Below are 144179 nucleotides of genomic sequence, written 5' to 3' on the forward strand. Positions count from 1 at the left end.
CACAACCTAGTGTACTCTTAAAGTGCTTAGCTGTAATGATAGCCGTGAACGTTTCACCTGAAATAGATCCAGACGACTGAACAAGTCAAAATGTCTAATTGGCACTAGCAAGTATGCAGTTGATGATACAGCCTGGGCGGTTTTATTTATGACCTGCCATTCTGTAGCAGCAAAAGAAGTTGATAAAAGCAATATATATATATATATATATATATATATATATATATATATATATATATATATATATATATATATATATATATATATATAATTACAGTTGATCAACTTCTTCCCCTTGATGTTGATTGTTCTTAGTTTGATTAAACTGCAAAAGTCATAAACACCGTGCCAATCGCCAAAAAGTACGAGATAGTTAATGGTAGTTTCTTGCAATCGAGCCAAACATCAAGGGAAAGAGGCAAATGGTGCAAACTCCGTGCGTCACGTTGCAAGAATAAAGGAAATAGACTAGAAAGCATGAACTTAGTGCTTTCAATAACTAAAATAAAGGAAAGAGGCAAAGAATATAAACTTCTTGCTTTCCATTCATAGAATAAAGGAATGATGCCAGAAAACCAATGTGGCTTTCGTAACAAGTGTTCTACCACCGACCAATTATTACGATTAGAAACGGACATTAAACTAGCATACAACTCCATAAGAAAAACCGACAGAAACCTTATAGCGGTTTTTATTGACCTAGAAAAAGCTTTGACCTGGTCTGGACAAACGTATTGATTGCGAAACTCAACAACTTCGGAATTACTGGACGCATGTTTAACTGGATGGAAAACTTTCTAACAGGTCGTAAAATTATTACCAGAGTAGGCAACACCCACTCAAAGAATTATCCTTTGAAAATGGAACACCACAAAGAAGCGTACTCAGTCCAATACTCTTCAGCCTTATGATTAATGACCTTGACTTTAACCTAGCCTCCACTGAAGTTAATATCTCACAATTCGCCGACGACAGCGGCATCTGGAGAGCAGGAAACCCCACTAGCACACCAGTTATTATTGAAATACAAAAACGTTTAGATAACATAGGGAGATGGGCGGATAAATGGGATTTTAAAATCTCACACGAGAAAACAGTAGCAATAATATTTACCCCAAAACGAAATAACAAATTAGCCTATCCTAACCTTTATCTACAAAATCAATTGATCAAATATGTTAAGGTAGTAAGATTCCATGGAATGTATTTTGACAGCCAACTAACCTGGGAACACCATAAATATATCATCATACAAAGCTGTAATAAAGACTTAAACCTCTTAAGAAACCTCAAATGTACCACATGTGGACCCAACCAAGAAACCTTGGTAGCCATGTAAGATCCAAATTAGACTACGGTTGTCAAGTGTATAACTCAGCAAAGCAACCACTCCTAAACAAACTAGATGCCATCCAAAAAAAAGCTTTAATCGTTTGCACTAGTACACTTCTCTCCACCTCATCGGACGAGCTTCAAGTCCTAACGGGGGAACTACCGCTAAAACTGAGACGGCAGGAAATGCTATTCAGATACTCCATTCGATTAGCTAACCATCCCAACAAGCATCCCACTAAAATTACCATTTGCAGATGTAACATTTCTTTTAGCCACAAACTAGTTCCAAACATACTAGGTGGCAAACTAATCCTAGAACTTAGGGAACAACTCCCAATACTTGAACAACAGGAAGAATATACCAAACCACCTGACTAAACCCCTTGGACACCAACCAAACCAAGGATATTCAATATGACCATAGAATACGAAAACAAATTGGAACAAGAAAATAAACTAAAATCCATAATCGCAAATGACATACAGGACACCTACCCTGGTTTTATTAAAATATACACAGACAGGCCCAAACAGCTGAGCCACCCAGAACGGCAGCTGCAATAGTAATCCCTGATTCTAACGTCCAAATGGGAACCAGGCTACCGAACCATTGCTCTATATACACTACAGAATTCTGGGCAATTATTGAATTACTTCACTGGATCAAAAATAATAACATCCAAAAAGCAGTCATTATTAGCGTATCCCTTAGTGTAATAAACTCAGTTAAAACCCGAAACACTAAATCAAGACAGCCTGTTCCTTGCGAGGTCCTTCCATATGCTTTAAGAATTATACACAAGAGATCAAATAGTCGAGTTCATGTGGGTGCCATGACATATAGGAATCACTGGCAATGAACAGGCTGATAAAGTCGCAAAAAATAAGCTAGGAGACCCCAACCCAGCCACACTTAGATATAGCATCACAAAAGCTCAATGCTTCATAAAAACCAATATAAATAAAAAAAATGGCACGAACACTGGAATTCCACCCCTAAAGGTAGGAAACTACACTCCATCCTCACAACATTTAACAGGTCCATTAAACCACCTAAATTTAACAGTGTTGACAAAAAATAATTAACCGAATAATGACAGGTAAAACCAAATTAGTAGGCAGTTTTGGCAAATACATAGGCTCCAAACCTGTAAACATAAACTGCTACCATTGACACACCATAGAAGACCTGCAACATGTATTCAATGATTGCATTAAATTCCAACTAGCAGGAACCAATTTCCAAAAAGCACAAAAAGCAATTGGATCCCCCAATACCTTTTCAGAAATTCTAGACTTAAAAATCCCTAACATACAATTAACATCCTATAATTCTTAGAAAAAAAAATGAACTTAAAAATATAATATAACCAGCCCCAAACAACCTTGTCAGGCAGTTAACAAAAGACGGGCGACTTTGATCTGTCTAACGAGACGTGAGTATTCAGCAAAGAAACCCGTCTTCCATTAACAAATACTAAATAACCCCTCCTCCACTAAACTTACCTTCCATACCAAAACCGATTACTTTAATCAAAAACGTAAAAACTACCATAACTTATAGTCAGGCTAACAAACTTAAAATTGGGGGTGGTTTGGGTGGGAATAGGTTCAGATGTCTTTGACATGTCTTAGCGACCCGAATATTCGGCAAAGATATCTGTTTTATTACAATAAAGTTAGCCTGAAAAAAAATAACAACACATAAATAAAACAAAATAAAAACAACCATCATAACTAATAAACAGGCTAATAAACTTGAAAAAGTAGGGAATAAATAAGATCAGATGTCTTTGACATGTCATAGCGACCCGAATATTCGGCAAAGATATCTGGCTTAATAAAATAGACTTAGCCTGAAAATAAAATAACAACATACTAATAGCTTCATAAATAAAACTATGAAAAATAAATCAAACACCCATAAACCCACACAAACGGGAACAATAAACTGCAATAACCCTTAATCTATTTTTTTTAAATAAAATTTTAATTTAACTTTTAATTTATTAAAATAATAAGTTTTTTTTTACAACTTCACTTCCTCTACTTGCATGCTCTACTAACCATTAAACAGCACATAATGCTTTTCAAAATCCTAAATTCAGAACAAAATTTCTAAATTCCTGCATAGCGGAACCTTAAACCAAAAACAACCTGGAAACAACGGACACCCGCCTGCCTTCCCGCATTTTTCCTCCTTTGCCAAGGACGGACACCAATTATCAGCGCGCAATGCGCGCATAAATGTTTCCTAATAATCACAAAACTGAGTGAGCACAATTCCAAGTCATCCCATCAAATGAAACAATATATAATTTTCGAAACATGAGAGTGTGTTGGGTCCATTCCCACTCATGTCAGCCCTCCATTCAGGCCGTTAGGGACCTATATGGACCCACGACCTGAGGCTAAATTAACAATGCCCATTGGACACATAAATGCCTGGGGGATGAGGCACCGATTCCTTCCCCCAGCAACAATTAACAGGCCGAAGTGCGGTTATAAATCCGAGGTACATGCACTTAATGTGCGCATACCTCGTTAATCCAATAATTCATTCATTCATAGAGGCCAATGACATAAACTCAGTGATTTACATTGCTAACATAAAGGAAAGAGGGCAATGTAATAAACTCAATGCTTTACATTGCTAGAATAAAGAATATGAAGACTTGTAATGATATTCAATTAATATAGACAATCCCGGCCACCCTTTTGAAAAGATACCTCCTCATTATCCTCAACACCATCATAACCGTTATCCATTTTTTGTTTTGTACACGAATAATTATATTGGTTCGAATGATGATGTACAATAAGAAAAGAAAAGTTAAGATAGAAACAAATCTTTATTTCGGTAATGAGAGTTACATTACTGTTTTACTGCCAGAAAACAACACATATAATAAAGAGAAGAATTCAAGCCAACAAGGCATATTTGGCAAATCTTTCTAACTTTTATGCTGCTAGGAAGCTCTGAAATGTATCCTAAAGGAAATAAAGGAATGCAATTGATTTTTATACCAACAGGCATGATTTGAAGATGTGCACTCATGAAAAGCTGTATGATTTGTCGTACTTTTGTGATACAAGCAAACAATGTTTTAGCCTATAAATACTTTAACATATACAATTTTAATTTTAATTGAGATGAATCACAGACGCGTCAAAGTCTACAAATTGCTTATTAATTTTAATTTAAAAAATAAATAAAGCTAAATTGAAAATATATCGATTTTACATGGGAAGACAATTGGAGATCAAGTGTGGACTTACCCCAACAGTTCTGTCAGGAACAGCTGCACACATTAAACCTTGTTTGTAAAGTTGCAAGACATCGTACAAGGAGGAGATAGTTGGTCACGTGATCAAGTTTTATACTGAATATTTGTGCTCGTTAGACATGGATGGTCATTGCAGCGCGAAGCTTTTTATGCCATTAGAAAAACATATAGACTGTGTCTATGCCTTTGTAAATAAAAGTTCCGTTACATAATTCATATGCATGTGTTTGTTTAATATTCAGACACGGCAATGTAAGCCCAAGATTAAAGAGATGGCGATGTCAAGCATATCAATATTAACTACAAGGCCGATATGCCACCGGTTTTATTATAGGACGTATAAACTCTATCGTAATGAGAAGTCATGTCACATACAGACAAAGTCGTTAACACTCGCCCACTCATACAGTGCCAAATGCATACTCTCACAACTCTGTTCTGGTGACCTGTGACCAAGCACATTATTAAATTGGCGCTTAGCATTAAGAGGTTAGTGTTAGGACTGGTCAGCTTGGTGTCAGGATAATGTGACTGGGTGGGACATAATGATACATGTCTGCGGCATGGTGCCCCAGTGCTAGACATCACTATAAACTGTCACACTGCAGACATCGTAGCGATATGACTGAAAAATTGTTACAGCTACGTTGAAAATCCAAATCAGACACACACACACACACACACACACATTTTAATCACACACACAATCACACACAATATATATATTGAATTATATATATATATATATAAAATCACACACACAATCACACACACAATATATATATATGCACATGGGAACGGCTGAAACTGATACCATTGCAAAATAATTTAATATAGTGTGAGATCAGATAAATATTTAAGTTTTAGTCCGACCGCTACATTGAATTAAAAAGGCCGTGAGACATATTTTTAAAAATTGAAGATTTATTTACGCATCAACAAAGCAAGGTAAAAATTTAGTCACAACCTGGTGTAATCCTAAAGTGCTTGACTGTAATAATATATTTGTAGCAGATTCAGACCAGATAACATATCGAAACGTCTAGATTTGCACTAGCAAGTATGAAACTGATGTTACAACCTGGCAGTTTTTTTAATTTAATTCCAGCCTGTTATTTCGAAGCAAATATATATTCGCTCTATCTTTCTCTCTCTATATATGGCGTATATCTGCACACCATGGTCCGACGGGAGGCTGTTCAACCTGGCTCGACTGCGCTCGAAGACCAAAAGACCTGCAAGGAGTTCGGACTTACCAACAGCCTGGAATAGACTAACGACAGCGTGAAAGCTACCACCATTACCCTTCCATAAAACTCGACGGTGTCACCCTAGAAGCAGTCAATAACTTTACTTACCTGGGGTCAACCATCAGCAAACCTCTCTTGCTCTATGTGGAGCTGGACAGAAGACTCGGAAAGGCAAACACCATCATGGCACGACTAATGAAGAGGGTGTGGGAAAACAAACGCGTTGACGGAGTACACCAAGATTCAATTCTACCAGGCCTGCGTTCTCAGCACCCTCCTATATGGAAGTGAGACCTGGAGTACCTACATGAGGCTGGAGCGCCGGTTTAACTCCTTCCATGTACCGTGCCTAAAACGCATCTGAAAATCAGCTGGCTAGACCGCGTCCCACACAGTGAGATCCTGCAGAGTGCAAGAATCTCAGCATGTACTCTCTGCTGATCAAACAAGCCGCCTTCGATGGATAGGAAACGTCCAACGAATGGAGGATGAGAGGCTGCAAAAGGACGTCTTATATGGACAGTTGGCACTGCACCATAAAAGTCGGCCACCCCTCACTCCGTTTCAAGGATGTGTGCAAGATGGACATAAAGGCATGCGACATTCATTTCACCCGACGGCTGGGGAAGTGCAGGCCGAGGACCGAGGAACCTGAAGACTGACGGTCCGCAAGGGCATAACAGTCGCTGATATGAGAAGCCAGATTGCGGCAGAGACCCCAGCAACTCAGAATTCCCAGTACGCCTGCACCAACTGCAATAGGGACTGTCACTCGCGCATAGGCCTACACATCCACAGCAGACGATGCCAACACCCCAGAGACAGACGATACTCCAATGGCGCTATTCGCTAATCACACGGTCTCTTGAGACTGAGGCGCCAATTATGGGATATATATATATATATATATATATATATATATATATATATATATATATATATATATATATATATATATATATATATATATATTAATAGTATTGGTATATCAAATTGTGATTTGCTTATGGCGTATGAATACGCATAATGATCATGTTTTTATAGCTATTATACTCTCTAAACATGGATATGAATTTCTTGGAAGATTCCATTTAAAATGAGAAAATAACAAGGAAATGATTTTCATGTAAAATATATTTTATAGACACTAACATTGTTATACAACAACAAATAAAAACAACCATACTCAATCTAGGAAAAAAAAATAGTATTGAGCTTCACGCTGTGTTGTCTGCTGTCATTCTGTCAATACTGCTGTTTCCAGTTTCTCCCTCTGGCAAAACTCAAACATTGCAACTCTGGAAAAAAGAAAACAAAGACATTAGATAAGCAGCAATATGATGAAGCGACATTTAATCTACTATTTTGATAGAGATATGGCTGAGACATTTGTAAATGAAAATGATGATTCTGTGTCCGAATGTGAGTTTGTTAGGGAAGACAGATTTGTACACCATGAGCCTGATGATATAATGAAATTTATAGAAAGTATGTAGAATACAAACACTTTAAAAAAGACACTTTATAATATAAGACTAGTAACAGAATTCTTGCAGTCAAAAAATGAATTCAGAAATTTACAAAACATACACCCAACTGAATTGGATCAGCACCTGGCCGGTTTTATACTCAGTGTTAGGAATAAAGATGGATCTGAGTTTGAACCGGACAGCTTGAGAAGTATCATCAGTTCCATTGATCGTCACCTTAAAATCAAGAAATATGCAAGAACAATCATGAAGGGAGCAGACACAAAGTTTGCATTAACAAGGGAAGCTCTTCAGGCAAGGCAAAAATTTTAAAATCTAAAGAAAAAGGAAATAAACCCAATCGGAGTCAACCGATCACTGACGAAGAAATAAACGCCTTGTATAGCAAAAACTAATGGGGATGGAAATACCTGTAGCCATTGTTTATACACCGTGGTTTAACAACTCTGTGCATTTTGGTTTGAGGGGAGTGACTGAACATTACAATTTGAAATGGGGGTATGTTACACTAAAGAAAGATATGAATGGCCTCTGGTATCTTGAACTCAATGAAAGGCAGACAAAAACAACAACAGGAGACAATGTCAGGGACATCAGGGATATTAATCCTAAGATGTATGAAAACAAAAACAACAAAGAGAGAGAGATCCACTTGCTGCTATTTACAAACGGTATTCTAAGCTAAGACCAGCAGCCTTTTGTCAACGTGAAGATCCTTTCTATATTGCGTCCAACACCATGCCAGTCTTAGCGACAAACCTAAAATGGTTTAGGAAAAAAGTCGTTGGAATTAACAAACTTGGATGCATCGTGAAAACAAATTGAACGAAAATGCATATATTACAGAAAGAAAGAAATTAACAAACACTAGTAGCCAAAATTACCTAATTCAGAAGTTAAGAGACAAAAATATTCTCCCAACTGACATCATGCAAATTTCAGGCCACAAAAATGTACAGTCTATAAACAGCCACTCAAACATTAGAGACAAACAACAACAGGCCTACTCCAATATATATATATATATATATATATATATATATATATATATATATATATATATATATATATATATATATATATATATATATATATATAGAGAGAGAGAGAGAGAGAGAGAGAGAGAGAGAATTTGTTTACGTCATGGTATAAGCCTTCTCTACACAAATGCACTTAAAGCATGTTATTTCAAAGAGCTCAGAACTGCTATTAATTGATGTTGGTCAGTTTCATCCTCTTTAAGTTCAATGTGCTTAATTTCAGTAACCTGCAAAAGTCAGAAACAAATTGCCAATCGCCCAAAGAGAATACGAGGTAGTTATAATGAGCTTATTACACTGGAGCCAAACATAGAAACAAAATGTCCAAGTGGCACAAACTCCGTGCTTTTACATTGCCAGAATAAATTAAATAGGCAAATGGCATAACTATTATGCTTTATATTGCTAGAATTAACGAAGGACAACTAAATAAACTCCGTGTTCTACATCATTACTTGAACAAGGGCACGGGTCAGTGGGATAAACTCCGTGCTTTACATTGCTAGAATACAGTAACGAAGCACATGACATACACTAACTGCTTTCAGTTGCGATAATACTCAGTGCAATACATTGCTAGAATAAAGGAAAGATGTACATGGGATAAACTCAGTGCTATACATTGCTAGAATAAAGGAAAGAGGTACATGGGATATACTCAGTGTTATACATTGCTAGAATAAAGGAAAGAGGTTAATGGGATAAACTCAAGTGCTATACATTGCTAGAATAAAGGAAAGAGGTACATGGGATATACTCAGTGTTATACATTGCTAGAATAAAGGAAAGAGGTACATGGGATATACTCAGTGTTATACATTGCTAGAATAAAGGAAAGAGGTTAATGGGATAAACTCAGTGCTATACATTGCTAGAATAAAGGAAAGAGGTACATGGGATAAACTCAGTGTTATACATTGCTAGAATAAAGGAAAGAGGTACATGGGATATACTCAGTGCTATACATTGCTAGAATAAAGGAAAGAGGTACATGGGATATACTCACTGTTATACATTGCTAGAATAAAGGAAAGAAGTTAATGGGATAAACTCAGTGCTATACATTGCTAGAATAAAGGAAAGAGGTACATGGGATAAACTCAGTGCTATACATTGCTAGAATAAAGGAAAGAGGTACATGGGATATACTCAGTGTTATACATTGCTAGAATAAAGGAAAGAGGTACATGGGATAAACTCAGTGCTATACATTGCTAGAATAAAGGAAAGAGGTACATGGGATATGCTCAGTGCTATACATTGCTAGAATAAAGGAAAGAGGCACATGACAGACACTCGCTGCTTTCAATTGCGAGAACAAAGGAAAGAGGCACACGGGATAAACTCAGTGTTATACATTGCTAAAATAAAGGAAAGAGGCACATGGGATAAACTCAGTGCTATACATTGCTAGAATAAAGGAAAGAGGCACATGACCGACACTCCCTGCTTTCAACTGCGAGAATAAAGGAAAGAGGCAAACGGGATAAACTCAGTGCTATACATTGCTAGAATAAAGGAAAGAGACACATGGGATATACTCAGTGCTATAATTGCTAGAATAAGGAATATAAAAATTTGCGGGAACATTCAGCTAAACGAGAAATATCTGCCACTTTTTGTTTTAAAAAGATCATACATTAGTATCCGAATTATAGTGAATACCATTACAACCATCATCCATTTTCCTTCTGCAGAAAGACTGATTATATTGATATAACTGGTGACTTGAAAAGAACAAACGAGAGATGTGCAAATAATATGAGACAAAAAAATCGTTATTTTTAGTTTTAAAAAAGACTTAAAACATTATTCTACTGCCAGAAAACAACACACACAATGAAGAGAACAATTCAAACCAACTAGGCATGTTTGGCAAATCTTTATAGTTTTTATTTTGAAAGCAGTCCCTGTATTTTGTTCCCAAGGAAATAACGAGATATAAATAATGTATATAGAAATCGGCATACGTTTAGGATACACGGTACGAATTTTAGGGAAAAATGGGAACCGATCTGGAAATGGATGAATATAAATTAGAGTATATATGAGTTTTGTTGGCCAGGATTGGTTAATAACGTACGTTATTTTTTTAAGAAAAAATAATCGTTTTAGAGCTTATCCTTGTTATAAATAAAAAACAGAGACATTATTTTATTGATGGAATTTCATTCCTTTAACAGTCTTAAGTTTGGAACACTCATTACTGAAATTAGTATCTGACTCTTGGATGCAGAATTGAAAGCACATGTTTCAAACACAGGCAGGTCCAGGAAATGCAATACATTAAAAAAATCTGAATATCCTTTTTTAATAAAGCTTATTTGAGAATGTTTCGATTTTCCATGGGAAGGCGATTGGGAATAATTTTGGACTAAGCCCAACAGTTCCCTGAAGAACATACATTTACTAAATACCTATTTACTGTTGCATTGCTGACCTGGCGTTAGGTACGGATATTCAGTCTGTGATTTCGAATCTAACACAAAAACATTTCTGCATCGCACACCCAGCAGGGAACTAGTTTTACAACTTGAAAGATTAAATAATAGTTCACTTATAAAATATATTGAATGATTTACTGCTTTACAGTTTAAACTATTAAACAATGTCAATACACGCTAGTAATTTTACGAAATACAGCCATTTTGGGTAAAATGGCAGCTTTTGTCGCTAGGGATAATGGCGGAGTACCGTAGGTGGCAAGGATGAGTTTATGATTATATCACAGTATCTGCCTCTGAGAAATTTGAGTTAGCTGAGGTTAGCAAAAATAGTTTTGCACAAAATGTTTGACAATGTGTTTTTAGCTGAAGCTGGTGTGCAAAGTGACACTAAACATGACAGAAAGACCCGGTACTTTGCCGGTGAAATCTTATATTGAAAGTTTAAAAATAACCCGACACAGTAAGAAAGAACTAGGGAGTCATGTAAAGATTAGAAATACTCTCCACGCTCGGAGAAAAGAATTACCTCTGTTTAATTGATCATTTAAATTGGAGCTTACTTTAATGTAACCGGATTCTTTGTACCATGAACCAGATACTCTCAATAGCTACAACACAGCTATTGCTAAATAATTAAGGGACAGTAACTAAAATTGCAGTATTTGATCTTCAAACGAGTTTGCTAACTGTGACAAAGTGGTGAAAAGAACTTAAACAAAACGGTCTCAAAAATGGAAGATCAAAAGCCTCTGGAACCGTTCACACCCGTTGATCTCGTTCACAGCTGCAGCAATGATGACTCGGAGAAAAGACATTCCACAATGCACATCATCAAAACAAACAATATTACCCCAAATTGTTTCCGAGTTTCATAAATATGGTCTGCAGCATATGCCTATTTAATAGTTTTTAAGGAATTAGTTTCAGTGGAGGAATTTGGCAATTTGTATATTAATATTTCTGAGGAATCAAATTCGTAGAGAAAATCTGAGGATACAACTGACAAACATTTACAACATAAATGCAGACTATCACAAGGAACAACATCCTTTTTACTATGACGCAAACTGAGACGAATTACATCTTGTTATGATGTTGTTAATGCTCCAATTTGCAATGAACCTTTTCAAACCATAGCAGTTACTTACACAGCCTTCCAAGAAGATGTAGCAATATCGTCCGAAGCTACCTATCCTATTAGGCTCCCTAATACATTCATCACGCACATATACGTTTGTTTATGTGTCGGATGTTAATTGTACATCAAAGATAAGACAAGATTGACGTCCTAATTGAATCAAATGTAATTTAATGTAATAAAATGTTACCTGGACACATATCTTTCAAAGCAATCGTCACTTACATGCATATCAATTTAAAAAAGTTTATTAAAATGTACAAAATATTAGCTACCTTGAATGGTTGAGAAAATTTCTATAAACGAACTTAGACCAAATTATGCAATCATAAATTTCTTATGTAGATGTCAGATCCAGACATTCCAGTCAATTTATGTATTGTCCTACGTAAAATGTACAGAATAGTTCCAATAATATACGTCACAAGTTGTTTAATAGTTTTCTGGTTCTTTGTCTTGTTCATCCTTTCTCTTTTTTTATTCACGTATGCTTCTGTCGGAAACCGTTTAACGCTAACTCAATGTACAAACATATAAAGTGACAGGTATATAAACAGACCTCGACATTTTTGCATCTCCGCTGACTTTAACTTTGAAGTTGTAGGTTTTAGGTCGTCACAAACCTCTCCAGTAATAATTCTTTAAATGTAATTTGGCATGCTGAACAAAGCATAATGCTAGTGCATGTCATTTGCTTTGCTGATAACGTGTATACGATAACATTTAAACCAAAAGATATTAATGGAAACCAACCTTGGTTTCTTGTCTTGATGACATGAAAGAATCTTAAATTTCTCAATATTGTTCTCAAAGTCTTGTAAAAATCATGGCCGATGCTAATGTATTTAGGACTCCAGACCAAAAGCAGTTAAATAATATATTTAATCTGAACCAATTGAAAGTCAGTGCTAAAATAATTAGTCCAGTGGCGACATTAAAAATTTTACGATTATAATGTTCAAAACATGGCCGTGTAGTTGTTGAAGATTATATTTTAACACACACACACACACACACACACAGGTGGTGATTGTATTTGCATGCTTGCAGGTGTCCCATTTGAACTCTAATGGTGCTATTGCTCCTTCTTTTGTAGGTGAAAAGATAACACATAGACTGTGATTTTATCATCGTGAGTTCACTACAAAATCTAACATTTAAAACAATACTTCCTTCATATATATTCTACCTAATTAAATGTGCACATGGGAAGGGCTAACATTGGTTACTTGTTACGGTTACAATATAACGTTGTATCTGAAAATCATTATGGTAAGCAATATAAAGTACAGAACATACGGTTAGTAAAATATATACTACATACGGTAAGCAATATAAAGTACAGAACATACGGTTAGTAAAATACATACTACGTACGGTAAGCAATATAAAGTACAGAAAATACGGTTAGTGAAATACATACTACATACGGTAAGCAATATAAAGTACAGAACATACGGATAGTAAAATATATACTACATACGGTAAGCAATATAAAGTACAGAACATTCGGTTAGTAAAATACATACTACATACGGTAATCAATATAAAGTACAGAACATACGGCTAGTAAAATATATACTACATACGGTAAGCAATATAAAGTACAGAACATACGGCTAGTAAAATATATACTACATACGGTAAGCAATATAAAGTACAGAACATACGGTTAGTAACAAATATATTTCACACGGGACAATGAATGTGCTACTTCTAATTTACACACAGTAGATTCAGATGTGGTTTCTGATGTAATTTTTAAATGAAACTTTAGGCTTATTGTATAATCACGGTATAGTAATAGAAAATAACTAAAGAACACTTGTTATACATTTTAATGAAATTACAGTGTCCATTTGTACTTGAGAGGAATCTAACACATTAAAGTCAGACTTCTCATGAACGTGTTACGTTTTTAAGTAAAAATATTCTTAAAAATACAATAATGTTTTGTATTATGTGTATATCGTAATATTTTTGTTCTTAATTGCAAATAGGCAGCAAAAGACATTAAACCCATATAATTTGGTCTCAGTACGACAAAACAGCGCAAATCTAATTTGTCTCGATATCTTTACTGGTAAAGGTGGTGAAAAGTATGATGATATACAAGGTTGGTTTACTTGAGGAGAATTCACTTTGCCGGGTCTGCGTCTATAAAGAAAGCCTATGAGCATTGTGTTTTATGTGTGTTTATAGTTTTTACTGGGGTCAGCACATAAAAGTCCAACATGAAAGGAGCATGTCAAGCGTGTCAACCTGAGACATCGGTACAATGTTGATATGCCATCAGTTTGTTACAACCATCGTATATTGGATATGATGCATTAGGATTAATGGCCCACGCAGGTAAAACCGCCCTCACTCACCCACGTATACACTGCAAAAAATATTCGAAACAATTTAGAAGACCTCTATATCTGTATTGATGACCAGTGACCATGAACGTGATTCATTTTTCGTAATTTTTTTGTAGTGTGGGCGACTTAGCCATGTTCATCAGATGTTGCTGGACAGATGAACGTGAAACCGATTTGGAATTACTAGGCTCTTTCTACAAACCCCAAATATGATGCATTCAGTCATCTAGGTTATTGATAAAGCATCAACAATAAATACACAAAATGTAACCAAAGTCAGTGGTGCGTGACTTACTTTTGTAATAAAGATGGATTAATCACCAAGATGCATCTGTTGTATATATTTAATTTTTTTTGTTTGTTGTTAGTTAGTTTTAGTTTTTATTTTTTAGTTCATTTTATGCTATTATAATGTAACACTGTATGCTGGACATACCCTTGTTCAAAATCAAGTTTATTTTCTACTTGACCTAAATTATTGATTTTTGTTACAATTCTGTATACAACTAACACATAGCTAAAATATTCTCTGTGAATGTGTTTAATATCAGGATCATTATTAATAGAAGTAAACATGTTTATTTAAATCTTGGTCTAAGTTATTGGAATCCCCCAACAATTTACCTGGCGCACCTGACATAGTCCAGGTTATATATTATAATTTTTAGTAACAGACTTTCTAATTATAACTAACCTTTTATTTTGTAAACATTAAGAACTTTCCAGAAGGTTCAAATCCCTTAGGCAATAGTTTTTTAACAAATATACAGAAAATGATATTTGTGACATAAGGTGAAGTAGATCTCTATAATCTTGACACTGGAAAGATTAATGATTCGTGTTTTAAAATCTAGCTGAATCAATTACGTATTATTGATGTGTTCAGAAATTCCATTGGAATTGGTTGGTATTTATTTCTTCTAATTATTTAAGTCAGTGACTTTTTTCTGCGGAAATACAGAGCGTTCATAAAATAATATTCTTGGACAGAGACATTCAATGGAATTTATAGTGAATTCAAACCTGGAATTACATTACTGGGTTTCGACAAAAGACAGTTGGTAAAACAACACGATACAGGCCGCAACACCTTCATCATTGGACTTAATTTGGATTTGCACTAAAGTTTATTCAGAACTTTTATTATTATGACTTGCGTCTGTAATTTTAGGATTACTTTGGAATAAATTCGTAATACCGTAAATTCTTTGTTTCCTTTTCAATTTGCATTTTCACAAATCTTGTTGCTTTTCACTCTTTTCTGTTACTTATTTTTAAGAACATAATCTCGTAACACATCCACTCACAAACTGTTATGATTCCAAGTAGGACATGTATAGAAGATGTTGTTGTTGTTATTTCGGGTTTAACGCAATTTTTCAGCTTTTGACAGGCTGTACATGGCGACCAGTGTATCTCGTGGACGAATAACCTGGAACGAAGAACCACCGACCCAAAGGAAGAGACTGGCAAGCATTCTCACGTATCCTCGCTGGCTTAGCCCGAGACTCTAACCCACGTGGACAGAGGTGAGATGTCTGCGATCTTTTATAGCGTGCGCCGTAACACATGACCAATCAGCTTTCCTAATAAAAGGCCTAAAATGTAACAAGCTATGCGGTCATGAGCTCATCCCAAAACTTAAAATAAACCAGCAAATTTTTCAATGTAGGTCACAGTGAGCCTCTTTTGCTCTATGTGTTCGGTACAATTGATACACATACCTTCATTATATTTGACAATTGTAGCGTGAACTGTACTCAGTAGAATTAAACCTAAAACAGAGTCTTTAACCAAGTCAGTGAAGCGTGAAAAAGTATGGGTGACAATGGCCTACGTTGGTGATGTAGCAATCGTCAAGGTGCATCCCCACCAACTTTCATGATTCCACGCAGCTCCCCTTAGCTCCTTCCCAGGGTAAGTGCTATGAAAACCACTTTGAACTTTAGCCTAGGATCTAAGAATAGTGAATAGTTGAGCTTCTGTGCGACTGTACACATTTATATGTTTTCATATACGCCGACGCCGACGCCGACGCCGATGTAGTGCATAACTTCTTATCTGCTTCTTCGCGGCAAGCTTTAAAAATTGCCATCACATAAGATCTTCACATAAAGTAAATCGAGGTGAGAGATAAACATTGTTCACCATTCTTTCGCAAAGGATGAAGTCTACAAGATTGGATACCTGTCAGAAGCATAACTGAGTCTCCAGTGGGTTCGAAGTCCATATCTGAATGCATTTCATGTATATATTGAAACAGATGTAGCATAGTTCTCAAAACGTGAGTGCGAGTACCATCTATTCGTATGTCCTTTGTTCTTTTCCCATTTCCGTGGTAACATTCAGCTCAAGGTTGACTATTGATGGTTAATTTCACTTACGTTCCTAACGTGTTCATACAGGTAATGGCCATGATAAAATAAAACAAAGATAATAGAAGTCACTTCACTAACACATACCGCGAGTTTTTGCTGCTGTCGCTTGCCGGTGCAGGAGCGCCTTAGCTGAAATACACATACAAGTGGAAACTATGGATTTCCAGTACCTGGGGAATAATTCGCCTCTTGGATAACGGAAATTAAGTGGGAGCTACATGCACAGCCGGCTTTATTGTAAGACAAAATAAACAATAATTCAGACGCTTGATAATTAGCAGACGAGGTATTTTATTGTTTCAGTTTCTGCCCTAGGTAGGTAAAAGGAGATCAATGCCCACTTTATCAAGGTATGTCAATCAATCAGATCCATTCAGATAACATTTGTCATAGAGCACTCCCGACACCTGGCGCTGCAGTGTGCGAGAAAACTTGGCCTTGAAAACATCATTATCAGTGCCGGAACGGTTCGATAATAATACACGACTTCTTTCAAAGTCCGAGTTAAAACCAGTGTCGTTGCGATAAATGAACGAATTTATCGTGTCGAGTTTGTGTTAGGATATAAATCCTCGATACCAAATTCGGCCAAGATGATTGTCCGTATCCTTAATAGCAAAACTGAATCAACTATAATGAAACCTCTTCAAGCTGGACACTGTCATAACGAAACACCTGGCTGTTTTATAGAGGTGGTTAGTACATGAAGGTTCATTCAGCATTATAACAGCTGTATTTAAAGATTTGACTAGTCTGCACAGGGACCGGTTGCAGAAGGTCCGCTTTAAGGAAGTTTTATCGAAGATAATTACGTGACAGTTCTATAATGCCCACTCAGGCGCTTGAATATTGAAGACTCTTTTTGCTGTGGTTGGTTTACAATTTTTATATCAATTATGACCGGAAATATGATACGCTGGCCATACATCAGCTTTTGTTATACTTAAGGAATCGACATGAAATTTCATTATCGATTATTTTCTCGTCCCTACCTTTTCTTTCTCAAAATTTTAACATGATTTGGTTAATTCCCAGAGGCTATCGAATTTTAAATATGCTGGTAGAATGTTATTGAACATTTTTTGTTATCATTGGTTCAAACACGGACGCCTGTTAGTCGAAATCAGTTTTGTAAAACGCAATTACAACTTAAACATCTAGTAATTAAATAGTGTCTCGTAATAAATCTCTAACATAGCAACTCATAATTGTTAAATAGTTACGTCGTAATTACGAGGTAACTTCAACGTGGCACAAGCCCCTTTCCGTATCGTTAATCACTGAGGATCGATTTTCAAAACTTCAAAGAGGCTGGGTAATGCAATACGTGATAATGTAAAATTGCTAACTTAAATTTTTTTTGTGTGCATGACGTTATAGATGTAGAAACGGAAGATTTAAACGATCGAATGATTTTTTCCGACATTACAATCCGGTGTCTACAATGTTATGCATTGAAGAATCGAGGGCTTCAAAGATCAAAACAATTTAGTGAAATCCTTTCTTGTTTAAATTCAGGGCATTATATCTAGAACGGCAACTTTTAAATGCTAAATAGTTTAATTAAATTTGAGTTTATTTGGACTTTTTCCGGTAATATTTTATACATGTAAATGAATGTGTATAGCATAGGCCAATGCATTATATGATATATACAGCAAAGTGAAGTATTACTCAGACCCCCCCATATATATATATATATATATATATATATATATATATATATATATATATATATATATATATATATATATATATATATGCTGAATTAAAGATCACGTTATAATTTATATTTGCTTTTAACACGGTTCATCAAGAATCTCTTTCGCGTATCAATTGTAAATTTCAAATATTTTGTCTATTATGTCGCATTCTGAAAGTGAAAAATAATTTAATGGATAACTCTGTTAAATTATAAAACAAGGGTATTTGCAAGGGTATTGTAAGGGCTTTGTTGTATTACTACAACAAAACTAAAAGTAGTGGAAACACATAAGTAATACATATTATACAACTGTACGAAGTTAAATTTTGCTGACCATGGATAAATACATACTTCATTCGATAAATGAATAGATAATGCATGTGTCTATTGTGTGCATGACGGCCGACTTTTGGACGAGGCCAATGCATGATATAGATTGCAGACGGTTATCACATTCAAGGTCGCTAAACTATTTCTTTGATATTTTAGCTGACTCCATCGTCTGACATGATAAAATGTATGTCGCACATAATTATTGCCCTACTTTCTGCATCATCGACAGCATTGTCGTCGTCGTTAACCTTACACTCTTGCCTTGAAGTTTATGCGAAGTTAGATACTAGTGAGGTGGGGTGGGGGTGGTTACGTACTTGCACAGATCCAGTTGAAAACAGAGCAGAACAAAAATTGTATTAATACTTAAACTATACATATAAAAGAAAAACAAAGGAAAAAATATGAATCACTTGAAGGGTGAGATATCTCTCGGTATTCTTACGGTCTTCAAGTCAATAGCTCAAATAAAAACATGAAAGAAGACGTTGCATTCCATTACGCAAGACCTAACAGTTGTATAGATGTCTCATACGATCGAAGCCATTTTCCATTATTACTAGAGTTATTCAGTTTATATCGAAGACCATGAAAGTAAACGCTATGAAAAGCCATTTAAAAATCAATAAAAGCACCAACTCAACACAACTTAATGGGGATTGGGGGGGGGGGTTGGTTGGGGTTGGGCAAGACAGAATATGGTTCACCGGATCTTGCAATACTGTCTTTATTTGCATATACAGTTTACAATACAGATTGTATCACAAACTTATTATGCAATTATAAAGTAGTACATATGATAATAAGAATGCAGTCAGTATTATTTATTTTAATTATTGCTACCAGGAAAAGACAAAATAAGTGCATATGACTATGGTCTATTTGGCACTTGTGGATGTTAATGTACAACACTGAAGCTGTTGTGGATGTTAATGTACAACACTGAAGCTGTTGAGGCTCCAATAAAGTTGTATTAGAAAATTGCGTACGGAATGAAAACATACAATTTAATAAGTAGACAAAGTATAAAAAGCATGCAAAACTTCACTCCTCAGATTATTTATATGCCTCGAGTTTGGACAAGCGAAGCTCTTTAAAGCACGCGGATTGTAGTAGTGAAGGATACCAACAGAATGTTTGAACTTGCCAAGCGTTTTTAATCCGGTAATTTTACTTTAATTACGGAGAAATGTGATGAAGTATGGCTCATTTTTTTTTTCTCCTCAAGCAAATACAAGACTTCAAGTAAAATATGTACTGGAAGGGGAGCCCTTTATGTGTGTGACTTATTTTAAATCTGTTAATTTAAATATTTATTGAAGTAAGGTCACCTTGAAGAAATTAGTGAGTGGTATTCGCAAGATATTGTAATAAGAATGTGGCCTCAGTGTGGTTCTTATTTGTTGTATGCATTGTCTGTCGATCAACTCTTCTTTATCTTGCAAGATATGCAAGCCTGTGTTAGAACTGGACGGAAACTTGAGTATCTTTCACCTTGGTGACGGTAATACTAATTTTAAAAAAAAAAAATATTCTTCCATGTTTTGTAATTTACTTCTATGCAGGGACCCTTTAACAACAAAATAAGGTTCTCAGATAGATGATATACAGTTCCAATATAATATTGTGTTTTAATATATATGTAGTTAAATTAAACTACTAGGTAACTGCAATATGGTCATTTCCAACAAGTTTTCAAATGTAATACATTTCTGAGTGGTTAAATGTCAAAATCTGGGTCACCAAGATGTTTGTCTCGCTAACATCTACATTATATGAACACCATCTTCAAGCAACTGATTAGAAAGACAAAAGGATAAACACTTTTCAATTGATATTACTTCATGTCATGTGTTATAAACAGTACAGCAACTGTCTTGCATATTTTATGGACTGTCTACAAAGAGGCTGTCAACACTCTGTCTACGAACAGATTGTCAACACACTATCCACAAACAGGCTGTCAGCAAACACACTGTCTACAAACAGACTGTCAACAAACACACTGTCTACAGAATTGAAAACACAAACCCAAGTACGTGCATATTACAGACAAAACAACAAAATTTGGAGTCGTGCGCGGATGTTTAATTTACTTTTCGAATATTTATGTTACTTTCGAAGACATTGGTGAAGCTCCTTTGTCTCAACGTTTTTATAATGCTATAAATTATTGGTATGCTAACATTGCTAGTCTACAATAAGATCATTCTTTGCATCATCAACATTTGACCAATGCTCGTCTATCCACAGCTGATGATTGTTTCACTTGATCTTTTTAATTTTGATTTAAAAAAATGAAATTGCTATAAAAACAACTTTTCCCATAAATTGACTTGCCGTATTAGATGGCATACATGATACTATTGTATAAGTGACATAAAAAACGGCGTTCGTTTTTATTTTAAGTTTAAAATTAGATTATATGCTGGCTGTATCACGAAATATTTTGTACCGCGGTATACATTAGTAGTTCTGAACATATCGCAATAGGCATCACTACGTACCACAGTTATGTTAGGTTCCAAATTAATTTTCTGGGACAAGGGCCTAAGATTTAAAAAAAATAATATTTCCAGTTCTTAAATAGCTGGAAAAATACCTTGCTCCGAGTGATAGCAAAAGAACACCATATTATATACATTATATTTTATTTGAAACAAACAATAATTACCTTGCGATGAAAGGAAAACAACATATCTCGATCCCAAAAAAAATAAAAAATTCGCAGCCCACAACCCCACCTCGACAATGAAATGGAAAATACTTTATTGAAGGTGAATTTGTTATGTGTATGTTAACTGTTGTAAAAGTTGTCTGCAAATAATGTAGGATGATCAGGTTTACAGTATAGCTGACACTCTAGAAAAGGCACTGTGTTGACATCTTAGAGCCTGTTGATAACAATTGGTAGTGTTGACATATGCTACTGTTTACTAGCTTTTTTTTTATGTGGGCACCAGACAGATGCCCCCCCCCCCCAGCCAAAACTTTAAATGGTTTTTATGTGTTTTGTAATCCCCCAGGATATGTTGCTTGTTGTTTTAAGTTAATTTGAAAGAAGTTAATGTTATTTAGAAATTTGGAATGGGGTATTTTTAGAGGTCCCTAGTGTGTCTATTGGGTTGTTCATCCGAGAGCGATTTCAATTATCCTCTCCGAATTCCTTCCCTAGTAATTTAGTTGACCTTGCTAGGGTCGCCTAAGTCCCGTGTGTGCTATGTGTGTGTGCTATATGTTATGATGCTATTTTGTTTTCATGTTGGGACAGCATACTGTGCCAAATTTATAGTAAATCCAGTTGTCTTATCTCCTCCCGTGTTTATATATACATCGGGAGTATTCATACAATTTTGAATTTCGGCGGCGAGCGTTATTTAATGTGTTAATTTTAAACCATATGGGTTTATATGGGTGCATTAAGGATGATCACTCCCGCATATAAAGATTTGATGAGACTGTGTCCGAGGTGGGGTTCACACTTTCTATAATTATTGTATGTCTCCCATCTCGGGCAGGTCTATCTTTTATTAATTTGAGTCCAAAATTCCGAAATATTTATAAATAGTACACCCTTTCGGGGTTTGCACAGACAAGAGCTGTGCGATTGTTAGTAATATAAGGGGAAGGAAGTAGGGGCCTATATGTATTGAAAGTGGTCCAGGCGGGTTACATAGATAGAGATATACTGTTGTTATAGGTATGTCCATTTCATGAGGGTTCCTTTTCCAGACTCTTTTATGGGCCTGTTCACTTCGCATAGCGCCATGTGACATAGCCCCATAACCTCCTTATCCGTACTTTCCTCATGAAGGATTCCTAGTGTTTGTCTATGACTATAATTTGGCCACACGCTTTCATGGTGTTAACTATGTATTCTGTTATTTTAAAAAAGTGTTTTTATTGAAATTCCCATCTAAAAATAGAATATTTTGTGGTTTATATGCCTCATATTTCCTAATCTCCGGTATGACTTTTTCTCTGTTAATTTTAGTTTGGGTACATTGTAGTATTGTATGTGCTTTGCTAAGAGGCCCTCTTTCACACAGCGGACATTTAGGCGGTACTCGGACCACATGCCGTCTCGCTGCAGCCTCACCTGTCAACCATGCATCATGCATGTATTTGAAGGCGATGCTTTGAATTTTTAGGGAGCCTAGCTTAGACCAGTGCCCCCATGCCCTTTTCCAATTAACATATAGATGTTCTTTCTCTATTCTGCATAGAGTTTTCCCTGTTATATCATTCCTGATCCAGTTGTATGTTAATTTTTCATCCGTATCCCACAAATCTTTTTTATCCCTGTACTTAAAAAGTAGCTCTTTTATACCTCTAAATTTAACTGGACATTCTAATAATTTAGTGAGTCTATTGTTTTTGTAGATATCAGCCCTGTTCCTTAATATAAAGCCAAACCAATATGTATAAATACCCTCCCATGGATGTTTGGGTCTGCACTTAATTTTTTAAATCTATTTATAATATTGGTTATTTTTAAAAGTATAGGGCTAGGTAACCAATCCTCCCATTTCCTTAGCCCTATATAATGTTTCCTTTTTAATATAATGCATTTTAAAATCCCATATGTATTTAATAATCTGTTTATCTATGTTATTTAGGTTAAGGTTACTTATATCAATAGATTTAATAATGTAATTAATGTGAACATACATATATGTTTTTGCCACTTGGGTCCGTTCCATTATGCATAGTGGCGTCAGTGCCCAGATATCGATATTTTTTTTAATTTCATTTTCCATTTTTTTTTCAGTTTTCTTTTTCCTCATTTACTCTAAAATGTACTCCTAAGGCTTTGACTGTCTTTTTGAATAATTGCGTTGGTATACCTGAGTGTTTACCACGCCAGTTGCCTATGTCTAAGATTTCTGTTTTGTCCTGGTTAATTTTCGATCCAGATGCTTGACCGAATTTTTCAAATTCCTTTATTAAGTGATTAAAGGATTTTGTATCGTCTATAAAGTTCATACAATCGTCTGCATGCTGCAGCATTTTCACTAGCGACACAACTTATATAATCGGCAGGTCAACATTTAATGGGATGGACATCTGGACAAGGTAATTGTTGGAGCGGGCTGGTGAAACGGGAAAATATATAGTGGACTAGAGAAATTACACATAATTCAAACAGAACATAACAAGTGTCGTGAAAATCTTTCGATGATTCGTGATCTTACAAACAGGGCCGGCCTTAGGCCGATTGAACCGAGTTGGCCCAATCGGGCCTCGCGCTCACAGGGACCCCGCGCGTTAGTAATTAAAAAAAATATATATCGGTAAAGAGAAGGAAATTTTAAAGCGACGGAAGAAAATTTTAAGTTCAACATCAAATAAGACGTTTGAAAGTTTATTTCCAAATGCTATGCTCACAGGGGGCCCAGCGCTTAAATCCATGGAGCCCCGTCAAAATGATCCAAACAGGGCCCTGCGTTTGCTAAGGCCGTTCCTGCTTACCAAGGAACACACGTATTTGACATCTTAACAAAGTTAGCAAGTAACTAACAATAATCACATTATCTTCTTTTTAATCAATTCAAACGTTTTTTTCCCCTAAACATTTGATATGGTTCGAATATCTTTCACAACATTCCATTCGACTGCCATGTTGGCTTACGTTATAAGTATAAAAATTAGGGACAAAAATAGTATGCATTCATTCTGTCAGTACAAAACAATGATCACTACAGTATGTCATGTTCATAAATACTGACAAATTTGGAAATGAAAATTTAGAATTTATAGGGTTGTAAAAATTGAGCAAAATAAGCTACAAATTGTTCCATGAGAAATAAAGGCTACTTTCATTTGAATGATGTCGGGGTCATTCGGGGTAACAATGCATGACGTTTATTTCAATTTGTAGGAGAAATAATATATAGCTTGCAGAAATAATGCAAAAATGTTAGGTGTTTACTTAGTTTTGCAATATCATACGATAATGTCCGGATAAGACATATAACTTCAGAAGGGTATACTTGTTTTGTCAAGACTCACATTCTTTAACTGAAGGAACTGTTCAAAAGGATGTCGCTATCTTATACCGGTTAAACTGTCAGAGGATAGTTCGTGTCCTTTTATACAATTTGGAAATAGGACACAATCTAGCAATCTATGTAGCGACTGGAATGCGATATGTTTTTTTTTTAAATTCAAGATAGTATGAAACGTTCTACTATTAAAATAACCCTCAACATTTGAATTATGCATGAAATGTTTGGTAGAAGCTGTGGTTATACGTTGAAGATATACATGCATTTATTCTAATTAGACTTGTCATTATAGTGAGTAGACTTTGATGAGTCATAATTTTATTTTTGCAGAATCACATGAGCTATAAGTAAATAACAATATTAAAGATAGTTTAAATTTATAATTGTGACAACGTTTCATAGAAAGACCTTCAGAATTGAATATAAAAATTGGTCCTTGAGACAGATATATCCATACAAGAGTTTAGTTATATCTTTAAATGCGGTGCGAACACAGAAAGTGCCATGTTAGTATTATTGCTTGAAAGAAATGCTACGTTGGCACATGGAAATAAGCATGTGTGTTGCACATTTTTAGTCAGACAAAAAGCCATATGCATCAGCATGCACAATGAATTCTACCTGTTTTAATATACTCTACTTTTAGATGGTTGTGTCTATTGTAACTTTTATTATCATGTGTACAGTTCGTGACTTTATTTGCACACGCAGTGATAAGCACTTATTCGATGCCCACACCCATACTGTAGATTTCGCAGTGGTTCAGTAGATAGTCTGAGAAAACATTATGTCCCTGTATTAACAAAATTTTAATCTACTCGAATATCAGAAAACCCACTGTTTCTAATGTTTTTATAGAGGTGCATAAGACAATTTGTAGCCACATAACGTCATTTAGAATAATGGGAGATTTCACATAACTGCTATTTGAAGACGTTTGAGTGGTGCAGTACATATTTGTTACCTTCATTGGACCGTCATAATTAGGGGGACGCAACCCAATCTAATTACGAATTACTCCTATTCGAGACTGTCTTCAGGTCCAACAATCAGAGACTGATGAAATATAAACTGCGCACGAAAATTGTGCTTGTCCAAAAAGTAACGTTGGCTTTCTAAATGTTTATGGTTTTCTTTGTCGATCATGCTTTGAAAATGAGATAATATTTAACAAAATGATTAAATTCGCTGCATTATGATTTGTGACATACTATGCTTTAATATTTAACGATGGTACAGTTACACAGTTTTGTAATGTCATACGATAATGCCCGGATAAGACATATAACTTCAGAAGGGTATACTTGTTTTGTCAAGACTCACATTCTTTAACTGAAGGAACTGTTCAAAAGGATGTCGCTATCTTATACCGGTTAAACTGTCAGAGGATAGTTCGTGTCCTTTTCTACAATTTGGAAATAGGACACAATACTCTGATTGCAGTTGTCGAATAATAGGTCAAAATCACCTATGTACCAGTTCATATTCTCACGTTATTGTATCGGTCCAACACCAAACTTTTCTAGAGTTCTTGAAGATGTGTGTGTGTGTATATATATATATATATATATATATATATATATATATATATATATATATATATATATGTGTGTGTGTGTGTGTGTGTGTGTGTGTGTGTGTAGAGAGAGAGAGAGAGAGAGAGAGAGAGAGATATTGGAACGTTGGCGCCATTTAACGTCTTAATAGTCTTTTGCGGCATAAAGCTAAATAGCATAATTATTTGTTCTTATTTTGGAACGACAAGTTTTAAATGTTTACGAAAGCGGCAGATTAGAGAATGACTGCTTGAAATAAGGTAAGAAGAAAAAATATAAGAAGACATTAAAATTTTCATATCCTCATGATTATTCATTTCTAATTACTTTGCGTGTTTGACGAAGAGAGGCATGTTTAATCTTGTGCCCCTATGTGCAAGGTTTCTGTGTAGGAATTCTTTTCAACAGTCACAGTATTTTAAAATACATTGGTTGAAAGAAAACAACTCTAACGCCACCCCAAACAAATAAACTAAGAACAAAGAAACAACAACGCGTTTTGCTGTTAATACCTTAAAGCAATATATTTTATTATTTCTACCTGCACAACTATTTCCGTGTACCTCAAAAACGGCCAGCAATTAGAGTATTTCTGATGACTCGATACAGTTAACACACTACAGTCACTTTGAATGCTGATGAGACAATACAGTTAACACTACAGTCACTTTGAATGCTGATGACACGATACAGTTAACACTACAGTCACTCTGAATGAGGATTACACGACACAATTAACACTACAATCACTCTGAATGCGGATTACACGACACAGTTAACACTACAATCACTCTGAATGCGGATTACACGATACAGTTAACACTACAATCACTCTGAATGCGGATTACACGACACAGTTAACACTACAATCACTCTGAATGCGGATTACACGATACAGTTAACACTACAATCACTCTGAATGCGGATTACACGATACAGTCACTTTGAATACTGAGAGCTCAAGATGCACGTGGTGATAAATCTTAAACGTTGAACAATTGAAACAAAGATGTTTGAAATACTTTTATTAAGTCGATCGCTTAGATACTACAAAAAGCACTCAGTTAATATGTTATCTCACAAACATACAAACAGAAAGCATGTTAGATTATTTTTGTTCCAGTGTCTTTTATTAAAATAGGAATAATGTTTTGTAACCGTAGATGATGCTATATACTAGCAAGTTTACAGACAGCATAATTGTTGACACCAAAGACTTACACAAATTTAAGAAACGCAAAGAAACAAGAACCACCCCACGCGACCCAAATAAAACCACCCTTACATTAAAATATACATAAACACACACTTTACAATAATGGGGTAAGGGATATAATTTTTACTCCTTGTCCAATTGCACTATCGCAGTTCATTCCCCTTTTCAGTTCAAGTTGGTTGCGTGAGCTTAGCGCCATTTTTTTCCAGCACCTGATAGGCTATTTCCACGAGGTGGCTAGAGTATTTGGTGGAGGAGGAACCCGGTAACGCTCCGGTTAGAAGCGCCCACCCACGGGAAGCTACTGGCAAGCTTCTCGCATACTCATGTTGGCCGAGATGAGACTCGAACCCACGCTCGCAGAGGTGTTAGAGTCAATGTTATGAAAATTCGAGCGCCTTAGACATGTGTCCCCCGCGCTTGATTGAAACTTCAATTTAAATGATATATTCCTCTGCATTTACACATTACATCCCAAACTGGAACCATTTAAAGAGTTATACTGTGTGCGTATCGCAAAGACCCAGTATAAGTTAATGGAACTTGCGTCCGGTGTGGAGCAAAGAAGTTTACTTTCTTGGCGGGCAAATCTCAATGCGGATGGCCCAGGCATATCACCGGAGCTAAACAAAAACTTGGCTGCGCCATCACACGGGGCATATACGCCAATATTGCATTTGGAGGTAAAGCAACAATATAAAAAGCATAACTTCCGAGTGAACCATGTCTGCTACGTAAGTAGTGAATAGGGATACCCTAGGGACAATGGGAATTACCATTAAAAACACCCTTGGGTCACTCTGGGGACTATGTAAATTTAACATTAACCACCCTGGGTCACTCTAGGGACAATGGAAATTTAACATGGGCAAAAAACCCTAGGTCACTCTGGGGACAAGGGAATTTAACATTGGAGAAAGGAAATATTCATGCTAGGGACATTCTAGGGACAAAGGCATTCGAACAATGGAAATTTAACATGGAAGATATTGCTGGGTCACTCTAGGGACAATGGGAATTGAACATGGGAATAGAGTTTGGGTTTGTCTAGGGACAATGGGAATTGAACATGGGATTTTTTTTTAAAAAAATTTTTTAAAAAGGGGTAGGCAATGGAAAGTCAATCTCTTTTCGAGAAATGTGGGTGGTCCTGAAAAGGGCCTTTGGGTTTCTTCTTCTTCTAATTTCTTCTATTTCTCCACCAGCTCCTTATTTTCTGTCCTACACTTTTCTCTTCTTTTCTTTCTTTTCTTCCTCCTTTTTCTCTTCTTTCTGCTTCTCCTCCTCTTCTTTCTTCCTCTTCTCATTTTCTTCTTCTTTTTCAATTTTTTCATTCCATTTTCTCATCCTTATCCTTTCCTCTTCATCCTCCTTCTCCTCCTTTATTTCTTTCATTACATCACTTATCGTGTCCTTTACTTTTCTTAAATTGGTGATCTCCATCTTCACTCGATGGGGACTATAAGAATAGTGATCCTCGTTTAGTCTCACTAGCATTTGTTCCATCATGCCCAAATTGTCCAGGGCGTCTTGCAATGTTTGCAATTTATCGAGGTGGTTTGAAGCCATCTTCTCTGTAGAATAGTTTGAACGACGAATACTGTGGGTTCTTATACGAAAAGCGCGGACGTGATGGAAAACATCCCCCAGACATAAAATTGATATTACCTAGATCATGACCAAACAACGCGCGGACGTGAAGGAAAACACCCCCCTACTTTTCTCATTTCATATAATATACTATCCACATAAGTGAAGCAACATTTAACAAACCCCAAATCTACTATTTACACACGCAAATCATTAAAACAAAATCCATAATTTACTATCCACACAATCCTACGTGAGCGTTTACAAAACCCAAACTATACTCTCCACATACGCTAAGAAACAATAAACAAACCCATAATCTACTATTCACACAAACGTACGTAAGCGCTTACAAACACAAACACACAAACACATACCCTCTTACTATAAAAAAGAGTTAGTGTTTATATTCACACTACTCTACCTACACACTTTGGCAAATGGATTGTTATTTCTTTTCTAGAGTATTGGGTAGCCCTGAAAAGGGCTGTTGGTTTTTGAACTCCAGATGCACTATCTAATGCTGGCACCTTCCTGGCATGGCGCCACACACACATCTTCTTCCCCAGTCTCTTTTCACTCTTTTTTGGGGGAGAGCAGAGGCGGGATAAGTGGCTTCAGAATCCCAATTTTCTGTCTCTGGGATTCTGAAATTTCTTCTCTCCTTTTCCTCCTCTTCTTTTTTTCTTCTTTCCTCCTCCTCTTTCATCCTTCCCTCTTCGACAATGGCCTCCGCGGCCAGTTCATTCAACAGGCGCCTGGCATATTCCAGGTGCATCTGGAGTTCGAGAAGCTTTACAATTCTGGTATTAATTCTCTTCATCAATCAACAAGGGTAGCTAGACTGCCCAGCGAGTTTCAATTTATACTGAAAGCGCGGACGTGAAGGAAAACATCCCCCAAAACATAAAATTGATCTTACCTAGATCATGACCAAAACAACGCGCGGACCTAAAAGAAACACTCACTCACTTTTTTATACTACCCATCACTATTCTAAAAAAATTTATTAAACAAATAATATACTATTCACATACGCAAAGCAATCCAATCAAACCCCCAAATCTACTCTCCCCACACCTCAAACAGCCAAAAACATGATCTTAATCTACTATCCACACCAACGTACGTGAGCACTTACAAACACACAATCTTATACACAAACACATAAACTCATACTATAAAAAAGAGTTAGTGTTTATATTCACACTACTTTACCTACACACTTTGGCAAATGGATTGTTATTTCTTTTCTAGAGTATTGGGTAAAGGGCTGGTTTTTTTTTTTGTTTGCTATGGCAATCTTTTAGTTTCTAAGAATGCGACGTCCTCTGAGGATAGACTTTCTGACGATAGGTCTGCTTCTTCGAAAAGAGAAGAACTCTTTGGTCTCGATACGACAATCGACAAATCCTCTGTCAAGTTCAGGTTGCTGCTGCTGCTGCTGCTGTTGTTGTTGTTGCTGTTGCTGCTGTCTCTGAAGTCTGTACTTCTCTGTCCATTCTTCTTTCTCCCTGTTCACTTCTTCTCTGAAGAGCTCTTCTATCAGGTCTTCAGTGACTTTTAGCATTCTCACATTCTCTATCTCTTCAGCTTTCGGTATCAGACTGTGTCTGACCCTATGCAAATTCACGTAGGCTTCGTTTAGCTTAGCTAGTTTGGAGCACATCTTCGTAGAAGGATGAGTAGACAATGGATGGTTTGACTGGAAACTATCCCGGTTCTTAAAGTCAAAGCGCGGACGTGAAGGAAAACATCCCTCCACGGTTTTCGAGCCCCAACGTTCAATGAGTGTCATGAGAGGGATAGTAAGAAGTTAAAAAGCATGAATCAACATTCTTATAGCCAAACAAAAGACAAAGGCATTTTTTTTCAAAACACAACATTTTTTATTCAAAAATCACTTAACACTAACCAACAACTCTAACATTTTTAACAATAATCCAACCATATAACATCAAACATTTTTTTTCAAATGACAAACATTTTTTTTCAATTCACACTCTACTTTAAACAGGGCTGACAACGTTGTGAATGAAATTGTGATTTCCACTGTTGGAAGTCATTAGGCCATTGATGGACACTACGTTTCCTAGCTTGAGACAAAAGATAAGCATAATGGTCACAAAACCATCGATCTACTTTCACATCGTTTCTAGAAGAAGAACGAGGATCAAAATGAGTCACTAAATGTTCTAAGGAATAGCCCAGGCTGCGATGATGCAGAAAATACACACAATATTGTCCACACACCAAGGAATCTGTGCCTTGTAATTTCACATTATTGAATCGGGTGGTCTGATCATTTCTTCTCATAAAGTCGATGATATCGTCTTCCAAAGGGGGCAATCCGTACGAATCGAAATATTCCACATATCCTTCTTGAGGAAAGTAGACGGCTACCCAGTGGGTTTCTGGGAGATGACTGTCGTCCGTGTTGATGACATAAGCTAGATGGTCTTGAGGTTTGCGATAAGGGAGTTCATCTTTAGCACAGACGACATGATTCCAAGAAGCCGTATACGAACTGTGGTTCAAAAGGTAATAAAGTTCCCAGGTATCCATGTTTTTTTCTTCTTCACAGGTAATAATAAGTCATCAATTCGATCCTGACTTTTTGCTTGAAAATGTCTGACAAATAACCGTTTCTTCGCTTCGTCTCCTCACTCTGATTCAGGAGAGCTTCGATACGATCGATCTCTTGAGTGGTTAATGGTGGACAAGAATGTTCACGTAAGTCTTTATACCACTGATGCCACACGACTTCGTCCGAGATGAGACTCCAAGCTTCGTCCAGATACTCGTCCAATTTTTCTTCTTGACTCAGCATCAGGCATTTATCGTGTTGAATTTGACTGGGATGATCATTTTGACATCCATAGCAATCTTTTTTGATCAATTCCGTCATTTTTTCGACCAAGTGTTTGGCAAAACAGGAGACTAAATGGGCTTCTTGTTCTGGCCATCTTGACTTCATCATGATCACTTCTTCTTTTTCCACGGTCTCCTCACATTTCATCTCCAAAGTTTCTCCACTAGGTAAAGAGGGATAACAGTCTTCCATGACTTCTAATAGTCTAGAATGACTTCTCTCAAACTGTTGATTTCTATCGCATTATCAAATTCGGCATACAGGATGACGTTCACCGTTTCATCAGGGAGTCGGTTTCCAAACTGAATTTCCACACGAATCTGGCCAGATTTTATAGGGTGGAAATGTCCCTCGTCGCTGCCTTGGTCTGGAGTGAAATCGAAAGCCCACAAAGCGTAGCCTTCTGCATAATCCTCGTACGTAATGCCGTGACTGGTATTGGTTCCTAACTGTCCGGTGGCTTCGTAGAGGGACAAGTACGATCTCAAGTAATTCTTCTTGTCAAAGTTAGGTTCGAAAGGTCTGGTACACAAGGTCTTGCCATCGCGACTGACTTCGATCTTGGACACGCCAAAGTGTCGAAAGTAGAAAGGATTTTCAGCGAAGACTCCGTTGAAGGCTGAATTCAAGACCATACCAAGGATTAAAAGTTTGGGTAGCTGTCCTTGGAACAGATGATCTTCGATCATGATCGCTGTCCCCTAGGAATGGTGAAGGTTTTCACTTCTACGCATCGGATCGGATACTTGGCGGTTGTTCTGCTCAACATCTGACTGATGTCGTTTCCCACTTTAGGTAACACTTCCACGCGTCGTATGTAGAGCCTGGCTTCCTCGATGACAGTTTTGCAAGCAGTAGTACCTATCAAATGGAAAGCGGCACTGCTACGATTCAGTCTCAGGCGAACATCCACCCCGTTCAGCAAATATTTCTCTTGCAGCCACATGTCCAAATGCAAGCGATCCATCAGTTCTAAACTATCTCCACTTTTGATTCTGTCTCTTCGTTCTACAAATCCCGCATTGTGTTCTTTCTTTGTATCAATTTCGAATTCTTCAAACTGGCCTGCATCGTCAGCTTCCCATACCACACAGGCATTGAGATGAGTGTTCTTGGCGTCTATTCCGTACGTCAAGAGATTTTCCAGGTACGCTCGATAAGGGTAAGTATCCACGCTGCTACTGACTAGTTTGTTATTCAAGTACAAGTCCACTCCATTGAACAAGGAATGCATGAAATTGTTGACGGGAGCTACTGCTTCATCGTCTATAGCACCTCCAGTCTTATCTAGAATTTTGACTTTCAGGTACAAGTAACTGCTATTCAGATCGATGTAATCTTCGGGCTGTCCTTTGATTTCAAACTCGATGGGAGCGGAATCGGCCAATGAGGAGACGGGATGAAATTCCACCCACTGGGATTCTTGCATGGTCATCATGGTGGGGGGCATGGCAAACAGATCCAGTTCCGTCTTGGAACAAGCGCAAGACTCTCGGTGCATCATTTTTTTTTTGTTCTTTCTCAATAATCGAAAACGTCTAAGTCTCGAACGGTTCTTCTTTTCTTGGCCTTTCTAGCTTGAAGTCTGGTGAAAGGGTGTTTTCTTCGTCGTCTCTTTCTGCCTTGTCCTTGCTGAATGCCTGACTCGGTAGCGTGCAGGTCATTTATAGGTGTTTCTCGGCGGGCCAAAAGGTCTTTGCCCGTTTGCAGCAAGACATTTTTGCCTGCCCTCATGAAGGCTTCTTTAGGGTTTTGTTTGTCGATGATGACATTTTGGAGAAATTCTTTGCCTTGCGTCAGTGCCGCATCTTTCAAGGCGTGCAATCCGCGTGTCACCATCGGTTTCAAGACTGGGGCCACCGAACGAAAGGCCGATTTCAACATATCTCCTAAACCGTGTCCTCGCTGTCGAGCAACCCCTCGGTACACTGGATACATGACTTACGAGTCGTGAGAGAACCGTTTTCGAAAATGGAGTTTCGCCGTGACTTTTCCTTTGGTGAATGGAATATTTTGTCCCAGATCTCCTTTTATAGCAATGTTGACCGTGTCCAAATACGACTTGCTGACAGGCAAATAGTGAGGATGTACAAATTCGCTGTGGACGTGATAAGTGTTTCCACCTTCCTCGTCAGCGTTCGTGACAGAATCCACTTTGAAAGGAATGACACGCAGTAACGGCACAGAGGTGTGTCCCACCACGTTGTACTCCACCACATCAGAATACACAAAGATCAAATTCAGTCCTTGGTTCAGTTCTAGCGGGTTTCCAAAAGCTTTGTAAAAATCCATATTACTGTTGATCTTGGGGCTCAAATTGTTTGCGACCATTCCTGCATGTCCACCCAAAATTTCAAACAAACTACCATTGAACCTGAGGGACAATGTGCCCGTATCTTGAAATTTGATCATGAGACGACGAGCCACTTTATGGTACTCCAGGGTGACACTTTTTTTGATTCTATTCAGGGCTTTGCCAAAGGCTAATTCGAACCTGGAAGCAATGGTGTCCACCAAATGTTCACCACTAAAATAAAACCCCGCCGGAATTTTCAAGGTGTAGATACTGAAGGGTGGATTGCTGGATGGTCTTGTGATCCCTGAAAACCCGATGTCATTCATGGCTTGTTGCAATTGTTCGCTCAGGATTTCCACCTCAAAAGTGTTTTGCTTTTCAGTGATGTTTTGGATTTGTGTAGGGTGAATCATTTCCACTAAAACCACTTCCCAATGGGCTTCGTGATCTAACTGGATGGCCTGAGGTAATTTGGCCGTGTAACAGCACAACACGTTGTGGGGAAACACCTCCATGGAACTGTCACTGGGTAAGGTTAAGTAAAATTGGTTTTGGTGACTCATAATTCCAGAGTTCTGTGGCTGTCCGAGGGGTTACTGGACGTTAGAGGCGTGTCTCCGACCAAAATGGGGTTCTGGTTGTTGTTGGAGTGGTGACTGGCACTGGCACTGGACACAAGGTTCCTGTGGTTCCCGTTTGAGGAGAATTTCAGGGAGGGATTGGGAAGCAGGTAACCGATGCAACTGCTCAATAAAATGGTCCACAATTGTTTGTCTCCTTGTTGCAAACTCAAATTGGCAATGGCTGCCCCGATGACACAATACACCACGAAGATTTGGCAGAAAAAGACGATTTGCGTTTAAGGCACACGTTTTCCACACCACACCCACAAGGGTTGTTTTTGTAAATCTTGCAGAGAAGAATTGGGTGAAGGAGTGATGGACGTAGCTGCGTCTGTGTGAAAAGGCATGATGGTCACTTCTTTCTATAGTCGATGACTTGCGAAGCGTCGATCCAAGAATCAAAACTGGGTGGATATCCTTTCCAACGTACTTTGACTTCTTTGACACGTCGTTTGCCCACTTTACGGGTTCTGCGTTCGAGAATGCTTTCGATGTCGTACACGTCGTCTTCTTTTTTGGTGACACGTTGTAACTCGGGCAAATAAAACGTTCCTTTGAGCACTTCTCCGTTCATGTCTTCCAATTTATAGACGGCAGGATGACGGCCATGCACTCGTTCAGTGACACAAAACAATTCGGTCGTCCAGTTAGGTAAGTAACCTTTGTCGAAAGTGCGTTTGGTTTTGCCAATGCGAACCCAATCTCCTACGGCCAACATTCCACTTTTCTTGGGGACAGCCCTCGTCGGGGACGTACCAAACAGGCCCTCAAACACCAACACTTCGTTGTGGTGAGTCACTTCTTGCGGGGCACGTCCGATGCTTCGATGGTAAGATTGACTGTACGCTTGCACCAGGTGCGGGAAGATGTCGATGTACTTCAGAGTGTGGTGATGCGTAAAATATTTCCACATGCGTTCTTTCAAAGTGCGTTGAAAACGTTCCACGATGCTGGCTTTGGTTTCGGGATTCTCGGTGGTAAAAAAATGACTGTCACGTTTCTTTAATTCTTTTTGGAAAGCTTGGTTCAGAAATTCGGTGCCTTTGTCCGTTTGCCATCGAAGAGGATGACGACCGCTTTGTTTCAACACTCGTTGCAGGGCTCGCACTAACTCGCTGCTCGATTTGGAAGTCAAGGGCACGACCCAGGCAAATTTGGAAAAGACGTCGAAGACACAAAACAAATATTTGTAGCCACGATTGTAGCTGGCCAAATGAGAGACATCGGCTAAATCGGCTTGCCATTGATGATCGATGCCTTCCACTCGGGTGCGACTTCTAGCAAACTTGCGTCGAATGGGTTTGCGTAAAGTGTAGGTAGCTTGTTCTTGTAACCATCGTTGCACTTGAGGTAAACGGAGACTTTTCAGTCGAGTTTTGGCAGCACGATACAATTTTTGAATTCCTGCGTAACCTGCAGGATGGGAGGGATCGTAGTAAATGCTGGCTAAGACCTTCTCCATTTATTTTGGTGTGTTAATAAGTCACCCACTCTTTCGTGATGCTACTTTGGGTGGGACGAAAGGGTGGTTTAGAAACGGATTTACGTGTCCGATGGGCTACCGGAGTAGAATCAAAGGTAGTGGTGGTGGAGGTGGCAATGGAATGGCTTTGGTCTTCTTTTCTTTTTCCACTTCTGGCTTCCCTTCTTTCTTTTTCACTTCTGTCGAAGGAGGAGTGGACATCATCTTTTTAACCCAAGCTTTCATTTCTTCTCGTTGGGGTGTGGGGGACGGGGTCAACAAGGATGCTGCAATCTTACTTGAAATGGGTGCTGCTGACGGTGTTTGAAACACTTCTCGCATCTCTTCTTCCTCAGGTCTTCGTGGGGTAGCATCTCTGGTGACCCCTGGGGATGGTAGTAGTGGTGGTGGTGGTGGTAGTGATGATGGTGCTGGACTTTTAATCAAGGTCTTAAAATCTTTCAGAGTGGGTAGAGCTGTTTCGTCTAAAGCTTTCTGGTGAAAGAGTTGCAGTCGTTGCAAGAGTTGACCGTACTTTTGCGATTTTTCTGTTTCGGACAAATCTTGGCGATCCATCAAGGACTGCAATTCGTGTTGTAACTGGGACACCTCGCTCAAATGGGGATTGGGAGGTAAATGCGGGGTGCGTTGTTCTTGCCAACGATGGTATTCCATCCATCGTTTGCAAGGCGATAAAGCTAGTTTTCGTCCTTCCATGGGGTTGTCAGGGGTCGATTCTGAGATCTTGGGACTTCCGAGGGCCTTTTTATCTTGCTCCCACCAGTCCTCCCAACATGGTCCCCAAGACTCCTTTCAGCAAGGGACCTAACAAGAAGGGTAAAATGCCTCCACGTTGGACCAACATCTTCTTCTTTTGACGAATGGGAATTTTCTTTTGAACCATTTGGTGATGAACGTGACGATGTTTGCCTAAGCATTGTTTCTGGTGTTTGGACAAAGGGATCGTGCTTTTCAAGACGTTCAAACAGCATTCGCACACGGTATCGATGACCTCTTTGGAGGCTGACTGAATGAGTTTTTTTCGTAGAGGTGGAGAAGCTTTGGACAGGACAGATAACATGTCCCCATGTTTGACTAAACGAGGAGGCAGTCCTTTTCTTTTCTTTCCTTGGAGCTGTTTAGAAGAGGGATGTTTTCTGGAGGGTGACATCTTTGAGTCTTCAGGAGCACCAAAAACACTGATACCCGACTTGGTCACACACCTTTTTTTATACTGGAACGCGTCGCCACTGATTGTCTTTACGTCGTATCAATTTGAGGACAGGCATGACACGTCGTGCAGGGGTACGCAACGGACTAAATCGAGCCAGTTCTTGCTTGGACAAATCCAGTAAACTTTGTAACATGCCCGATCTTTCTTGGACTTTGATTTTGGGAGAAGGTACTTTGTGAGCAGCAGCCGCTGCCACTAAATTGGAGGGTCCTGCCACTGGGGAAGTTCTTTTTGGGGTCATCAACGGAATAGTTCTTGGTGTGATCAACGTCTTCAAGTACTCTTCAGTTCTTGGTGTCATCAACGGAGAAGTGGATGAACTTGAGGCTGCCGGAGACACGGTCACCGCTGTGGCAGGTCGTGGTTTGCGAGTGCAAAGTTGCGTCCTGGCCGAAGTGCCTCTCTTGCGACTAGTTTTCTTCTGTGGACTCTTCTTTTTCTGGGGGCTTCTTTTCTTTTTCCGGGGTGGTGTCTGGTAAGAGGAGGGTCCCGCCACTGGAGAAGTTCTCCTTGAGGACCTGGTCTTTTTCTTCTTCTTGTTGGAGCTTCGTTTGACTTTTTTCTTGGGGAGAAGTTTGGGAGCATTAGGATCCCATCTTAAGAGAGAGCGAATGATGACCCCTCCTAGAGTAGCGCTCCCTCCAGGTTTCAAAATGATTTGTTTTTTGGTTTGAGTGTCGATGCGGGGATCGGCCAGTTGGGTCAAAGCGACTTTGTTTCGATCAAAAAAGCTTTTGGTTTGATGAGGAATCTGAATGATTCCTTGGAGTACTTGACGTTCCGTCACCGTGAACCATCGTAAGACTTCTTTGAGACTAGCTTCTAAGACACGAGCTCGTATTTGTGGATTTTTTTTCTCGGCTGATGCCATACAAGGCACGAATCAATTTGACGGGAAGATGCGACTGAAGGGACGTCATGTTGACGTTGTGTGAGACAGACGAAAAGGGTCTGAGGTTTTTGTAGATTTTTTTGTGGAGTGAAATTAAGTCGAAGACGGAGACGTGCACAGGACAGGCCCTCCGTCTTGGCCCCAGTGGTGAAACAAGTGGGTACGAAATCGCAAATCCTCGGGGGTCGTAGGTTTCAAATCGACGAGTAAATAGGCGTGTGGAGTTTGAGTGGCATCGTCGTACGCCTGAGTCAGCCAAGGCGTTCCTAACTGCTTGGCTAAGACTTGCACTTGCGATTTATCTCGAGGGCTTTTAAACAAGACCACGTAATGCGCATTGAGACTGATGGTGCGATGGGCTTTTCTTTGTTGAAACAAATTTTGAGTGATGTAAACGACACTGGCATTACGATGATGCCCTTTGCGCGTGAACCACAGTTTAATTTCTTCTTCGTCTTCTCCTAACATGTCGTCGAAAATGACCAAATGGGTTTGACGGGAGTCAGAGACGATGCCATCGTCTTCTTTAGGAATGCCTTCCACAAACACGATGGAATCGCCTTGACTTTCTCGCAAGAGGCTGTACGCCGATTGCCACTCTTTGTAACACCACACGATCCGCTGAGGTGGTCGATCGATCAAATGATGTTTATGTTCGATCAAACGTTTGACGAATTCGGTTTTGCCTGAACCGCTAGGTCCAGCAATGAGCATGTTAAAGGGATGACGAAGATACAAAGTTTCCCAACTGGCACGATCTAAGTGTTCGTCGATGACTTTGACAGTAGAGGAAGAGGAAGCAGAGACAGCAGAGGTAGCCATAGTGTTAGGAATGTCACTTGTGACACGAAAACAAACATGACGAGAGTTTATATACTTTTTTTTCAGAACACGTTTATTGAATGTTTTAAACATGAATACGAAAGACAAAAATACATAAAAGCCAAAGGCTTAAGTACAAGGATAAAAGGCACATGATAACCATTAACGTGGAATAAACACAAGTGTCTGTACAACATGTTTTGGGTAATGTTCTGACCAGTTCTATAGGGGGTAAGGTCACACAAGTGTCCTCCCGAAAGGGTCTTTCAGGCCTGTCCACGACAATCTTGTCCTGGGTGACGGGTTCTTCTGGCACCGTCACTAACACAGGTTGAAAAGTAACTTTTTTCCTGGAACAACTCTCGTGGATACTGGGCCACTTCTTGGGCCCAAGCCTCAAAATCCCATTCTTTCCAGGCACGGACATCTGTCCAATGGGGGTGTAAGTCACAAGCTACACACACATCGTCATACACGTCTTGGGTAGCTAAAAGTTGACGAATCTTTTTTTCCCGTAGAGGTCGAGAAGTAACCAGATGAAAACGCAAGGCTTTGAGCAAAAGGAGTCTTTCGTGACCATTTAAGGCCATGGGGGTATGGTATGTACTGATCGTAAAGAGTCCACAAGGAATCGGCTGGCAAACGAAATCCTATAAAACAAGTCACTAAGACACACACCACTTGTCGACCCAAATTGAATGGATACAGTTCTTGTAATAATCGATGGTAATGATCCACGGTTTGAATAAGGTCATTGAGTTCCTTCCACGGAATCTGTTCAATCACTCGTGACATAAGCCGTGGCATGGATTCCTATTTTTATGCTCTCTTTTTTTCGGAAGCAATACACGTACATTCTACCCAGATATCTTCTTTCTCCAGTAGGAAATCTAGAATACTGTAACCTACAGTTCAAACTTCGATTAGAAGTTTTCTCTTCTACTAAGCAGATTCCACGTAACATATGTTGGTAATCCTTTAACTCGTCTTCCTCAATGCGTTGCTCTAGGTGAATCTCGAAGTAACCAAAATGATGAACATTTCGTTCATTCACTAACTCACTAACAAGGTCTGACCACTGAAACAATTTCTGACGAATCAGTTCTTTAATGCCATTCAGGTACCAGTGGGTAAAGATCTGGTGACGTAATGGATGCAACTGTTCTTTACGTTTCACTTGTATTTTCACCAGCTCTCGGTAAATCCTTTCTCTCAACTCCACAGGCAAGCCAAAAATGTTCTCTTGGAAAGTATCCATAAGTATATACGCTGTTTTTGGAATCACTGGGTGGTGGCTAATAGCCTCGTTTACCTATGTGACTGATGTAATATCCACTCATAATCAGTCTTCTTATACTTTGGAACAGAGCATAATTTAAAAACGGATGAATAACTTCGAGTTTGCGTTTCACTTGTATTTTGATCAGTTCTCGGTAAATGCGTTCTCTCAACTCCACAGGCAAAGCACGAATGTTCTCTTGTAAAGTATCCATGAATAGGTCATGCTAAATCCTCTTTTGTCTGACACAAGACATGTACTGTTTGCACAGACATGGTTTTAATTCATTGTCGAATCTAAATCGTTTAAACACTAATTTACACGTTACAATTCGTTCAGAAGTTTCCTCTTTCACGAAGTCGACATTGCGTAAAAGATGTTGGTAATTCGTTAACTCTTCCTCTGGAATTGGATCCAGTACGTTTACAATGTAGTAGATAGAATTATCCATACCAAACCATTCCTTTTTAAAACCAGGGGGTCGTTGATCAATGTCTGTCCAATGGAACACTTTCATCTCAATCAGTCCTTGTATAGCATTCAGGTACCAGTGGTTCAAACACCGGTGACGTAACGGATGCAATTGTTCTTTACGTTTCACTTGTATTTTCACCAGCTCTCGGTAAATGCGTTCTCTCAACTCCGCAGGCAAAGCACGAATGTTCTCTTGTAAAGTATCCATGAATAGGTCAGTCCGTACAATTCACAATCTTCTCCTAGAGCAAAAGTAATCCGCATAGTGAGTAATTTCTGACCACTGCCATTCAGGGTAACGTCCAAGAATGTCACTGAACTCTTTTGATGTAAACGGTCTAAAGCGATATAATAGGACGAATGCACACTTGACCCAAAGAAATCTAACACACTGGTTGACTTTTTTCGCTTTCCTCTTGTGAATTTCTCGGCACAAAAGTTCTACAGTGACCCATTGAGATTTCACTCTGGCAAGTCCCTGCCAAACTTCTTTGTAAATCTTCTCTTGCAGTTCTTTAGGTAATGATTCAATATCGTTTTTGAAATGAAGTTTAAATACTGGTCTCAGTGATGTCCAACATTTGACTCCTAGCCAAACTGGTTTCTTCTTCGTCAACGACATGGTAAGTTACTTTAATGTCTCGGTCCCACTAAGGGTAAGTAATGACAATTCGGTGACCATCGAGCATGTTCTATGTAGGCCGAATCTTGCAGTTCCCAGTGGTGAAGTGACACACCGCAACTGAAGCACTTGACTTTAGCCCCTTCGCCCAAGTAGAAAAATCCGGCTCTGGCTAATTCTTCGGGGGTCGGTCCTCCCAGATACTTAGGCCATTTTCCTTTGAACGATTGAAGACGATTTTCAAAGTCGCAGTATTCCGACAAACGCACAGGAAACGAATATTCGTCTTTCACAGGTTCGTTTCGATGAGGGTTGGGTGACATGGACAGGAGTTTGCTCAGAGCTGGATGACATTCGTAAGGGGGTAGACGTGAAGGTGAACATTCCCCTTTAAAATGAAACCCAGTAAAGTGTCCAAGAGGACGAGCGGCATCGCTTTCGCATCCCTCAGGTTTGACATGCACAGCATCCCTTTCCATGATAGGGGTAGTGAGAACAAAGTTCCCATGATGCTTTACGGCATCGCTAAGGTCACAGCGTACAGCATCGTACCCATCGCAAGGCTCACAATCGCATTCCACTTCCGAAGCCCCACACTTGAATTGTGCCTTTCTAAACTTGTTTTGTGTTTCTCTGAAAGTATTCATCTTGTTCGCTTGGTCTTGGTAATCACAATGAACTATCGATCTTGCCTAGGGTTCCTTTTTATATCCAGACCAATACCAACGTGTCCATACGGTAAGGTGAAATGATTGGGAAGTCGCACTCGCTTCTGGTACACGATTTGATAGACTTTTTCCAAGGGTTGACTGACGATGTGGTGAGTGGGTAAACGTACAATCTTGTTCGGTTGATAGGTGGTCACTTTAAAGTTTCCATCCTCTCCCGATTGCAAGGCTTCTTTCACTACCCCAAAGTTGACCACTCGACTGGTACGATAATTCAGAGTCAATCCTTTCACTTTGCACTGCGTGTGCACTTCTCCTTGTTTGTCCCGGTATTCGTAACCGTAATTTTTAGGACCGCCACTCGCGAAACTTAGAATCTTGTCGTCGGGATGCTCGTCTGTCCAGGCTCCTAAACAGTCTCCTTCGATGTCAGGGTGCTGTTGACTCGGGTGATGGATGTAAATGCAACTGTCCGTGTCAAAGTAAAGGACGCGTTCCCCTAACAGTTCTAAAGCTTCGTACAATTTTAAGCGGGCATGAGCTGTCACGTAAGCCGCAATGATGACATTTCCAAAAGGGTCGTCTTGTACAAAGTCCAGATCTTCTTCGTAATTGACCAAGATCAAATTCTCTCGAACGACGTCCACGTGTTTCATGTATTTGGTTTTGTCGTGAATCATCTGGAAGTAGCGGGAAGGTTCTGTCAAATATTCCGTCTTGGGTAAACACGGTCGTTGTGCCATTTTACCCCACAAGCAATTTAACATCACTTTGGCAAACGATTGCCTGCCTTCGTTTTTCTCGATGTGGTCTAAAGAGATGCCTTCTTGTTCGTAGTATTTCTCTTTGAATTTTATTTGGTCTTCGGGAGTGTGACACCAGGACGGATAGCCGCTGGCTTCTTGCTTCAGTTTCAAAAAGGCATCTACGTAGTCGGCGAAAATGCCTTTCTGCGTGGGGTCACCCTTGTGGTATTGTTGTGTCTTGGGAAAGTGGCAAATTTCGTACACTTCTAACAGTTGGTATCCCATGTCCAGAGCTTTGAACAATTCTACGCTAACCCACGTCCCCGTCAAGGCCCGTTCTTCCTGGGTGTGCTGACAAGGTTGGTCTTGGTTGCACGTTTCGGCACAAGTACGACACAAAGGAAACATCAGTTTGCCTTGGCAATGGTGAGGTAGCACAGGATGGTATAGGTTCGTGGGAGGCAAAACGTTACACTTGATCAAGCCTTCGTATTGTCGAATGTTTTTCAGGTCGATGTGTTCCGTCAGCAATTGCGGGTGCCCTGCAGGAAAGTGACAATATTTATACACGTAGGGATACAGCGAACACACGTCCAAGTATTTGATTTCTTCTCCTTTCTCTTCGTCGGCTTGGTACAGCAAACAGGTGGCATTGGTCCTTCCTCCGTACAAACTATCCCTCGGGTTCAGCGGGTCCATGAACTGGTAACTTTCCACGAGGCGTTTAAATTCGGGATCGGTTTTCATACGGTGATCGTACTCGTGTTCCCACATTTCCACCACTTGGTATCCTTCCTGTTCCAACTTTAGGCGTCGCTGACAAGTGGCCTGGTACAGGTCTTCCATGGTTCGTTGTAAAAACTGATTTTTAGTGCCACGGTCAGGATAACAGACGGGACATCCGTGAAATAAGCAACCGTTAAACTCGTACACGATCTTGGGGTTTTCTAAGTCCCAACCATCGACTGAATACGTTCCGATGGTCTTTTCACCCCCTCCGTTGCAGGCATGCTGAATCCACTTGTCTTCCTTGTCGCACGAGTAATGTAACCAACGTAGGGCTTTGACCGAGTATTGACGTTTGACATAGTGGGTCGTTTGAGGACTGATGACAGCCACGGTGTTTTCAGGCATGAATCGTTGTCGATACACTAAGGAACACGCTTTGGCAATGGTGCAAGCTTCTTTCAAAGGATCAACCCCTCCGTGTTCCATGAACAGTTCTCGAAATTTTCCACAGCAACGCCGTAAAATGTCCACGTCAGAACGACAATACTTTAGCATTTCGTCCTGAAAGTCGAAAGGGTCGGAGGCGTGAGCCTGGTACCAAGAGTAGAAAGCTTCTCGTTGTTCGGTACGCATGTTGTCGGGGTCGTAATAGTGAGCCTCAGGTAAATGGGGTAGAACGGCGTGTTGATTGGCTTCCGTACTGAAAAAGTGTGGAAAGTACCCTTTAGCCATTTCTGTCATTCCATACGTTTTAGGCATTCGACTCAAAGGCATAGCCAAATAGCTCATCGAATCTTTAAACTGTACTTGTCCCACTTGCATGAGATTGATTTTGGCTCCGTTCAAAGTCACTCTAGGACGTTCGGTGGCTTGTTCCGTATAGTACCTCAAAAGAAACTGTCCATCGTATCCGGAGAAATTGTGAGCTATCACTGTGGCATGACGATGAAAATCTCCGTAACGTTCGATGTCCTCTTGGCTCCACGTCTTGTCGATGGGGTCTAATACCCATTGGGCAAAATCGGCTAACGTGTTCGGTCCTCGAAAGATTTTTTCACGCCCTCCGGGAATCTTACTGCAGTGAGGGCAATGACTGAAGATAGGTTCTTGAATGCACTTCTCGCACGCTCGATGAGCCACGCAGAAATTAGGAATGTGAATGCCGGTCTCTTGCATGCATTCGAAATCGAAAAAGATGAAATTGCCTTTCTTCTTGTGACCGTCCTCTTTCTCTGGTGGGGGTTGGTATTTTTGCACGTAGCATTCGTGTTCCAAGTCCACGATGTGGTGACAAATGTGATATTTTTTCTTTCCTGAACATACGTGTGTCTTGGTACTGTTGGTACATAGGCCTTGTCCACACGTAGGGCACAATCTCAGCAGTTGACAAGCACATTTCTGCTGTGAACCTTGCGTCTTCAGATGTTGCTGGTAACAGGCAGGGCTGACAAACGTGAGCAGACAAGCAGGACAATGTACTCTTTCTTGTCCTTCGCTCAGACAGGGCGGAGAGGTCAAACATCCTGAGCATTTCCATCCACAATGTTTGTGTTGCTCTCGATTATTATAACCATAGTCACATTTCTCACGGTAATAACCGTATCCCAGGAATCCGGTGATACTGGTAATGGTATCGAAATGGTCATCGTGATAATAGACATGAATGTATTTTCCGTCTTTAAAGTCTTTCCCTCGAAACAACAGAGGTCCGCGCATTTCTTGAGGGTGCACTTTCAAGGTGTAGAATGGAGCTAGGACATCTTGCAATTTTTGCATCTCAGGAATGCCACAGGGTGTGTCTTTGGACAGTCCGGCTTGTTGTAACAGGAGTTCTGCTTCGTTTCGTTGTTTGGCTCGGTTCGATTTTCGAATGTTCTCCCAGGCTCTTTTCCATTCTACCGAGTCGTTCTTGTTCGCATAGGTTCGTCCCACCACGATGGCTCGGGCTAAACACATCTGGTCTTGAGGGTTGTGAATTCGGACGAGACTTGTTTTGGTGTTGCGAAGGTCGTCCACCAAGAAGACCTTTTTGCGTCTAGTTCCTTGAGGAGGAGAGACGTGGGTCATTTTCAGTGTGGCTTTACCATCGGTGATGTCAAACTGATCATTAGATTGTTGTGCGTGTTGAATCTTGTCCATGACTTTGGACGGGGTTAGTTCTGCGGGTCTGCTAAACTCGATCCAAACAGGGGATTTCAAACCGTCGTGATCTATGGATAGTGTCAAGCGATCGTCTTCTTTGGGTTGACATTGTCGCTTGAGTGCGGTGAGCAAAGAATCCCACATCTCGGTGATAAACCCTTCTGCTTTCTCCAATGGTACGTCGGACTTGAAATCTTTAAACTTCACTGTGTAGGTGTAAGCCGTGGTTCTAAATTTTCTAGAGGAGCGCTTTTCCGTCTCTCGAATGGAATAGTACTTTTCAGGGTTGACTAAGGGTGGTGAACTTGGTTTAGAGGGTTCAGATTCTGGTTCACTCATGTTCTCTTCAAAATCACTGGTATGAATTTGTGCCAAGACTTCAGCTCTGGTACGAGGCGATAGATCACGTTTCTGCCTCTTACTTTCTTCTCGAATGAATAGGATCGTTTCATCTTGAGTGCAAACGTCAAATGACTCAAGTTTAAACACCATAGACTAATTTATAGTCATGGCAAACCAGCGTATATAAAAGGGTGTGTGTCTTGTCCTTTCACTATTCATTTCACTCTCAAACCGAGCACAACGATGGAAGAGACTAGCCAAATCTAACATTTCATCAGAGCTTTGCGAGGGGTCATTAGAAAATTCTCTTCAGACCAGCCGACGGACTACTCTCCTTCCTTTCGAGATAAAAGTCAAGATACTTGCTATATCTGTCAGAAGAAAGGGCATTGGTCTTCAGAGTGTCCAGACCGTCAAAAAAGAAAAAAAAAACAGGGACTAGAAAAGACAAAAGTCAAGATACCTGTTATTATTATCAAGAAAAAGGACATTGGTCTCCAGATTGCCCAAAAAAGAAATAAGAGGAGTCAGAAGAAAAGAGGGATTCTTCAGAAGAAGAGAGGGATTCTTCAGAGGAAGAAAGCAGCCAGGTGAAGAAAAAGAAACAGGAGAAGAAAAGAAGAAGGGAAGAAAGTGAGGAGGAAGAAGAGGAAAAGACTGTGACGGTGAAGAAATTGAAAAAACAGAGAGAGTAAACAATGAGACAGAAGAAGTGTATGAACTTTTTAAAGTGCTCTGTTGTGAATTGGATTGTAACTATGGACAAAAGAATAAATTAATTATATAAGGTAAGTGTCTTTGAGTTTTGATTTTAAAATAAGAAGCTACACTCACGCACTCATATACACATACTATACGAGTAAAATGGTTTTTTTATTGAGTTATTGGCAAATTGAAAGGCTATCTCTTTTCGAGAGACGTGGGTGGTCCTGAAAAGGGCCTTTTTTGGTGTAGGGGTGAGTTTAAGCAATCAACTTTAACTGTCTTAAACCTTTGCCACGGCCAAGGCCTACTTCTTCTGATGATGATTTGGTTGAAATCACTAAGGGTGGTACGGTAGGCTTAGTCACAGGGTTAGTGTGTTTAGCTCGGGAAGGTCGTATTCTCTTCGGTCGTGATAAAGAAGTCTGATACATTTGTTTCAGACTTCTTAACTCCGCTAAAATGTCCAACAGTACCGTGACCGTTTGATTTTCACCCTCTTGTTTCTTTGCTGCTGCTACTTCTTCTTGTTGTTTTTTCTTACCTCTTTTTCTTGCTGCTGTTGCTGTAGGAGAAAAGCTTGTTCCGCTTCCTTTTGTCGTTGTATAAATTTCTCCAATTCTTCTTTCTGTCTCTGTCTAAAATTCTCCAATTGCGGTAATGAAGGTGACGAAGGTTCCGGAACAAATTCTTGCGAGGTAAGAAATTCCACAAAATCCCAATTTACCTCTTCTGAAAGTAAGTCCGGGTTCCCTTGGGTGGTCTCCACTGCTGGTGCAGCCCAGTTAATCGTTTTCTGAGTTTCCGTCATGTTGAATCACTGTCGCATAGATTGACTGCACACAGGCGCTAGCGAAACTATATAGACCAAGTGACGTCACAGACTGCTCTCTTCGGATTGGATGCGAGCTGACTGAATTTTGTCACGCGTGTTTGGATTGGTCAATGAACTCAATCCGTTTCAATCCTTCCTACCCCTATAAATAAGCGCAGTTCACTGCATTGATTCACCTGTTCTCGGCGCGTCAAGATGTGGACCACAGTTGAATCATCCACCCTTGTGTCTTCAATGATGTTTAGGACGGACATGCTCATGTATGTCCGGTCCAAGTGGACTGTTGTCGATAGGACAGATACTAGTCTATGGATGAGAAGAGTTTACATAGAAAGACAAGGATGCCTCAAAAGGGTACTTGTGTATGGACCTGCAGTTAGAAGGAGTTTAAGAAGAAGAAGAAGATGTGACAGATGCCATCTATGTTAATATTAACATAAAACCAAAGGCCCTTTTCAGGGCCATCCACATTTCTCGAAAAGAGATTGACTTTCCATTGCCTACCCCTTTTTTAATTTTTAAAAAAAAAAAAATCTCATGTTCAATTCCCCTTGTCCCTAGACAAACCCAAACTCTATTGCCATGTTCAATTCCCATTGTCCCTATAGTGACCCAGCAATATCTCCCATGTTAAATTTCCATTGTTCGAATGCCTTTGTCCCTAGAATGTCCCTAGCATGAATATTTCCTTTCTCCAATGTTAAATTCCCTTGTCCCCAGAGTGACCCAGGGTTTTTTGCCCATGTTAAATTTCCATTGTCCCTAGAGTGACCCAGGGTGGTTAATGTTAAATTTACATAGTCCCCAGAGTGACCCAAGGGTGTTTTTAATGGTAATTCCCATTGTCCCTAGGGTATCCCTATTCACTACTTACATACTACAGTCCCTGCTGTTACTGGAAGGGTGAAGCAGGCGTGGGAATACAACCGAAAGCAACAAAATTTAATAATAGTGTTTCTCAAGCGTGCTTGCCGAAAAAAGCGTTTCGGCAGATTATTTACTTTTCCCGAAAAAGATATCTAGTGGATAAGTTGATGTGAGGACGCCAAAAGAAACTTCACGAATGTTGCCAGCAATTACAAAGAAGCCTAGCCGTTGGCGTCCAAGATTCAATATGATCGCAGACGCGTTCAACCGTATCTTTGCACGAGGGCCGCCTACATGACCGCAGATTTTAAGCTGGAAACAGGTTAAGAATTTCTCGAAGCTCAGCTGTTGGTTTTAAAACATGTGCGGGTTCGTTATGGGTATGCCGGGGTACATCGTGATCAAGCTATGATGGAACGATTGAACTACACACTTGCGGAGCTTTTATTTTAGCACCACTACGCTCAGGAATTATTATATTCATGATCAATCTCGCGAATGGGTAGTACGTATTCACCTGGTCATAAAAGTGTTGAACAATGAAACAATACGGGAGGTTAGTTTAAACGAGATGATGCAATTTTGCAGAAAAAAAGTCGCGGTTACCGTATATTCTTAGGCTCTACAACCACTCTCACTGGACCCTTTCGGAGGAATTCTCATCTGGTACCAGTATGTACCGTGAGAGGTGGAAGTTGGACATCGTCGTGCTACTAGCTCGGTGTGGTTTGTTGATACGTTCACGATCTCGGAACAGGTTGATATACTGGGAATATCAATATGCTATCGTTTGACATCATTGCTGAGTGGACCAAGTCCACCGAATAGATTATTTGTACGAGAGGAATTACAAGTAATTCCAATCTGATTAAAAACAGATCTCCACGTGAATATTTGATAGCGACCGCATAGGGGTCACGATCTGGTGACCTACGTTATTACCATAATCGCTAATTTTATCAGCCAATCTGGTAAAGCCTTACAGCTACGCGTTTGGGAGACTGGGCAGTATAGCTGAAGAGCATCAGTGTGTGCCTATCGATTTGATTCACTTTCAAAGTTTTTAAAGCTGCATTTCCATTGGCTAACTAAAAAGTCACTAGAACATGACCCGTAAGCGGCCTCTATCAGATCTTCACTCAGGACAGTGGAGATCTGATTTTAATCAGATAGAAGCCATTCCCGATAACACACAAAGTCCACCGAGTAGAGCATTTGTGCAGAAAGAATTACAAGTCATTCAAGAGGACACACGATTTCCACCGAGGTCTGTTGTCTCCCAATCGTGTTGTGCCCATACCCGTCAGTAGTGATTCCATTATAGAAAATCCATCGCTTGGCATCCAACGGGGACAAACTCATCTTGGTGCAACAATACTGGTCTATGTTGCCATCGTACTGCGTTTTGAGTGTGTCTTCATAGAACTCGTCCACTGACAATTTAGACCGGTCAAGTAATGACACACCAACATAAATAGGCTTCTTTGGTTTCATATTTGAATTTTGTTACTATGGATTGCAACGAGACCACTGTCAAGTATCTTTCATGAATCAAACATGGGCCCCAAAACGAGTTTACAAAGTTTATCTTGATCACTGTGCCAAACGAGATCAATGCGGGATACCACAACATAACTTTCATCTATACTCTCCTTCGCACTCACCCACCATTGCTCATGAATCAAACGCATCAGGGGATTGTACACATGTACAACCACCAAGGTGAACAGTGTTAAGACTCTACGGTCTTAAACTACATAACATGAAGAAGCATAACCACGAAGTTGAGTAAAATCAGCAAACAAATTTATTTTTCTAAGTTACAAAGCGAAGATCGACGAGGAACTTACAGTGTTGTGAATTAAATCAAAATAATCTTAATGTTCTATCACAAGTCCAGAAGTTAAGAATGTTCCTAAGGAATTACAACACTATTGAATGTGATGTGTTGATGTACTATAATACTCTTGAATCAGCTGACGTACCAATAGTCTTGATGTATCACAATTATATAATTCAGAATGTCTTTTAAAGAATTAAAAATAATACAAACATAGCGTTAAAGTCCAAAAAGTAAATGAATACTTTGTATTTCAATGAACAGTTTAAATAAATGATTCCTCTCAAACTCTCAAATGTAATATTAAAAATATTCATAAGTTTAACACATGGGGACTTTCTGAGGACAATTTAAAATGTGAATGACATTATGGTTTCTAACGGAAATTTAACATGGTGGGACTCTTTGGCTAAAAAGGAAAACCTAACATATACACTTGACCAATAACTATTGAAGTTTATGTATTTTCTGTCCCAAATAGTAACACTAAAACTCGATATCTGACTAACCAAGCCAGTCTAAATGGCGTTTTTAGTTTGGGTAACAAATTTCATTTTCATCAATGTAATCCAGGATTTCTATTATAAATATGATCCAAAGCAGAAGAACAACCCATGCCAGTGAAGAAATTCAAAAATGAAAGTAAAAGGGTTTAAAAATGGACTTCTGTGATGTGTTTTAAAATTTCATTGTGATTCCTACTCAGGAGAAGTTACAAAGGAAAGAAAAGAAAAGAAGAAGAAGAAAAAAATCATAAGTGTCCCTGTGTTTTCATTTGTTTTATATTGTAAAGAATGAATACAATATTCACACACACACACACACACACACACACACACACACACACACATTATCTCTGTCTGTCTGTCTGCTCTCTCTCTTTTTCAGAAACAGATACTACTCAGTTATTGTTAATTTTTCTCTTTTATGTTTTTTTTGTGTCATAATGGCTTGCTGTAGTCAAAATGTCTACGTGAAAACAAAAACCAGAACAGTATACGAATAAGATAGTAAAACTTGTACTTTGATATTTCTACATATGTTTTTTTTTCTTTTTTTTTTGTTTTTTTTTAACTAGCCATACACATTTTATGGCAAGTCATTGTAAAAAAAAATGTCTTAGTCAACTTTACCATGTTAAATTCCAATAGAGCCCCAAGTGTCATTACTCCATGTTAAATTCCTGTTCGTTTCGAGATTGTCATTTTTTTTATATACTAGGGTGACATATCAAACGACTGTGAAGGAATGCTATAAATTTTAAAACTATTGAGTTGAGGGAATGCATTTAACGTATGCAGAAAGTGAATGTTATACTCGGAAAAGTCTTACCGGTTTATAGTACTTTCAGTTTTTGATGATGAAAAGGAAGTGTTTGGAAAAAGAATCGTTGAGAAAATATCCTATTTATAACTGAAAAAATAGAGGCAATGTTTTATTGATGAAGTATTATTCCTTGACTTCGGAACACTCAGTACTGAAATTCGAAATATTTAGAAATTTAAATTTATAGAATTTTTAATATGAAGGCGTATCCATATCCTTACTATGGAGTTGAATTAGTATCCGAATCCACATGATTGTTTGCCATACAGAGCTGGCCAAGAAAGGAAAGCGACCGTGAACAGAATAAAGCAGAGCTAGGATTTCAAAGACTCGGATTAGTGTCACTTAATTTCGTAGAGACAGACAGGATTTGCATTCTTGTTTAGTGTACATCTGTCACCAGGAAAATGCAGTATCGGCATTTAACTCTGTTTGTTAAAAGACTATTTGCGCACGAATTTAAAGCTTCAGCACGCTACGATGTGCCAGCGTATAGGTATTCATCTTTACCCCTCACCCCTCTGTTCACCCACCCACCCCAAGGAAATCATAGAGGTTTTTCAAATCTTTTGATTAATGTGATGCATAATTCAACTTGAATAATAACTGGTTTTTTAATTAAAGATTTAATTGGGATTCTATAGTTGCTTACAATTTACCTTTATGCATGTACTATATAAAACTGCAATAGGTTAATTATAGTCCATGTTTGCAGGTAAATTGACTTGGACAGTATCCAAGACTTGGATATATTTTATTTAGTGTCGCAATTTTCATTACAATGTAAGAAACATTAGTGTTTATAACTACATTACCGACTGTAAACAGTATGCTAACAATTTACTTTAACAATCAGACATAACAATTATAAATTATTTCTGGTTATAAAATTATACTTCCTTACTAAAACTGCATACTGCTCCACAATTATAACTTACACTTTAATATTCAATGCAGGAAATCGTTTTACATGAAAAGGTTCTACTATCGTCAAATTCCATGCATTGTGAAAATGCACGTAAATAATGGCTGGCCAATGCACATAAGATACTCCCCTAAACCTAATTTATAATTTATATTAAAAAAATTAAATGCAGACAAATCATTTTACATGAATAACATATAGTCTATAGTACATACAGTGTTAAAATACACTGGGTAAATAATGGCTACCCTGAGATGCCATTTAAATGAATACTGATTTAAAATACACATGGAAAAGGACAAGACAATGTAAAACAAACAAATCACACATATAACATTGGAAACATATTAAATGCATCATCCAATGGGAGGAAAATCGACAAAAGCCAACATTTAAGGCAACAAAATGCTTCAAACATCTATGCAAGACTAGAATCAAACATGCTAAACATGCAACCAAATAAGGTAACAACAGCAGCTTATTTACTAGTGTTTGCATATGAAGCATTTACACAATAAGCTCTTAGACATCTATAATAGCGATTTAAAACTGCTAAAATCGGAGAGTTTCAAGTATCACAGGAGATATAATTCCTTAGCTTTTCCATTGCATGCAACTATACAAGTCCAAGTGTCCATACTGAAGCAGATCTGCATGCACTTTTTTTTTAGGTGCCTCATCTCCTTCTAAAAGCATCCGTTTTCCACTCCATAAAAAAGATAAATATGCTTGTTGTTTAAAAACATTTGCAAACAATTCCCTTGCATGTAATTACCAGCAAACCATCTCTGTATAATGGCCAGGATGAACTGGTCCAATTAGTACATCATTCAGTGCAGATTTACTGTATATAAAAATCAACTTGTAATATAAACCTTATATAGATAGACTGTTAAGTGTATGTTACACAGTTTCGACTGTATGTGGCTATAGCAAGATTGTATATTAGATACATACTGAACATTACAGATTTTGTTATGACTTCTGCATTGATGTTCAGAATGCCGGGTCTTATCTTGATTGATATTAAGGTTTATTTAATATATGGTTAATCCGTCAGAGAGATTAATACTTAAGATTATTGAACAGGATATTAATCACTATGTACTGATAAACCTTGGAGTCTCAGTGGACATGAGGGTGGTGGGTGGGGCTGGCTGCAGGGTATTTTGTCATATATTGCAATATATGAGTTGTTTTGATTCACATCACAAACCAGTGAAACGTCAAAGTTGTTACAGAGAAACTTGCCTTCATGAAATCTCCATATAAGGAATTCTTTCTCTCTTTTATTCAAGTTATATTAACATATTTCACTTCCATAGGAAAGGCGGCAAATATTCACGAAGGACATTTTGTAGTTCCATCAGTATCCTTTGAGGACAGTTTTAAACCTTATTATTGTTATCATTGTTAGATACAGCAGCACATCGCCATCAGCAGGGACACAGGAGAAGATAAAGTGGAGTTATGTTCAGGGACCAGGTGATGTTCCCCTTAGAGGAATCACAATTGGCAGGGCTTTACAAGAACAGGTTGAGAAAAATCCAGACAAAGAAGCCTTAGTCTTCAGCCAGCAGAACAAACGAAGAACATTTTCACAACTGCTAGAAGAAGTGTGTACCATATTTCTCTCGTGATAAGCCCATGGGAGCTGATAAACTTCTCTCCTACTGAAACTTGCATAAAATATTGGACAGTTTTTGTATACATAAGAATTAAAGTTGTTATCATTTATAAACCATGACCCCACTTTTCATGGTAAAAACAAAGTGAACTGTTTGCATGTATAAACTCTGGTTTTTCATATCTTTCTCTATTTAAATAGAAGTTAGAAAAAACTTATATTTTGTAATTGGAAAAAGCATAACTGTAACTTCTGTGAGGTAAGTTTTACTTTCTAGGTTCTTTTTAAACCAGCACATCAACTCTCAGTTATTCTTTCAACCAGCCAATTCACCTTTAGTTATTCATTCAACCAGCCCATTAACCTTTAGTTTTTTTTTTCAATCAGCCCATGCACCCATAGTCATTCTTTTAGCATGCCCATCAACCATCAAATATTCTTTCGACCAGTCCATCAACCCTTATTCTTTCAACCAGTCCATCAACCCTTAGTTGTTCTTTTAGCATGCCCATCAACCATTAGTTATTCTTTCAACCAGCCCATCAACCCATAAATATTCTTTTGACCAGTCCATCAACCCTTAGTTATTCTTTCAACCAGCCCATCAACCCTTAGCTATTCTTTCAACCAGCCCATAAAACCTTAGTTATTCTTTTAATCAACCGATAACATCATTCTTAGTGGAGAATAAAACCTCTCATACTGGTAGAGAATTAAACCTCTCATACCGTTATTCATCGCCTACAGTCATATTTAGAAGGTCTGAATCAAAATGTTCACCCAAGAGGCACTGTCACTTCTTGAGAAATGCCACTACCACCAAAAGTTGATTTATGCAAAGTTCTTGCAGAAACGCTTGACCCAGCAACCCTAGCACTGTTACTATGAACTAAGATGAGAACTCAAACAAAGCTGACCATGAGGTCAGTCACTGCAGACAATAGAGAACAGTTTGTTGTCATTTGAAAAAGTATTGCTCATACAGTAAACATTGCTCATGGTTGTTTTCTACTTTCAGTCGGACCGTTTGGCAGCAGGGCTGTTATCACTGGGGCTGAAAAAAGGGGATCGAATTGGGATCTGGGGACCAAACAGTCTGGAATGGGTCCACACACAGTATGCTACAGCCAGAATTGGCTTGATTTTAGTAAGGTCAATGCTTACCAGTAACTCAATTGTTGTTAATTCCAAAGTAGGTGCAGAAATTTCACCAAAATAAAAACATTGTCATTTTCTGTTATTTTGTTTTCGCTTAAAGGGCTACATGATTAAATTCTCCATTTTAGATCTTACTGTACCTTAGTTTTCATCCACTATTTACCACTGATTTATGTCCCACTGTATTGTGATTATTTTTCTTGTCTGAATATTAATTCATTGATTTAGCTCTAAATTAGGTATTTCTGTAAGGGTTTTTCCTCAGAAACCAGTCTTTTTGTCATAAATTCAACATAAAAAAAGACCTCAGATTAGTGTCTGTCAGTGACCTTTGAATGGAAATTCAAGATGATAGTTAACTGTACAAACTTTCAACATTTCCCATCACCAAATTTGACAGTTTGATTGAAATTAATTGCCATCTGAAATTTGACCAATGTGATAAATGTCATAAAAGCATATATTTGACACATTTCAGGTTAATATCAACCCGTCATACAGGATAAATGAACTCAGCTTCGCAATGAATAAGGTAGTGTGAGTGTATGTAAGTATTGTAATTTAAAATTATTATTTTTATGTTTGGCTTACATTAGATGGAAGCATGGCATAGTTCCTTTCCACCAGTGTGCTAGCATCAACAGTGAAGGTTTTGGTTAATGATTTTTCATTTGCTTATATTTCCTAAACACCTGGATGGATTATTGCCATACCAAGGATGAATTATAAGACAATTCATTCTTTGACATTCATGGCATCAAGGTCACAGAAAAGTTGTGTTAAGGCCTGGTTAAAGCTTTTTCATTTGCTTATATTTCCTAAACCACTTTACACATTTTCATCATTTTGGCATGAATCATTATGAAGCTGAAAGATTCCATTCTGTGACGTGCTTGATCATTGCTATGATTTTGAAGTCAAAGTCATAGTCTTTGAAAATTTGCATGAAGGTTTTGTTTAGTGTTTCATTTGCTTGTTTCACCATCAAATACATTACCTGGTCACAAAACCATTAGGATTACTCTAAAATCTAGCCCTCTGAAATGACGACACCTTTCTGACTGTATAATGTATAAAGGGAAGCAACTCTTGCAGTTAACTCCCCTTTGTTCATACAAGGTGGCAGCTGGTATGGAAGATATAACCAGTTTTATATTTTGCTTATAACTGTAAATAATATATTCTGGAATACATTAAAATATTTACTTAATTTTGACCATCCACTATTTCTTTTCAGTGGTATAGTAAGTCAAAGTAGTTTTATACATTGTGCCTAGAATATTTTCATGATACCTGGTTTTGTTTGGTGCTTATGGCATAACAACATATTAAGTAGGTTAGTGCCAAGGCAGTTGGAGTAAAAAGCCTTGCCCAAGAACACATCATATATGATTTCTGGTGAATTTATTTGTTTTGTACATTTTTCTTACCATTATCATCTCTTTGAGTTTGATAGGTAACATGCAAATTTCACTGGTGAAAGTACTGTGTGCTGTTATAATTCAATTCATTGCACTTCTCAAGTCATCTCAGTATAATGAGGTCAGCTTTATTTCATCGATTTGTAGATTTTGTTGTATGCACTTGTTTGCCTTTTATGCATTACATAAATGGCAGTAAAGTGCAGATGATTTAAGATTGTAGAGGATAATAATGAGACCTGTCTGTTTTTACATCAAAGTGCTCATCTTCACACACATGTAATGTGTGTCATTGTGGACAGAAGATGTCTAGTCCAGTGTTCTACAAAGGCAGCTCAAGGGTTGAGAAAAATGAGCATGCTCAATGAAATGTTAAGTTTACACCCCACTTTAGAGTTTTCAGTGAGTTCTATAGCGTATGCCCTCCACCCCTATATTAAATGCAGATACAAAAATCAGCTCTGGCAGTGACTGCAAGCCCATGTGATGCAACAAGAGTTGATATTTGTCATTTTTCTAAGTATAAACATGATGCTTACTTGGATTCAAGATCAAGACTTGGCTTTTTCTATAGGAAATTCTATAGCGTCTTTGGTCAAGTGAAATTTAGTATATATAGGATTTGGTAAGCAATTATTCACAATACTGTAAGTGCATTTTGAATTTTCACTTTGTATTCTAAGGAAATATATTATTTGTTGATTTTACGAGTTGGTTTTATCTCATTCTGTTACATAGTTTAAGACCATAAAGTCATCTATTTCTGTTACAGAGGCCAAAACCATAGAGTCATAATAGAAGTTTCTTCAGCTCCTCATCCTGGTCAATACAACAGGAGACCTGCTATACATTGATCACATTTACATGCACCCTTTGCACAGTGGCACCCAATATCAGGTCATTTAGATCACCAAATTACAATTTCGACCAAAATGAAACTCATCCTGCTTCACTGGCAATACTGGCAATGGCTAACATCAGGAATACACCACAGCAACAAATCACAGTATATACAGATGTCAGTTTGTAAAGCTGGGGGCATGCTTGATACTGGACTTTGTGGCAGCAAGTTTGCTAGTGGACGCCACAAGAAACTCTTCACATCAATGTCCTGGAAATGAATGCAATTCTCATTGCTGCTCTTTGAAGATAAAAAACTTGCCCTGACCTCAGAAACATTCAGACTTTATGAAATAGGCAATATTGGCTGCAACAAGAACCTTTCTGATTTGTCCCATTTTGACATAATCAGGCCAGTGTTCACTCACCTTGTTCCCAAAGTGCAACCTCCTTTGGGTTTATACGTGGCTGAAGTTTGAGCCCCTGACTTCCACCTCTCTGAAGCAGTTGCCATCCAAGACATGCTTCCTGACAGTGCTAGATTCCATGTACAGGGTGAGTGAGCTGAATGTACTGTTCATGGACCTGAACTACATCTAGCTTTGTTCTGACACTTCGGTTGTACTAATGGTGCAACGTGGTTTAGCTTCTAAAGAATAGGTAACCAATGATAGGTAATCATAAAATAACTATCTGCTCTCTCATGATCCATCAAGAGAGGTGAAACTGCAGGAACTGGTACATGCCTTCAAGTGCCACCTGAGGAGCATGGAGAATGTCCGCAGCAGCCATCAAATGATCTTCCTACCTGTTAAGGGAGGAAAGCAAGACATGATTCCATAAGCACTGGGTGATTGGCTAAAGTGGGGTATTAAATCAGTGTACTCTGAACTCTCACGGGATCAGGTATGGCTTGTGTAAGATTTCAGCTCATGGAATATGAGTGATTTCCACTACTCTTCAAATATCTCAATTTAATTCTACTGGGTGAAATAGGCAGAGTTCGGATGCTCAAGCATTTCCTCCTTTTACTTATTCTTATAATGCTAATGTTATCAGGTAATGACAGAAAAGAAATAGTTTTAGTAAATCATGTTTTCTCCAAAATACCTTCCAATTCACATTACTATTAAATGAGAGGATCCTATTCACTCAAGTATCATACTAGTGGCCAATAGCGGGAGCAAGGGGAGTTAATCTGCAAGAGTTACTTCTCTTGGTCTATAGTATATAAATGGAAAAGAGTGGGGTTTTTTTTCTTTTATCTTTCATGGTGTGCTGGATTCAGAGGTATCGGACAGTAATTTCCTAATGTTAATATAATCAGATAAGTATTTTCTGAGAATTATAAATTTAAAAAAAATCCATAGTATCAAAATTTCCTTTTGGGTTTGAGATTACACAGCTTGGCCTTCTGATGTGCATCTGACAAAGAATTTCAAGCTCTGAGTGACTTCCTATACTTCAGAGGTAAAATAAAGAAATAAAGATAATTTTTTTAAAATATTGTTTTTGATTGTTTTCAAATTTCATAACTTAAAGTGCTCTTTCAGAAAATAGAAATGCCTAAACTGTGATAATTTTGTTTCCAAATTGTGCCAAGGGAGGCACATTTAGTGTACTTTATGCTGTTTCAAGTACATTTCTCCAGTACACAAAAGTGGTTATTTTCATCAGCTGCCTGCTTCGGTAGCACAGGGTTTTCTAATAATGATCATAAGTAATATGAGTCCAAATAAGCGAATTTCATGTAAATGGAAACATTTGAATTGTTGAGTGCACATCTTTGCCTTTTGCTTTCCCCGCTTTCATTGGTGCTGCAGCAACCACAGAGCAGAATCTATGTAACCAGAATTGTGTTGATGTTGATGCGCTGCCATTATACATATGTACATAATACTTTGTTCAGCCTGTAGTTATCACAGGTGATACAATTGCAAAGGGGACCTAGATGTGTTTTGCAAACATATACCAAGTTAAATCGCTCTTCTATCATTTGTATTACTTTATTCATTTCTTTTCTTGTTTTCTTGCCTTCAGTATAAAGCACTCATAGAAATATGAAGCTGAATGAAACAGGCTGTGTTTGTACTGTAGAGCCATCTTTATCCGGAATTTTGTTAAGTGTTTCCTCAATATAAATACCCTTCATATTATGCTGTTCCTCTTAAAATGATGGGATGATCTTGCCTCCCATCAAATTGGCTAAATTTCGTTCTGTGTTCAATAATCATTCATTATATGACATGTATTGATGCATGATAACATAAGCCACTTTAATGGCTCCCACGATAAATAAGTAAATGAAGAGGCATTGTGTATAAATAAATATATAAACAAACTCCCAAATGTCTGAATCATTGTCAGCTCTTCCGTTTTGAGTTTTAGTAATCATGGTTTTATTTGTGTTTAATTTAGGCTGGCTTGAGGGCTATCATTGTCAGCTTCGATTCTGAAGTTTAGTAATCATGGTTTTATTTGTGTTTAATTTAGGCTGGCTTGAAGGCTATCATTGCGGCAGAGCAGTTTAAGGACCAGAACTACTATGAAATGCTGTATCATCTGATACCGGAACTGTCCAGAGACAAGATAGGGTCTCTGAAGAGCCACAGGTAGAAGCAAGTTTTTCATTTAGTTCATGGCCATCTTTGCAAGTAAAGGGTCACTGATCCATTTCATTCCGCATTGATCCCTGGCATGTGTGGCTTATGTCTTGTGGAGTGAAAAAGTTAATGCAAATAGCAGGATAGTTCATTTTAACCAGTGAGAGAGTTTGTTACAATTTGGGTATTCATTATGGTGGTTTCCATTATATCTGCATGTCTTTATGGTTTGAATTGGAGACCTGTCATGTGATATGTATTGTCTGTGTAGGCCATGTTGAATATTCCCAACTATCATCACTGCAAACAGAAATTTTAGTCTGATTGTATCAGTTTCATTCAGCTGCATCCAGTCATAGTGGTGGATACTGTTTTCAGTCTTTCCAGCAACGTCTTTGTAGTTTTCCTAGTTTTTTGTCAGGATTTTTTTTCAATGGCCCTACTATCCCTACATTTGTAACATTTTTTTTTCAACATATAAAATAACTGGTTTGCTAACCAAATAAAGAGAAACTTCATGTTTGCCTTTCATTATGTTTCCTTTTTATTTGTTAGCAAAAGTCAAGATTTGTTTTTCAGTTCCAATGAAATTCCTGTCTTCCAATCCCATCATGTTCCATGTGATGTGATTTGATTTATTGTTTTTTGGGTGGGGTGTGGGTGAGCTAAAGCTATTGAGAATCATTGTGTTTCCCAGTGCAAAGAATCTGAGGGAATATAGACTGTAATGTGCATGTTGAAAGTGCAATGTTAGTACAGTGCAACCCCACTATAATGCACCCTGCTATAACGCGGTCATGGTGTGGCTCCTGAAATTTTGTATATTCATTCGCCCATGAATTGTTTTTCTTCTTCCAAGTACAATGTTTATAGTGTATAAAAATTTTATAATCATTATGGGAAGAGATTGCATATGAATTCAAATTTAATATGATTGTGGCATGGTTCCTGAAATATTAAATACACGTATATGTATTTTTCTAGTACCGGGAAAGAATATTTTTTTTTTAGTACGAGAAATAGTATGTAAAATGTTTATTATCATTTTTGGGAAAGAGTTCGCATATGAATTTTACTATATACAATCATGGCTTGGCTTCTGAAATTTAACAATTTTACCAGGTCCTTGAAGTTTTATGCCAATTTAAACATTATCGGAAATGTTACTTATTAATGATCCAAGAATAAAGCCAGTAATTCGTCTTTGTGATTGTCTTCAATTAATTCTATATACAATCATTGCTCAAACAATAGCTGACATGTGTTTCTTCTTTAACTGCATACACAACCAAGCAGCAGACAATGAGGTGATTGATAAAAAATTCTCACAATTTAATAAACATCAAAATACAAAAGCTGCCAACATGTTTGCTGGGCTTGGTGGTGTTATTTGATGCAATCAGTTGACAAGTAAATAATGTCCACTTTATTAGCTGGAAATTGAAAGGGTATGAAATTGTACATGCCTTCAGCTTAAATTTGTTTATAAAAGTGACTCCTGACAATTGCAGGCTTACTGCACTTAGTTCTCTGGTTTTACATGGGTATGGTGTTTGTTTATGTACTTGTTATTAATTTCCTATTTTTAAAAAAAATATTTTACTGTTATGGAAAAGCAAGTTCACAAACGCAAGTCATTCTCTGCACTTCACTTTGTGCAAAGATTAGTATAGTAGTTTTCACACTTTTCTTTTGATATTCACAAAATCTGAAGTAAAGGTTATATGCATGCTGAAAGCATGTGTTGATTGTTAATTATTCATGCTGTAGTCATTCAAACGAATAGGTGTACAAGCATTAATTGTTGGAAATTTGCAATGGATAAATGTACATCGAAACGAATATGAGAAAATGTTAACAGTATGAAATTTATAGAGACAACATACATAGACCTTGGAACACACACACTTTCCAGTGTAAAGGAAAAGCCCTAACTGAGAGATCTCTAAGTATCACTATTACAGTGTGCACTTTTTGGCAAAGCCCGAGATATATATGCATCCCTGTCAGTACAGCAGAGTGCTGACTATGATTTGGTGAAGGAATGCATCTTAAGGGCTTATGAGTTAGTCCCTGAGGCTTTTTGGCAAAAATTCAACAACTATAAAAAAGAAGCTGGACAAACTCATGTCGAACTTGCAAGAGAAAAAGAGCAGTTATTTGATAGATGGTGCTTATCCAAGAACGTTGATCAAGATTATGAAATTCTCAGACAACTTGTATTACTTGAAGAGTTCATGAACTGTATCCCTAGTGACATAAAAACTTATCTTGATGAGCATAAGGTCGAAACCTTGGAAAATGCTGGTCATGCTGCTGACGAGTATTCTTTAGCTCATAAAGATTCTTTTGTAAATAAGACTTCTGCTCAGCAGTCTTCTGGTAGAAAAGTATTTCAGCCTAATACAAGCCCTTCTAAATTTCAAACTGAAACAACTTCTAGAAATCAAGCTTCTGATAAGCTTGATCAAAAATCCTTGTTTCTTCCTACATGTACTATTGCAAGAAGAAAGAACACGTTATTTCTGATTGCTACAAATTGAAAAATAAGCATCAGAATCAAGACAGACCTATTCCAAATGATCTTGTTTCTAAGAGGTCAAGGTCATGGTCATGTATTGAAAGCAATACATTTGTTGGGTCTAATAAACCCCAGTCTGATTTTATTATGGAGAATTATGAACCATTCATGTCGAAGGGTTCTAGATCAATCTTTGGTGATTACCTAATCCCATCCCTACTAAAATTTTAAAGGGACACATTAGCTTCTCATTCTTTTATTATCAGGTACTTTGTCTGTTTCTCAGAAGTCTTCTAATGAGAGTGTTCTTATTCAGGGAGTAGAGTGTGGCTTTGTTAATGTTCCTTTCGATTGTGTAAATTTGTCATCAGACTTAGTCTCGGGACCCGTGACAGTCTGAACAGTGCATACTTTACCCGTTGAGGGCATTCATTTATTACTAGGCACTGACCTAGCTGGAGACAAGGTTTTGGTTAATCTACTTGTAACCGGCAAGCCTTGCATGGATCAAAAAGTTAATTGAGAATTTTTTTTCCTGATTTATACTCAGCTTGTGCAGTTACTGGAGCTATGGCAAAGAAAGCTCTTGAGAATGATGTTGATCAGGAAAGTATTCCTGTAGCTGACACATGTATTGGTTAGGCTATTGATGAGGTCACTTTCACTCCTTGTTTGGATTAATCAGAAGGTATTGATCACAGTGATCCTCTTTTAACTACTCATTCTCTTTATTCAAATCAGGGTGACAAACAACAATCCTGAGATCTCCTGTTTGTTTCAAAAGGCCATTAGTAAAACTGAAGCAGCTGAAGTACTGTCTCTTATTTAATTAAAAATGAAATTCTTATGAGAAAATGGAGACCTCCTGAGGTACCTGCTGGTGACAAGTGGTCAGTGAACTATCAAATTGTAGTTCCAAAATCTTACAGACAGGAACTTCTTAGTCTGGCCCATGAAACTCCTTTGGCTGGTCATTTAGGGATTAATAAGACTTATCACAAGATCTTGAATCACTTCTATTGGCCAAAAATTAAAATTGATGTTTGTAAATACTGTAGCTCTTGTCATACTTGTCAAATGTTAGGAAAACCCAATCAGAAGATACCTAAGGCTCATCTGCAACCTATTCCTGCCTTTTACAAACCATTTTGCAGAATAATGGTAGACTGTGTTGGTCCCTTACCTAAGACAAAGTCAGGTAACCAATATTTGTTGACTATAATATGTGCATCAACAAGGTTTCCACAGTCAATTCCTTTGAGGAATATTGAAACTAAAACAATAGTAAAAGCTTTGCTAAAGTTTTTTTTACTCAATTTGGCCTTCCAAAATCAGTCCAATCAGGTCAAAGGTCAAATTTTAAGTCTGGAACTTTCCTGCCAATTATACTTGAATTTGGTATTCAGCAGTTCAAGTCAAAACTGAAATTATGGTTTGACAGAACTACAATGGAGAGAACTTTTGAGTCTTGGTAATAGAGTTCTGTCTCTTTTGCTCATTCTTCAGAATTTTCTTCAGTTTAGGCATTATGGCCTTTACAAGGTTAAGAAGAAAATGAATGAGTTAAATTATAATAATATTGGTGCTCCTGGGATCTCAATAAATTAAAGGAGTAACAGTATGTTGAAAGAGATAGCCAGGTTAAACATGCAATTAATTTAGTTGTACCTGTCCCACTCAGTGAAGATTTAAGTGAAGGATTACCATCAGACTCTACTGATTTTGGAGTGACAAATCTTTGGAATTCAGAAATTATGAGTAATCTGGACCAACAACAAGAAAGGAATGAACTTAAACAGTTATTATTTGAATATGAGCACTTATTTCAAGATGTTCCTACAAGAATAAGCAAATTTTTCCATGACGTTGAAATTGTAAATTCTACACCTGTGAAACAACACCCATACAGGATGAACCCTCTCAAAAAGGAGAACTTGAAAAAAGAAATTCAGTATTTGCTGGAAAATGATTTTGTAGAGCCCAGTAAAAATGACTGGAATTCACCATTTATACTTGTTTTAGAAGCAGATAAAAGTTTCCTTTTGTGTACTAATTATAGGAAGGTGAACAGTGTGACTAAAACAGATTAATTTCCATTACTAAGAATCGATGACTGCATTGATAAGATCGGAAATCCAAGTATATCAAGAAATTTGACCTTCTGAAAGGATTTTGGCAAATTCCACTGATTGAAAGAAAATTTTAGTATTCATGACTCCAGATGGACTTTATCAATATAAAGTGACGTCATTTGGGATGAAAGGTTTGACAAGTACATTTCAACGTCTCATGAATGTGATTACCTCTGGTCTAGATACTTGCGATGCTTACATCGATGATGTCATCATCTACAGTGACACTTGGAAAGAACATTTATTGACGATTCGGAAATTCTTTGACAGACTCACTGATGCAAGTTTGACAATAAATCTATCCAAAAGTGAGTTCTGCCCTGCTTGTGCAACATTTCTAGGACATATCATGGAACATATACAGATTAAACCTATAGATGCTAAGGTCAAGGCTCTTTCTGAATTCCCTGTGCCTATTAGTAAAAAGCAACTGATGCAGTTTTTAGGTATGGCTGGATACTATCAGAAATTTTGTTCCTATTTTTCCATAATTGCTGAACACCTGACAAATTTATTGAGCAAGAAAACAAGTTTCTTTGGACTGAAAAATGTCAGGAGGCATTTGATAAGTTAAAAGCCATACTTAAAAGCGTGCCAGTTCTTAACAGCTCCAAATTTTTGCCAATTATTTAAACTCTCTGTTGACGCAAGTGATATTGGGGTTGGAGGAGTATTGATTCAAGAAAATACAAATGGTGTTGATCATCCAGTGTACTGTTTTTCTAAGAAATTAAATAAGCACCAAAGAATTATTCATCAATCGAGAAGGAATGTTTGGCTTTGATATTGGCATTACAACATTTTGAAGTTTACATTAGTTCAACTCCCTCTTAGATTATTGTGTTTACTGATCACAACCTCTTTACTTTCATCGGCAAGATGAAAAATAAAAATCAAAGACTACATAGGTAGAGTTTGTTGTTACAGGAACATAATATTGACATCAGGCACATTAAGAGAAAAGATAATTTAATAGCAATGTATGATTTCATGTATACTTTGTATAATTCATAAGAGTTCTTATGTTATTTAAAAAAATAAATATATAATTATTCTATAATAAAAAATAAGATTTATTTTATAAATCTTTCTTTTTCTTTATGGGGGAAGTGTTATGTATATTTAATTTAATTTATATTTGATTTGATTGTTTCTTTGTTATTTTAAATTGTTTTTATTCCATTACATGTTACTGTAATGTAATTTTATTTACTGGATTTGACATTGTCCAGAAATTTAATTCAGTTATAAATGTCAACTAATAATAGAAACATTGTATCTAATGCGAACCTAGTTCCTGACCTTGATTCAGAACCAGTAAGAGTTAAAGCAAACAATTTGTTAATTTTTTTATATATATTCTTTCTCAAAGTAAGATTTAAAAGTGGAATTGAGAGGCCATACTTGGCATATGTGACAAATAACATGTAACAATTGTTTCAAACTCTGGTTTTTCCAGAGGATTGACCCACATTGAGGCATCTGTTTTGTGTTGTAGCTAGATTTATTATTGATGTTTTGGGAAAGAATAGTCATTAGTGTCTTAACACTCGAGTTAAAGTGTGTTATGTTGTGACCAGTTTTTGGGCAAATTTTTTTGTTTTCTTCAATTTATTCGATTTCAAGTTTGTTTTCCCTGGAAATGCTAGTGCTCTAAATTCTTGGACAAGGACAGTTATCGAAATTTACACAGAATTCAAACATGGGAATATTTTTCTCTGTGATTCAACAAATGACTGCTGACACATCAGTATGATGCTGATCACATCATATGTCATCATCTTCCAGTTTGGATTTCATCATGATTCAAACTCAGTTTTATTAGGACTTTTTATTACTAGGACTTCTATTTTTTAATTCTTGGATTATTCTTGGATTATTTTTGGATTTGATTAATAGAATTGTAACTTCTTTATCTTATTTTTACCTTCTTGTTTTTCTAGGGAAATAAATTATTTGTTAAATTTTACAAAGCCTGTTGTCTTCATTCTTTCTTGTTAGATTTTGTAACAGCCTAAACACGTAATATTTGGCTAATAGTCTGTCTCCCCCCCACCTTTATCTCTACATAAAGCCAATTTCTCTTTTACCATTTTATAAGTCGGTGTGTATTTTGCAAGTCAGATACATTTGAAGGGGTGACTTGTTGTCTATAAGTTAGAGTTGTATTTTGGAAAAGTTAATAAGCCCAACTGAATAGATAGAAATATAGGAAAAGTAACAACCAAAAAGTAAAATACACTTGTATTATTAAGTAGAATATGTCACAGATAAATTGGCAACTTTCAATTTGTTCTGATTAAACCCATTAAAATCCACAATTTTTGACATTTTAAGTCCATTTATATAATAAATCCATAAATTCGGTCACATAGCAGTGTGAAAATAGTTTACAATGATCTGATTCACAGTATCCCATAATATGTTAACCCCATGTATCTTTCAAATAAACAATGAAAGCTAAGTTCACATTTTTTGTGAATTACAGTATTCTATACATGTAACTAGCTAGTATCCTATACATGTAACTAGCTAGTATCCTATACATTTAACTAGCTAGTATCCTATACATGTAACTAGCTAGTATCCTATACATGTAACTAGCTAGTATCCTATACATGTAACTAGCTAGTATCCCATACATTTAACTTGCTAATGTTATCTGGTACAAAGTCCAAGAAATTATACTCATTGTCTGATTTTTTATGAAATTGGCCTTGGCATTTAGACATTTTAAGTTGCCATCTGGTCATCATAATATTGTCTAACTCCATTTCCTTGTCTTCACTGTCATGTGTAGGTGCTTACATAGTGACTGAGCTTGGGGTCTGTCTACAGTAGGTGAATCTGTTAAAGAATGCAACAGAACATGTGTCAGTGGATGGCAATAACACCGAGTTCAAATAACCAGCCTCTCTTACTTGACTTTGAACAAACTTGTGGCTCAATCAGAGTTGTCATGTGAGAAAACAAGCTAAGAGATTAAGGTCAAACATTTACTGGAACAGGCAGAACTCTACTTGACACTGATCAAGTACATGTACTAAATTCATGGCTCCATCAAATTGTTGACATGTCAACTTGAAAAATAGTGAGTTCTTCCTTTATAAGCCAAGAGACAAGTATTATGTAATGAAAATCATGATAAAATGGTTACACTTTGCATATCATATACACATTTCTAAACGGGAATACAGGCATGAAAATTTAAAAATATATGAATTCACATTATTTTTGGTACTGCAGATATCTAGAGTTTCCATCATTACCCTTAGATTTATCATATTTGTTTGTATGTTGCACTTATAAGATGACCCCTAATTTGCATAAATCAAATTTTCAGTTAAAAAGGTCAACGTGGGTTCGAGTCTTGAATTCGGCTAATGTGGGTATGTGAGAAAGCTTGCCAGTAGCTTCTCATGGGTCGGTGGTTCTTTCTGGGGTTTTCTTGGGTTCTTCCTCCATTATTTATACTGGCTGCCATGTATAGCCTATCTTGTGCTGAAAAATGGCATTAAACCCTACAACAACAACAACAACAACAATAATTTCCTGATCAGTGTGGGACTGCTGTTTGAGAAAATGTATACTTTGTTTCAAAAACAAGAACCTTTGATTCATGGTGTTGTATGTGGAGGCATGTAAGATGCCACAAAAAAGTTCATGCTTAAGTTCATCAGGGTTGATGTAATTGGTAATTAGAGTTGGAGAAAGCTTCTTAGTGTGGATGTCATGAAGTGAGAAAATAGTTTGGATCAGAAAGATATAGAGGTTGGTTTAACATATCATGGCATTGTGAAACTGGAATCTTCATGCCAGAAAGTATTGGCATCAGAAATTAAGTTCAAGTTCTTATGGGAGATTTCAGTATACTTGGATGTAGCCCTACCTCTTGATAAGCCCATTGTTTTAATTGTTGTTGTTGTTGTTGTGGGGTTTAATGCCATTTTTCAGCACAAGATAGGCTGTACATGGTGGCCAGTATTAATGGTGGAGGAAGAACCCGGAAAACCCCCAGAAAGAACCACCGACCCACGAGAAGCTTTAGGCAAGTTTTCTCACTTGTTTGAATTGCTGACAGTGCTTACATGAAGAAGTGGCAGCTAAATCCATGCAGTAAACTTACCCAGTATCAGTAAATATGATGTCCTTCTTGCAATGGATGAGTGAAGATCTGTGTGAGTGAAACATATATAGGATGATAGTGGACAGCTTAAGAGGGTTGACCATCATTGGAATAAAGTGATATAGATCAGACGTTTGACAGAAATGCTCACAGTCAGGTATGTTTATCTTCAGAAAGTTATAAAGTCAGATTTCTGTTTAATTCATGGAAATGTGGATGTTGAGAGAAGTTTTTCAACAAATAGGTGGATATTGACAAAAGACAAAAACATTTCTTCTATAAATATACTAAAACATGCCATAGATGTTGTTATGATGAACAAGGAAAAATGATAATAATTATTAGTGTTTGGTGAATATCTTGTTGCTTTTTTATACCACAATAGTTATGTCTATATTTTCATACATATATGCCTTTAGAAGTAATAGACACCACAGTAGTTATATCTTTACAGTGTGACCCCACTATAGCATGCTCCGTTATAACACAAATTCAAATATATAACACGGTGGTAGTGTGGTTCTGAAGTTTCATAGACATGTGTTTTCTCGTAAATGGAAAAAAAAATATTTCTTAAAAGTACAGAAAAAAGAAAAAGTTGATTATTTTGGGAAAGAGATTGTGTATGAATAATACAAGACGTTCATGGCATGGCTCCTGAAATTTTAAATGTATTTTTATCGTACACGAAAAACAGTTTTTCTTCTTGAAAGTACAAACAAATAACGTAAAATGTTTATTCAGGGATCTCACAGGGCTTCATCAATGTCGCAGATTGAGATTTTTGTTGTTGTTATTGGTGGCAAAATATACCATCAGGCGATTTTTTGTTGTTGGAGACATTGTTGGCTGTTTAAACTTGTATATACAACCATGGGTTTGGAGTGGAGAAATTTAGAGGCCCAATGAAAGGAAGCCGCAAACTTGATAGTAAATACACTGAAATGTATCTATTGTTACATGAATAAATTCTTTATCCATATTGACAAACCATCTTAAAAGTGTATTGTTATATCATAATCCGCTTATGTTGACATCTAGCATGAGTACTGTTTGTTGTGAGATATCTGCAAGTCATAATACATTAGGAGTACAACCACATCATCACAAATATAACCCTTCCAAATTAATTTTTAGCACATCAGCACAACCCACTCACAGGTATTAGCTTAGTATTTTTCTGGAATCATCCAGAAAATTCGTAAGTATGCAGAGGTCATTAAATTTCTTCTTAGCCAGATGTCGTTATTATAGATTATGTTACCATCACTTGTTCTATCAATATAGGAAAGTAGGATATCCTTCGTATAGGAAAATCAGCCATTCTTCCCTTACAGGGTACCGGTATCTGTGGTAGATGTCGAATGCTCAGCATTCCCTTCTTCTTTTACCTATTCTGCTAAAGTTAATGGAATCAGAGAATGTATTCAAAGAAGAAAGCAGATGTTTTAGTAAATAATTTCTTTGAGACTACTTGCCTAATCACATTACAACAAAACCTCCTAGCCTCCCCGCAAATGTGAGCATCGTCTTTGATGTATTGCTCAGTTGAAAACTGGCACTACCCTGCTATAGTCAAGGGGAGGTGATCAGTAAGAGTTTGTTCCCTTTGCTTATTTGGTAGAGAGACAGACAGACAGACATTAATGTTGATTAAGTAATCTTGGAGAAACATAATTTACCAAAAATTGCTTTCATGCCTTATCCAACATGATGTAGAATGTTGTTCCTGCTTCCTCCTAGCATCATTAGCTATCTTTTGCCCAGCTCAGATGGCTTGGGAATCCATGTGCCAGATAGCCAGGATAGTTAGTAGGATGGTCCACTAAATCATGGTTCATACCCAAACAGCTTCCTGCAATCCATATTTTGAAGAGACGCAATCTTAAACTCTCAAATCCCAACATTGGCAACATTGCATAACCTCAATTTTGGTTCCCCTATTTTATTAAATGTTTCAGAATCGGCTGCAACTGTATTACTTTGTATGTAATTATTTACTCAAATATGTGTGATCCCCCTCTAAAAGAGCCACCTGCTTATAAAGCCAGTTTCCTGCTGCAAAAGGAGTAACCTTATAAGAGTGTGACAACTAGATATGCATATAAGATACCACACATTCTGGGCAGGCTCGGTATCCTGGCTAATTCATTATTAGGAAAAGGCTAACATTCTTTATACAGTGTGGTCTCTCAATCCATCTATCCTTCATTGAGTTTGTGCCCTGTGGGTCTGACCAATGTTAGAGATGTTTACAACAAAGTGGAACAACAAAACTCTTCACCTTCTTCTCAGGGTTTCTGGACCTAGAAGTCTACTATCTTGACAAACTGTCAGTCAGCTGGGAGGGAATGTGAGCCTATGCTCCCCTCCAGTGATCTTGATCCTTAAGCTAATTTAAAAGTAGAGGGCCCAGACTTGCAAAATAGTTCTGATTGCTTTTCTCCAATGGGACAGATTCAGGGTCTGCTAGATCACATGACAGATCACATGACTCAGAAAGATTGTGACAACCTCTTTGCTGCTCAAGCGGCCAAGATAATTGATTTTCCTTTTGTGCCTGGAGAAACATCTCCTTTATTTCTGATCTTTTCAGGGAAGTTTTGTCTAGTTTGTTCTAAATGAAAAGGTTCTGATTGGACTTCCAGTATGGTTACAACAGCACCCATCTTGAAAATCTTGTTACTGCATCTTTGGATAATTCTAAAATATTTGGAAGCACATGTACAACCCTCAAATATACTTCCCAGTTAAGAGGTTATTGTACCACATACAATGTAATTTACTTACTCACTTGCCATTTCTGTGCCAAACTATATGTCAGTGAGACTAAAATGGAATTCCAAGTGAGAATCAAAGAACACCTTAGGAATATCTAAATAAGGAGTCCCAGTAGACCCTAGTGTCTAAACACTTAAACCATTGTGTTCATTATCAGATAATATATCAAATAATAGAAATCATCCAATCTGATCCAGAGCTCTCTAGTAGCAACATTAGAGAAATATTGGATATACCAATTATATACTATGCAACATTGGATATACCAATTACTATGCAACATTGGATATACCAATTACATACTATGCAACATACGATACACCAATTATATACTATGCAACAATGGATATACCAATTATATACTATGCAGCATTGGATATATCAATTACTATGCAACATTGGATATACCATTTACAGACTATACAACATTGGATATACTAATTATATACTCTGCAACATTGGATATACCAATTACTATGCAACATTGGATACACCAATTACATACTATGCAACATATGATATACTAATTATATACTCTGCAACATTGGATGTACCAATCATATACTATACAACACTAGATATACCAATTACATGCTAGATGTCGAATGCTTAGCATTCCCTTTTTCTATTACCTATTCTGGATATACCAACTATATACTATGCAACTGGTAGTGATTAATATCTCTAGGTTGGAATCCAGGCATTTTTATTTTTAATTTATTGTATTTTCTTCTGTGAGAAGTAGATGTTTAGGCTCCGATATTTTTTGCTGGAATTGTATGTCCCACTCTTTTTTATGAACCATACTCTTCTAATTACATTCTTCAAGTTTTGATGCTTACATTATACACCAAGATGTGATATTTTTGCATCGCAACTGCTGTGCATAAAAATAACCCGTCTGTGCAATATATATGCAGTGGCAAATAAATATCGCCAGTCTTTAAAGTTTAAAGTGATGTTCAGATATTTTACATTTGCATTAAAGATGTCTTGCAAACATTGTCATAAAACATCCAACAGGAAGGAAGACCTAAAAAAATATCCATTGATATTATAATTTAATGGATGCTTCCTTCCATTGACCCCATGGTGAAGTTGCTGGGAACATCGAAACTATTTTAGATCCACTTGAACCTCATTAGAGTGTGTGTGATATTTCAGATGATGTGGAAATCAACCTATATGAACAAGTTTTTTTTTTTTGAGGACTTATGGAGTCCAGCAGTGAGTTTGAACTTGGTGAAGCTTATGGTTAGATCCTGCATGTGTCATGCATCCATCAACAATTGCCATTTTGAACTTTTTCTCAAAATCCATGAGACCACTATTGACTAAATTTAGACACAGAGTATCTTGGCATGAAGGCCTTTCAGATTTGTACAAATGATATTAATCTGCCATTAAATGTGGCCACAGGTACTGATTATAGAAAACAATTTAGAAGACTTCTAGAAAAAGACTGAAAAGAATTTTATCAATTTTGAAAGAAAGCATTGGGACAGGAAGACCTTTCAAATTTGACAGAAAGCATTGAGACAGGAAGACCTTTCAAATTTGAACAAATTATGCCTAGACTGCCAAATAGAATTTGATGAAACATGATAGAAAGCACCCTTTTATTTGTAGGTATTATGCTTGTCTACAGTCAAATATGGCCACCGTTACTAAAAATAGAAAAACCCTTTTACAGCTTCTTCTCAAAAGCCACTCAACAGAACTTGACCAAATTTAACATCATGGCATATAGTGTTTTAAAATTTGCAAAACTGATGCTGAATTGCCATAAAATATGGCCACAGCTACTAAAAAAAAGCAACTTTTAAACGACTTCTCTATAACTGTTGAAAAGAATTGGATCAAGCATGACATAAAATGTCCTGTAATGAAGACCATTTATATTTTTTCGACTTACGTTGGTCTGCTAAATGTGTCCACTGTTACCAAAAATACCAGAAATATGTTTCAAAGACTTTTTTCAAAATGTAAAGCACAATTTAACAAAACTTGATAGACAGCAACCGATGCATAAAGATCTTTCAAATGTATACAATGATACTACCCAGCTTCACCATTACTAAAAATAGTGTCATGGCATAGTAGGGGCCTTTCATTATTGGACAAACGATGTTTAATAAATTATGGATAAGGATTCCAAAGCTTCAGAGACCTTAACAGAGTTATTTCACAACATAGGCAATGTACAGCTTTGGAAGAAATTAGAACAAAAAACATCCTGTTGACTCAGATTTCTAGGCTAACTACTGTTAAATTTGACTCTCAGCATGGTGGGTAGGACAGTCTTCTCGGACATCTTGATTTTGTCAAATTTGATGGTAGTTTGCAGATTTGTCACATGTCCTTTAGACCTGGTGACCAGATTGGCATCCTCCTGACTTTTTTGCCAGACGAGTCATGGTTTTTACATATTTTCATTAGTGGGCAGAGGATGGTCAGTAAACTCATAGTGTTTTCATTAATACTTAAATTTGTGGAATCATAGGTTATAGTTGTCTCATGGAAGATTGTTCTTAGGGTTTTTTAAATTGAGGTTTGTAGCAATCACAAAATCCTTAAAAAGTTTACCAAACCTGGAGTTAAAGGCTAATTTTCAGTATTGCAAAAGGACGGTGGTGGTTGGACATGTGTCCAGTCAAGTAAGTACACAAACGATGCAAAACTGTATAAATTTGTGTATTTTGAAAGCAACATGAAATGTCAGAACTGTTTCAAAATGTTCAGAGTTATCATGGATAGAAATATGCACTGTATAACTGTAACTGTGTAGTATAAGTTTGATATAAAAGTAACTGTGTAGTATAAGTTTTATATAAATGTAACTGTGTAGTGTAAGTTTTATATAAATGTAACTGTATAGTATAAGTTTGATATAACTGTAACTGTGTAGTATAAGTTTGATATAAATATAATTGTGTAGTACAAGTTTGATATAACTGTAACTGTGTAGTATAAGTTTGATATAAATATAACTGTGTAGTATAAGTTTGATATAACTGTAACTGTGTAGTATAAGTTTGATATAACTGTAACTGTATAGTATAAGTTTGATATAAATATAACTGAAAGTTATGACAATTTCTGTTCTAGCATGATTATACACATTATCCTTTTTTCTGTTGCACTCACTCACTATGATGAACAAGAGGGAGCGATTCCCTCTCAATAATTAATTCCTGATTAAATATATGGGACTGGCAGGAGACTCATGTTCTGTGATATTTTTGCAGCTATAAATAATTTCTAGTTGTTTCTTTTTAACTATTAATTTTCTACATTGGTTGAAAATATTTAAAGATTTGGAAAAAAATAAGAGTTTATTGGTGTTAGTCTTTGATATTTGTTTTACTACCATTTCTTTTTCAGTTTGCCAAGTTTGAAGTACGTCATAATGATGGGACAGCACAACCATGTGTAAGGATTATAGTTTTGAATTTTACTTCTTTACACTGAGTTTACACTATATTCAGATAGAAGCCCCATTTGAATTTTTTTAAGAACTTTTGTTGTTGTTGTTGATCCTTGTCAAGGCATGGAGTACAATCAAGCCTGTCAGAATGGTTACTTTTGTATAATGATCACCTGTTATCAGTGGCCATTATGTTTCCCCTCTCCCTCAGTAAATTTCATGTATAAAAGTCATATGTATATAAAGATCACCTGCCTTTTGTGGTCACCAGCCAGGTGTTTCCTAACTAAACTTTTGGTTTCTCACTACCTTAAACAGTCAATGGAGCATATTAGCAGTGACCACTCAGCGTATTCCAACTAACTTTGCTTTTAATCAGATGCTAGGTAATTATGTCAAATTTCATTTATATTACTCAAAGAAGGAGATGGTAGTCATGGTGGCTGAGTGGTTAGCATGCTGGATGTGTGACTAAAAGGGCATATATTTGAATCCAACCATTGGATTAACATGGGTCAGCTAACATGGTGTGGCCCTGAGTGTGACATGTAACTCCAATTGCCTTAGCGTACAATAATCCATTTTTGTTGCTGTGCCATAAATCACCAGACCAGATCTATTAAAAATGATGTAACTTATGATGATATATTCACAAGAACATGAACTCTTGTTACTGGTAAATTGCCTATTGATTTATTACCATGCTATTTAGTCAACATGAATTAAACTAATTATATACATCTGTTTCTGACAAATATTAATTGTGGTACTGTGAAATAACATCTGTGTCTGACTTATTAATTGTGGTACTGTGAAATAACATCTGTGTCTGACAAATTGTGAAATAACATCTGTTTCTGACAAATATTAATTGTACTGTGAAATAACATCTGTTTCTGACATATTACTTGTGGTACTGTGAAATAACATCTATTTCTGACAAATATTAATTGTAGTACTGTGAAATAACATCTGTTTCTGACAAATATTAATTGTGGTACTGTGAAATAACACCTGTGTCTAACTTATTAATTGTGGTACTGTGAAATAACGTGTCCGACAAATTGTGAAATAACATCTGTTTCTGACAAATATTAATTGTGGTACTGTGAAATAACATCAATTTCTGACAAATGTTAATTGTCGTACAGTGAAATAACGTGTGCCTGACAATTAGTAATTGTGGTACAGTGAAATAACATCTTTGTCTGACATGTTAATTGTGGTACAGTGAAATAACATCTGTGTCTGACATGTTAATTGTGGTACAGTGAAATAACATCTTTGTCTGGCAAATGTTGATTGTGGTACTGTGAATTAACATCTGTTTCTGGCAAATGTTAATTGTGGTGCTGTGAAATACTAGTCTCCTATTTTATCTTTATCTGTCTTCTTGTTAGAGGTGCTCTGAAGTTCTCAGATGTAATGCAGGCAGCTTCAGACAAAGAGAGGAGAAATATTTTTGATATTCAGGACAAACTCCAATTTGATGACCCAATCAACATCCAGTTCACTTCGGCAAGTATTTTGGAACATTTTCAAACTGGTCCCCCGCCTATTCTGGATTCAAAATTCAGTTCCCCTCTGGATTCAAAATTCAGTTTCCCAAATCTTCCTTACATTATATTTGGCACTGAGTATTCTGGTTGACTGCATAAATGTTTGGACCCTATCATGTCCGGATTATCCAGGTTCCAGTTTACTTAGTTTGACAGTCTCATTAAAAGTACCAGGAGCCTGTTGCAACTGTTATGATAATATTTAGCAGGGTTTTTTTAACCACAAAATGTAAATTTTAGTTTCATTGACTGAATTAAGAGTAAATTGTGTTTCATGATACAAAATTGTGAAAGTTCGATTAACTAAATGTATCAAATGGTGGGATTTTGATTTCAAACCCAGTTGTTGGGTAAAAGGCTTTTTAAACCATTCACAATGGTTCTGTTAATGGGTAATCAGTTAATGGGTAATCAATTAATGCATAATCAATTAATGCAGTGATTCATGATGAGGACTTTAATAAAGATATGACATTGAGAATAAGAAACAATACCTAAGACATACAAAAATTATTCTCTTTGCATTTGTGCAGATATATTGTGGCAGGTGTCTTCCTTATGACCTGAATTTCCTCTACACTGATGGAAGAAGGGTAATCACATTTGGTATAATAATGCTTCACTACAGTAATAGATGGCAATGATGACTTTGAATTCTATATGTAACCCCGGGGAGGATGGAATGGGGTTCAAAGATATGGACTCATGTAACATACACTTCACCTACGCTGAATGAAGAGGGATGATACTTTGTATGATGCTTCATCAAGGTTTAGTAGATGATGAAGGTTTCAGAAACTCGATGCAACCATGGGATGATCATATGTGGTGAAGATAGAGAATTGGAAGGAGCAGGGAGATGAAATAAAAGTACAGATATTTGTGATCACTTCCATCTCTAGTCGAATGTTGCAATAATTTTTTTTCCTGTGACAAATATAGACCTAAGAAATTCAGATCTATTTATAGCTCATATGTTGGTATGTACTATATATAATTTAATTTTCTTTGCAGGGAACAACTGGTTTACCCAAAGGGGCCTTATTAACTCATCACAACATTGTGAACAATAGCTATTTTACTGGTCGAAGGTTAGGGTATCATCTCAGAGTAAGATATTTACTTAGTCTTTTACTTTCTCCTTTCAAAATGTTCCGTGATCACATTAATGTTCAGAAAATAAGCTTGCTACCTCCAGAATCCAGTCCTCCCAATTAGGTCAAGATCATAATTTCTGTCTGTATCATAGAGAAAAGGGCTGAAACCATTTGCCCATTATCTCCTCTTGCCAGCACCAGATGTAACTAGTTTTAAGCTTTCACTACATAACCATCAAAGGTTACCACTTTGTGACATCTGACACTGTCAGGCATCATAGTTGTTGTTGTTATTGTTGTTGTTGTTGTTGTAGGGTTTAAGGGCATTTTTCAGCACACAATAGACTATACATGGCAGCCAGTATTAATGGTGGAGGAAGAACCTGGGAAAACCCTAGAAAGAACCACCGACCCACGAGAAGCTACTGGCAAGCTTTCTCACATACCCACATTAGCCGAATCTGAGTCTCGAACCCACGCAGACAGAGGTGAGATGGCAGTGATCCGTAACGGAGAGCGCTTTAGACCATTCGGCCACTTGGGGCCCCCAGACATCATAGTAGAGAATATATCGGTTATGATATAAGTCTATCAGACCTACCAGTCAGTTTTGACTTGAATAGACCAAAATCCCTCACCATTCTTTCAGAAATGGAATCTTTCATGGGTTTTGACATGGCTCAGTTCAAATACATTTGAGCCTTTAGCTTACAATTTGCTAAAGCTACTATCATACAAAACATGTTTCCTGATAATTTTAGCGTTGTCATGCAGATTAAGTGAGTTACATTCCAGTTCTGTGGACCTGATCTATGTCCAATTCAGTACAGATGGTTCCATGGTCCTTATGATACTTCTAGCCTTTGTAGCCAAGAACAGACTGCCATCAGTGGAGAATCGGAGACTCATCATACACTCACTATCTTTGATAGATACGTCAAGAAAAGCAACCATGCAAGATCTTGTCCATGGCCTAAAGCATTACTTGAAGCACACAAAAAATGTTGAGGAGCAAGAAAACAACTCTTTCTCCAAGTGAATGCGTGGAAAAAGGATATCACCACTCCTATGCTATCATCATGGCTGAGTTTGGTAATGTGCTTAGTGTGCTCTAAAGTCACAGAAGATCAGAATCGCCTTCCAGCTTATGAAATTATAGCGATCATTGTGATCCATACTTTGAGATATAACAGTTTGATCTGAGGTGTAATACAAGTTGTTATCTGAGATATAATACAAATTGTTAGTGGGCATGAACAGTCAACCGTCTCAAGTTTTTATCTTAGGGATTTAGCTTTGCATAGACAAGATGTGAATTTGGTGTGCCCAGTGGTTTCTGCCCAGATGACCACCAGACCCAGTTAACGTCAGCCCAGCCTCCTCACAATCACAGTTTAGTACATCTGCTGGATTTGCCTGCATAAAGTTTGTTGATAAGAAGGGTTCAGTAATCTTCTTAGCTTTGTATAGTTTGAACAGATTACGCAGCCTTAAGCAGTGCTGCTTTCAAAGTTAGGAGAGCAAGTTGTCATTCATATAGAGGATCCAGCTTTTCTTCCTGTGTTGGATGCCCAAGGTATAGGTGGAATGTTCAGCATTCTGTCCTACTACTGATTCTCCTGATGTGATGGGGAATATATTGGAAGGAGAAAGCAAATTCTTCATTAAATTGTTTCTCCAAGAATAATTACCCAATCACATTACTTTAAAACCTTCACATTCTCCCTACTGTATAAGCATTCTCACTTATATATTGTTCAGTTTAAAACTAGCAACACCTGGTGCTGGTAAGGGGAGGTAATGGGCAAAAGTTAATTCAAGTACTGGTAGTGGAAGATGTATGAAAGATAACTCTGATTCTGATTTGTTGAAGTGCAGCAATTCTGTTATGTTTTCCTAATTCAAGCATGCCTTTTGACAAATATTATTTCTCCAATATTTGCATTAGTATGAGTTTCCATTGGTCCTGTCCATTTGTTGGTCAATTATAGAAAGCTTGTCAGCGTGACAACACATAAACCACTTAACATAAACAAATATAGTTTGGAATCCATGTTGACATCAATATGTAGATGGTCCTGTTTGATTTTCATGCTATTTGATTGATTTTTAAGTTCTTGTATTTGTATTTTTCAGTGAAAATCTTGTGTCTGATTATATACAGTTTCAGCTTTTGCATTTGAATTGTTTTTTATTTAAGTCAATGAAACATTAATAATTCGTTAGGATTGGCTATGACCTATTCATGACAGTAACAGTTGCATTTCTGTAAAGCCCAGTTTTGTTATTTGTGTTACAGGAGACTCGGATATGTATACCAGTTCCACTGTACCACTGTTTTGGGATGGTTATAGGAAGCCTTATGATGGTGAACCATGCTGCCACATGTGTTTTTCCAGCACCAGCTTTCAATGCTGGGTTGACGCTTAAAGCTGTTTCAGATGAGAAGTAATTTCTAAACATTTGTCTGCTTTCTCCTATTGACACTAAATTCTGTTAATTTTTATGTTCATTCTGTAAATAATTTTGTTTCTCACCTACTCCAATTACACGAACTGTGAGTCAGATGTTAGCAGTAATACTTTTACTGCTTAATGGAGGTAGCCTTTAATGCAGATAATCACTTAATGGAGGTAGCCTTTTATGCAGATAATTGCTTAATTGAGGTAGCCTTTTATGCAGATAATTGCTTAAAGGAGGTAGCCATTAATGCAGATAATTGTTTAATGGCGGAAGCCTTTAAGGCATTTTAGTCTGCATCTTTGACCAGTCATTGTACTCTAATTTTGGAAGAGTTATTCACTTTTATGACTAGATTTGTTTCCATCATGGGGGTGTGGGTAGTATATGGTAGAATCTGGGGAAAATTTACAATGAGTAAATTTCTCACGATTTCTTTAGTTTTCATTCTTAGAGACATTTGAACTAGGTTAGTGATCTTAGGTCTTTTTAGGTCTCTTCATCATTCCACTGCTTACCATGATTGATACACTGTTTTGTAGGTGCACCTCCCTGTATGGAGTTCCCACCATGTTTATAGACATGCTGAATCACCATGACTTTGAAACCTTTGACCTGACCTCCTTGTACACTGGGGTCATGGCTGGGTCACCCTGTCCCATACAGACCATGAGACAAGTGGTGGAGAAAATGCACATGCCACAAGTCACAGTAAGTAGATATACACAAGTGAAATGGAACATTGGATGTACTGGCACATAAGTACAGTGTACATTAAAAGGGGAAATATATGAGTGCAGTTGTATGCTACAATTGTAACTATCTTAGTGGAGTTTCAATTCAGTTTCATCTGTTTGATAAACAACAGAACCAAAAAAAATAAAAAGAGCATGATAAATTACAAGTGTTAGGGTTAGGGTTTTGTGCTTTAAAACTGTATTCCTTCACAAAACCAGTTTTTGACTAATATTGCAAGATTGTTTTTTGCAGTGACCAACAATGGTCATGCAACCGAAATTCACCCAGATTGTCCAGTTTGACTTATTTTTAAGGAGACCATTTTGTTGTGGTCTAAAAGCAGCAATATTTACATTCGTTTGTGTAGAGTTTTGATACTGAGGCTCACTCTTCTAGAATTGTAAATGTGTAATGTGTTCAGATGATTGTGTTGATTGTTGATTGGGTCTTCTACATTTTAAAAGGAGACAAGTTTAGGTTGGACACGAATCGTCTTATTGTGACACTTTGATTGTGAGAGCAAATGCTCACTACACTTTGCTTTTCCACTCCTTGAGTTTATGTTAGTTGTTAGTTTGATTGTGAGAGCAAATGCTCACTGCACTTTGTTTTTCCACTCCTTGAGTTAATTATGAGTTAGTTGTTAGTTAATTGCAAGTGTTAAATTGACCTAATTACAGGTTTCATTACATTGTGATACAAATGTTACATTGACCTCATCACCAGGGTAATTACATTGTGATACAAGTGTCACATTGATCTCATTGCTTGGGTTATTACATTGTGATACAAGTATTAGATTGACCTCATCACCAGGGTCATTACATTATGATACAAGTATTACATTGATCTCATCACTATGATAATTACATTGTGAAACAAATGTCATATTGACCTCATCATTGGGGTCATTACATTGTGATACAGGTGTCACATTGACCTCATCACTGGGGTGATTACATTGTGATACTTTGACAAGTGTCACATTGACATCATCACCAGGGTAATTACATTATGATCCAAGTGTTACATTGGCCTCATCACAAGGGTCATTACATTGTGATACAAGTGTCACATTGACCTCATCACTGGAGTGATTACATTGTGATCCAAGTGTTACATTGACCTCATCACCTGGGTCATTACATTGTGATACAAGTGTTACATTGACCTCATCACCAGGGTAATTATATTGTGATACAAGTGTCACATTGACCTCATCACAAGGGCAATTACATTGTGATCCATATGTTACATTGACCTCATCACCAGTGTCATTACATGGTGATACAAGTGTTGCATTGACATCATCACCATTGAATCAGCTTTGATCAGCTGTTATGGTGTGTCTTTGGGCAAGGCCTCTGTATTAAATCACCTACTTGTGTTGCTGTGCTGTTAAACACCAAATTTAAACCAAACCAAACATTTATAGCCTGCTCAATCAGCATGGTAGAATATGCAGGGAATTCACAAATTGTTTTGGGATAATGAATGAATTTTCTTTCCTAGGTGTGTTATGGAACAACAGAAAACAGTCCAGTGACATTTCAGAGCTTCCTTGATGACAAACTGGACAAGAGAGTTTCCACAGTAGGCAGAGCTCATCCTCATGTTGAGGTATACACACTTAGCTCATCCAATGGAACCAGTTTAACCCATCTTTTCATTCAGAGTTCTTAATGGATTATTATTCATTGCCTAAACAAACCACATAGTACTCTTCAATGCTGGCACAGGAATCTTGGATGCTGGTATTTAATGTAAAGGCTAGTTGTGTTTATTTTACCAGTGAAATTATGAGTTGTATTACAAGATAGAATAAAGGAGATGCTATAGTGGTACCTTATGGTATACCTTTACTTAAAAAAATAATTACATTTGAAAAGTGAAATACATACATAATTTTAATTCAGGCTAAAATTGTGAATCAGGAAGGTGAGATAGTGCCAGTGGGGACGCAAGGGGAGCTGTACACAAGGGGGTACATGACCATGCTGAACTACTTTAATGAACCTGACAAGACAAGGGAGGTCATCAAGGAGGATAGGTGGTACTCAACAGCGTTAGTAAATTTTCTGTGTTTCTTTTAATCGTAGTGGTGGAGGGGCTTTTAATTTATGTATTGGTGGTTTATGTGGTTTGGTTTGGTGTTTTGCAGCACAGCAACTTAAGTGGGTTATTTAGTGCTGAGGCAATTGGAGTGAAGTGCCTTGCCCAGGGAAACATCATGGCAGCCAGTCTAGGCTGATCCAATGGTAGAATTTGAACCTGCACCCATTTGCCCAGGAGTTTAGCTTGCTAACCACATGGCTTCTGCCTCCAATGGTCGTATCTTAGAACATGAGGGAGAGTGTATAGAGTCTATTTTACAGCCCTAAACTGGCAGGGAGCTTTTGAGGTTGAACAGATGCATTTCAGTAGCCTCATTTTGCCAATTTATAGTGTGCTTTTATCAGATTGAAGCATTTAAACTGGATTTTACATACATTTTTCTCCAATGATACTTGGTTGAATGATGTATGTAGTGTTCTTCTAAGTAAAGATTTTGACATCAGGAAATAATTATCATTGACCTAGGATACTGTGAATTCACTGTTTTTTGTTGGGTACCATTATCATGGACTTCATGGTTGCTGAAACCCACACAGTTAAGGACCTATTGAATAATGACCCTTCCAAGGAAAGAGTATGACACCTTCACAAATATATTTATGTTGTAATGGCCATGTCATATTTGCAAAAATAAAAATGTATACCCATGAAAATATGTAAATTGACAGTATATGATTATGAAGCTTTAAAGATAATGGTACATTGGTCCCATATTAGATAATGGTACATTGGTCCCAAATTTAGTCTTCTAAGTGAATTCACAATAAACAATTATCTAGCTATGCAGATAATGGTACATTGGTCCCAAATTAGATAATGGTACATTGGTCCCAAATTTAGAGTCTTCTAAGTGAAATCACAATAAACAATTATCTAGCTATGCAGATAATGGTACATTGGTTCAAATTTGATGATGATCTAGTTATAAAATATATAATATTTAATATAATGGTTCAGTGGTCCAAACAGAGAAGTCTCAGTGATTATCTTTGTATACAGATAATGGTATAGTAGTTGCAAATTGAGAGGTCTCTGATTATCTATCTACATACTTCATGGTACACTGGCCCCAAATTGAGAGGCCTTCAAGTGAATTCATGGTATATGCTTATCTGTCTATACAGATAATGGTACATTGGTCCCAATTTGAGAGGTCTTTATGATGATCTAGCTAATATAACAGATAATGGTTCAGTAGTCCAAAATTGAGAAGTCTCAATTTCTCTCTGTTAGGGGTGAAACAATACACCTGTGTTGTGTATTGATATGATTCATGATACGAAGCCTGCGATGCGATACATATTGATACATATATGAACTTGATGGTCTTTCCATCTTTGGAAGGTAGGTGGTGCCCTTTCATGTATGTTGGCACCCTTTCATGTATGTTGGCATTCTGGTCCTATTTCCAGTATGCTGACTACAGATAGACATATAGTTATCATATATTTATATGCAATTCTCATTGATGAGAAGATAACAACATTACTTTCAAACAGACTACCTGTTGGTGGCAATGAGTTTTATCCAACATTTTAGGCCATGTAATGGTGGCTTCATTTAACTCCCTTAGTTTTGTACAACATGAATGATTTGAAAACAACTTATTACCAGTTTAGTGTCTTGTTTACACCTGGAAGACATTAAGATGTTATCTGTAAAACAGAAGAAGTTATGCCATTTCCTCGTGCAAAGAAAATCTCATCTAGAACAAATTCTGGCATGGGAATAAGGTTGAATGCCAACAAAATCTATCACATTTGACTTCCTGCAGATGCAAAAGAATGTTGAAGCCATAGGTACATGTATTTGTTAGTGAAAAAGAAAAACTGTTGACTACACCCAATTTTATTTGACAATTTCTTTGACTTACACAAAGAAATAGACTTGAGCATTCTATGCTAATTTCATTTATTCCAACAGAATCTTCATTCACTTGTTAAATATCTCTGCATAAAATAGAGAAATTCCATATTTGTTCCCCCATGTACAATTTAAGGAGAGATGATGACAGGATTTTATCTTAAGGGAGACCTCCATCTTTATCAAAGATAAAAGGTGGGAGAAACGGTCATAGGTCACTATTTATCTAAACTTCAATATGCATCTTTCTTCCTGCTCCATTTTCTTTGAGCTCTTCTGAAATCAGCATCTTTGACAGATGCCACCTCCAGTTGTGTAAGCATTAAACTGTTAATTAATTATCAGCATACTTGGCTCCTTTTCTTTGTATCAATATCGTTCTGTCCTTCTTTCTGAAGGGGCATATACATAGCTAGCTTTGTCAGCTTGAATATGTTGGAAAACTGATATTTGTGACTGCTATGTACAATTTTCCAGAGCTCACAGGTATTATCTTTTTGGATATGTCTACTTCAGAATAGGATTTTTCACTAACATAAATTTCCTTTGTCAAATCAGTAGTTTACTGACTACTATGCCAAATGTCTTATCTGTTCCACAATGCCATATAAGGGTATTTAATCCATCAATGCTTGTACAGACATAGGTATTAAAATAAATATCTGTACTTCTTAATTTCATTTTTTTACTCTTATTTTATTAAATTTATCACGACCCTAATATGGATACATGTATATAGTTTTGTAGCATATAATCCGCAGAACAAAACTGATTAATGAAAAATTAATGAAAATTGCATCATACTTTAAAATTATCTGTATTTTAATTAGGCTTTGTACTCTGCCCTTTGTACATTTAATTTTGAAATACCACTGAAAGGGTCATGGCATCTATTTCTTATCCATCCAGCCTATACATCTGACTACTATTTAACACCATTCCAGGCTCAAAAGTACTTACTAGTGTCTCCATTAATGCTTTCTTAGCTCCAATAATCTAATATAATTCATAGCTTTAAAAATTATTGTCATCATCACTATCATCAGCAAGTATTTGTCGAATGAAATTGTAATGAACCATGCCAGGAAGCAGACTTTTAGGGTTTACTAGGTAGCCCCTATTTTAAACACGCATTTTTAAAACTTTCATCATGAATGGTTTCAAACAACACCATAATGCTTATTCCTGGGCACGTTATTCTAATCAAATTTAGTTTCACAACCATTCATGTCATGCTTAAAGAACCAGATGTGGAACAATTGCTATCTAAAAGACAGATGTTGCAACAAAAACAGTTAATAAAAATTGTATACTTCGCCAAGCACATTTTCATATGTGGGACTTGCAATGACTTTGTGGGAGTTATCGCATTTCACTGTTATCCAAGTGCCTGAATTCTTGCAAATTTTGAATGATTTATACAGTTGCACACCCTGACAGCATCTCTGCATAAGTACTTGACATATCATGCAGAGAATAAGCTACATTGATTTCTGATTGGTGGTTATTGTTTAATCTGGACCAGAACAAGCAATAACCACAAATGAGAATTTAACATAACATATTTCCCCATGCAACAAATCGGTAGCGTAGCTTTCAGATGGGCAAAAAGAGTAAAGATACAATTCAAAGTAGAAACTTTACATGAAAGTGATTATTAAACTGATGACTAAAGTACTTCATTATGCATGTGGAACATGAATGGAATTTATGCTGAACACACTACTGGGTAAAGACAATTAGCATGGAATGGGGGAGGTGGGACCGGATTATGAACTATGTCACTTTGTGTTAACTTGTAGAAGGCGAATGGGTATTCTACAATAGTCTTTTTCATTTTTACTAATAAACATGAGTGCCTGTGACTACAAATGCTGTTTCAGATGGATTATAATTTTACATTATAACAAGGCAACTAATAATAATTATTCATGAATGTTAAAGATTAAAATAACATGCATACGGTAAGTATTGTTTTTGTATGGATTCTGCGTCTCTTGTATCGATATGCATATCATGTCAGCAAACATATCAGTGCATTGGTATATGGATGACTTGTTTCACCCCATCTCTCATTTATACAAATAATGGTACATTGGTCCCAAACTGAGAGGCCTCCAAGATGATCTTACTATACAAATAATGGTACATTGGTCCCAAACTAAAAGGCCTCCAAGATGATCTTACTATACTGATAATGGTACATTGGTCCCAAACTGAGAGGCCTCCAAGATGATCTTACTATACAGATAATGGTCCCATATTGAGAGGTTTCTATTTGAATTCACAGTACATGCAAATGTCTATCTAGCTATCTTTTATTTGATGAGAAGTTGTCCCTGATCCTGGTTCTGTTATTTTTGTCTTAGCTTTTCATATTAATGTTGTTTACTTCAAAATTAGTCATTCCTACCTTAACATATGAAGTGGAATCAGTTTTATTCTTGTGTTCAGTTTCATTTGAGAAGTTTTATGTATTTAAATTATTCTTTGGAATTACAAAGTACTCGTTAATATTTTCAGACTAAATCATAATTTTAGGATTATTGTGAATTCATTCAAGAACATTTTGGATTATATCATTGTGATAAATCAAGGCTGTTATCACATTAGCACATTCAGAGTTGGAATTCAGACATTCAGATCACCACTGGAATTCATTTGGACTTGTGATAGACATTTTACTACTGTTTGGGGGTTTAATTCACATAACTATACGTTCTTTTTAAATTTTCATTCTTTTATTCCAGGGAGCTACATTATTTGATGAATTTTACAAGACTTGTTGGTTTGGCTCTTTTCTGTTACTTTGTTTAAGACCATAGAGTTGTAACAAGATATATATATCTGTCTGTCTGTCTATCTATATCTGTCTGTCTACCTACCTACCTACCAACCTACCGACCTACTTACCTACCTACCTACCTATCAATCTTATCTTATCTTGTCTTATCTATCTATCTACAGGTGATGCTCGCTGTATGCCAATTCGATATGCCAATTTGATTTACATGTTTTCAGTTAAACTCATTTATTGTGAAGAAATAGCATGGCCTAAAACACTGCAATAGATGAGAGAGATTACAAGCCCAGTTACCATCTTCTATGTATGCTTATGGCCTTAAGCAATCAGTAAATGAGAGAGACTACTCATTGCCCAGCCACTATGATTATGGTTTAAAACACTTCAGTAAGTCAGAGAAAGTTTTGTTTTTTCTAAGTGCATACTGTTTAAATAGTTGCTTGTGCCAATAAATTCAGTTCATTGCTTATACTGTGTATGAAAAGTCCACTGACATATAATTTTTAAAATAGAAATTTCCATGTTAAAAACATTTATTAAAACTTGGTTTTTGTAATAACAAAATTGCCAGTGACATAGCAGTGATGGATGAAGAAGGATTTGTCAGCATCTGTGGCCGGCTAAAGGATATGATTATCAGGGGTGGAGAAAATGTTTATCCACTAGAAATAGAACAGCTCCTCTACAAACATCCAAAAATCAAAGATGTACAGGTAAGATTCCCTCATTCTATTAATACTGTATATGGATACATCTACAATTAGTCCTATTTGCAGGGCTTTGTAGTGAAAATGCTACAAATCTTTAACTTGAAGAAATTTAGGTAGTTTGACAATTAGGGTCACTAGAGTTACAAAAGTATGAAGATTATCAGACCTGTCAGCCCTTATGATTTTGCTGTATGTCTTACAAAAACGACCCTTAAAATAAGGACTTAGGGATTGAAAGCAAAAACTGGAAATACGATTTGTGGTAAGCTCAGGATAATTCGCTTGTCCGTGTTTGATTTGTATCTGAAGGTTTTTATTAGAGTTATTGGAGATGGTTAGGGAACCAGACTAATTTTACAGTAGTACCTTTAAACTGCACATATTTTTTTTCATGTCAAGATGTCTGCATGATCAAACTGCTGATTATAGAATTTAAAAAAAATAGCATGCAGCAAGTGATACATCTTTTGAAGATGAAAGGGAAAAAAACCTCTTAAAAAGTGTTAATAATCACTACAGAAGAGTGAAAAAGAATATTCAGATTCTTGTGAATAAAAGTAGGAAAGCAACAATTTATTGGACATCATATGTTGATTTGGATATGTCTTGTGTGTGTGTGTATGGGTGGGATATGATTGCTGTCATCATGTGAAATTGAAATATAAATTCCAAGAATTACATCACCTTGAGAAATATCAAGAAATCACTGAGCTGCATAAGGTTTGGAACTGAAGTTTGTGCATTTGTGTTAGAGGTAACTAAGGTTTACAAATTTTTTTGTTAAACATAATGTTTACCTGCGTTGCATCAGTTACTGATCTTTTTAAATAAATGTTTTTCAACTTTACAATTGTAGTACATGATATTGTGTCACACCATACTGAAAACTGGTCAAACTTACAAAAAAAACCTCAACTGCCTTACTGAGATGGTCTTGTTAGTGTTGGCAGTTTTGAATTATATATAATTTTTTTTTCCAAAACCATAAATTCTGCAAATTTGAACTATCCCCAAATTTGCCCATGTAAAATAATTAATGCACTGGCTAGAATAGAATGACTGTCTTATATATTGGCATGGGACAGGGAAATCTCAAAACAACGCAGATGTTTAATTATTTCTGCATCAAATATGTTACCTGATCACATTATTTTAGGATATCTTTCTTTGCTACCTTCAAATCCAGCCATCCTGTAAAGATGGGAAAATGTCTTCCTATATACATAGTTAGGGAACTAGACAAAGGGAAGCAACTCTTCCAGGTTAACTCCCCTTCCTACCTGGTCGGTGGCTACCATTAAACACACATTAAACCAGTTTTTTTTTTTTTTTATATACTCTAGCCAAGGTGTAAGATATCCTCCAGACAATCCAATTAAACACTGTAGTTTCTATAACTTAAATTTAATCAATATTTCTTTTTCAATGTTTCATTAAGTTGAATTGTTTGTATAGTGCATAATTGTGAATGAAGGTGAATTTATTAATATTTTAGCAGTCAGCATAGTGTTTGTTATTGTCACATGTGATTTTGATAGGTAACATTCAGTTTCACCGTAGAAATTTTTGGGTACAGTACTTAACTATCATGCTTCTATGTTTTGTTTCAACACACACACACACACACACACACACACACACACACACACACACACACACACACACACACACACACACATACATATGAAGAAATACAATTGTAGCATTAAAATTAAGATACTTGCTTGTACTTGTTTGATTCAGATCTTGGTTTCAAATTGGAATCAACAGAGGTGGTCAGGGAACCAGACTAACTCTTTTAGAAGTTCACCAGATGCATCAACCAAGATGTTGAAGTTGGACCTTCAGTAGGGCATTAGAACAAGTCATATCCTAGTTCATAATGTCCTCCTCAGAGAAATTTGCATTCCATGATGACACTCCACAAACCTTTTGTTATGTATAGTTTTTGGTTCGCATCATGAACAACCTTACTTCCCTCTTTCACAGTTCAGGTGGGATAATCAGTCCAGATAAGTCAGACCTTATCCATTCACAAGATTTTGTCCATATAGATAAGGAACTCTTAACACATATTAACATTGCATATATCTCCCAGACACATGAAAATATATCATGTGGTGGAGAAAGTATCAAATAAGACATTGTTTAGGTGAGAACATTTTACAGCTCCTTGGTTTACACAATACCAGGGTGGTACTGTCACAATGCCATGTTGCTACTGGGCCTGCAATGGTCAGTGTCAATGCCATGTTACTACTGGGCCTGTGATGGTCAGTGTCAATGCCATGTTACTACTGGGCCTGCAATGGTCAGTGTCAATGCCATGTTACTACTGGGCCTGCAATGGTCAATGTCATTGCCATGTTACTACTGGGCCTGCAATGGTCAATGTCATTGCCATGTTACTACTGGGCCTGCAATGGTCAGTGTCAATGCCATGTTACTACTGGGCCTGCGATGGTCAGTGTCATTGCCATGTTACTACTGGGCCTGCGATGGTCAGTGACAATGCCATGTTACAACTGGGGCTGCGATGGTCAGTGTCAATGCCATGCTACTACTGGGCCTGCGATGGTCAGTGTCAATGCCATGTTACTACTGTGCTTGTGATGGTCAGTGTCAATGCCATGTTACTACTGGGCCTGCGATGGCCAGTGTCAATGCCATCTTACTACTGGGCCAGCGATGGTCAGTGTCAATGCCATGTTACTACTGGGCCTGCGATGGTCAGTGTCAGCGCCATGTTACTACTGGGCCTGCGATGGTCAGTGTCATTGCCATGTTACTACTGGGCCTGCGATGGTCAGTGTCAATGCCATGTTACTACTGGGCCTGCGATGGTCAGTGTCAATGCCATGTTACTACTGGGCCTGCGATGGTCAGTGTCAATGCCATGTTACTACTGGGCCTGCAATGGTCAGTGTCAATGCCATGTTACTACTGGGCCTGCAATGGTCAGTGTCAATGCCATGTTACTACTGGGCCTGCGATAGTCATTGACAATGCCATGTTACTACTGGGCCTGCGATGGTCATTGACAATTCCATGTTACTACTGGGCCTGCGATGGTCATTGACAATGCCATGTTACTACTGGGCCTGCGATGGTCATTGACAATGCCATGTTACTACTGGGCCTGTGATGGTCACTGTCAGTGCCATGTTACTACTGGGCCTATGATTGTCAGTGTCATGTACATTCTTCAAGAGTAGGCTCTTCATATCAACCTATTGGAAATGAAAGCCATTCTCAATGTCTTCCAGATGTGGGTGGAACATACCCTAGAAACACAGTCCTGCTAATACTGGATAATGCACTTGTGGTGACATACTAATTCAAGGGGAGCAACATTTACCTGACCTCATATTTGGTGGATACCTTTATGGGCATTTTCAGTATCCATTAATATTCAAGTCTGACACATTCCTTGCCAGTTCATTGTCCTGGCCAGCACATTATCAATGGAGGACAATCGCTTCATACAGAGTTGTCCTTCATTAACCTTCCGTCAGGTCTGTGTCCTTGGTGCCATCTGATGCTTGACATTTTTCATTTTTCCAGAAACCCATAAGCATGGGCTGTACATGCTTTTTTTAACAGCTTGGAGGTAATGTGGGCATACACCTTTACTCCATCAGCTTGAAGGTAATGTGGGCATACACCTTTACTCCATCAGCTTGTAGGTAATGTGTGCATACACCTTTACTGCATCAGCTCGGAGGTAATATGGGCATACACCTTTACTCCATCAGCTTGGAGGTAATGTGAGCATACACCTTTACTGCATCAGCTCGGAGGTAATATGGGCATACACCTTTACTCAATCAGCTTGGAGGTAATGTGGGCATACACCTTTACTCCATCAGCTTGGAGGTAATGTGGGCATACACCTTTACTCCATCAGCTTGGAGGTAATGTGAGCATACACCTTTACTCCATCAGCTTGGAGGTAATGTGAGCATACACCTTTACTCCATCAGCTTGTAGGTAATGTGGGCATACACCTTTACTCCATCAGCTTGGAGGTAATGTGAGCATACACCTTTACTGCATCAGCTCGGAGGTAATATGGGCATACACCTTTACTCCATCAGCTTGGAGGTAATGTGTGCATACACCTTTACTCCATCAGCTTGGAGGTAATGTGGGCATACACCTTTACTCCATCAGCTTGTAGGTAATGTGTGCATACACCTTTACTGCATCAGCTCGGAGGTAATATGGGCATACACCTTTACTCCATCAGCTTGGAGGTAATGTGGGCATACACCTTTACTCCATCAGCTTGGAGGTAATGTGGGCATACACCTTTACTCCATCAGCTTGGAGGTAATGTGAGCATACACCTTTACTCCATCAGCTTGAAGGTAATGTGAGCATACACCTTTACTCCATCAGTTTTGATTGTATAGATAGCTAGGACAGACTGCAGTAGCGCTGATTGCCCCACTAAATTGAAACACCCTGGATGAACAATCTGATTGATTTAGTGATGTACCCAGATCAGTCATAATCATTTACATCTACTCAAACAGTTGAGATTGCCATTAATTCATGCATGCCCAAAACAAACTCCTCCTTCACTCCTGGCTGCTTTTAGGGATGTCTTGATTGAAAAGGCGTTTGCAGCTTCAATCCATGTGAGGATCATAACAGTTCAAGATCTGCCACACTGAGCACATACAAGGGAAATCATATGTTGTCAGTGACTGGTGTTACATCAGTAAAGTCACATCACTCTTGGTGGCCATTCCCTACTGGCAAAATTCTTTGTCTTTCTGTTTGAAGCAAGGAGTGAGCTCATAACACAATCAAGGGTAGAATACTCAGCATTTCCTACTCCTCCTACCGGTTCACCTAATGTAATATGATCAGGTAATGTAATTGATGGAGAAAGCAAAGTTCAAGTAAATTATCTTTCTTCGATAATACTAACCTGCTCACATTACATATAATCTCACCCACCCTTGCCTGCAGTAGTTGCATCCTTTTAGGTGTTACTCAAGTAATGAATGAATTTAATGTTTTTGATAGGGAGTATGCTCAGGCCTCCACTCCAACATAACTTTTTAAAAATCTAACACAATATAGGAAAAGTCAGAGGAAACTCAGATGCATGTTGATTCCCAAAAGATCACGTGTATGGCAAACATGCAGGAAGTGTTCATCTTTTATACTGATGTATTGCAGGTCGTTGGTGTCCCAGACAAGAGGCTTGGGGAGGAAATCTGTGCCTGGATTGAACTGAAGGATGATGTCACTGCCACTGAAGAAGAGATCAAGGATTACTGTAAAGATAAGGTCAGAAATTTAATTGTTTCATTTGTAAAGTAAATTATTACAATGTGTACAAAATACTGATGACTTTTAAGATGTTGACATACTGCGTATACTAGCATGTAAGTTGTCTCACTCCAAACAGCATAGGCCGTGGACTGCTGTTGCATGGTGTAAAAAGCAGGCCAGCATCTGTTTTGTTTTTCTTCTACTGATTAGGGCTAACAAGCTGCATAGACCCAGATCTGTCAGTGCGTTATGCAATGGTTGATCGGGTTTATGCAGTTTGCAGTTAGATCTGATTTATATGCAAGTATGTATGGTACATAACTAATGGGAACTGAGGAAACAATGTCTCAAACTGTGCACCAAAGTTTACCATATTTTTTGCTGATTGTGTGTACTGTATTTACAGGTAGCATTTGGATCTAACTTATATGGGAGTATGTACAGTAGTGGATGGTCTTTGTGGGAGTATGTACAGTAGTGGATAGTCTTTGTGGGAGTATGTACAGTAGTGGATGGTCTTTGTGGGAGTATATACAGTAGTGGATGGTCTTTGTGGGAGTATGTACAGTAGTGGATGGTCTTTATGGGAGTATGTACAGTAGTGGATGGTCTTTGTGGGAGTACGTACAGTAGTGGATGGTCTTTGTGGGAGTACGTACAGTAGTGGATGGTCTTTGTGGGAGTACGTACAGTAGTGGATGGTCTTTGTGGGAGTATGTACAGTAGTGGATGGTCTTTGTGGGAGTACGTACAGTAGTGGATGGTCTTTGTGGGAGTACGTACAGTAGTGGATGGTCTTTGTGGGAGTACGTACAGTAGTGGATGGTCTTTGGGAGTATGTACAGTAGTGGATGGTCTTTGGGAGTATGTACAGTAGTGGATGGTCTTTGTGGGAGTATGTACAGTAGTGGATGGTCTTTGTGGGAGTATGTACAGTAGTGGATGGTCTTTGTGGGAGTATGTACAGTAGTGGATGGTCTTTGTGGGAGTATGTACAGTAGTGGATGGTCTTTGTGGGAGTATGTACAGTAGTGGATGGTCTTTGTGGGAGTATGTACAGTAGTGGATGGTCTTTGTGGGAGTATGTACAGTAGTGGATAGTCTTTGTGGGAGTATATACAGTAGTGGATGGTCTTTGTGGGAGTATATACAGTAGTGGATGGTCTTTGTGGGAGTATATACAGTAGTGGATGGTCTTTGTGGGAGTATGTACAGTAGTGGATGATCTTTGTGGGAGTATGTACAGTAGTGGATGGTCTTTGTGGGAGTATGTACAGTAGTGGATGGTCTTTGTGGGAGTATGTACAGTAGTGGATGGTCTTTGTGGGAGTATATACAGTAGTGGATGGTCTTTGTGGGAGTATGTACAGTAGTGGATGGTCTTTGCTTTGAAGGAGACTTCGTAAGATTTTCTTTAAAGATAAGACAGGATTTTTTTTGTCAAAGAAATTTAGATATTAACTGCATTGTAATACTTATGGCCCTCCTGAATGTTCTGTAAAAGACATTTTTAGCCAACCAAGCAATTTGAAAGAATGATAAAAATCTAAATTTGACAAAAATATAAGCTGTGTCATTGGTGAACTTGGGCTTAAATGAGACAAACATTACCATTTTCTTATATAAATATCATTTAAATGACAGTGGTTGTTAAATTCCATGAAATAGATGCTGGCATAGTAAACATTAATAGCAAAATAGATTTTTTAAAAGATTCTCAGAGAACAATAAAGTTTGTAAAGAAAACAATTATAATTTGATTTTGTTTAATCCTTAAAGTGCTTGTCGCGACATTAGCCACGCTGTTGGTCGAGGTTTCAGTATTTGTTGTGACTTAAGTCATTTTCCAGGTAGGCAACAATGTACACAACCTGTTACTTCAACTTGCCATGACTGCTTGTAAAATTATATTGGATTGGTTTATAGAGGCCCGGAACAGGCATTCCATTGTACTTTACTAAGCATTTAGCATAGAAGTTTTACAAATACTCGCTTTTGAGCACGTGGTACCTGGAAAAAATTAAAACGGCTGATGCTGAATATGATGGTGATTTCTTGCAACAAATACTGACTTCTGATAGTGATGATGACAACGATTTTGAAGGATTTGAGGAGGATGAAATTATTGGAGCTGGCAAAGTGTTGATGGAAAAGCCACGAGTGATTTTGAGCCAGGAATCGATGTGGAACTGGAGTCGGATGTACATGCTGGCTGGATGAGAAAAGATGGCACGCCTGTCAACCCCATATTCACTGGTACTTCAAAATTAAATGATGAGATGGCAAATACTGAACTTATCGACTATGTAACACTTTTTTTGATGACGAGTTCTTGCATCTGATAGTAGGAAAGGTCATCTGAAATTTCATGTTTATAACCCTGCCAAATTTAACAAGCTTGGCATGAAGCTGTTCCAGGTGTGCAATGCAAGCAGTGGATATTGTATTGGCTACCACATTTATGCTGGTAAAACAGGTGGAGACGTTGACAATTATTGTGAAGGACTAGAACTAAACATCGAGGAGCTGAGTAAAACAACAAAAATTGTGATTGGTTTGCTTTGCAAGTGAGGTCTATTGAATAAAGGACACAGACTATATATGGATAACTATTGTTCATCACCTGAACTTTTTAACGAACATGAGTTGCTAAATACCTCTGCATGTGGAACCTTGCAAACAAATAGAGTAGGTGTTGCAGAGGCAATGAAGGTTAAAAAAAACTAAACCAGGGTGAGTGTATTTTTCGCAGAAAGGACATTTTGCTACTGGTGAAATATCATGACAAACTAAACTTACCTTTGACATTCATGGAGTGGATGTTTACAAAACTGTTACCTTTCTTTACCTGTGATTTTCACAATTTAGATCTAACATTGTGACAGACACAACATGTACATGTACATGGTTGAACTACTAAAGAATATAATATTTCTTAGATATATTTGAACTTTTCATATAAAAAAATGCAGATGAAATACAATCATAACTTGTCATTGTACATGCAAATATATTAAACTGTGCCTTGATGCAAATCTTAAAGTTTAGACATCCACCATCATTTTTCATGTAGGGTTTGTGTATCTGTTGTGTATATTTTTTGAAATGCATGCAAATTAAAAACTGTGCAGTTTTCTTCTTTTTTTTCCTCAAACAATTCAGCACTGTGGGATCTTGTACTGCAAAAGAACATAGAACATTAAGGGTTAATGCAATGGACAGGAAAGTGATTGTGCAGATAAAGTTAGAAATAGAATATTGACTATCACTGTGTTTTTTTAAAGAAGTTAAAGGAGTTTGTTACACAGTCTTTTTACATGCATGTTAGTGTGTACGTATATACGAGGAGTCCCAAAATAGCCATGTACAGGAAATGACAGATGAGCTCATATGACTGGTTGCTAACCCAGCACATAGAAAAGTGGCCATACATGCCTATAATTGTAACCCATGCAGTCATTTTATTTTCTATATTGATCAAACACTCTGTAGCCACAAAGCACAAGACAAAGTGGTGTGAAGGTTTACATCCTGGACTTGTCAAAACCCTCTTATTTATTATATGATCAGTTTATCTCACAGACTTGCTTGTTTAAACCCAGCTATGTATTGTATAACAAAGTTTGAACTGTTATTCCTGAGACAGGCATTACTAGTGCAGTGTTGATTAATGTCAGATGGTGTCTTCAGTGGTGGCCATCTCGAACCTCATGTCATGTCAGTTGTAGATGAAATTAGTGCTCTGAAAAATCTTGTTATTGCTAATTCTCTCCTAAATGTATGGTCATATTAACATGGGGCTTTCACTACAAGACCTTTTATGATGCCTGGTTATTCAAAAAGAAAATGGTACCAACATGACTTCCAGTATGGCACCATTGTGACCATTTTAAAAATATTGTTATTGCTATTATTCCAAAATAGACAGTTGTCTTCACCAAAATTCATATTATATGTATAATTAGTCCTCATGAAAATGGTTACACCATGGAGACCTTCCTGAAATTCATTTTATCACTGTATCTCTTGAACAAATAATCATGGGGACATAGGGTTTCCACAAAGGAGTTGTTATGATAGGTGATTGGTCTCAAATGAAATTGGTGCCAATTAGGTGCACAATACATTACCAGGCTAGCCATCTTGAAATCTTGTTTTAGCTACTTCTCCCTAACAGATGATTATATAGACATAGGGGTTTCACTACAAGACTTCTTATGATAATCTAATTGGTCTTGAATGAAATTGGTGCTGATCAGGACTCTATTTGATGGCCATGATGGCCGTCTCAAAATCTTGTTATAAATGCATTTCCTGACTGGATACTTGTATTGACATGGGACTTTTACTAAATGACTTCGTATGATAGGTAGTGATCCTGTATGAAAATTGTGCCAATCAGACCTCCAGTATGGCTGCATTGGTAGTTATCTTGAAAGTCTTGTTGCATCTTTTCCATTGAACAGATTGTGATGGGGATATAACTAAAAGATTTCATATGATAACAGTCTTACCTAAACAAAAATAATGCTATTCAAAACTAGATGATCACCTTGGTGGCAGTCGTGAAACTTTTATTACTAGTCCTCTAGGGTTGGTCATATTGACACATGTTTTTCACTAAACACATCTCATTAATGTAGTTTGTCATAAGAGAAAATGATGCCAAGATGGCCTCTCAAAATGTGACAAATCTTGCAACAGCTTCTTATCCAGAATGGATGGCTTACCAACATTTTTGGGGGGTTGGTTGGTTGGTTGGTTGGTTTAAAAGTCACTTCTTGTTTTGCAAAATACAGTTGTATCTGTATTAAATCTGATGCTGATACAACATCCAAAATGGCTGCTGTGAGAGCCATTTTAAGTATCTTCACATGGCTGTTTCTCCAAAATGGATGGTTGTATGAACATGGAGCTTTCACTAAACACTTTAGCAGTACATATATATAGCAGGTTCTAAATGAATATGGTGCTCATCTGACTTCCAACCAAAGAAACCATCTAGAAATTCTTCCTATCACTAATCTTATAGCATGAATGGTGGCACTGACATGTGAATGCAACTAAAACACATTTTGCAATATTGTATATTTGTTCTGAATGAAAACAAATGGCACAGATCTGACTGCCAGGATATTTATAAAACTGAAGCGAATCCGAACTGAAAATGACACAGATTTACATGATTCAGTATATTAACATCATTTAAATTATTTTAACATTCTATACCTATCTTTTGGAATTTTGGTTTACCCATATGGGTGGAGATGCAGACAGTGCAACGTAGTAGGGCCTTATCTTTGAGATTTTAGCTCATTAACCATGCATACATTGGCTGTTACTCCTTGTAGTATTGTCACTATAATTGCTTGTTACTTGGTTACTTGTAGAGGATTTTAATTATGCCAGTATTGTTGACAGGCAGAGTATATAATTTTTTCTGCAGATTTCAAAATTCAAAATTCCACGATATATCCACTTTGTGTCTGAGTTTCCAATGACTGTGACAGGGAAGGTTCAGAAGTACAAGATCCGGGATGAGGCAACTAGGATGCTGGGTTTGGAGCATGTTACTTACTAGAGCAGAGGAGATTACTTTTGTGATGCAATCAGTTATGTAATGTATTTAAATATTTGTTTAAAATGAGATATTTTTAAAGCTATGTATTATTCCATCAGCTGAATATTTTATAATAGCTGAATTGTATTTTGCCCCATTGGTTTGCATCTTGATTTGGCTGTCATCATTCATTATGCTGTTCATCATTGCAAGGGAGTTCATTAGAAAGACTGAGAAAAAACCACAAAACATAGAACAGTGATATTTGACTGGCATATTTTTGTGCATATACATGTATAATGTTTCAGCCAGGATTGATAACATGGACTAATAGGCCCCCTTTATTTAAAATAGTACAGCCAGTGGTGTGTTCATATAGGTCCAATTTCATAATAAAATGTTATCTACATAAACAAATTAACTTCTAAACTTCAAAATTCTGTTTTGATTTTCTCAGCAATACTTTAAGAGAAGTCAATGATTACAATTCTTATTCCTCAGCAGTATTATGGTCTTCAATGTTTGCAGAGGTTTTCAGGTGATTTCCTTAGAGTATACAAATATGTTTTTTATTCTTTGGTTCCACCATTTTGGTATTAAATTCATCAGCAGCAGTTTCAGTTTTTGCTTGACTTTATTCTTGGCTTTTGTGGGTCACTAGTAGTCATCATTTTGGTAATCATGTTTATTGAATTAGACTGGAATAAGGGAACTGGTTATCTGTCTATTAGCAAAATATTTTCACCTTTGCAAATGGCACTACATCAGGGTCACATCATGTGACTGGAAGCCTGTTGCTTACAAAAGTCACCAAGTGTCAAATGTTTCTTCGAATATGTAATATGTAACTAAACCAGGGATGGGTGTTACATCAGCTTGTTACATAAATTTGTTTCAAATTTCTTTCAAGGCTTTTATAGTACAGTAGTATGCCAAGCATTTCTCAAAGAAATATCTTGGGATATACTAATTACACAGTTATTTCTGGATGATCTCAAATTTTGACATAGAGTATGTATGATTAGGAGGGAGGGGGAGTTTTGTCATACAGTATGTATGGTTAGGAGGGAGGGGGCAGAGCATAACAACCAGTGCATTTGGAAAAGATTGCTTGATGGAAATTATTCATTTTCATAAAAGCAATCATTTAGCATTTCAGACATTCACTGATTGGTGGACACATTTGTTCAAGGTTATAGGTAAACAAAAATTCACCTTCATCATTTAATTACATTGCAATTGTGCATTATATATCTGATATTTATGCAGGACATGGTGCAAATTTTGCACAAATTCTGTAATGACACATCCTATCTGAAACATTGCCTATGTTTACAAGCTGGTTAGATTTTCAGACCGTTATGGCAGTGTTTTACTTATGTCTTTTTTCTTTTTTGATTTCATTGCTTCATACTTCTGACCTTTTTGGACTAAGACTTTTTTTAGTACAAACCTTTTTATTATGGTTAAGTAAATATCACTTGAGGTACATGGTTGGAATTTTTGTTTGCATATGTAGATTGCTTGATTAGGTTTGCATACCATGATGGCAGTATTTCACATTTTTCTAACATTTTTAATTTTGGGGTGATATAACTTTTTGTTTGAATTGTTGTATAAATCTAGTTTAGTTAGATCTATAACCCTTTATTGTTATTGTCTGTTTAATATTTTATGGCATGTAACATAACTCAATATTATACTTTTATATATATATATATATATACATTTATAAAATAGATGATATGGGTTTAAGTTCAACAGAAAAGTTTATTAAGAATTATTTTTATATTCTGGATTAGAGTAAAATATTCCATACATTGTATTTACATCGATACAGGTTTGATTATTTCAGTGAATATACTTTTTACATATTTACAGGTTGTATGCAATGTGGAACATATTGATATTTTTTGAATAAAGTAATAAATACAAGAAATGTCATAAAGTGTACTATAATACTCAATAATAAATTTTTATTTAAAACCAGACTGTTGTTTTTAAATAATTTTTTTCTCACTGAGAATTTTAACAAAAATTTGGAGGCTAAATGGAGAAAGGATGTTTCTAAGATTTTGTTTGCCATAATTTTTTTTGGTGATAAATCGACCTCATTCTGATTTTGAGTTATTGGATTTTACTCCTTTATTGCACTTTATTTTTTCTAAAATGTTGAGTTGTGCTAAAACATTTTCCTGAGAAGTCTTGGGTATTTTAGGGGCCCCGAGTGGCTGAATGATCTAAAGTGCTCACCATTCCAGATCACTGCCATCTCACCTCTGTCTGCATGGATTTGAGTCCAAAGCTTGGCTATTGTGTGTACGTGGGAAAGCCTGCCTGTAGCTTCTCGTGGGTCGGTGGTTCTTACCTGGGTTTTCCAGGGTTCTTTCTCCACCAGTTATACTGGCCGCCATGTATAGCCTATCTTGTGCTGAAAAATGGCGTTAAACCCTACAACAACTACAACAACAAAATTTTTTGAAAGCTTTCCTTTTCTTTTAGCAACAACAGATGAGAGTGAACGGGCATCATTTGAACATATGTGAAAGAACTTATGGCTAGGATGATCTCTGGCAAATCTGGTCAAATTTTTTAATAAGATGTTAAGTATGAATTGCAAATAGACAATATAAACTAGATGAAGGACAATACCATAAGTTCACTTAGTTGGAGAATTAAGATAGGCTATACATGGCGGCCAGTATTAATGGTGGAGGAAGAAGCCGGGAAAACCCCAGAAAGAACCACCAACCCATGAGAAGCTACTGGCAAGCTTTCTCACATACCCACATTGGCTGAATCCGAGACTCGAACCCACGCAGACAGAGGTGAGATGGCAGTGATCCGTAATGGAGAGCGCGTTAGACCACTCAGCCACTCGGGGCCCCTGAAAGCTTTAAATAATGTATTATTGCAAATTGCACAAAGTAATTGGAAAAAATTTGAAATAAAGCATCCTGACATAAAGTTGTTGCAGATTTATTCAAATGATGTCAGTCAGTCATTAAACATGACCTTCAGCACTAAGAATAATAGAAAAATGTTTAAACTTGTCAAAAGCTACTCAAGAAAACCTTACCAAATTTCACTGAAAGCATCATGACATGAATGTCTTTCAGGTTTATTTAAATGACACCAATCTTCCAGATAAAAATATAAGAACTTTTAAACAACTTCTGAAAATTCAGTCATAAGATTTTGACCAAATTTTCGACCATTCTAGCATAGATGACTTTTAATATTTTAAAATGATTCAAAAAAAAGGCTGTCATTATTAAAAAATATAAAAAGCTTTCAGTGACTTCTTAAAATTGTGTGTCAAAAGAATTCAATCCAATTTGATAAATAGTATTATGACATATATAATATGTTGTTATCTGCCATTAAGTATGGTAACTATCTCATCTTTGCATTGGGTGCCCTATATGCACTTTCACAAGTGGCTAAAGAGCCTGACCTCAGAGTGACAGTCTCTGTTGCACTTGCTGCAGGTGAACACCAATACTTGTTGAGGCTGTTGTTGTTTTGTCTTCCTCCTGGCTATCTTTGCAGTAAGGTTTGTGTTTCTCAACTTTCTGAACACCTTGTCTGACAGCTAGGTGCCAGGTGGAGTGGTCATCAGCACAGCTCTCCCAGTCATTGATTTTGATGTTGGCCATCTTCATGCCCTTCTTGCAGATATCTTTGTAACTGAGATGTGGCCATCCAGCCAGACGTGCATCTTTTGCTAGCTTGCCGTATAGCAGGTACTTGGAAATACAACCTGGGTCCATTCTCTCAATGTGGCTGAGCCAGCGAAGGTGCCTCTTGCTGCAAATGGAGAACCTGCTGTTCATATTGGCACGCATAGACATTTAGTTTGGTCTTCTCAGTGAGGTTGGGGTTGTTCCAGACCCTCTGGTTCATTCTGGCCATAACTGCTGCTGCCTTGGCAATCCTGCTGTTCACCTCATAATCAATGGGGAGCTGGTGATGGTGGACCCGAAGTATGTGAAGATCTCAACAACTTCCAGGTCGTACCCATCGATGGTGATGGTGGGAGAGGAGTCTGCATCTTGAGCCATGACTTTCATTTTCTTCAGGCTGATGGTTAGTCCAAACTCCTTACAGGTGTGGGAGAGGCGGCATACCAGCTGCTGTAGTCCATCTTCCATGTGTGATGTCAAGGCTGCATCATCGGCAAAGAGCAATTCATGGATGAGAACCTCTATGACTTTAGTCTTAGCACGAAGAAGGGCGATGTTGAACAGCTTGCTGTAAGCCCTGGGATGGATGTACACTCCCTCGTTGCAGTCGTTGAAGATGTACTGGAGGAGCATGGAGAAGATGGCAAAGAACGTCGGCGCAAGGATGCAGCCTTGCTTCACTCTGCTGCTGACTAGAAAGGCCCCTGCTGTTGCACCTGTGAAGCACACTGTGCTGTGCATGTTCTCGTATAACGACGTGACAACAGCGAACAGTCATCTTCTGCAGGATTCTGAAGAGTCTACTGTTATTGACTAGGTCAAACTAACTATGTTACTTAAAATATATTTTTTAATGACTTTTTTGAAACTGCTGAATAGAATTAGACCAAATTTTACAGAAAGCATAAAGACCTCTTAAGTTACAACAAATGATGACAATCTTTACCATAAGAAATGGCCATCACTGCTAAAATAAAGAATAAAAATTGTATAACTGTTCAGAAACATCTTATCAGATTTTGACTAAGTTTGACAAAAGCATTGTAGCATGATGGGCTTTCAGATTCATAAAAATTATGTTGACTTGCCAATAAAATATGGCTACCATTGCTAAATGTAGAATACTGCTCTGGTGACCTAGTGGTGAGATCGTCTGCCGCAGATGCAGGAGGTCGTGGGTTTGATCCCCGGTCAAGTCATACTAAAGACTTACAAAAATGGTAATAACAGCTGCCTTGCTTGGCACTCAGCATTAAGAGGTTAGTGTTAGGACTGGTCGGCCTGGTTTCAGGATAATGTGACTGGGTGGGACAGCATGCTACTTGTCTACAGCATGATGCCTCAATGCTGGACATTACTATAAACTGTCACACTGCAGACATCATAGCAATATGACTGAAAAATTGTTAAAGCTATTTTAAAAATCCAAATCACACACACACACACACATAACGTAACAAATCGTTTTTGATTGACTTTCATAAATGGCTTAACAGAATTTAAATTTGATAGAAAGCTGGCTGGCATGATTTCACTCAAATTTTGTGAAAAAGGCAGTCTGCTATCAAATATGACATCTGGTACTAAAAATAGAAAAACTTGTAATAATGTTTTATTGAAAGCCACTTAGTAGAATTTTACCACATTTGACAGAAATCATATTACTTTGAAGGCATTACACATTTATAGAAATGATGACAGTTCACCATCAGATAAGGTGTCCATTCTCAAAGTAGAAAATTACACAAAACGTTATTGAAAAATTTGAATTTGACCAACCGATTGAAATTGAAAGCATCCTGTTATAAAGGCCTTTCAGTATCTGACAAAATGATCTTCATGTGCATCTACTGTACATTTTATTATATTAAAAACCAAACCATCTAGTTGTTAATATACCAAATCATATGCAACAACACTGATGCAAACAATGACATTGTGTAACCAGAAGTGATACCAAACATTTGTCAGAGTACCCGGTAAATACAATACAGTGATCTTACTGATCCAGACTTTTTGGCAAACTGTTCTTGCATTTAACTGTTAGGCAGCCAGCCGGTGATCTTGGGCCTCTTGTTAAAAGAAATACTTTTTTGCCACTGTCTCTTGGACGTTATTATTCATCCAGCTCCAACACTTTGTGAAAAAAGTATGGAAGTTTTGTTTTTTATGGATAACCAGTTTATTGGGAATATAGTAAAGAAGAACCATCCCACATTGATAACTAGCTTTTCAGAAAGAAGAGGAAGAATATAAGATCAGATAAGGTATGCTGGAGAATTTGTGGAGGTCTATTCATCCATTATACTTTTTGTCAAGCCTGCCTTTGCAGTAGGTTGATAGAATGATCACTTGGGCAACAGTGTGTGTATCCATCGATTTATCTGTTTACCTTTGTCCTAGATTAGCCTCATTGCTTTGGGGAACAAAATGGGGGTCTCTTGTTTCAAGTTATAATACCATTCTGGATATTTTCTTTTAGCATTTGTTATTTACAGGTCTGCCACTTACATCAGGAACCAGATTAGGTTTAAAATTAATTAAAAATGTTAAAATTTTGCAAAATTAATATAAAATTACAACATGTGCCATTCCTGCCAGATATTGAGTGTAATGTTTTTCTTAAGATGTATATGTCCATTATTTCAAGACATCCAGTGCAAAATTTGAAACACTGTTCACTGAATATCCATTTGTCCCAATTTCTTTAGATCATAAAGGGAAAAGCTGATCATGTAATTTGTTCCTGAAATATTGATTGTCTCAGTTTTAAACTTTGTCAGAAAGAAAATGCAGGGATCTTGAATAGATTACAAGTTGAATGTGTAATTGGAATCATGTTAAATACTACAAATATTTCTCGAATCAGTATACCTTCATGTTTTGCTCACAATAATTACATGTCTAACAAATAAAAAAAATTTAAAGCTTTTAGTTTTCCTGTGGTAATCTGAGAGTAAAAAAAGCGTCATACCTATCTATGTTCTAGAATAAAAGATTTTGATGATGTGTATGGAATGCTATTAGATGTGTGGATGATTGTCAGGTTCCTGTATATGTTGATCATGTTGTACATGTATATTGATAGCAAGTTAATATAGTTATACTTGCATGCATGTTTGGTAGATAAATACTTTCAATTGCAGCATTTGAAAAAATATAATAAATGCTTGTGTATATCTAATCAGAATGTACCAGGGAATAACTTTAAAAAACACATTTTAAGGCATATACTGACCATTAATAATATATTTGATAAATATGTGTATTTTATAGTTATTTATAAATAAGTGTGTCTGGGTAATCAATAATGTTCATTACATTTAAACACAGGAATCAGACGGGGTTTTTAATTCATGTTTGTTTTTCTCGTTTCTCTTCATTATTGGCATCATGTGACTTGTATCAGAAAAATCTGTGATTCTCAGTATATAATTGTAAACCTTATGTCCCAAATTTGCATACATGTCACATACAATTTCTTCATTCCAAAAGGTCAGAATCTACTACTGTTACTACTACTACTAATAATAATAATAAGAAGAAGAAGAAGAATAAGAAAAAGAGGAAGGAGAAAAGAAGAAGAACAAAAGCCACTGTTAGCACCAACACTGTTGCTGCCATCAATAAGGATAAAATAATTCAACTGAATAATTATTAATTGTAAACAGGTTTAATTAAGTTTGAGTTCTGGATACACTTTTGATTGGACCTCATAATTTTCTATAAACAAATTTTGTTTACATTTTGATGAAAATTTCCATTGAGATGATAGAGTAGAGTTCTTAACTTAGAATTTTCTGGAAATAAAGTTTTGACCCTCATCATGGTTCGCAAATTATGTTTTTATATCGAGGTTGATTATATTGGAATTACTCATTCCTACATTAACATCTGAAGTGAAATTAGTCCTATTGTGATGTTCAGTTTTAATTTGAGAGGTTTCTTTATTTAAATTATTTACTGGAATTATAATGTGCATAATAATACTTTTCAGAATATTTTGGATTCAATGCCATTTTGAATTATATCATGGTGATACATCAAGACTTAACATAGTGCCACATTCCAGCTTATTGGTACATCAACACATTCAGAATTTGAATTCATTCAGAACACCACTGAAATTTATTTGTAACTCTGTACTTTTGGACTTGTGATTGAACTTTTAGGACTATTTGGGATTTAATTTACAAAACTGTAAGTTCCTTTTAAATTTTCTCTTTTTGTATCATAACGAAATAACTTATTTGTTGAATTTTGCAAAACTCTTTGGTTTTCACTGTTTCTTTTACTTAATTTTATTAGACAATAAAGTTGTAGCAGAAAATTGGGGAGCTCTCATCGGGAATAATAATTTCTTTTAAATATTTCAGAAAACAGTAGTTTTTTTAAATCTTAAATTCAACTCGTTTCAGAATTTTCTTACACCAGGCATTTTAATTTAACATTTGAGAAATCTATAGTGAAACCAACAAGCATTCACAATGTCATCTAAAGTGGAGAATGTTATTTTAAATCCTACCCAGGAAGGATTCAAGTCCTTGTAGAAGGATGAATTACTTGAGCTTACCAGACAATAGGATATTTCTGAAATGATGGCTTCTCCAACTTAACTAGAACTAAAAAAATCTTTTGCTTCAGTATTTGGTGGAAAAGTTTTTGTTTCGAAAAAATGCTTCAGGTTTGATTAGCAAGTCTATGTCTAGCTATGAAATGAAAGTTAAGAGAATTGAAATTAAAAAACCAGATGAAAATAAGAAAGCTTCAGCTACAAACAGAAAAAGAAGTCAGACATGTAATTGCAGATGCAGAATGAGGAGAAAGAATGCAAATGCAAATACTAATAATGAGGACTTTGTATTGCGCCTAATCTTAAGAAGCTCTAAGTGCTTTACAACATTAGACAACACCTATAAGATAAAAAAAAACATAATATTATTACAAAAACAAACACCATGAAATTAGAAAAACATAAAATAAAAAAAACATGTAGGAAACAGTAGGTATTTAAGTTTGTTCTTGCAGTCGAAATAAGTGAGTTTGAGAGCCCTCTTGAATGTGATCACTGTGTCTTGTGTCTAAGTTCAGTGGGCAATTCATTCCACGTTGCTGGGCCCTGGTATGGAGAAGAACGCTGTCCATATGACTTTGTTTTCATAGTGGGAATAATGAGTATACGATTGTCAGAAGAGGAGCGTAAGTATTTTGCAGGTGTATACACATGGGTGAGGTCGGATAGGTATGTTGGACCAGAGTCCGACAGGAAACGTAGCACAGAGAACAAATTTTGTGTTTGATTCTGGATCGAATGGATAGCCCCAGTGTAGGGTACAGAGCAGTGGGGAGGTGTGCAAGGCAAATGAAAAAAAAAAAATGGAAATAGAAAGGGAAACAAAAAGAAGAAAGGAAATGCAATTTAAATTAATAGAACTGGCAAGTGGATAGCACTCTCCCCATTACACACATATTCAGGTTTTGATGTTACCAGAAATATTTGGCTAGTACCCCTTGTTAGAGAAAAAGAAGTAGATCAATATTTAACCCATTTTTAGAAGATTGCTGAAAATTTGAAATGGCCTAAAGAGCCTTGAACTCTATTACTACAAAGTATACTATTGGCAAAGCTTGTGAAGTCTGCAATTCGCTCTCAGTACAACATGGTGTTGATTTTGATGTGGTTAAGGAATGCATCTTGAATGGTCTATGAATTGGTACCTGAGGCGTATCGACAGAGGTTTAGGATATGTAAAAGGAAAATGGACAGACCCATGACGAATTTGGAAGAGAAGAAAGAACAACTGTTTGACAGGTGGTACTCAGCAAAGAAGGTTGGTTAAGAATACGATAACCTCAAACAAGTCATAAGCTGAAGAGTTAAAGAATTGTATTCATAGTGACATCAAGACATACCTTGATGAGCAAAAGTATAAACTTTAGAAACTGCTGCTTATACGGCTGACGGTTATTCACTGACTCACAACGTTTCAGTCAATACGTCTTTCAGTCTGTAGTGGTTTTATATAAAACCATCCCAATCTCATACCAGCACTTCCAAATCTCAGTCTGGAATAACTTTTAAGAATCAAACATTTGATAAGACTGATAGGAAATCCTTATCTCCTCCTATGTGTACTTACTGAAAGAAGAAAGGGCACGTCATTTCTGATTGCTACAAATTAAAAACTAAGCAACAGATTCAAGACAGACATGTTCCGGATACCATTATTTATAAGAGGTCAAGGTCATGTTAATGTGTTGAAAGCAATACGTTTTTTGGTCAAACAAACCAATTCTGATTTTATTATGGAGAATTATGAACCATTCATGTCATAAGGTTCTGTCTCACTTGGTGGTTCTGCCAAGCATATCTCTTAAAAAATTAAGGGACACGTGATCATCTCGGAATCCTTTATTGTCAGGTGCTTTTCTTTTATCTGCAAAGTCTTCTAGTGAAAATATTCTTATTCAGGGAGTAGAGTGCAGTTTCGTTAATGTTCCTCTCGATTTTGTAAATTTGATCACTTCTCTTAATCGCAGGATCCGTGTCAGTCAGAAAAGTTACGTCTTTACCCATCGTGGATATTCATTTATTACTAGGTAATGACCTAGCTGGAGATAAGGTTGTGATCAATCCACGTGTAACTGATAAGTCTTGTTTGGATCAAAATGTTGATCGCATTGAAAATGAAATCCCTGATTTATACCCAATTTGTGTAGTTAGTTGAGCGATGGCAAAAAGAGCGCTTGAGAGTGATGTTGATCAGGAAATTGTTCCTTTAGTTGGCACATTTATTGGCCAGTCTTTTGATGAGGTCGCTTTTTCTCCTTTTAATGATCAATCTTTTTACTATTCATTCTCTCTATTCTAATCAGGGTGACAAAAGAAAATCACTCTGTCGAACATGAAAAAGATTCTAAGATTTCCTGTTTGTTTCAGAGGGCTATTAACCAACCTGAAGCCTCACAAATACGTATGTTATTTTGTGAAAATTAGGGTCAACCTAAGGTACCCGCTTGTGACGAGTGGTCAGTGAGCTATCAAAGTTTTGTTCCTAAGTCGTATATATACTGGAAATTCTTAGTCTAGCCCATGAAACTCGTTTGAATGGTCATTTAGGAGTCAATATGACTTATTAGATCTTGAATCATTCTTGTTTGCCGAGAATTAAAAGTGATATTTCTAAATATTGTAGATGGTAAGATAACCCAATCTTAAGATACCTAAAGCTTCTTTGCAACCTATTCCTGCGTATGATGAACCATATAGCAGAATAAAAGTAGATTGTCTCAGTCCCTTACCTAAGATCAAGTCAGGCAACCAGTACTTTGTGTGTGATTTAAATTTTTAACGTAGCTTTAAAATTTTTTATGTCATATCGCTACGATGTCAGTTTATAGTGATGTCTAGCACTGGATCATCATGCCACAGACATGTAGTATGCTGTCCCACCTAGTTACATTATCCTGACACCAGGCAACCAGTCTAACACTAACCTCTTACTGCTGAGCGCCAAGTGAGGCAGCTGTTATTACCATTTTTGTAAGTCTTTGGTATGACTCTGCCGGGGTTTGAACCCTCGACCTACCGCATCCGAGGCGGACGCTCTAACCACTATGCGACCGGAGCGGTCCCGTACTTGTTGAACATAATTACATCGACAAGATTTCTAGAGGAAATTCCATTGAGGATTATTAAAACTTAGCCATAGAAAATCTTTGATAAAAGTTTTCCCCACACAATTTGGCCTTTCCATAACTGTCAATCTGATCAATGGTCACATTTTGTGTCCGGAAGTTTCCAGCAAGTTATGCATGAATCAGGCATGCAACATTTTTTCTTCTACCAATCACCTCAAGGGGCCTTAGGAAGATTTCATCAAGCTTTGAGAAGAATTCGGTCATATTCTTTGATACAGGAAAAGATTGGGACGGGGGGGTGTTCATGTACTGTTATTTGCTGTTAGGGAATCATTTCAAGAATCAATGGGTTTTATTCATTTTGAACTGGGTTTTGGACATACTGTCCTTGGACATTAAGTTATAGAAAGAGAAACTTCTTTCAACCAAAGATTTACACAGTTATCTTAACAATGTATAGGATTTCAAATATAAATTGCCAAAGACTTGTAAGTAGAAGAACTAATCTTCACTATACTCAATTAAAATCGGAAATTAAGGTATGACAGAAATAAAAAGGAAAAGGAATTTTCAGCCTCGTGATTGAGTTCTGGCTCTCTTGTCTAGACTTCAAAAATCCTCTACAGGCTATATATTATGGTCTTTACCCAGTTGAAACAAGAGTAAGTGACCTAAATTATATCATCAGTACTCCTTGGAGGCAAAAACGGAACAAAACACTTTGCCATATAAGTATGTTGATGCAGTTTGTTGATAGAAACAGCCCTGTTAATCACATTGGTGTTTGTGTGTTGCAGATTGCACAAACCTAAGAACGCTGTTATGTAAAAGATACATGTAGTTAATGAAGTATTATCAATATATTTTCCTTCCAAACACCACATCCTGTCACATAAATAAATACAGTTGCTCCAGATAGAAATACAGTCCTCGTCAAAAGATACGCCTGAGGAATTAGATTTTATAACTTTGCTGTAATTCCATTAGAATTATGAATGATCCTCCACGATGTTTTTGTCACAGGATGAAGCTGGGCTGGGACTGGATTAGGGAAGACACCAAAAGCAACTGCGTTTACAAGATGTTTATAAACGCAATTTAAATATAACAAATCTGACACCATTATAAACAAAAAGATAAGGAAAAATTATAAAGTTCCTAACATGGAACTATCATCAACAAATAATTCAACGAGAGAAAACTAACATTAATTTAACGAATGGAATTTCAAAACAAACGTTAAATCCTATCACCGATTAACAAAATAAAAGTGACCTACGCCCCAATATAAAGACTCTTGAATGTATCGTTCAAATAACGATTTATAAAATAATGTTAATTATAAATGTATCGTTCAAATAACGATTCAGAAAAGCAGGTAAATTTTAATGTATCGTTCATAAAACGATATTGAAAAGCAGTGTAAATTACGAACATATCGATCGTTCATATAACGATAGGAATGAATTAAATTACGAACCTATCGATCGTTCACAACGGCATTGCAATAGGAATGAATAACATTATAAACCTATCGATCGTTCACATAAAGATATAGCAATAGGAATGTATGAAATTATTAGCCTATCGATCGTTCACATAACGATAGTAATGAATGGAATGATGAACATATCGATCGTTCATATAACGATATAGCAATAGGAATAAATGAAATTACGAACCTATCGATCGTTCATATAACGATAGGAATGAATGAAATTATGAACCTGTTGATCGTTCACACAACGGTATTGCAATAGGAATGAACAAACCTATCGATCGTTCACATAACGATATAGCAATACGTGTAATTATGAACCTATCGATCGTAAACCGATACTGAAATAGGAATAGGAATGAACGAAATGATGAACCTATCAATCGTTCATATAACGACATAATAGGAATGAATGACATTATGAACCTATCGATCGTTCATATAACGACACAATAGGAATGAATGACATGAACCTATCGATCGTTCATATAACTACATAATATGAACGAATGACAAATGCAGTTGTGGAAATAACATGAACACTATAACTATCGTGGCGCCCATTTGACGACCAAGATGTTAACTCCGGTTCCACACGCTCTAGTAAATGGCCAGAGAAGCACCCAAGCATGGTCCGCTCTTCTAAGTCTGCTGAAGGATCCCTTACATCACAGACCCGCTGGTCGCGAAGCCTTGGTCCCTCGCACCGAGAAAACCAGTCCACTCTTCCGATCCAACGTCACCAAAACACAGCGTATACGTCACACGAAAGCCCCACAGAGTTCTGTGACTCCACATCAAACCATATACTAGGCATGGCATTTAGGCAGCTAAAATGATAACTAAACCGTGTAGTACATATGACACGGTTAAGTACTTCTGCATTGATATATGTAGCGCATGCGCGTACATGAATTCGTTACCCATTACATTAATCGTTTAACGCGTTGAATAACCTAGGTATTGACTCTCCGTAGAATTTAGAATAAATATATGTTTCCTACTCATTAGCTACTGCATTCAATGAATATGTTTGCAGATAAGTCTTTTTGAAACATTAATTAAGGTTCTAAAACATCTAAAGTATGAAAACAATTCAGTCATATAAACGAATAGTAATAAAGAAAATTTCATTACCTCTACAGCTGGAGATTTGCTTCCGTAAAGAGGTAAGCTTCCTGACAAGACTTGGCGTAATGTAATTTGGTCATAGAGAATTTGCTCTATAAGTACACTAGCTGTAACAGATATGCGCAGCTAGGTACTTAGTTTTTTCGTTGCCGGCAATTTGCACGTGCAGGGGTCCGAGTTTCGCTCAGGATTTCGAAATAACTAAGCCGAAAAAATATACCACCCTCGGGTGACGCTGTACGCGGCAACGAAACCCGAGTACATTTTTGACAACATATACATATTGATATAACTCCTACACAATTCCGTGACAGTTTTAACACTCCTTATAATTCAGAACGTTCACACTTCAAGAAACGGGCTGAAAGAAGGCATGAAGGGTTGTCCGATTTTTTTTTTGTTTTTACATATGTCTGGAACTTTTGTGACTCGTGTTAATGTCTCCATTTCCTGTCCATTAGCCAAATAACGCTCATCCTTAGTAATCGCGAGGCAGGGTATGCCATTGAATACTTTGTTGGTCTCCGTCGTCAAAGCATCTGAAATGAAACAGCAAGCATGGTCCTTAAAGCCCTGGTACTAAATTAAACAAGCGAACAAACTGATCATGTATATAAACGAATAAAAGACGTGTTTTTTAAAAACGGATTTCCATTATAAACTCACTTTTGTATCTCTAATTGTGTGCGTAATTTTTTTTTCATTATTGTAGGCTGTGCTTTCAATAATGTAAACAGTAAGCCATTAGAATTACTAAGGTGCTCATTTAATTTTGGATTTATTCACATTTATGCAAATTGCTTTAGATTTTTGTGAACTCATTCAAATACATTATGTATTCCATCATTGTATTATATCCAGATATTCAAGACTTTTGGAATAAATTCAGAACATTCTGTATTTTTGGACTTGTTTGAGGATATTTAGGATTTTCTGGAATTTATTTCACAATATTGTATGTATCTTTTGAATTTTCATTTCTAATTTAGGGAAATAAATTAATTGTTGATTTTACTTAAATTGCTAGTTTCATTTTCTTTTTGCCGCACATTTTAGGACGTATTTAGTTTAAAAATAAAATTACCACCCCCCCCCAGAAAAACCCAACCAAAAAACCCCAGCATTCGTGTTAGTATTATTTTTTTAGTTTTGTTAATTTTGTTTGACTCACGTTTAAGACTTATTTCGTTGGAGTAGGTTTGCAAGTCATTGAGGAAAACTCACCAACATCTACACATACAAAGGGAGTCAAGTCGACTAACCAAAACCATAGTATCAATGCTACTCCTTGCAGCTGCGTTCAATTTGCATTTATTTTCGGTTTGATCCATTATAATTTCTTTCTCATCATAGCCTTGGAAACTCCAGTTTCCACACTTGGGGGGGGGGGGGGATGTTTTAGAATCCCTCGACATCTCGCTCGGTTCCCAAACCTGGATGTTTAATCCCATATGTATTTCTACATGGTACTCTAAGTGGCAATGGAAAGCCAGAAATCTGCAGGAATGTCATTGGCAAGTTGTAGTACTCGAAGCAACCATTCATTCACAAATACGCACCATGTGATTCATGACGAACTTAAAGGAATCGCATAACTCTAAAAAGAGGGCTATAAATAAACCATATACTTCATGTATTACGTTTGGTCATGTGACCAAGAATGTGAATAGCTGCAGTGAGGAAGATGCCTCATTAATCTCAGCCTTCTTTTATCTACAAATTTTAAAATCTTCAGTGTTTCCCATTACAGTGTATGTACAATTATTCTGACTGTGGCTCTAACAACGTTTCCCACTGGGCTCATTGAAGTGTGTGTACTACTGGTCCGACTGCGACTCTAACACTGTTTTCCATTGGACTCATTGTAGTGTATATAGAATTGGTCTGACTGTGACTCTGGCACTGGGCTCATATTAGTGTATGTACAACTGGCCTGATTGCGAATCCAACAGTGGGCTCTTTGTAGTGTATATAGATCTGATCTAACTGTGACTCGAACACTGGGCTCATTGCAGTGTATGCACAATTGGCCGGACTATGACTCTAACACCGGGCTTATTGTAGTGTATGTGCAATTGGCCTGACTGTGACTCTAACACTGGGCTCATTGTAGTGTATGTAAAATTGGCCGGACTGTGACTCCAACACTGGGTTCATTATAGTGTATGTACAATTGGTCTGACTGACTGTAACACTAGTCTCATTATAGTGTATGTCAAACTAGTCGGACTGATCCTAACACTGGTCTCATTGTTGGGTATGTACAATTAATCGGACTGACTCTGATACTGGTCTCATTGTAGTGTATGCACAATTGGCAGGACTATGACTCTAACACTAGGCTTATTGTATTATATGTGCAATTGGCCTGACTGTGACTCTAACACTGGGTTCATTGTAGTGTATGTACAATTGGCAGGACTGTGACTCTAACACTGGGCTCATTGTTGTGTATGTACAATTGGTCTGACTGACTCTAACACTAGTCTCATTGTAGTGTATGTCCAACTAGTCGGACTGATCCTAACACTGGGCTCATTGTAGTGAATGTACAATTGGTCGGACGGTGACTTTAACACTGGGCTCATTGCAGTGTATGTAAAATGGGCCTGACTGGGACTCTAACACTGGGCTCATTGTAGTGTATGTACAATTGGCCTGACTTTTACTCTAACACTGGGCTCATTGTTGTTGTTGTTGTGGGGTTTAACGTCATTTTTCAGCACAAGATAGATGGCGGCCAGTAATACTCGTGGAAGAAGAACCCGGGAAAACCCTGGAAAGATCCACCGATAAACGAGAAGCTACCGGCAAGCTTTCTCACATACACACACTGGCTGAATCCGAGACTCGAACCGGCGCAGACAGAGGTGAGATGGCAGTAATCCGTAACGGATAGCGCTTTAGACCACTCGGCCACTCGACCCCCCCCCCGGGCTCATTGTAGTGTATGTACAATTTGTCGGACTGACTCTAACACTGGGCTCATCGTAGTGTATCTACAATTGGTCGGACTGTGACTCTAACACTGGGAGAGCTTGTGCCAATGCTAATGGAAATTATAATCTTTTTTAAAAAGAGAGCATTTTGCACAGGACTGATAATTCCCGTTTTCGACTCATTCTTTTTTACTTACAAACTTTAATATGATCCATAGGTAGTGTTCTCTTTTCGGACGTCAACGGGAATACGCTGCAAGTGAAGCACTATAGATTATAATGAGATTAGAAATATTTAGCTTCACGCACTGAACTTTGAGAAAAAATATAAAATGAAGAAGGGGAAAAGCAAGCTAAGACAGTACTTGTCACGAGATGAAAATTATAGGCCCAGTGTCTCATGTAATTGAATATAAATTAGTATGAATTTATATTTATTTTGTTTAAAATTGAAGCGTGTTCGCTAGTCGATATTCTGCGAGCCTTACAATTTCATTAGTAATTATATGCAAATATGTTGCGTTTAGTTACACGAATATTTAATTAACTATTGTGTATGTAATCAGATAGAGATCTTCACTTGAAACATTAGTTAGCTAACAGTGTAATTTTGTAGTTGTAACTGCTGAACTCTACATTTGCCTTGACAGTTATGCAGGGCGTTGATATTTGGTGATATCTGCCATGTTGGTTCTCATGAATGTTCTATAAAATCATGATCCTTGATATCTTTTCATTCTAGTATCATGTATGTCAGCAAAATGTTTCAGAAAAACGTGACTCTCTGATGTAGCTTCGGAAATACACATTTGATATCTGCTTATGAAGAAACATGTGGTTGTTTCCATGGACTTAAATTTGCCATCCTTCTTTTCTGTATTCAGCATAATACTCAAGATCCTGCAATGGGACGATGCAGAACCCATTCCTCATTGGAAGCTTTTCTTGAGGATTGTTCAAAAAGTTAATTACATCTTCAATAGTAGACAATGGATGTGGCCTTCTCTAAATAATGTAAGAAACATACTGTTATATATATTTAATTTAATTGTTTCTTAGTTATTTTATTATTTTTTTAAAAAAACATTATTTCAAAATTGAGTTCATTTCTGCTTGACCCAGATTGACTTTTTTATTTTAATCTGTGTAAACAACTAATACATAACTAAATTATTCTCTCTGTTTATGGGCTCAAGATCATTATTAATACAAGAAGTAATTATGTTTATTTGGGTCTAGGTTTCTGAAATTTCATGAGTGTAATCCAGGTTAAGGCTTTTATTTTGTAAACATCAGGATCATTCTAAAAGGTTATTTTCCATTAGGCAATGATTTCTTTTAGAAAATACTAATTGTGACTTGAGGTCAAGTAGAGAATTATATAATCTTGCAGCTGATAGGATTATTTCATTCGTGCTTTAAAAAAGTCTTAGCACAATCAAGTTGTATTATATGTTGTAGCCAGTAATGTTAGGCTGAATGTTATTTCTTCAAATTAAATTATTGAATTCAAGTGAAATACAAAAATGCTCTGATGCAATTCTTGGATAGAGACATTCACTGGAATTTATAGTGTATTCAAGCCTGGAATTATATGAATGTGTTTCATCAAAAGACTGTTGATACATCAACAATTTCAAGCTATAACCGACACATTATCGTCTTAGGTTTTGGATTTATTCTGGTCTTTTACTGAATTTTATTCAGGACTTTCAAATAATATGGACTTGCGTCTGTAAATCTTGGATTATTTTGGGATTTAATTCGCAATACTGTAGGTTCTCTTTTCTCATTTTCAAATTGAATTCTTGGGAAATAAACTATTTGTTACATTTTACAAAGCTTATTGTCTTTCACTCTTTTCAGTTATTTATTTTAAAGGCGTAGACTCGTGACAATACCCCAAAACTACATGATAGATTTAGATGTGATTGTGATAACCACAATATCACCAGTTTTTAGAATGAAAATGATTCTTTAGAGCAACATCATCACCACATGTTGTATAAACCAGTCAAAACCTGTAACATCAAGCTATGAAAACTGATAAATTGGAGCGAACTGAGCAGCATCTAAAGCAATTGGATTGCATTTTCCCTTATCCGTTTAAGAACAGGAAATGTTTGAAGGAATGCATACATGAAGGGAATAATGATCCTTTCCAAGCAACCAGGAAGAGAAATGGATTATTTCTGTTTATACTCAGACACTGAGGAGACCGATGGAAGAGTGGCAATGAATCCCATTTGTAGCAACTAGTTTAGATGGAAAGAGCTATGTTGATGATAATTTTAATTACTGATGTCTGAATGTCACATGGCATAGTACTGCTTTTGTGAAATATGCCATGTCTGAGCAAAGGTTCAGCCCAAACTTTACATACTAATTGTTCGTAAGCCACAGTAGGATGATTTAAATATACGTTGTGCAGTAATCCTGTGGCTTTGGACTAACCAATAAGACATAATAAATTTAGGTATGGAAACTTTAGAGGGACAACATCTTGAGTTGACTATCTACTTAAGCTGATAAGCTTTACTGAAAGCCAGACTAGATCTCATCTGAGACAATCATTTCTCACACACCTTTTTTCAACGGCAGAATCAGGGTGAAATGAACATAAAAAATCAGTATGTATATATCTCCATCAACTACAATGGTCCCCTGTATCTCAGCTGTATTAGGTAGATTCACTTATTACAACTGTGTTTCAGGCGATCATTGTGCCAAAGAAGTCTATAAGATGATGCCAATGTTGGGTCAAAATGCTGTTTTCAAGACGATGGTAAACTTTCAACGGATTAGCAGCTAATTTAACGATGTTAATACGGCAGATGAACACACAACTTAATTAGTAATTTGCATAACCCAACGTATAACAAAAATATTACAAAGATGTACTAACATATCATCATAGTTTTAAATCTATCGAATTCAAATTATGTGTGTTTGAATATTGATCTTTAGCTTAGAAATGGTCTCATTTAAATTCTTTTCACAATGATGAAGAAAATATATTAAACATGGGAGGACAATTGTTAAACAATACGTGTATTTCAATTTTCTATCGAAGTACACGTGACAGTTACTATTATTCAGCCTGTTTTTGCTGGCAATTGTGTTGTTGGTACAAATAACAAAACACTCGTATCACTTATTTGCATGCAGAAGCAACACATTTCATCGACATTAGAACGTGTTTAAATTTTAGAAGCAATGTCAGTATTGTATTGGTTAAGATAAATATTAATGTATACATAAATTGTGTCCAGATATATGATGGTTCCGGTATAATGTGGATTTACAAATACCGGCCATTACATACACCTCAGAGCATTCCATTGCTAATTTATATATATATATATATATATATATATATATATATATATATATATATATATATATATATATATATATATATATATATATATATATATATATATATATATAAATGTATTGCCTTCAATCCTCAACTTAAGTGTTCGTCTTCATCTATCGCTGCCATTTCACCTCTGTCCTCCTGCGTTCGAGTCTCGGGCTCAGCCAAGGTAAGTGTGTGATGTCTTTGGGGTTGGTGGTTCTTGTCGTGGTTTTCCATGATTATTCCTCCGCCAGATATATTGGCTGGTATTTATAGCCTAACTGGATATACCTTTGCGTATCTCTTTTTCGTGCTTATTTTACATATTGTCAGTTGAAAAATAACTTCTTTAGTATGCAAGAAACAAATTAAACAGAATGTGAAGAAAATCCAGACACATTCTCCAGGCACTGTAGTTGGTACACTGATTGAGTGCTTGTCATATTTAATTTGTGTGATAAAAGAATGATTTGAAAGTGCATACGTTTCTAACATTTCAATCTAAATTTACTTGGAATTATTGCATTGCTTATTTTCTGACACATAATCGATTGCGTTTTACAGAACTGAGACCTGCAAACATTGCAAGATATGCCAAAATGAATATAAGGACGAAAATACCATGGTGTATTTCTGCATTTAATTTATTAAGAAGCTTCGCATTTTTTTATCGTTTTATTTCTTGACCTCGCATTGATTCATTATTGTATTTTTGTAATATATGTTATTGTTCATTCTCACGATTGCTCAATAAATATCATAAGGTTTCAATCTTCATTATATTATCATATTCCTTTATCGATTTCGAAAAACTATTCGTTGTTGATACACTCGTTTTTCCCCTTTCTCTAGTTCGAGTACTAGATTTGTGCTTACAATGATTCATTTTCCCTCTCAATTTAAAGTTTTTCTTTCGTTGATCTTTGACAAATGTAAAAGATGGCACGATAATTAACAGCATTTATTAATGTTGAACCTTCACGTTACTTGCTAAATTATTTGATTTCAAAATCTCTCTCTCTCTCTCTCTCTCTCTCTCTCTCTCTCTCTCTCTCTCTCATTGTCATAGTGAATAAATTCATTGGACTCGATACAGTAAACCGCGTACTACTTCATTAATCACTTGGTAACACACTTCCGTTGATTACCAGCTAATGGTACCCCAAGGCCAATAAAGTCGCGGTCAAACAATAGAAAAAAGATATCACACCAAACTGAATTTCAGGCCTTACTGAAGATAGTATGATATAAATGAACTACAATTTTTTTCTTCTTCAGAGATAACACTGGTCAACAGTGAAATCATTACTGACTTGAAAAGGCCCTAATCTGTAGTATTTTGGTGTGCCGAACACGAATATAACCGTGAAAAATTTGTATTGGCTCTCGTTTTGAAGATATTCATATACCTCATTTTCTATGTTTCACTGTGTAAATTTCTCCAGTAGGACTGCAGCAACATCCGGAATAATGATGTAACATTGCATAATACCATCATGCTCACATCATCCACAGTTGATTGCATCATTTTCTGATGCAATGCAATACTAATGCCATGCGGCTGCTGAAGTAAGTTGACGTCAGCAGTGTACTATACATGTGTAGGCCTATTATACTAATGCCAGGCGGCTGCTGAAGCTGACGTAAGCAGTGTACTATATAAAGCCCAATCAGATAGGTTCAGCATTTAAAATATTTTAGACGTTGTGCGAGACAGTTCAAGCTACTGTTACATAAAACTTATTATTTTATCCATTTACGTACAATAAAGAACAGTAATGCCTCGAAAGTGTGTTAATACCGCGGACAATTTTTGCTATGTTTGTGGGGAAGTGACATTTGCCAACAAGAAGAAAAGTATCAATTCTCAAGTGAAGAAGGCATATCATCTTTACTTCGGATGCAAGGCTGGTGACCAAGACAAGCCTTGGGCTCCGCATATATGCTGTGCTACATGTACAACACAGCTTTCACAGTGGTTGAATTGCAAAAGGTCATCAATGCCGTTTGCAGTCCCAATGGTGTGGAGAGAGCCAAGCAACCACCTAAATGACTGTTACTTCTGCTTGGTTCCTCCTCTTTCCGGCGGAATAACGAAGCGAAAGAAGTCGAGAATAGTCTACCCAAACATTCCGTCTGCATTGAGACCAGTTCCACATGGTGAGGGACTTCCTATTCCAGAACCTCCAGCAGAATATTCTCTTGATTCATCTGACGAAGACAAAGGTGAGTCGACCTGTTCTTCTCCTGGTCCATCAGCATGCAGTGATCCAGATTTTCACTGTGGTGCATCATCAACCCCACACAGAATAACACAGGAAGAACTAAATGACCTGATTCGTGATTTGGACTTATCAAAGAACAAGGCAGAATTGCTAGGATCAAGACTCCAACAATGGAATCTTCTAGAAGAAGATGTCACAATTACTGCATATCGAAAGCGCCACCAGCAATTGGAGCCTTTCTTCAGAAAGGAAAGTAATCTGATATTCTGTTCCGATATTGAGGGCCTCGTGAATGCTTTAAAAATCACTCATGACCCACAAGAATGGAGACTATTTGTGGACTCTTCGAAACTGAGTCTCAAGGCTGTGCTTTTGCACAATGGAAACATTCTTCCATCTATTCCAGTAGCGTATGCTGTCCACATGAAAGAGACATACGATAACTTAAGGCAGCTACTGAATTCCATTGAGTATAACAAGTACAGCTGGCACCTCTGTGGTGATTTGAAGGTAGTTGCCCTTTTAATGGGACTGCAGCAAGGATATACAAAATACATGTGTTTCTTATGCGAGTGGGATAGCCGAGCAAGGGAAATGCACTACATGAGGAAGGAATGGACTCACAGGCAGAATGTAGCCATTGGAGAGAAGAATATCCAACACCCAGCTCTGGTTGAGGCTCAGAAAATCTTGCTACCACCCCTTCACATCAAACTAGGTTTGATGAAGAACTTCGTGAAAGCCATTGACCGGACTTTGCCAGCATTCCGATACCTGCATGAAAAATTCCCTCGACTCAGCGAAGCAAAGATTAAAGAGGGAGTTTTTGTGGGTCCTCAGATTCGAGAGCTTTTCAAAGATGACCGGTTCAACAACTTGCTGGAAGGTGACGCGAAACAAGCATGGAATGCTTTTCGCCTAGTTTCTACAAACTTCCTCGGAAATGTTAGGGCAGAAAACTATAAGGAACTAGTAGAAGACATGTTGATGAAGTATAAGAAACTTGGCTGCAATATGTCTCTAAAGATTCACTTCCTTCATTCCCATTTGGATTTCTTTCCTAGCAACTGTGGTATTGTTAGTGATGAACACGGCGAACGTTTTCATCAAGATATCGCAACAATGGAACAAAGATACCAGGGAAAATGGTCCACTACAATGCTGGCTGACTACTGCTGGACACTCCTCAGAGATGCTCCCGAACAGCTGTACAAGAGACAGGCGAAGAAATCTAAGATGTAGTCAATGACTTGATTTTTTATAGGTAGGCTATTACAGTTGACCTTTTACTATTGGAATGCATTTCGTTATGTAAACATTAATTTCTTGCAGATTACAAAAAAACTAGAGCCAATTTTGCAATTTGACTGTCATATTCGTGTTCAGCACATAAAAATTGATAAGAATTGACTAATTTTATTTCAGTAACATGACTTTTGTAAAAATTTGTTGTCCAGTGTAACAGTTTGTTGATTCCAATATAAAGCAGTTATTACAAAGAGTTGCAACATATATCCAATTATATGTTTCAATAAAATTAATTAAGTTAACCTGAAATCTGTATCTGATTATCAGTGAATTACATTCATTGAATTAGTTGTATACATTTTGCTCAAATAAGTCTAATCAACTGCATCACAAACTTATGTACGGGATATGTGTGTGTGTGCGTGTGTGTGTGTGTGTGTGTGAGAGAGAGAGAGAGAATCTCAAATCTCAAACGGGCAATGATTTAATATTGAATTTATTAAACAACTTGAATAACATCCAGCTTTTACGAGCCTCATCTCGCAAAAGCTGGGCACTATTCATTGAGTTTAATTAATTTGGTAGTAAATCGATACCCATTTGAGATTCTTTTTATCACACTTTTAATTCAACGGAAATTATTGAGATAGAATGAGAACGATTAAAATTTCATTCATTTTGACTGAGACGATGCAACTTTAATTTGTTGTGCGTAAAGATAGTTCCAGACGAAGTTGAACAAGTATTAACGTCTAAACATAGATACTACTTTTTTTATACAAATTATAAATCAATGAGCAAGTGTTCTTCTGAATAAACGGGGCATTTGACACAGAAAAAAACCATCTTTCAGCACAGAATGTTCAATAGGTGTGATGTCACGTTGTTTGATACATTACCGATTAGAGTTGCAGTACAAGATTGATGTTTACCCTAAAGTGTCACTTTCAGAATTTACCATTACCTAGTTGCGATATTCATGTGAAAGGAGGATTATTGGATGCAGAAACTACCATATTTGCTGGAGCGTATTTGTTACCATATATTTGCATGATTTAATTTGGAACAGCAGTATACTACAGAAGACATTAATTGCAACACATATTTACCGCGTAAATGTGTTGTGGTTGGATAAGTTCTGTCAGCTGGGAGACAGGTTTATTTATGTCCACATTCTTTTGTGAACAGAGATGGGTTTATTCACTGCTGTAAGTTAATATTTAAACCACGCTTGTATATAGGGTTGTCTCCGTGTTACAGGTATACTCCAATGCTGTATTATCGCTGCAAACACGATTTCACAAATCTAATTTTGAACACGCGTCGTCTATCGGTTTTTACTGACGTAAATCTTTACCAAGGAAAGTCGCAAATATATCAGAGTACAATTTCCTAAATGTCAACATTGTTAGTAATTCTACATTGAAAAACAATGAGTATCACTTTTTGTAAAGTGCGTGCAATTCCATTGATCATCCTATACAAAATTCTTGTCAAACTTACTGTATTTGCATTGGTCTTTATTACGAAATATACTTAGTGTATCGTCTGATGTTAGATGAGTATAGGTCGTATACCGATGGCGACGTTCATATCCTTTCAAGGTTACGCTTGGAATTTCATTTCATGGTAGCCAATATGGACCAAAATTGACAAAACGTTGTTGATGTTTCTACTTATCCTAAAAAAATAGGAAAGCAACAGTAGTTAAACTTCTTTTGAAATAAACTAATCTCTCTCTCTCCCCCTCTCTCTCTCTCTCTCTCTCTCTCTCTCTCTCTCTCTCTATATATATATATATATAATCTATGCCCACATTGAATTAAAATGCAGACAAAGTTGTGTAATATTTTTTTTTTAAATTTGTGCTGTTGTTATCGTGGATTTCAACGTATCTGACATTAATTTATTCAATTTAATCATTGGATCCTTTATTATATTTTAGTAAGTATTCAGCCAGTGCAAGCGTGGGCATTAAATCTAATCGGTCGGTTAAAGTTTGTTTATTATAATGCACCCGTGCTACCATACTTAAGTTAGCCAACTAACGCGATAAAATAGGGTTGGTCCCTCATGGCATGGTAATCTGGGTCAACCGCAGTAGGCAGTGTTACATACATTTACACGATTGGATTGACAGAGATTTAAAAAAGAGAAGGAATAGATAAAGGGAAAGTCAGAGAAACGTTACAATTTGTAACAATGCAGCAATAACAGAACGGTTTTAATATGTACATACCGCGATAATGCAGCGTTCCAGGCTATACAACTCACCTCTACCCCAACACCCTCTATCAACAAAACAATACCCAAAGTTTTATTTGTTCGTGTTCTTTCCATGGGGTTTAGTGCCATTTTTCATTGTATTATATGTAATACATGGCGTAACGAGCACCTGTGGGGTAAAGTCGTCAGATTCAGAAAGACGTGACTTTTTCCTAGTTCCCGTTTGTAATTCGATTTGAAAAATGGCCGCCAAAGTATTCATGATATTAGTAAAATGAAAAACGATTCATAAGGCGGGGGTAAACCAGAAAAATTCCCACGATCGCAGCCAGTGAGTAATGAGAATACTGCGCAAGAACTTCATGGGCTTATCTGGACCATCAGAATCAGATAAAGTAAAATATTAACTTGTGGTAATATCAAAAGTATTAACCTGGACAAACTATATGTAAAGTATACAGACAATGTAATAAATAAATTTATTATATGCTCATATTTTTTTCTCCGTTAACTTTACATTGTCAGAACCGATCAGTATTACCCGATATAAATAAATCTGCGTGTTGTGTATTCATTTATATACTCTCTCTCTTTTATATATATATATATATATATATATATATATAATCGCTATGCATCCATTCCATATACATACAATGCCTATACATGTACACAAACGGACAGAATTTAGTGTGAACTCTGCAGTCCTGAGATCAAACAAACTGGTTAACAAAAACAGTTGTCAATCACAATTCAACATTGATTCTATATCAGCAATACACTCAACACGTCTTGTACAATGGATGATGAAAGCATACAATTAGATATAATTAAGTCGTCCATAAAAGTTAAAACAAAATTGAAATTAAAAGACTTTACATTTAACGTGACTAAAGTGTTCTTTTTCATTGATAAATAATATATAGTAATCCTTAACAAATTACAATAGTGTACGATTAGATTAGTATCTCATACAAATAACGACAATGTATGATTATATTAGTATCCCATATAAATAACAACAGTGTGTGATTCGACTAGTATCCGAGATTATTTTAGTATCCCATACAACTTGTAACAGTGTATGATTATATTAGTATCCTGTACATATAACAACAGTGCATTACTAGATTAATATCCCATACCAATTACAACAGTATAGGATTATGTTAGTATCCCATTCAAATTACAACAGTGTACGATTATATTAGTATCCCATTCAAATTACAACAGTGTATGATTATATTAGTCTCCCATTCAAATTACAACAGTGTATGATTATATTAGTATCCCATTCAAATTGCAACAGTGTATGATTAGATTAAATCATCAAAGCAATATTCTATTGAGAACTTGATGCATGCGTTGATATTAATTGAGTACTTGATTGGATATTCAAGTCTCATAAAACCAGTCTTAGTGGACTTTTCCATAGAAAGGACATATTCTGTACATTGTAAGGTCTAAAGCAAAGTCTATATTCAGTTGTTTCCCCATACAAACATAGTTGATTCCACTTGTAATTATGTAATAAGAAAGTCCACATACGTAGTATCATTATCTAATACTCGTTTTAATTTTTCCATGAGTATGGGATAATTGGAGGAAGCTATTCAGGTTTCACTGTGGAGTGGCGTTTCCTTCTTTGTTTAAGTTTTCATTATCAGTAAATAAAGATGTTGATGTTTCCTCCTGATAAATTATGTAAATATTTATTAACTTTTTTATGATTCGAGATTTTCTGTTCTTGTTTGCTGTTGATACACTGTTATTTTCGTTCGTAGCTTTGACAGATCCACGCAAAATGCCTCACATTTCAGCCGTATTTATGAATTTCATTACATGTCCTGTAATTATTATTACCATTACTAAATTTAATTAAGTTTCTTTCTATTATATCTGAACACATTTGATAACTTGTATCGCTATCCAGTTCCCTGTTTCAGTGAAGTAAAATTTAGACCTGGTAACAATTTGCTTCCATTTTGTATCGTCCCTAACGGTTGAACATTGTTTCTCCTAAAACTTTTGTCAGTATTTCTCCGACGATGTAACTGTTCATATCTTCGCCTCCATATCACCAGGAAGATATTAGTGTAGCGTGTGTTATAAATTGTAACTAATGGTATTACATCTGTTGACGTAAAATTAATTCTCGGTTATCCCCCGTGAACTTTAACTGCTGTGTTTAATTCTCCCTCTGCATTGTCTGATTGATGATACACTCTGCTTAGTTTTCTTTGTGAACGTATTTCTGGAATTTTGCGTGTCTCTGTTCTTGTGAACATTCACCGTTTACAATCAGTTTTGATGCAATATCAAAGGAATGCGTTCTTTTATGCACTTTGGATTGCAGCATTCAAAGTTGAGACAGTTATGTACATCAGATGAGTTACTAAAAATAACAGCAGAAATATGGGTTACATTATCTGCAGTGGCCAAGTTTCCATTATGTTAACCCCAGCTACATCTTGGCTGGTCGATAAGATATTTCAGTGCTTTGTCCTAGCGACATTTATGGGATTCCATGGTTGTCTCCTCTAGCATGTAATGACAATTAATCAATACCGTGTGATAGCGGTGCTTTGTACATCGGTCGAAAATGGTAGTGGCAATTGACTTAAAAAGGATATTTTGTAAGTGTAACATCGAAAGTATGACTAAATACCAGAGACAAGCGGTTACATGTGTATTTGATGGGAAGGATGTATTTGTACAAAAAGGGACCGACAGTAGAAAACTGCTTTTTGTGAGTCCATTCCAGTTGTGTGCTCCCCTTGTCTCCATCATGCAGGAAAAAAGTGTTCAAATTGGAAAAAGTTGACTTTGATTGGATGCGGTGGCTTGCTGCCGCATCTAGTGAAATTCACAGACCAGTAGCACTAAAAAGTACTTGATCGTATATAGATTAACATACCGCATTTGAGAATGGTATCATCTATAATACAAAAAGTCAGTATGCATGGTCTTTCAGCCAACGTCTTTCAAATTACCATCTCCTCTTCCTGTACATCTTAACGGCAATGCTCTTACATATGTCAACAGTTATACCTATTTGGGTCATATTTTTAAATCCAATCGGTCGGATAATGAAGATATGATGAGACATTACCGACTTTTGTGTACTCGAATAAACATGCTTCCACGTGAATTTATGAACTGTTCATTGAATATCAAAATTAGATTATTAAAATCTTATTGCTGCACTATGTACTGTGCTACTCTGTGGAAAAACGTTAGTGAATGTATGAAAAGAAAGCTAGTTATTGGTTATAATAACAGTCTTCGTTGTCTATTAGGTCGTCCTAGATGGAACATGTTTGTAAATTATAATGTATTCAGTTTTGATGAAGTAATGAGAAAGTATGTTTTCTCAATGGTGACAAGAATATCTAATAGTAAGAACTGTATTTTGAAATCTCTTAGGAACTATGACATTCATTTAAATTCTCATATTATTAGTAGATGGAACAAATTACTCTTTAAATGTGCCATTTAATTTCATTCTTAACAATGCATGACACAATTAATTGTTGTAGATGTATCTGTATACTTGTATATATGATATATGTGTTCTTTTATGCTTACAATGTTTTTACTTTATAATTATATTTTAATTTAGAGGTATTGTATGGACTTTGTAGTCTGAAATAAAAAATTCTTATCTTATCTTGTATCGGAATCATAGTTAAAGAAGATGGCCTGAGAGAGAAGGTCAGGTGGTTCCCGATAATATGATACTTATATACAGGAATGTAATACTTATTTCTCTCTCTCTCTATTATATATATATATATATATATATATATATATATATATATATATATATATATATATATATATATATATATATATGAAAAGGAATTACCATTACTTTGATAGGATTAGTCCTATTCTTATCGTTATCACATAATCCACCATCTTCTAACGAAGTCTCCAGAATCACATTTCAAAAGCACGTTTTGTGCAGTGATAGTGAATATTTTAATCAAAAGCAGCAATCAGTGAACCAGATCCTCTCCAAAGTGGTGGGAATTGATTTAGTGGTTTCTTTCTTTTTTTACTAGTTTAACTCTTCAAATTTTATTCACGTTATCGCTTGAAAGTTTCTTTATAAAAACGAAATAAAAAGAACATTCTGCATTTGAAGTTGTGACAATGTGAAGTGTATATTACAATGATATCTATGACATGTCTTGACTTTGGCACAAAATGGCACATCAATTATATCATTGATGTATGATAAGAATTTAGTTTCCTTTGTAAATTCGTCTTTAGCCATGGATATTTGTTTCATATCATCACTGGAATATAAACAGAACCGAGATAGTCCACTGGAAACTTGGTTAATACTAACGACGAATTGCTTTTATAAATAAACTGCATCAGCAATCGTTGTATTGCTGACGCTAACAAAATATGACACAAAAAACGGATGTTCACTTTTGTTTTCACCAAGAATTACACAAGCAGTACAGTTTTAGTCGTCTCTCCTCGACACAATGGGATTGATTTACCAAGAATTACACAAGCAGTACAGTTTTAGTCGTCTCTCCTTGACACAATGGGATTGATTTACCAAGAATTACACAAGCAGTACAGTTTTAGTCGTCTCTCCTTGACACAATGGGACTGATTTACCAAGAATTACACAAGCAGTACAGTTTTAGTCGTCTCTCCTTGACACAATGGGATTGATTTACCAAGAATTACACAAGCAGTAAAGTTTTAGTCGTCTCTTCTTGACACAATGAGACTGATTTACCAAGAATTACACAAGCAGTAAAGTTTTAGTCGTCTCTTCTTGACACAATGAGACTGATTTACCAAGAATTACAGAAACAGTACAGTTTTAGTCGTCTCTCCTTGACACAGTGGAATTGATTTGTCAGGAATTACAGAAACAGTACAGTTTTAGTCGTCTCTCCTCGACACAATGGGACTGATTTACCAAGAATTACACAAGCAGTAAAGTTTTAGTCGTCTCTTCTTGACACAATGAGACTGATTTACCAAGAATTACAGAAACAGTACAGTTTTAGTCGTCTCTCCTTGACACAATGGAATTGATTTGCCAAGAATTACAGAAACAGTACAGTTTTAGTCGTCTCTCCTTGACACAATGGGACTGATTTACCAAGAATTACACAAGCAGTAAAGTTTTAGTCGTCTCTCCTTGACACAATGGGACTGATTTACCAAGAATTACACAAGCAGTACAGTTTTAGTCGTCTCTCCTTGACACAATGGGATTGATTTACCAAGAATTACACAAGCAGTACAGTTTTAGTCGTCTCTGCTTGACACAATGGGATTGATTTACCAAGAATTACACAAGCAGTACAGTTTTAGTCGTCTCTCCTTGACACAATGGGATTGATTTGCCAAGAATTACAGAAACAGTACAGTTTTAGTCGTCTCTCCTTGACACAATGGGACTGATTTACCAAGAATTACACAAGCAGTACAGTTTTAGTCGTCTCTCCTTGACACAATGGGATTGAATTGATTTACCAAGAATTACACAAGCAGTACAGTTTTAGTCGTCTCTCCTTGATACAATGGGACTGATTGCCATATTTATTAGTCCTACTAATGTCTCCTAGTACTTCTAAACCCTTCTCTACATGATAATCCACTGTGCCCTCAAACAGAGCATTTCCGGGAATTGTTTCAAATAGGACAAGATAACGTCTATGTTTTTCTTTTTCCGGTTTGGATATAAATTTATAAAGAGTTAATCTAGTTTCTTCCTCACCCATTGCTGAAAGCCCTGATGATATCAACTGCGCTTCGTGAACTTTCAAAAGTTTCAGTTTGGCACATACATCCTTGTATTTGGTAAGAAGGTTGTTGATGTGGTGCACAATAAAATTAGCAACCTTCTCCAGTACTGGATCGTTAGGGTTCAATATGTCGGACTTGTAACATGCGCAGTAATTTTCTGGAATCCAGGCTTCTGCGCACGACCGAGTATTAGAAATAGGTTTAAAAAGGCTTACCCCTCTGCTTGGAATTTGATTCTTTAAAGCTCCATGCAAATCGTAGTTTCCTTGAACAATATCTTTCAAAGTTTCGTGAAGATCAAAATTAGTGGTAAGTCTTTCAGTATTTTCCAGAATGTTTTGATGCAAGTCAGGGTATTTTTGGAGTAAGACTTCTGGCACTACAATGCTTAAGAGTGGCATCCGTTCCTCAATTCGGCCTACAAAAGTGTTCCGAATATCATCAATTCTAGAACCATGATCGCTGTAAAATATTAGAAAAGCTCTATCTAGGTGTCCATCTTGTTTCAAAAATTTGAAAAAATTGAAAATATCCTCGTCTCCTAACTCCAGAAAGTTAATAAACTCATGACAAATTTCTGTTAGCCACGAGAAACCGAACCGGCGTTGGTTCCTATAAGCCTTAACGAAGCGTCTGTAATAGTCAATCAATATAGCGTGCTTTGGTTGGTTACCAAAGCAAAGGGAAGACTGTTTTCTTAAATGAAATTTACTGTATTCAAACTGAATCATCACAGAGTTGAGAACGAACTGGATAAGGTCAACTTTTTTCATTCCCAGCATGAATGGTCGCATGTAATGGTCAGTTGGTTCTTCCAAGAACCCTCCTGCATTGGTATTAAAGGTGGCAATTTCTGGGTAGTCTTCGGCAAAATATGTGACATATTTAGCTTGTGAGAAGTTCTTCCAGATAAACGGAAAGTTATCTATAGGGTCATCTATATAATTATTTAGTGGTAATTCGTTTGTCCATGCCCTCTTTCCGGTCAAGACTGGTACCAAATTTGGAAACGTGTTATCAGCAACTTTCATATAACCTTTAAAGACAAAAGCTTCTAATTCTTTGGTGATGTATTCATACGTTTTTGTAAGTTTTCGTATGGCGGATAATCGAGATGTAGAGTCTAAACCAAACATGAACACACTAAAATGACTATCGTCCTCACTTAAAACTTCTTTCTTTTTTCTCACCTTTTGTGTATCTATGTTAACATGCAGGTTATCATACACCGTTTTCGAATTCGAATTTGTACAGGTCACTCGAACAAAATCAGCAGGGACTTTGACTGGTGGTTTGAAATCAACAGCATCACCGAACGTCACATGATAGTCATCATTCTTGTTACGTATAAGAATTCGATATGAACACTTAAAATCCTCTTTTCCATAATACTGCACAGAGGATACATTGAATTTCAAAATTCCATCATCATCGATGTACATTAAGGATGGGGTAGGGTCACAATGAATGGGGTCCGGATGCCAGACGAACTTCATGATTGACTTATCAAAAGGGTCAAGGTCAGGGATGATGCACTGGGTATTGATATTGGCATTGGTGAATAAGAAACGCACTGGCATTGTTAAAGTCTGATACATGTAATAGGTCAAAAGTACCGAAACCAAACCCAAAATAGTCTGTTTTGCTCTGTTTCGTCTTCCCATGATAAGATATCGTCTGAGCGATGTGGTGAAGATGCCGATACAGTTGACAAGCCAAATGAATGCACGTGTACAAATCTTCATCGGTATCGCAATGAAAGGAAACACTGTCGCCATTCTTGAAGGAATGTTGTTCTATCGTCAAAGTTGTATATATGTCATCGTTTAACGAACTTCACCATTATTTTGTCACTGTTAAGAGGAAGATCTTCGAACGTTGTTGTCAGATGTATGGTTTAGAGCCTCTTTTCTTTTCAACCTTCACGATAACGAACGAATGGTATTGTGGAGAATACTTCAACTTTCCGGATCTAACATGATACAAAATAAAATTATTACAAATAAAGGTCGCTTGGTCCAATATATTAAGCTCTTTACTAAACAAGTCACCTCAGTGAGATGACATGTAATTATGCAAAAATCCCGTTATATTAATGTTCATAAGAGTTGTGAGACAGCATGTTATAAGTGCCCCGGGCCATATCTCTAACCTTTCATTTGTATCAGCTTAACGAAACAGGAAGCCAGCAATATATAGCTATGATGTTATACTAACGATTCCAGTAATGTACATTGCAGTACTAAATTTTAACGTAATGCAATGTTTCATGCATGCTTGCCAGGTCACAAATATTATTAGCACATGAAAACTTATTTTGCCACCAAGACAGTTGGGTTTTGTTTGGTGTTTTAGGACACATTAGTACAATTTGGTTAATTATTGCAGAGATAATTGGAGTAAAATGCCTTGCCAACACACACACCACATTACTGGTGTAATGAAGGAAAAGTGGCAAACCTATGATGCGAATAAAAATACCAATCCGTTCGATCACGAGTACGGCAATCAAACAACTGAGCCACCAAGTGAGTAAATTGTTTAGGACGGATACAGATTTTTAAAAAAATCACATTTATTGACATTATGCAACGACTTTCCAAAGGATGTCACCAGTCACATTTTAATGAATTGCAGAGACGGAAATAAATTTAACACATTTTAAAATCTCTGCGTCCGGTAGTGAAACGATCACATATTTACCTGACATGGGGACGACGGCATGATTTTTGTGTATGCAGAGATGTAAATATCTCTATAAACTTGTTTCCTGTGACTTGTTCAACAATAGGAAAATTTGCAATGATGCAAAGAATAAATAAAGGCCAAAGCTACACTTTATTATATTAATATTAAACAGTTTCTTTGAGATCTTTACCAATTAACTAAATGTTAAAGAAAAGCGGTGTGCTAGTACACACACACACACATGTATATAAAGTAAGAAGAAAAGTGCAACAAAATTACTAGTTATGTGGTTTGAAATTAAGCGATTGGTTTCGTTTCTTTTTCCGTTTCTTTTTCACAGCACATCAACAACGTGAACGCTATAAAGTGACGAGGAAAGTAATGTACCTCGCCCAAAGATACATCACGGTAGCTGATCTAGCTGATCCAGTGGCGAGAATCGAACTCGCATCATTCTGGTTAGGAATCCAAAAGCATAAACCACTGAGCTACAGTAGTTCGACTTGAAATAATGTGGCAAAATGGTCTCGATATGATATATCGTAACGTCCAACCTCGAGCGTTGCATCTAGAATAAGTTACTGAGGACGATGTAGACGGCCATCAAGTTTTCCATTGTTTAAAAAAAATCATATCACCCTACAAAGCACGAATTTGTCGTTTTTCCAAAGATAAGTGCTAATTTCATAAAGATATTTCTGGTAAGCTCAGAGCAATAGTTTTAATTTACATCCTTGTGTTTTCATACGATTTTCATTAAACTATGGTTCAATTTTCATTGTACAAGTTCATTTTACTTTTTGATACTTTTTATGGTGCACCACTACATCAGTGTATACGACGCTATTTTCTGCCAAGTTATCATCCGTTAACATAAATTACATGCTTTCAGAGGTCACACAGTATTTATATATGTATTTATGTATGCAGTGAAACCTTTGACCACGATAATAGGCAGTAGAAGCATTAGTGAAAGCTAAACCCATTCCGGAGCAAAGTTGTCACAGTTAGTTTAGTCTACTGCATGTGTGTGTGTGTGTGTGTGTGTGATCTGGATCTTTTTTTAACGTAGCTCTAGCAATTTTTGCTTGCAGTGTAGCAGTTTATAGTAATGTCTAGCACTGGGGCATCATGCAGGACACATGTAACATAATGTCCCACCAGGACACATAAACCTGACACCAGGTCACCAGTCCCAACACTAAACTTTTCATGCTGATCGCAAAGCGAGGTAGCTGTTTGTACCATTTTTATGTCTTTGGTATGACTCGGCTAGGTTTTAAACCCGCGACCTCCCGAATCCGAGGCGGACGCTCTAACCATTAGGCCACCGGAGCGTTCTAATTTAGTTTGTTAGCGTCTACAGATTTAGCTTCATGAACATTATAATTTTTGCAATTCCTTTCCATTCTTTTATTTCCATACTAAAATGGCGCTATTCCCCTAACAACAACAACAACAACCGATCTTTCGTAGTTTGCATCATTGTCATACGTGGAGGTTTTAATTATGGTAAAAATTACTATTGATATGAAGTTGTTTTGTTGTAATTTACCTTTAAGTTATATCGCATTCCTTAAAATTTTCTACTTTTACATTTATTTTCATTACCTACGATCGCAGATTCGTGCATAAGTCCAATAAGGTACAAGTTTAAATTTCGGGAAAACTGTCCATAGTTAGAATTTTAGTCTAGACAAATTTTGGTTTTCGTACCTGTTTTATCCTATGCATTTATTTTTGAAGCAATATTGATTTGTCGACCGCTCCGGATGCCGAAGCGGTTAGAGCGTGCGCCTCGGATGCGGGAAGTCGCGGGTTCAAACCCCCGAAATCATATCAAAGACATAAAAAAATGGAACTAACAGCTGCCTCTCTTTACGATCAGCACAAAGAGGTTAGTGTTATGACTGATCGGTCTGGGGGTCGGGATAGTGTGATTGGGTTGGACATGATGTTACATGTCCGCGGCATGATGCCCAAGTGCTAGACATCACTATAAACTTCAACACTGCAGACATCGTAGCGATGTGACTGACAAATTGTTAAGACTACGTTCACACACACACACACACACATCGTTTGCTAATTTGTAAACAAAATTCTGTTTTTTTTTTAAATCCAAAGTAATGCATACTTCTTAAATGTAAATTTAAGTTTTGTGGAAATATTTTGCATCAATTAAAGAAGGCAGAGCAATGTTTGCACTGAGCTCTAGAAATGAGATGTATGCAAAACTATTTTATTGTTTTCTTTTTAAACAAATCAAAGCCGTCGCGGTCGAAATCGGGTATGTCTATTTTTAATTCCAACAATAATGAATAGAAACAACAAACTGGATCATTGAATAAAAACAGACTGTGTGTATTATTCGAGTTTTCTCAATATTTAAAAACTGACAATGAAACGTGTTTGAAGATCAGACAAGTATTTTGTTTCTGTAAGTTTTGGGAACAAATTGTTAATAGCTTATAAATAGCTGCGTAGGACAACATACAAAAGGGAACGGTAACAAATAGAGATCAAAAGAAACATGCCTGTTTCGGGCGAGGTAGGGAATTTCATACCTGTAAGTAAAATGCCGCCCCCCTCCGTTGGTAAACACGATATCAGTCGGAACATGCACTAGTCTGATGATCAATGTTCAGATCAAACACATTAGATGTGATGTGACGTGATTTGGATTTTTAACGTAGCTTTAACAATTTTTCAGTCATATCGCTACGATGTCTTCAATGTGGCAGTTTATTGTGATGTCTAGTACCCAGTCACATTATTCTGACACTAGGCCAACCAGTCCTAACACTAACCTCTTAATGCTGAGCGCCGAGCGAGGCAGCTCTTAGTACCAATTTTGTAAATCATTGAAAGGTGTACATTCATTTGCCCTCACAGGGATTGTACAGAAATACCAGTTCATCCCCCCCCCCCCAAAAAAAAAATTAATAAAGAAATAATTTAGGACTTATAACAATGGATATTTTTTTATTCTATCCTTATTTGATTCCAGAGAAATTAAAAATATTGTTTTAATTTCTGTAATAACATTTTGTTAGGCTAGGTAATATCGATTAAGGACGGATCAGGTTTGAAAGTATAAAGGATTTAATGACGCAATTTTGACCATAGATAAAAGATGGCGCAAAAACAGGTTATTCGGTAGTAATCCTATGATATAATTTTCGTTACAAGTTTACCGCAATCAGATCAAAGACAATTGCAAATAACTTTACCTTGGCCGTATGATTCCAGCATAACTTTTTCTCGTAGAAATTTTCTACCAAATTTATACTAACATTCAAACCACACTGCATGTGTTTTTACTTTTAATTCCTTTCAAAATTTACTTTTAAACCAGAAAATGTCTACATTTATCAAGAAAATCAAAAGCATTTTCCAGTCATGCGCGGTCATTATCTAAACGCGATACCATTGATACCACTTACCCTACACGCACAACTTAATAGTTGACAATTTTAATAAGCAGTTTATGAAGTACTGTAACAATAAACCTAGGTAAACAATCACCCAAAAATGTGTATAATGTTTTGTTTACTTTTTGTACTATTCTTCTGAAAAAAACGTCGAAAGATAATGGATTTATTCACACACATACACACACACACACACACATCATCATCATCATCATCTCTTCCTCATAAGGAAATCATCTAAGATCTTCATGATGCCAACACATTTAGTAAGTTTTATAGAAATTGGATGAGAAATATACTTCGGAGGAAAAGACGCTTGATAAATCATTAATGTGGCTACAATTGAAGTTGCTCAAAGACGCTTCATAAATCATTAATGTAGCTACTATTTGAAGTTGGTCAAAGACGCTTCATAAATCATTAATGTAGCTACTATTTGAAGCTGGTCAAAGTCTGATCTGAAACAGGGCGTCAGTTACCCATAGTACCCCACTGGCAAGAGCACCTTATAAATATGCGTGGATCCTATTCACTTTTGTTTATGTCTAAGATCCTGATCATGTGAGTTCTATTCTAAATTTGGTTAAATTAACTTCTAGAGTGGTTATAGTCTTATTTAGTAGATAAGATCACCTCATTTGTAATGCATGGGACTGTTCATTATCAAACTTGTCCAAGATCTTAATGCCATAAGGATATATCCCACGTTTGATCAAAACCTGATCAGAAATACGATCTCTAGAGTGGTTACAAACGTAGCTAGTTACATGCAAGATTACCTGATTTTTATTTGTGGATCTCACTCATTATCGAACCCATCCCAGATCTTGAAGATATAAGTCATCAAATAAAATATGATCAGAAATGTGACTTCCACAGGGACAGACAGCTCAGACAGTCAGCGTGAATCTCGCTCATTATCGAACTCATCTGATATATTGATGATAATAACCATATAATCCAAGATCGATCAAAACTGAATCAGCAACACGTACTCTAAAGTAGTAACAAAGCTCAGCCAACAAGACGCGAGACCACGTATACCTGGATCCCACACATTAATGAACTTGTCCGAGATCTGTATAAAATAAACCTGATTGAAAGCGGATTAGAATTATGGACTCCAGAGTGGTAACAAACTATTGTGACGGATTTGGCACATGACACAAAATGTAAACCGGACGAGGCACGACCTACGCTGGGCTGTATCATTATGTCATTTGGCCTCGCATCCATGTTAACTTATAATGGGATAACTCATCACATTCATCGGCGTAATGACTTGTTAAAAAACTGACTTGTCGTTTGTTCCAGTTTATTTGGTATCATTGAATTGCCTGTCTTCTGGTCCGGGAAACTATTGAATCCACCCTAGCAATCTCTTCAGTGCCGGAATAAAAAATCTTGAACTGTATGACCTCTCGCTCACCCACCCTCCCCAGCCCAGCAGAAGAGAAACCAACAAAGAGGGCATTCGATACTGATAAGGAAAGTGGGAAGTTATTACCAATTAAGAACCGCTCCGGTGGCCTAAAGGTAGTGCATCCGCCTCGGATGCAGGAGGTCGCGGGTTCTTACCCCGGTTGAGTCTCACCAACACTTTTTAAAATGGTACAAACATCTACCTCGCTTGGACTGGTTGGCCTGGTGTCAGGATAATGTGACTGGGTGGGACATCATTCTACATAGCCCCAGCGCTAAACATCACTATAAACTGTCACACTGCAGACATCGTAGCGATATGACTGAACAAGTGTTAAAGCTACGTTAAACATTTAATCACACACACATCACCAATTAAGAGAACCAGACGCAGTGTCAGGAGCAACAGTGAAAGTTCTGATATGGAATATGGAGACAATTCATAATTCCTGTCTTTCATGGAAAAAATGTGAATGAATACGGAACGTCAAAGGATATTTAAGTACGTAAAATAAGCCAAGTATGATATGAACAGGCTCAATGGCAGTTCACATATATCGCTGACTAATAAATTCATATTCATACCATTTTTATTATTTACTGAAAATCTGAGACTGTACTACACATGATAATCTGTTACTATTCACTACTTTTTCTTACTCGTCATCACTTAGTCTTTTGTTTTCGTTCTATTCATCTTTGATTATTTTTCCTTACTACTTTTCGTATTACTCCCCTAAACTGTATAGTATTCCTCGTATTTATTCATTTAGTATTATTCAAATTTTCAAGTTTTATAATAACAACTTGACCATGTCCCTTTATTTAATGTATTGGTCATTACATTTTTTCTTATACATCCCACCTCCTTTTATTATTCTTCTATAAGACAGTCCTGATATCAACATATTTTCTAATACATAATGAATTTCGCTCATCAAATCGGCTCACATCGTGCATTTGGTTTGCACAAAGTAGACGCACCTCTTGACCTCGTCACCTTGATATACATATGCACGACATTGTAATTGGTTTGCATATGCCACACCTACAAAAAATACTACACGTGTAAAATTAATATACTTGCATTAAATAGCAATGACTTTCGAGCCAGTACAGGGCAAAAACTGTGAGACTTGGTAACTTCAAATCATGTATTATATTTCTACAAGAAACGTGTGCACAAGATAGAACTCTTGCTTTCCAAATTAAAGAAAATATGCAATGTTTTAATGCAATATGTGGTTCGGGCTAGGGTCGTTTTTCTGGTGTCGCAATTCTAAATATAACAATAATATTACATTTTCTAAATTTGATACCAATTTTGAAGGAAGATTAGTTTATGTAGATTTAACATATAATAATGCACCATACCGCGCAATATGTATGCCCCTCTCCCAAACCATAATTAAGAAAGCTGTTAATTCCTTCGCTTGTACCTGTAATTAACAGGACAACACAATATTTTTTTTAGATAGCAATTTCAACTGTTTTAAACTTCAAATTCGATAATATTGGTAAATTAAATAATTATAAAATCTTCATTCAAAATTTAAAATCTAAATTTTAATTTAACATTTTAAAAAAAAATTGAATCATTAACTTAAAACACATACATGGTACATACCTATTCAAGACTGTTCCTTAACTTTACTAGCCAGAAGAATAGACAGATTTTATATTTCTAAAAATATAGTGTATTTTCTTAATACTAAAAAAATGTTCATTATTGCCAATAGAACCATGACGCAGTAATACTATCTACTGTAGGAAAATCTTCATTGCCACATGGTCAAGGTTACTGTAAAATGTAATAACTCTCATTTAAACTATACCATATTAAAGCACTGTCTACAGAATGTGTACAGAGATAACTAAAATGCCACGATTTTTTATTAGAATTTTGAGATGGGTTAAACACTAAAATTAAAGAAGAAGTTACTAACTATTTTGACAACTTTCAGAACCGAAGTTTTCTGGAATCCGATTACTGAAACAAGGCTATAAAATATTAAGACAGAGATATGACACAAATAATAACTAGGAACTCTTCCTCCAATTACAATAATTACGTATGACCACAAAAGAAGTGTAAAATGATATAAACAAAGGGTCAGTAATTAGAAGTAAGGCAAACATTGTAGACAACAATTGACGACCAACATTTATCTTATATTACGCTAAGATGTAAGGGCCACCAAAATTAAAGTAACATCCGTATTAAATCTGACTTATAAAATCTTGTGCAGGTTATTACTATTGGACTAAGTAACGTTGTGTCCAAAATTATACATATTGATCAAACAAATGGATTTAACTGTTGTTCATGTGTTGATAACTGCCATTGGATCACGCGTGTATGTTTAGGTAAATAGCCATTCTACAGAATTAGCTATCAACGTATACTATAACCTTTATAATCTTTCGGCTCGCACCCTGATTTTATTATATCGGTGTTTTTAATGTTTAATCCGATATCATAACGTCCGTTTTAGTCAATAGCTTGATTTCACCACTCTTTTGAATTTCAAGAGGAGTACTTCAGGCTTGCAGTCTTTGACCCTCTTAATACGTAATAGTGTGTTACGAGTCTATGCTCTTATAATAAGTAACTGAAACAAGTGAAGACAACAAGCTTTGTAAAATTTAACAAATAATTTATTTACCCAGAATACAAAGTGAAAAATGAAAGAAAAACAAAGAACTTACGGTGTTACGAATTAAATCCAAAAATAATCATAGAATTAAAAAACACAAGTCCTATCAATGAAAAGTTATAAGTGAATCTCATTTCAAATCCCCATGAAATTCAAGATGGAAGGCGATGACGTCTGTAATTGTCAACCTTTTACTGATGTGTCAATAGTGTCTTGTTGAATCACAAAAATATTATTCCAGTTTTGAATTTAGTATAAATTCCAATGAATGTCTTTATCCAATAATTTTGTCAGAGCACTTTTGTATTTGCAGAGAAAATAATCACTTGAATTCAATAACTTGAAGAAAAGAAAATTTAGACCAAATTGGTCACAACATAACACAGCTTAAAGTGATAGGTGTTAGAGCACAACAACTTGATTTTTATCACAACATCAGTTATACGACTACTTAAGACGCAAAACAGATTCCCAGATGAGGGTCAAAAGTTCATACTTCTGGAAAAATAGAAGTTTGTTACCAATTTACACGTGCTTCATATCACGTAGTCCATGTATGACATTGACTCAACTTAATGATTCTTACTCAGAGAAAGAAAAAAATAATAAAAAAAGGTTGTTTACCAAAACTGTCACTGATTTTGGAACGAGGTCAGCAATTAGATACATTGTTTCAATTCTTGACAATGTCAATCCAGTTAACAATGCTACATTACAATGGCATGTAATGGAATACATACAATTTAAAACTAACAGACAAATTAAATTTAATTAAATATTCATAACTAGTGTATGGACCTTTTACAGCTAAAATTCTTAATGATACATACATTATCAATAGTCAGGATCCAGGTGCAACAGAGGAATGCAAGATCTCTCTTTATGCGGACGATAGTGCTTCTGTTCTGAGGTGATCAATTGAACGGTATTTATTTTGGTTAAACATGTATCTACGAGCCTCTGGAGCTTAGGTAGTTATAGTAAATCTAATGGTATGTTCATGGAAAAATGATGTATCCGCAATGAGCATCCTTTGTGCATTTCTTGAATTGACAACCCAAACATAGCAGGTTTAATTTTTCGGACTTGAATTAACCAATGTTAATCAAAGGAACAAAGTTTTAAAAAAATTTGTTAATACGATATTAAAGAGCAGATATTATTCTTTTTTAAAATCGCATATCAAATTCATAGACCCCTCAGTGGAGATGTATTTTAAAACTATTCACAATATTTTACAAGTAACTTATCTTTTCTGAAGAAAAAAAATCGCAATCCAAATTATGCACTTGCTTTGGCGGTATCGAAACTGTTGACCGGTTATTTTTCGAGTGTAAGTTAGTTTTCCCTCTACAACACATAGTAATTAAATAGTTGAATAAACTGTCAGGAACCTATTTCAATACCTTATACGTTCTCCTTAAAGGGGACGAAAACCCGGACCTGCACAATTTTATTGTAAATAGAAGGGTATATAGTAGTTTGTGTATATAATCTATCCCGACTATTTTTTTTTCTTTGCATCTGTTGTATTTGCACCAACATTTCATACCAAATATTGTCCTGTATTCTGAGATCAAACGGAAAGAACCTGCCGCGAATTTGTTAGCTCCCTTCCATACAAGGAGGATGTGACGTCAGTTGAAACGATTAACGTATAAGAGTTGTATTCAGTTTGTGCAGCGAAGTGTCAAGTAAAAACAAGATGGTTCATTGCGCAGCTCTAAACTGCACGAATAATATCAGTTCTGGAACAATCCTTAATTATGTTACTCTTTTTTTCTCTCCATCTTTGAAAAGTAAGAAATTTTCTACCAATGAAATAAAATGAAAGAAATGTTTACGCTTTTTCATTCAATGTTTCCAATATCAATTTATTATGCACGTTTGATTTTGTATGTAAATGCATCGGATGAATATGCATTTTTCCTTCCACACTTACGTTCAATACTGTTTTCCACTCGTTATATAATAAACCCCTCCTTCCTATTCTGCATTCATCTTTTTTGTGCAATGTCGATAATAGAAAAATAAATCACTTATAATTGAAAGTCTGTATGTGCATATAAACTCGTTAGATTTCTTATACTACACACACTGGAACACCACGATACAATATTTCAAACAAGTTTTTAAAACAAATGTTACTGTTAACTTTCTTGATTTATAAATCTATTATAGTAACATTATTCATTAACGTGGTAATTACTCTCAAACTCGGACCAGGCCGATTCGGTACAAATCGCTGGCTAATTCGGCCCATATATCTGGCTGATTTTCCAAACTTCCAAGCTGATTCGGATTAAATGTGACATTTAAATTTGTTTTTAAAGATGGATGATCTTCTTATTATGTCCCAAGTACGTTGAGCAGTCCAAATATGCATTTAAAGTAACAAAATCCCATTAGTACGTGTGATCATGGTATTGTTATATATAATAAAATAAAGTAATCATGTTTATTGTGCAACGGCAATTTAGTAGTGACATATTTTTTAAACTTCTCTTTCAACTTTAAATAGTTTGTTTTATTGAGAAATAATAAAATTTCGAGCACTGAAAACAAGAAGAAA

At 36.7% G+C, this 144179-nt stretch overlaps 2 protein-coding genes across 6 annotated transcripts; one reads left to right on the plus strand and one right to left on the minus strand.

Moving 5' to 3' along the window:
• The first annotated feature begins 52190 nt into the window (after window positions 1-52190).
• On the plus strand, window positions 52191-101653 carry LOC149797449 (medium-chain acyl-CoA ligase ACSF2, mitochondrial-like). Of its 5 annotated transcripts, none has more exons than XM_089962259.1 (15): window positions 52191-52405; window positions 54252-54450; window positions 55480-55608; window positions 56098-56151; window positions 60374-60492; window positions 75428-75475; window positions 76871-76988; window positions 78044-78139; window positions 80426-80574; window positions 81129-81297; window positions 82837-82944; window positions 83259-83389; window positions 88677-88818; window positions 94009-94119; window positions 99551-101653. In XM_089962259.1, the coding sequence occupies exons 1-15, from the start codon at window positions 52317-52319 to the stop codon at window positions 99683-99685; spliced, it is 1797 nt and encodes a 598-aa protein (XP_089818385.1). In that variant the 5' UTR covers window positions 52191-52316; the 3' UTR covers window positions 99686-101653. The 5 variants fall into 5 exon arrangements, with proteins under 5 accessions (XP_089818385.1, XP_089818384.1, XP_089818386.1 ...); XM_089962258.1 differs by having other exon boundaries at window positions 52192-52405; window positions 83241-83389; XM_089962260.1 differs by lacking the exon at window positions 54252-54450 and having other exon boundaries at window positions 52219-52405; window positions 55480-55577; window positions 83241-83389.
• A 28033-nt stretch (window positions 101654-129686) lies between these two features.
• Window positions 129687-138941, minus strand: LOC149797450 (uncharacterized). Its single transcript, XM_089962263.1, has 2 exons — window positions 138308-138941; window positions 129687-133378 (listed from the first exon to the last, which is right to left on the minus strand). The coding sequence occupies exon 2, from the start codon at window positions 133182-133184 to the stop codon at window positions 131130-131132; it is 2055 nt and encodes a 684-aa protein (XP_089818389.1). The 5' UTR covers window positions 133185-133378; window positions 138308-138941; the 3' UTR covers window positions 129687-131129.
• Window positions 138942-144179: the final 5238 nt, after the last annotated feature.

The sequence above is a fragment of the Sinohyriopsis cumingii genome, chromosome 6, assembly GCF_028554795.1.
Source record: "Sinohyriopsis cumingii isolate HCF-2022 chromosome 6, ASM2855479v2, whole genome shotgun sequence".
In the NCBI taxonomy this organism is placed as follows: domain Eukaryota; kingdom Metazoa; phylum Mollusca; class Bivalvia; order Unionida; family Unionidae; genus Sinohyriopsis; species Sinohyriopsis cumingii.

Bases quoted from the DNA above. Each gene is read 5' to 3' on its own strand.
- LOC149797449 (XM_089962258.1), top strand. From the start codon at position 52,317: ATGCAGTATCGGCATTTAACTCTGTTTGTTAAAAGACTATTTGCGCAC. The intron at 56,152-60,373 runs GTAGTGTGAGTG...TGTTTAATTTAG, and splicing joins TCAGCTTCGCAATGAATAAG to GCTGGCTTGAAGGCTATCAT. The intron at 80,575-81,128 runs GTAATTTCTAAA...ACTGTTTTGTAG, and splicing joins AAAGCTGTTTCAGATGAGAA to GTGCACCTCCCTGTATGGAG.
- LOC149797450 (XM_089962263.1), bottom strand. From the start codon at position 133,184: ATGGCGACAGTGTTTCCTTTCATTGCGATACCGATGAAGATTTGTACA.